Genomic DNA, 137674 nt, shown 5'->3' with positions numbered 1-137674 from the left:
CGAGTTTGTTAAGCGCGTACCGACCCTCTGAATCCGCTTTATACTTTTCGCAGAAGCTTCATTTCCCTAATAAAATTACTGTCAATTAACGCCTGGTACCGCGTTTTTCCCATGACCCGAAAAATTCTTCCTCCTCTCTAGGTTCGAAGGTGGGGGCTTCGAGAGCACGTGCCGTTGGCATTTGGATTATTATTTACTTAGAGGGGTCTTCAGGTACAAACAGAACAGAAATCAGAAACAGGCTCTCCTTTTTTTGGCGGCAACATGGTCAATAAATTATGTAAACGGCTTAAGCTGCTGGGAATTTTTCATTTTGTTTTTTTTTTTTCAAGCCAGTCGCATAAATTAAGAACTGACAGTTCAGGGAATTAATTTTATGAAATTTTGTGAAATTTGATAGAGAGGTGGTTGGTTGGCTGTGCATAGTAACCAAAAATTAACCATCATAAAGGGGTCAACAATATTTAATTTATTTCTTAAAGGTGTTTTTTTTGGGCCATCAAGTCTAGTCTTTTCCAAAAATTCTTTACTCCCTCTAATTATAAAAAAAAGATAACCATAAAATCTAAAGCCATCTCAGAGCACTTCATGCAAATGATCTATATTTTATATCCAAAATTTGATGACTCTACATTGAACCCAAAAGACCTTCAAGAACGAAATTAATTTTTACGCTGACGCAGCCAAAGAAAAAAAGACGCATTATTTGAGAGCCGAAAGAATCGAAAGGAAAACTGCAGCATCGTCAGAGAGTGAAGGCTGAAATCTAGGAAAACCAAAACCAGGAAGCGCCCAGGAGTGTCCAGCTTCCAACACATAAAATTTCAACAGAACGGAAGCAAAAAAAAAAAGAAACAATAATAAAATCGAGGAGGCAAGAAAAAACATAAAGCTGATGGATTTACGAACAGAACAAACCATTTTTCAGAGGCGTTGCAAGAGCGAGGGAATGCAGGGTGGTGCTGGGATGTGGAAAACTCAGTGGTTTGGTGGCTGTCTAAGAGCATGCCACCAAATAATAATAGTTTTTCACTTGTTCAGTTTGACCGCCAGCAGCCAAGCGCCGAGTTTATGTGACAAACGTGACTCAAGCGACAATTGCTCGGCTTTCACCCGGGAAATAGGGGGGAGGGAGAAAATTTCGTGAGGGATGCCTGGAAAAGTGGCAGAGGCAGGGGCAAGGACGAGGATGGGGAAGAAAAGTGGGGCCGCCTTTTTTATGGCCCCACAATAAAGCGAGCAATTGAGCGTCTTAAAGTGTCGCCCAAGTGCATTTAAATCACACACTTTGCGACCATTTGCCGTAATTTGACTTTAAATGTTATGGCCAAGAGTTGATTCGCCTTCAGCTTCACACCCACTTCCTCCTCATCTCGCCCTTTGCTAGTTTTCTACCAAAGAGACCTTGGAATATACTCCATTTTATGGCCAATGTCTGGAGCTTACAACTGCTGGCCGAAACGAAGCAAAAAAAATAAGAAAAACATAAATTTGATGTACATGTCGATTATGTGCCAAAAAAAGCCATTTTATCCGTCAAGTGAATGACCTTGTCCCAATGAGGTCATCAGCAAATTTTTGGTAAATAAATTGCCATAAAAACTATTAACATTTGAAGAAGAAAATCAGCCAGTCAATGGCCAACTTAATATGTAAAAATTGTTTAAACCCTGAAAAACCAAACAAAAATATATAAAATTTCAACATCATATGCAAAAACTGAAATACAAGCTTTGGTCAATAAAATAGTTGCAGAAAAAATTAAGCTAATGAATATGGAGAGCGAAAAAACTGAAATGAAATATTCATAATAAAAAGGGGAGCACCCAGAGATACACAATAATATTTGCGAGGATGTAAGGACCATTATTTATTAATTGATTGATTGCACTTTTTTGCAAGTTCTTCAATTAATGCCCAGGTCATTTAAGCTCATAAATGTAACTGATTCTTCAATTAAAACCTTTAAATGACAATAACAATTTGATTTTATGCTCAATTTTCGCTTAAGGCGAAACAAAAATACATTGGCCGTAACAAAAGTTCCTTTATAGTTCAATTAATTTTTTAAGTGCCAATAAAATATTGTTTGCCGCCATAGACGACCATCTAGATAATGTGGCCCACTATCTATGGCTAATTTTCGTGACTTTAAAAGCAGGGGGTTGGGGATTGACGAGACACGAGGCAGGAGTGGGAAAATGAAGTGGAAAAGCTGTGGCGCCTGCTGCTCAGCCTTGTGGAGAAAAGCGCTGGATTCTCGATTGCAGGATGCGACCGCTTAAGTGCCTCTGCCAGAGTCATAACAATACACTCCAACAGCCGCGGTGCTGGTGGCAGTAGCGGTGGCATAGCAACAAAAGCCGCCGCTGACATGCCGCTTATTATTTATGTATTTTAATAACAGGCAGTCGACGTTGCCGACGACGTCGCGACAGAGCTAAAAAATGAGGGGGGGGTCGGAGAAGGATCTGGTCCGGACTCCGGAGGCAGGAAGAGCGGGCAATGGCTGAAATGAAGTACAATGGCCGACAGGCTACAAAATGGACATTGGTTAATGCGACAGCTGCTGTGCAGATCGAAAAACCAGAACAGCACGAAAAAAATATATAAAGAAAATGCGAAAAAATAAAAAATGGTAAGAGAGAATTGCGGCTTGCGTTGCTGCCTGTTAAAAACAATAAACAAACTTAAATACAAGCCGCGGCCCACTTAGCGTATACTTAATGACGTACGAGACTTGAACTTTAAACCAAAGCTGCAGCTTAATTGAAATGTTATCCTTCGCTTCTATGGTTGCTTGTATGGAAACTTAAAATAAATTTTAAATCTTATTAAAATGTCTGCATATGATGCACTGGAAAAAATGGGTTTTTACGAACTAACATCTTTAACTTTTCAGTCACTGTTTGATCTTTAGTTCTTTCACAATAAAAACAAGAAAAAAATTATAGTTCCTTAATTTTTGTAGAACTTTTTTTCTCAGTTATTTAACCCTTTCATTTCATAATTAATGCTCTGTTTTAAATTTACACTTACAATGCCGTTACATGATGCTCGCTGAGGCTGATGCGCATTAAGTACCAAAAAGGGGCGTGGCTCGGCAGGTGAAATGCTGGCAATGGCGATGACTCAGCTTAACCACAATCAGTTGCACACAAATGCCTATATACATATATATATGTGTGAGTGTGTGAGTTTTCACAATGAATCCGTATGTGGCATATTGCATATCCAGCTGTAATTTCTTCTTACATTCCTGGAAACTCAAACTGAAAGCGGCTTAATGAAATTATCATTGCAGCTTCATTGTCTTGCGGCCAAGTGAAATTGCCAGAAAATTGCCAACAATTTGAAGACAGCCACGTTAAATAAGGAAAATATCTTTATTTATTAATTATAGCTGCAAATAATGGAAAAAAGTAATTATTTTATTTTTAGAAATAATTCAAAATGCATTCCATTGTCAGCGCAAAACTTTATGTCTGATTTATCTTATAAATATAGTATTTAATATTTCTCTTTGTTAAATATTTTTTTTCGTTTTAGCCTTGAGCTTATGCTGTCATGAGATTTTCCACTTATAGTTTTCCGTTTTCCTGAATATTTAAATATTCATTTTCCTCGGGACCAGCAGATGTAGGGAAAAATAAATGAGCAGCATACGCACTATATTCAGATACAGTGCTTATTGTGTGCCACACCCACTCTGCTGCTAACCGCCCTCCTCATTACCATCCAGCAGATGCAGCAGTTGAACAAAAAACAAAAAGAGGAAAATATATAGAAAATACGCATACGCAGTGTATGCTAAAGTTGTTGGATGTTGTTGCCGTTTTTGTTGTTTTGGCCCACTATAGCTGCAGGCGATGTAGTTGTAGTTGTTGCTGTTGCATTTGGGCGTTTTTAATGAGCATAGGCAAGGCAACAACAACAAGAAACAACCAACAACATCAGCAGCTCGCGAATTTCTTTCGCCATATCCGATATTCATGCATAAATATTCGCAGCTGCCTGTCTGAGAGTATCTTTGTGTGTGTGAGTGGGTGTTTGGGTGTTGGTTACCAGCCTGATTAAGTATCTAGTATACACTTGACAAAAATTTGAACAATTTTGTATCAGTTTTTTAAGGAAAAGGGAGAATAATCCATTCTTTCTAAGTTTTACTTCTTTTAAACAAAAAATAATACATTTTCTCACTTCTTGTCGCTTCTATTTATAAGTTCTTAATATTGCAAAATATTTATAAACAAAAATTTCCTATTACCTATAAAAATATTATTTCCAGTGCATTATCTGGCATTGCCATAACATTAATTTTGTTAATTAAAAGTTTCTCACAGATTTAAAGTTTACTGCCAGATGTTAGATCTTGTTTTTGTTGTTGTGGCCGCTGTAACTGTCAGCCATCGGCCTTGTAACACTCTTTTATGCACATGTGTGTCAAACACAGATACAAAAATGCACAAACACACATTTACACACAAATACCTGTCCTAGAATTCAGACTTTGATTTGTTTTTCCCGGCCAAAGGCAACTTTTACTTGCAAAACTTGACATGACCGTCATTGTCCCTGTTGTTCTGCAAAAAAAAAGATTCCAACATTGATCTAAAAAGAGAAAATGGGTTAAGACCTCCAATAAAGGAAGCTTCAATCTATTAAAATTTTAGTCATTAGTCATCATTAATCATTTTAGTTTTAGGTAATCTTTTTTAAAGATCAATGGCCTAAGGATTTCATCCAGGTAGTTTGTGTGTTTAGGGGCTTAGGACTTGTTGACTTAACTTATACTTAAATATTTGATTTCTGGCGTCTCTAACATTTCACTTAAATGCCATTAAAAAATAATATATTTATAAAGTACAGAGTATACAGCCAAGATATCATATTCGACATTTAAAACAAAAGGGCAAAAATTCAATGTTATTTTCATAATTGGTGGCATTTAAAAAATATGTATTAAAGGTCAGCACAAATCAATTATACAAATATTACACAATTTAATTAATATACTTGACATTTTCCAACATCATCCCTAATTGGTCTGGTTTCATTGGATGGAAAATAAATGTCAAATGTATTCCCACCAAGATATATCAATTTATCAGGAACTTTAAAGCTATTTCAATGGTCAGGCTGTTTGTCGACCAATTCAGCTACCAACTAACCTCTTTATGTTCGCTGGCATTGTTGTGATGACTGTTTCTGGATGCGTTATTGCCTTTGACAATGTCACAATGGCATCGGCAGCTTCCGCCATAATTTTTTCCCAGTTTTTTGTGTGTAATATTTGTCCCTTTCGCTTTTGGCAGCAGACTGAACATTTTTATACCCTTGCAGAGGGTATTATAATTTTGGTCAAAAGTGTGCAACGCAGTGAAGGAGTCATCTCCGACCCTATAAAGTATATATATTCATGATCAGGATCACCTCCTGAGTCGATATAAGCATGTCCGTCTGTCCGTCTGTCCGTCGGTCCGTCTGTCCGTCTGTCTGTCGGTTTCTACGCAAACTAGTCTCTCAGTTTTAGAGCTATCGAGTTGAAACTTTGCACACATCCTTCTTTTTCTTGCAGGTAGTACATAAGTCGGAACGGCCGGGATCGGTCGACTATATCCTATAGCTGCCATATAACTGATTGATCGGAAATGCCATAACTTCGTTGTTTTTTAAGATAGAGACTTGGGACTTTCCACACATGTTATATTTGTACATGTTACCAACATATCTTATGTACAAAATTTCATAAGGATCGGCCAACTATATCCTATAGCTGTCATACAACGATCGGAATTGGCATAACTTTGGTGTTTTTTAAGTTAGAAAGATGGGACTTGGTACAGATTCTATTTTGGACAAAATAATCTGATTTGCCAAATTTCATAAGGATCGGCCGACTATATACGATCTTCTATAAATGTAATAATATAAGATGCGTGGCGCCACCTAGCGGACTGCGACTGAACTGCAAGGGTATATCAACTTCGGCTCCGCCCGAAGTTAGCTTTCCTTTCTTGTTTTTTTTTGCTTTTTTAACTTTTTTTTAAGGGAATTGTTGGGGATACTGTGCGCTTTGTTGTCAAATTGAAAGTGCTGTGTGTCTGGAGTCACATGATGGGGATATTTTATGAGCTCCTTTGGCGCTCTCTGATGGCCCAGTCATTTGCACAAGTCGTGACATACTAACACGCTTCGAAAAGGGCGGCTGGCGGCTGGAGGCTGCCGACCGGCGGGGCGTGGCATGGCAAGTGTCGAATGCCGCCAGTTTGCCGCTTACCCTTACACCAGCAACAATCACTTCCTTTTTGTCCTGGGCGGCAAACATTTTTTTTTGCTTGTTATAGTCCCGGTCTTTTATTTTTTATACGTATATGCAAAGCGGCCATAAAATTTGCAAAAACTTTTAATGGTTCATAAAATATTTAACGTAATGGCGGCGGCAACGGCCAAACCGGTTAAAGAGGCGAAAAACCAAAAGGTCACAGCACAGCATCACCAGCAGCAGGTCCAGGAACATGGCCAAGACCCAGAAGCAGGAGCAGGACCAGGCCAGAAGTAGGAGTGTAGAAACAGGCTGATAGCCGCAGGACGAGGACCACGCCAAAAGAGATTTGTTGGCTGCCAACAGGCCGCAAACGATGCAACAACAGCAACAAAGAATTGCACATGCTTGCCACACGCTATACACAAAAAAAAAATATTTTAAATCTAGATTAAGGCAAGAATAATCAAAAAAAAGCAAAAATAAATAATAAAATCAAAACATATTCATTTAGAGCTGAAATAAATTTTCTATTAAAATTTTAAATATCATATATTTTTATCAGTGCATACTGACCAGCACCTCCATCTACCACCCACCGCTTGCTGTGATCTCTGCTCGGCTGGTCTGCAATTTATTTAAACCACTTTTCCACTTGTTTTTTCTTTCCGTCTCTATCCCACTCCCGATTTATTTTTTTGTTGGGGCAACCGCCCCACATAATTGCAAATTATCGCTTCAGCCATCGTGTCGTGACCATTTTTGGTTAGCTGACCACTTGCCCCCGCCACAGCCCCAGTGTCCGGACACCGGACCCAGCTTCCGCCCACTACCCGGGGGATTTATGTTCCAGTGAGGTGCCCTCAGGTGTCGCATCCTCTAAATTAATGCCATGTGCATGTTTTAATTGCAATTGCTGAGCTGCTGAGCTGATTTTCGCCACCTCCGTCTCTGCACCCAATCACCCCGCATCCCGCTGCCCACTGCCTGTGGCATGTCCATTTTGGGGCCAATAAATTGCTCGTTTTCATTTTCCGCCACCTCGAAATTTCACTCCCGAATCTCCATAATTCGCTGGGGTGTTGAAAAGTCGAATTCGATTATCAGCTGTGTATATGACAGGATATGGCGGAATAAAGTGGATAGCGATGAGAGTGAGTTAGCTGGGATGTGCACACATTTGAAGCATTAATATATGAGATACCATGGCATTCGCCACAAGTCGATAGGTCATAGATTTGGATTAAGAAAAGAGGTTTGTTTTCTCCAAATTTAATTGTATCTATTATCCGAAATCCATAATATTATAGTAGAGTGTAAGCCTATAATCCACATTAGTACACGCCCATTCAATCGGCACGTCAATCTGCCTGGTTTCCGCCAAAAATTTATCATTCCTCCAGTTGCCAGAGGGAGAGTCCACGCACATTTATAATACAGTAATTACCGCCTTGAGTCGCAACCATAATTTTGTGGCAGCAACAAATACCAGAACTTACAGGATTTTGACAGTTGCGGCGAATGCCTTGTGGCGGAAGTTGGCGAACCAACGGCCGGAAGCGGAAATGCGCAAATGCCAAGGCAGCAAATGAAAATGGTTCCCCAAGCGGCGTTTATCTTTTGCCAAAACGAAAGGCTGACTGGCACCCACCAAGAATCGGTTGAAAAAAAATAAAAATAAAAATGTCTTACACATGAATTGATTGGCAGAATTTCTAAACTGACGTGTTTTAGTTGTCAATTTATTTGGCGGCTGGCAGGATACAAAAAAAAAGTATATATAAAACGTTTACAAGGATTATTCAACTTCCAAGCCACGTTTTTTTCTTTGTTTTGGTTTTCTTTTTTGTGTGATGGAGGAGGCGTGGTGGTTTTTACACGAAAGTGAAAATGCCAATGAAAAAACATTTGCATGCAAATGCAAAACATAGTCAAAGGCAACTTCCGTTCCCATTTTCATTGCCGTATTTTCAACCGAATTTTCACCAGGCATTTTCACTCACCATCACGTACAAAGGAAGTGGAAATGGAGGCGGGGTCGAACCGAAGCGGAGGCGTGCTCGCCTTCGCTTTTAATTTTAATGCGTGCAACACGCTCGCGCTTCCCAAAAATTAAGCGTCGGTTTATTTTGCCACTCCTCCTCCTCCCTTTTTTTCCCAACCATCGCCTTTCCTGTGAAACTTTCACCAGACAGAATATTCAGTGTCTTCCCTTTGGTTTCCTCATTTTTGTTCGCATTTTGTTTTCTTTATTTTTTTTTTCCGCCCCCCGTTTTTTGGCCTGGTTGGTCCAAACAAATAGGCGTCGATTAGGCAAATCAACGCATTTGTATGCAGATTATGTGCCGCTCTGAGGAAAAACAGCAAGAAATGGAGAGACTCTCGACAAGGAGCATTCAGCTTGTTGTCTCTAATTGCGACTCAGTCTTTTAGGCGCTCAACTAGGCGTATGCGTGATAAAAACGGTATACAAACAATTCTTAGAAACTCTTATGAGCAGATAAAAAGGGACAACTTTACATTTGTGGCTGCTCTATGGCAGTATAGAAAATAAAAGTGGTTTGCAATTTTAATAAATATTTTAGACTTTTACACTAAAATGTAATGATAGAGTGGCTTGATTATTTTCAGTGAAGGTCTTACAAGTTAAAAAACCTAAACCCCAATAAGTCACCGCGAAAATGTCTCACATTTAAAGCTATCTCATGACATTTTCCGTACAGTTTCATATATCCCATGTCGGTGGTGTCCCTCCTTCTCTTTTTTTCGAAAACATCAAAAGTGAAAGCTACTCCCCTATTCCCATTACTGTCCCTATCTACTCGTATCTCTTTACTGTGAACAGAACATTGTCATGTATCATTACCATTTCAATTCACTTGACTTGCCACCCGCAACTTATTCCACTTGCCTGGTGTAATTTCCTGATGTTCCTGCCTCGTGTCTCGCTTTAAACAACAACGATCTGGTGCTAATTTCAAGCGATTGCTTTACAACGTTTCAGACAAGACAACCAACATCCCAGTACCCATTCCCATCGAGATCCCTAATCCCTTTCCCGCTTTTTGGCCAAAAACACCACAATCAATACGGGCAACGCCGCTTTTGGGTCCCTTGCCGCGTGTTGAATTTCAATGCATACTCTTAGGCCGTACATCAAAAAAATATTTGTTTGCCATTTCACATATCACACAAGGACAAAGGCGCGACTCTAAATGTGTGTTGAGAGTGCACTGTGAGAAAAAAAATATATCAAATAATTTTAAGTAAAGTAAGATAAAGGTTTCTACACCTAGTAGGGTTCTGATGGCTCTATTTCATAAACCTTTTGAAACACAGACCTTTACTTGTAATGCTTTACTTTTGCTTTACTTCTACCTATAACTTTTCTCTCAGTGCTTTAATGCTAGCTAAAAGAAATGTTGTTGTTTTCGAAATTCTAGGAGTGCAGGAATCACATGCGTTTGGCATTTGACGCCAGAGAAAGAAAAAGCGCTGACGATGACGAAAACTCGTCCTTTTCAGCGGCGATTTCTTTGCCTGTTTCGACTGCCTGTTGTTTCTGTTGTTTTGTTTTATACCACTTGCAAGTGGATTTATTTTGCAATGCCCCAGCGGAATTTTAATGGATCCCTCACCCGCGATTTTTGCCCCCCACCAATGTCCCAGCGAATGAACGAACGAACGTGTCTTGTCCTCTTGTACAGAGAAAATGGCCCAAAGACTTTGGCGCCTGCTTAAAATTTCACTCATGTGGCGACGCTGGCGCATTCCTCCCCAGTCCCTATGATTTTACCATATACCCTCCCCCTAGTCCCCATCCAATGGTTGGAAAATGCTTTAGTCTCGTTTGTTGGGGTCACCATTTTACAGTTGGTCGTGTTTGTTTTTGTTAATTCGGTGGCACACTTCTGGTTTTATGTACATTTCACTTGTCCTGTCGCGCGCATAAAATGTGAAATTTAATTAGTCGTGTAGGTAAAAATGACATTTAAAATTATTTCGCCCTTGTTGACAACATCGGAAGTCACGATCCCAGAAGGAGCGTACAATAACATAACAATCAAGAGCTTAAAGGTCAAAAGACTACAACTTTAAAAAGGTTCTTCTGAATTTTAAATTATTTTTTCATCTTAAAGATATAATTTTAATACCACGAACTACAATTAAAGATTTAAAATAAATCCAATTTTGTTGGAAATTTACTTTATTCTTCGCATAACCACTCACATTAAGTGCCACATTTTTTATTATTTCATATATTTTTATTTCCATGTATTATGCATGTTTGTGGCATTTAATTATGCACACTCATATATACTCATTTTTACCCCTTTGTGTACATTAATATATTTATAATAGGGCTTACACACGTCCACCATAACGAACTATTTGGCTTCTTAATTCGCTTTCTCCCGGGCAAAATAAAATAATTATTGAAAGCCAACACACATACAAATAAATTTATTTGTAATAACCTTTTTGAAATCCGTCCACATATGTCCGAACCGAAAGTGAAGTATTTATTTAACTTTCGCCTCTTGCAGCAGTTTGGAGTAATGTGGCTGCTGTTTGACCCCTCAGGTATCGGGGTTACCCCACCAGGGGTGACCTTAACCGCCCACTAACTCACTCCCACTCCAACTTGTTTCCATATTCCCTCCTTACTCACCCAAAACAGCCACCAGAAACCCTACACCTCAATCCCATCCAATCCCATCGCAGCCATCCACATGTAGTTAAGCTCACCTAAATACATTTTTGCTAGAATAAACAAGCAACCTTGGGTGTTTACCATAAAAAGTAGGTAAACTTGAGTGCAAAAATTGCGTAGCAAATGCGGATGTATGAGTTGAGTTCACCACAAACACAAACACACACACATCCACAAACATACACCAAATGCACATAAAAATGTGAAAACGAACAACATTAACAAGCGCAGGACTGGGTCTGGGTCTGGGGTCTGGGTTGTGGATTGTGGGGTGTGGGTGGTAGTTGGTAGTTGGGGGTTAGAACAAGCTCTGAGTTCTGACTGAATGGAAACGAAATAAAAATAACAAGCAACAAGCAAGCTGGTAACATGAAGAGGGACATCAAGAAAAGGCAAAATGAACAGAGAATCCTCGAAAATAAAAAAAAAAGAAAAGCTCGAGAGAGGGTTTTGAAGATTTGTTTCAAGATTAAAACTACCTATTAATTTAAGCTGGGCATTAAATTTATACAAATTTAGCTTGGATGTTTCTAAAGGAAATTAAGGCACTATAAATAGGAAAGTTTATAGTCCTGACACTATTAAGTCCTTTTTTTATAAGAAAATTATATGCTTAAAAATAAAATAATATAGATAGTAATGGTTATGGTAATACAGAAGATCAATTGTAATTCCATATTTGAAAAAAAACACTTTTTTAAACATTTTTAATATTTTATATATCAAAATTACAGCTATAAAACATACAATAAATAAATTTAATAATGACTTAGACCCTAATGTTAGACCCATTCTTAGACCCTTAGAATTATTACACCGGATATACCCTGTAAAAGAAAAAAAACAAAAAAGAACAACTCAAGATTTGGATGCTGAGGGAAGAAAAAAAAAAGAAAGGGGTTCCAACTCTGACGTCGAACACATTACAAGCAAAAGCACTTTTGACAAAAGTAGGCGCCAGCGAAAATAAACAAACAAATGGCAAAAGAAACAAAGACACGCCGACAGAGAGACAGACAGACATCAGGAAAAATAATAAGACAGGATGGAAAAGAAATGTGCAAGGAAGATGGCAGATAGGCCCGCTCATGTGCGTGTTGAGGATTTCAAGGACTACAACATTAAGGAGGAAAAAGTATAGCACAAATTTGTGCATGAACAATGCTCCAAAAAAAAAAAAAAAACATGAAAAAATAGATAGAAAAAAAAAGGGAAAAATCAGGAGAGAAGAACCCGTAACACCGAAACATCAACTCATTGAAAAGAGAGGGGGGCAAGAGGGGGAGCAACAACTGCACAACACGGATATGAAGTACACAAGCCACACAGACGCAAAACGGATATCATTAAAACGTGCGTATATGTATGCAGTGAGAAAAATTTAAAAAAAAAAAAAAAATTATAAAAAAAAAATATTTGATTGTTTAAATTTAAATATTTAAATATAAATATTTTTTTTATATATTTAACACATTTTATAAATCTATTTCATAAAATTCCCTTTCCATTCTTTTCTCTCAGTGTAATCTGCATGGAAATGAACTGTACAGTCGGTGCCGGCGTGCAACTGAAAATGGCCAAGTGGAATGGCCAAGAGGAAAGTGCCAAAAAAGAGGAATACAAAGGGGTGGAGGGTCGGCCAAATGAGACGGAGATGGGTGGGGGGGGCCAAACGGAGAGGAAAAGGATGGAGTGCAGTGCTGTGATGAGCAACGGTAAAGAAACCAATTTACCCCGGCCTGGCCCAAGCGCAGGAGTACAGTCAAGGAAATGTTAAACAACACTGGTGATGCTTCCACTGCTTCTGCTTTAATTCGCCAAACAACAATCAAGGGGGTCATGGGGGGGGTCAATCGATGATGGCAAAGGAAAATGAAAAGTAAACCGAAATTGTTGTAAAAGATATTCGAATTAATGCAACGGAAAGCAAAGGAAAAGGATAAGGAAAGAGCGATAAGCAATATGGAAGGCATTATGCCAGGATATGGAAATCAGGTGCACAGACACAACCAAATGAATGAAAGGAAAGAGTAATTTCAGACTCCCTTATCAGATTTTATATTTATTTTTTTATAATAGATATTTTTTGTGAAACAGACTGGAAAAGGAAATAGTATCCCAAGATATATAAAAACAAGTTACAAGCATTGTTTATATAACAGACTTGGCCAAAGCAATCAAAGAACCTGTAAAGCGCAGAATCTAAAAAGAAAAACAATTCCATCTAAATTTAGAAATTAAAACTTAAGAATGGTCAGACTTACGGATGTCAGAGTTTCCAAAGAGGGTGAAAAGAAGGGAATTTTAATGGTAAGGACACGCTGGGCACGAGCAATCATCAATAGAGCCATTTTCTGAACCCGAACACTATGGACATACCAGTGGCTGGAAAATGTAGAACGCGCTAGCTCCGAGCACTGAAAAAATATAAGAGTTAGTTCATAATAACACACAAATATCTATAATAATTACAGCTTCCATAATATACGAGCCTCCGAGGCAATACAAAAAGATTTCCACACCCACGGCACAGGTGTGGACCACATAGACAATAATGCCCAGACCAGAGAACTAATAAGGATTAAAATATTAAGTAAATATAACATACTATATGATACTTAGCTCACCAATAATATATCCACCACACTGGTGCCAATAATCAAACTGGAGGTAACAAATTGGGCCAAAGTAATCTCCACCATTACCCCCGACAATCGCTCAGTCAGCTCAGCCACCTCATTATGACGATCCACTAGCTTTTCCATTTCCCGAACTATCTTTGCCTCCTGTTTTTTATTTGGAATCTTTTCAATATCTTTCACTTCCAACAAATCGAAAACATCATCTCGAAGAGACATTAATAAAACTGTGAGATAGACACAAAATCCCAAAAAGAAACCATCAGCACCCACAAAACACACCACTGTTATGTAGCCATGCCAGTGGACTAGGATATAGGTGATGGGATATAAGGGCAAACGCAGTAAGGGATCAGGAAAGCTAAAAATAAAAAGATAATTAAATAAAAATACATTGAAAATTTCTATCCTATACCCACATCATTTTAAATGGCGTCTCGTAGATCCACTCCTTGCCACGCGACTTCCTAAGGACATTATCTATCAGATGTCTGACGGAATACGAAGTACTAGTACAAAATCCGCAGCACAAGAGCAAAGTGGTCAGCCTAGTAGCTAGTACATAGAACTTTTTTTTATAGCCCAATTTTCGCTCTGATCTCTGCTGCTCTGTTAGAAATCTCACGCGTTGGATCAAACTTTTAAGTTCGTCCTGATAATACCAAATGGCAATCATTTTCACCAACGACAAAATGCTCGAGGCCACCGGACAAAGAGCATCCAGAGCAGTCGCTATATTAATCGGTATATAGTGTATGCCATAGTAAGCCTCCGCATAACAGCCGTAACTTAGGATAAAAAAGTTAAAGAAACTCCAGAGACGGACCGGCAAAGTTCTCTTCTGTTCCGGATACAAACCAATCAGCGACAATACAAACTTTGGCACCAGAAAATAATGCCTTTCCATCGGATACAAGGCGGTCAGGAATCGAGGTAACATCTTTCACCAAAAACACCAAACACTTTTCAGCTCATAATCTACCAGCCAACTCGGCCCTCGGCCTTTTATACTGCCTTCAAAAATATATATATGTATATATACCAACACACAAAGCACTTGAGCAGCATAATTGATGAGTTGGGCGTTGTCCTTGCTCATAGTTCGATAAGTTTTCAAATTGTTAACCCTCAATTAGGAAACGATTTCGGATCGGAAAGCTGGACAAGACGGAGCGGTGGGCGAGTTGAGGGCGTGGCAAATTGGGCGTGTTCGTAATTAAACTTTAGTTTTCGGTAAACGATTTTTAATGACCTTTGCCATGAATTTTGTGTGAGTTTGGCAGGTACTATATAACACAAAAAATTGGGTACGTGGGTTAATAGGTTAATACTATAATATAATTATCTAAAAAATATGATAAATATTTTAAACTTCAAAATATAAGCATCTAACTTTATATTCAAATATTAAATTATATTTAATAAATATTTTTTAGGATGAAACAAAATTCTACAGCCAATAAATTACTTTCATTTCATATGGCCCCACCATAGGCCCTTGGTAGAGAATAACCCCTGTAAACTAACCCCTGTGGTAGCCAAAGTTCACCCTCCATCGAAGACCCTCCATTTTCACACAGTTTGAGGATCTCGGCTTAGCAAGTGTTGCCAGGTTACTTGCAGTTTGAATAAATATTTTATAAGATGTCCATTTGCTTCTCAGTATGTTTGTGAGTGTGTGTGTGAGATGATTATGCAAACTGCAGTTATTTGGTAAATGCAAGGATGGCCAATAAATTAATTTAGCTAGATGGCCGACTGGCTGACTTGCAGCATGAATGGCTGAATGAAAATTTCGGCCTGGGAAATTGGGTCGGGGAAAGAGGCGAAACTAACGATGGTTCTCAATGGAGCATTGGGGCCGGCAGCTAACTGCACTGCCAGAAACGTTTTAGGATATTTTAATTTAACTAAAATTTTAAAGAAACTATAAGAAAATAAATATAAATATTGATCTTTAAATGAGTTTCTTTAACTGACATCCTAGTCGTATACTTGATATTTCTGAATGCCTATTAAGCGAAACTGTCACACTGTCACTGTTTTTAATGTAGTTCTATTATGAAATTTAAAAAGATTATAGGCTTATATTCTATTCTTAAATTTTTAAAATAAGTATAAGGGTCAACATGTCGTATACGTAATCTGAAACATTCTTAATAAAAATTTAAAAAAAATATACTTTTAATGTTCTCCGTCTAGAAATTCTTGTGTATGTTGAACGCTTGAAGCCAATATTCTAGCTGAAGCCATAGACCAAGCCGTAAACGTAGCCAGAGAAGGAGACGGAACTGGCTCTGACGAGTCTGTCCTGTACGGGTGGACATACGGACTTTTAGACGGAGGGAACTGGCTCTTTGCATAATTGATGGCTGCAGGTGTATTTGCGCTCAAATGAGGCATGCTAAACACATGCCTTTGACACTTATACACACACGCCATGGCCTAGAACACCAGCATCAAACACACGTTCGTGTTTGGAAGTCCTGCGATATCCTGCCGTGCAAAACAACTAAACTAAAGGCAGCCGTTGGCAAGGCCAAACAAAAACATTAGGAAAATTGTGTAAACACATAATGCGGATGGTGAATATTCAATAAAAACTATAAATGACATGAACAGAGGTTAAGAGAAATTAAGAGTTTTCCGAAATTAAGTGGAACTCTTTTAAAAATAAACAATATAATAAATATAAAGTTGAGTAAAGTGATTTCAATTATTATAAGTTGTTCTATTAAACATCTTGCAAGTTAAAAATATATATATCATTCATCTCCATAACTCTTTAACTCTTATATCTCAGTTAAGGCTACACCTAATCTAAGGTACACAAATCTACCTGAGACCCATTTAAATATGAACCCTTTCAATGCGATACGATCTCTCACACGGTGATAACTTTATTCAACTTTAAATTTTGTTTAACATCTCCACCAACAATATCCCATCTAACACAAAAGGCCTATGGGGCCAGGACCTCTCGAACTTCTACCGTCCTGTGTAAAGGGATCGAAAGCGTCCATTCAAATTGAAAAATTTACGTGGAAAACATGCAAATTTATGCCATAAACACAATGAGTTTAATGTGCGAGCGGGAGGACCCCCAAATAAAAAAAAAAAAAAGAGAGTATGGAGGAAATGGAAAGAGACAAAACGAAAGAGGGAGACAGATGGGGGTGTAGAGTGAGAAAGAACACCTCAACCTGTGTAAACTTATGGCCTGACAGTTTCAACCGCATTCAGAGGACGATTTGTAGGCCACACGACCAGGCCCAAAAAAAATAAGAAAACGGCAAAGAGAAATATATTAAACAGTCCATTTTTTGCGGCAAACACAAGCCCACAAAAAGCCCACCTTCACTATCCATTTTTTTCTCCTGCTCTGACATTTTATTGACAAAATTATTGAACACGTTTTGACCGTGCCACACAAATCTAGCCCCAGAGCAGCGATGGCAACATAATGGCGATGGCGATCCACCTCCGCCCTCTTCCATGACGCAGGCTCCCATTGTCAAGCGCTCCAGGTCATGGCAGACCCGTGGGCTATTGGGCGTGGCAGGGGCGTGGTCGAGTGGTATAATGGCCGCGGAGGTGAGTCGAGGCACCTCGGCGCAACGGCCATTGAATTTATATGAATTTATAATTGAAAATTAAACAACTTGGCAAATAAGGTGGGTAATTACCAGATGCTGGAATGCTCTTGAACAATTTGTATTTTAAATTATTTTAAGTGAACTTTATGGATAAAAGAAAATAATTAATTCAATTAATTATAAATTGTCTTTTTAAGCTTCTATATATTAAATCCCAATGATATCTGAATAAAAATTATTTTACAAAATTATTAAATTAATAATTTTGTATTTGTTTTTTTTTCTCTAAAAATTTAGCCAAAATTTATGGAACTATTTGGGGTATAGGTGAGCACATTTTACCTGTCCATGCGTTTCCGCCTAATGAATGGCTTATTTAATTCGACCCGATGTGTGTGTTTGGCTAGAGAAGAGTAGGCCAAGCACGTTGAGTGCGAGCCCGGCCGCGTTGCATTTATAATGACAAATGCATTTTTGATAAAACCCGCTGAGCATCAAAATTCGCATTTGTGTGCTCATGAATACGCGGGCACGTGTTTCAATGTGTGTGTGTATTAGCGGGTGTGCGTGGGTGTGTATCCCGGCTAATTTGTTTGCCTATAGGCGAGTGTTTAACAATGTGAGTGAGTGTGTCTGTGTCTCTGAAAGCGATATGTCAATTTGGTACACTCCCCCACACACACACACATGACATACCTATCAATTTTATTATAGAACATATCCACACTCCCGTGGAGAGTGGAAAACCACCCAACCCCTTAGCGAAATTCAGATACCACCCATCGAGCCACCCACCAAAAGCTGCTGCTGCCTTTTGTATGGCGATAAACTTAATTTGAATAATAAATTACGTTGATATTTAATCAGCGTTGTCCTGCGATAAAATCCAATGGCCCAGAGAAGGATTCAATAGAGTGAGAGAGAAGGCAAGTCGCCGAGTGAAAGAGATGTAGAGTCACAGAGCTGGCGTGCAGCCGGCTGATAATGAAAGTCCTGGTCAGAGCACTGTTCTGTTCTTTTCTGATCCTGCGAATCCTTCGCACGCACTGGCCATAAACTGCATGAAGTCATTATCGTTAAGCGGAATTTGTGTTAATCTGATAACAAAATTATGAACAATTAAGTCATTGCATGCGAATTGAAAATTTAAATGGCCCCTCAGACCGACAAAAGCGACAAGAGTTCCCTATCTGAAGTGATTTCAAAGCCACATTAATGCAACACACACACAAAAAAAATCACAATAAATATTAAGCAAAAAAAATAGTTGAATTAAAACTACAAAAAAAATATAAAAATTGTGCATTTGAAAAAGGCAAATTATAAATATATAATTGTTAGCTTTCCCCAATTTGAAAGTCAATTGTGGTTTTAACAATCATAAGCTTTATTTACAAAAAAGGGTTTTCCACAGAAAACAGGAGTAGAAAAAGAACATAATAAATGGTTGAATATTGTTTAAGCAAGCAACCAATTAAATTTTAAATCAATTGTGCATTTAATATTTTTTTGTATTTTATTTTCAGTGCAGGAGCTGTAAGGCTTACATGAGAGTACACAATACTGAATGAATATTTGTTTATCTGTATACGAGTGTAATAATCATAGACCAAAGGGGCCAATGCACTCGGCCAAAACAGAAAAAGCCGACAACGATACAGAGGCCCAGACATCACACAATGAGAGACAAATGCAAATTAAGCCTCGTAAACAATGTCGCATATTCATATGGAAGCGCACTGGCGGCACAAATAAATTCACCTCAAAATAAAAGAGAAAAAAAAGGCCCAAAAAGGCGCACACAGACACCACCAGCCGCCGTGACAACAATAAAAGTTGTACATTTCGCTTACATGGCAATTATGTTAAAATATTCAGTCAGAAATGCGAATGGAACAGGTGAGATATTTGTACATCCAGACTGCGAGATGACCTGTCTGGCAGATAAAGCTAGATGTCTGAAAAAATTATGGATATTAGGTTAATAAAATGGGAGTAAAAAATATGCTCTAATTAGGGTAATAAAAAATAAAGCAGACTTGTTAGCAAATAGAAAAAGTAAACTCTTTACCATTGATCTTATGTTTTTGTATAAGTACCCCCAATTAGAATAAATAATGCTTCCACAAAAGCATGTTAAATGCAAAAATGTTGCATAAACAATAGCCAAGAATCCAGAGTAAACAAACGCTGGCAGCAAATGCAGAAATCGGCAAACAAATGTGCAATGAAGTCATTAGAAGTCAAGTGCAGCCCTCTGCGCTGGAAAGTATGCTACGAATTATTGTCCTCTATTTTCTGTCCTTTTGTGTAATGAATGCTGGTGTGTGCAACATATGTTTTGTGTGCAAAATTTCATTAAATAAATACAAAACAAAATGGTATCGCATTCATGGCATCCAGCACACTGCAATTATGGCAGGTGAAAGGGGTTTGGTTGCAGTTTGTGGTTGCTCCTTGCCCGCTTTTTCACTGTTTTGTTTCCGCAGGAAATCGCACACTAAAATTGTGAGAGAGAAAGTTGTCAGTTTCAGTTTAGGAGCAACAACGAAAACAGACACAAACCCCCCCAAAAAAAAAAAAGAAATGAAAAAACATATACCTAACAGCGAAAAATAGAGAATCCAAAACCATTAAAAACTAATGAGGTTTAAATGCAAATTCCAGTTTTAGTGGCCAACAAGGAGGAGGCTACTTTCCGGCTGTTTTTGAGTACTATAGAATGTGTGTGCGGCAAATGACTAAATTTACATAAAACCATTCTGGCGGCAAACGGCGTGAGAAGCGGTTGACCCCATCCAACTCTCACCTGGCTGGCCAGAAAATTGGCCAGCGATTAAAGTGGGCAGGTTTTGGAAGTATCAGTTTAATAAGGAAATTGGTTGGCCCGGTTTAAGTTTCATTTAAAAAGGCAGTTAAATGCTTAACGTTTTAAATATAATTGTTTTTCTCCCCTATGATTTTTTTTGCTTTATGCTGTGGTGGGTGGTCTTTTTATACCCTTGCAGAGGGTATTATAATTTTGGTCAAAAGTGTGCAACGCAGTGAAGGAGACATCTCCGACCCTATAAAGTATATATATTCTTGATCAGGATCACCTCCTGAGTCGATATGAGCATGTCCGTCTGTCCGTCTGTCCGTCTGTCCGTTTCTACGCAAACTAGTCTCTCAGTTTTGAAGCTATCGAGTTGAAACTTTGCACACACCCTTCTTTCCTTTGCAGGCAGTATATAAGTCGGAACGGCCGGGATCGGTCGACTATATCCTATAGCTGCCATATAACTGATTGATCGGAAATGCCATAACTTTAGTGTTTTTTAAGTTAGAGGGTTGGGACTTTCCACACATGTTATATTTGACCAAAATATTTTGTGTACAAAATTTCATAAGGATCGGCCGACTATATCCTATAGCTGTCATACAACGATCGGAATTGGCATAACTTTGGTGTTTTTTAAGTTAGAAAGATGGGACTTGGTACAGATTCTATTTTGGACAAAATAATCTGATTTGCCAAATTTCATTAGGATCGGCCGACTATATACGATCTTCTATATATCTAATAATATAAGATGCGTGGCGCCACCTAGCGGACTGCGACTGAACTGCAAGGGTATATCAACTTCGGCTCCGCCCGAAGTTAGCTTTCCTTTCTTGTTTAAAATGTATTTTGGTTAACCAAGTTGTCCTTCGCATTACTTTTAAAAGTAAAGGGTATTCTGGTTAGTTATTTTTTAAAAATAAAAAAAAATGTAATTACTGTTAACAATTACTCAATTTAATGTAAACTATCTTAAGCTAAATTATATTTTTTTTATCATCCTTAGGTATATTATAGTCTAATTAATTACCCACCTCATTTTTCTTTTCATTTTTAATTTTTTCCACCATTTTTTAGGGTTTTTTCCATTTTCTCGTTGCGGTCATTTTGGCAAATGTTTGCCAACGACAAGTGGTCATTGTCATTGTTTGCCATTTGGCTACGGACTTCCACCCCTCTTGCCAGCAAATTTCATTTCAGCCCAATGTAAAGTGCGACAATGGTTAAAAGTGGCAATCAAATTTTCATGCCTACAAATATAAAATTTAAATGAAAATGGGCACTAATTTTTTTCTCACCCACATTTTGCTACAAATCCCGCATTTCTTATTTTTTTTTATGCAGCTAATTGCTTCTAATGAGCAATCTTACAAAGATGACACAAAATAATAAAAAAAAATAAAACAACTTTTTCTCGTTTGTTGGGAACATGGCTGTTGTTGCTACTGTTGTTGCTTTTGTTTGTCATGTGTCGGCAAAATGTTGACAATGAAAATGATTATGAGTGACTGCATGCTGGGGGTGTGTGTGTTATATCAAAGGGGAGCTATAAGGGTATCCAGCCTTGTCGGCTGCTGTTTGAAATTGCTGCGACGTGTAAATGTCGCTAATGTGCCGAGGACACCGACAACGACAATGTGGATGTGGGCATAACTGCGAAAGCACTGAGAAAATAATATTTTAAATGCAATACACAATAAATAAAAACTATAAAGGATAAAAATAATAAAGGACTTTTATTTCAACCCAATAATCTAAAAGAAAAATATGCTTAAACGAATTAATATAATTATTTCCAATAGTGTACAGATGAGGATGTGATTCCGTACAATGATGCGAGGGACGTAAGCCATCATGGCCAGCAGGCAGGTGTTTTGGTAAGCTTTCGGCCTTGTCTAAGCCAATGTCAAAAGCGGTGCTGCGGACACATAGCTAGAGTCCTAGACCCACCGACCGTCCAAGTGAGACAGAGAACAATATAGAGGGCAAAGGCGGAGCACATTACGGCACACATCGTTGGCCATAAGGTTAAGCTGTTTTCATCAGACACCCACAGAAAAATTGGGGGAGCTGCGACGGCAGCTGTCGCCATCAAAGTCAAAGTGCTGCAAATTAGATTTTTATGTTAATTAAAAAGGTACGCGTACGCATACGCACACATTCTAATAAACATTTTCACTCACACATTCGGAAAATGCCTGAAATCTGATTTCCAGCCTCAGTTTCGGCAAATCAATTGGCTGGAAATGATCTTAATTCGCTTAAGAAAATTCACCAAGCGTCAGACAAATCGATGATTGAGCAAGTGAGTGAGTGAGTGATTCAATGAATGACTGAACTCCTCGAAAGCAAGTCATCAAGTTGGTGTGGTGGCAACTTTCGACAGGTGAAAGTTGAGCGATTAAATGCCAGAGATTCGCAACAGATTAATGAGAGATTAACCCTTGAGGGATGGCGTAACTTTTCGGAGAGGAATATAAGTAGTATCAGAGATATGGGAAAGTACTAAATTGAATTTATTATGCAACATATATTTTTTTAAATTTTTTCAAACTTAATTATTCAATTTCTATTAGTATGTACATTCAATGCCAAATGAAAAGAGCAAATCAAGTAAAGGAAACATGTAAGACACTCTTCAGACAACTAGACAGATGCATGTATATTTGTCCTCAAAGAGTTGTCAACTTGCAAGTCAAACATCCCCGCAAGCCAACTGCCACTTGTAAAGTCAAAGTCATATAAAATATGCCCGCGACTTGTGCATACTTCATTTCATAAATTACGCAGGCATTAAAAGCGCAGATAGGCCACCCACTTATCACTCCTCCTCTCCCACTGAAGAAGTACTTACCCTTCCAAATTCAAACCCCACATTGGCGGTCCTCCACCTCAAAATGAAAACCAAAACGAAGTTCTCAAAGCAATTGATGCGCACCATAAATCTTCAAGCATGTGAAGAGTCTGCTTTTCCCCCTCAAAGTCAACCTGAGAGCCTGGAAAGTGTAAGGATAGAGGGTGGCTATAGGGGGCGTAGCAGCCTATCAGTCGCAGCTATTTATCATTTAGGTACTCCACTCAGTTAGTCATTTTTTTTTCTTTACCTTTTTTCCATTGGGTGTGAGTTATTGCAATTCTGCAACAATTTTTCTTTCGAGTGCCGGTGGCCACTTCAAGACTTTCATATCAAGTTCAGTTTGGCGAGAAAAGGATTTGAAAGCGGAACGACGGCAGGTGGTCCATCTATATTTCTTTTCTGCCTGCACTGGATGGAAAATTATGATAAATATTTAAATATATAATTTAAATTTGAAGAATATGTCAAGAAATTTTATTAAAAAGAAAATTAGATTTAAAGCTTATAATCCTCAATAGTAAATAACAATTTATATATTATAAAATTTTATTTCCAGTGTAAGCTGTCACCTCTTCTCACCGCTGTTTTGTGATTTTAATGCCGATTGACAGGAAGTAGAAAACGGGGGCGGGAGGGAGATCCTGGCGGGGGAAATGCCAGGGAAAACAGACATAGACTGAAACTGAAGACTTGGTTAAGTCAGTGTCAGGCTGTGTTATCCTCTCTGTCCGTCCGTCATTTCAACAGCGAGTCCTTGCCACCCTCTATTCCATCCGGACAGACGGACTTGCGGACGCACAGTGTCTTGGTAATGGACTTGGCACTTTGCAACTTACCCATTCAAAATGTGTGTGTAGGAAGTTTAAATCGCATCCAGAGGCAGAAGAATCTGGCCAACAGCAGCAGCAGGAGCAGCAGGAACTGAAGCCGAAGGACTCTGATGCTCACACTTGAATAAATACCAAGGCGAGCCGGATGACGATGGCGACGTTGTCATTGCAATTGCAAATAAATAAGAAAGCCGGGGCGCACTGAATCCAGTGGAATTCTCCAGGATGGGCGACAAAGTTGCCTCGGGGATGCAGGGGCCAGTCGGCAGTACGACTTTTAAGTTGCTTGTAATAAAATTGCTGCAAGGACTTGGGAAAAGTGCAAAAATGAAGTGCACAGATGCTTATCAACTCGGTCTCTCCGGCATCACTCCTCTTACCTTCACATTCCCACTGATTTCAATGCCCGTTCCCCCAATCAAGTTTCAGATACTTTTGCTATGATTTAACCGACACCTTTGTCTGGAGAACACGGTCCCTTAGATCTGTGGTTTTAAAAAAATACTTTTTTAAAGAAAAGCAACTTCAGATGAAAATTAGTTGAATATTTTAAAAGATTCCCAATAAAAGCAGCTAATAAACAACTTATTATTTTTATTTTAAATGTAGCTAAAATTTATTTTTTATGTAAGGTAAATGATAAAAAACCACTTCAATTTATTTAATCTAAAATGTAATCTAAATTTTTCTAATTTCCTCCAGTGTTTTTAGCAGCTTAAACTGAAAGAAAAAATGCAAAATTCCGAATGCTATTGAAAATAAGAATCGCAGGGAATGAGGTTGTGGGAATTGTGAGGAAATGGGGGCCGAAGTGGGCGTGTCAAAGCTCATTACTTGTTGTCATGTTGCGATTACGTTGGCAAAGCTTACGTTACGTAAATGTAATTCATAGCCTTGTAAGATATGTGTTTTTGGGGAAAGAGACAGCAGACGGCAGCTAATAGGAGAAGAGAGATGGAGCGAGATAGGTAAGCAAGTAGGTAGCAACTTCGGTGTCATAATGAAGTGTCTGCTCCTGTTCCACGGTGAGGTCCTTCCATCCGGAATCTCTTTTCTGTGATGTATGGCTGTCATTTCACACATACAAGCAGGATAAAGATTGTCTGAGTGATTGTGTGTGTGAGTGTGCTGGTGTCTGCTCTCCAGTCTGCACGGTGTCTGTGTGTATGTGATAAGCCTTTGCTAACTAGCTGCATGCTCACAGATTTGTAGCTGTTACTAAAAGTTCACTCACAGCAAGAAGTCTCAGCCGGGATAAGAGCAGAAAAAATATCACAAAAATCTGGTGGTTGAGGGGATAAACAGCAGGACGAAGTCAATCCATAATATAGCCAACTAGCTGGTGCTAATAAGACTTACAACATTAACAAGCTACCATGTAATTTTTATCCCCCGATTGTTAAGCAATGGAAATTACCTTCCCTAAACTCCTCTTAGCTGGTGAGCCAATAAGTGGGCTACATGTGAACCGGGAAATTTTCCATTTTCCACAATTATCGGTTAATTAAAAGTAGTTTGCCGGGGGAAATAGAAAGAAAACTTTTGCATTCGGATGTTAATTCTTCCCATTTTGATGCCCTGTATGTTAAAATGCGTAATGATTGGACTTATTGTATGGATTATTTTGGTTATTAATAATTTTTAAAACTGAATTCGGTTTAAGAGACATTTTTAATTTATTTGTAAACAATAAATGTTATTTATTTCCCTTTAAGTTGTTATATATATTATCACCTATACGCCGAGTTGCACATTTTATTGAAACTTTTGATGAGCAACTACTGCTTTGAGTTAAAAAACTTTTAATAATAATTATAAAGTAATTAATTTAATAAAAATTAAAGTTGAAATAGACTTTTCTCCCATATATGTAGAAAACTATATCACTCATACGCAGTGTGGCCTCAATGTAATAGTATATGCATTTTAATTTTGTAGTTTCAGAATCAATATAAAACTGCAATTAATATGGAAAAAATAATTATAAATGCCTGTTACAAACTTAAATTCACTTCGCCCTTTATTAAAGCTAAATACATAACAAAAACTTTCCCCTGAACTGATCGCAAGTTTTAATTTAAAATCCCCTAGACAGTATCTGGCAGGTTTATCATTTTGCAGAGCTCTCTTCCTCCTTGCACCCGCGGCATTTCCATATACCGAGAAAAAATAAACTTTGCCAAAGCAAAAATTGTTACTAAATGGTTTATGCACACATGGAAGCTGCTGTCTGGGTTGGAGGGTTGGGAGAAAAAAAATATTGCTGGGAAAAATAAATAACAGAGCCGAGGAAAAAGCCGAGAAGGGAACGTAATGTTACAAAATAAATGCAACATGTAATGATTGCAAAAGTTATAAAACGTAAATTAAGTTGAACGAATGAAGAGTTACCGACCGAGCGCCAGTGTAATGTAATGAAAATGGGAAATGGAAAATACTGCAAACAGAAGCCAAAAGGCACTACTAACAAAAGCAACAGCAAAAGTAACAGAAACAACAAGAACTTCAACCCACACAACATGCTCGCTCGCAATGTTGTTTTCCAACTTTTAATGCTGTGAGGAGAGAAATACTGTTGGGGGAAAAACTATGAAATTAACTGCTTATTAAGGGCAGCAAGAGAAGAAGCCTGTGATGGATTCCGGTCCTATGCTACATAGGACTACTTCAAGTTTGTCAAGTGAAACTTTCTGCCAAATGGCATGGAAAATGTTACCACACAGTCGGTTTTCTCTGGGTTAAGGGTCTAGAGGAACAGACGACGACAGAGCATCATTAATTATTTTGCTCATTAGCGTGTGTAAGAGACATTACTAACCAACCAGCCAACTCAGTCAGCTAGATAGCTGGTAGATGGTAGCTGTTAGCCAACCAACAAAAATACCAACAAATGCTGCATAAGAAAATTCTTGAAATTTTCTTAGTTAAGGGCCTGGGCTTCCTCTTACATCTCAGATATCCTTTTCCCCTTCCTTTGGCTGTGTGTCTGTGTGCCCTGTGTCGTATCTGTGTCGTGTCAAAAGCAGCAAATGCTGCAAAAAATTGCAATTGAAAAAGGCACACAGAATGTAGATGAGACGTTGAATACGTAAAGTGTGCGTACGATGGAAAACTTTTTGGATTTGTATATATATTTTGTGAAAATAAAGGGGTAGATTACTAAGTAAAATATTTAAATTATTATAAATAAAATTACCAAATTCTAAATCTAAAATACATGTCTTTAATCCAGTTTCCTTAATTTAATATACCCAATCCTAGTACTTTATGAGTACCGGATATGAATATTATTTTCAAAATACTATTTAATAAATACTAGTATATACCATTTTCAAATATTTCGAAATATTTGGCATTTCCCATTCGATTCCTTTCTTGCCAAAATACTTTGGTATTTGATAAAAGCAATTGCAGTCGGCAACAACTATGGAAAGCAGCTGCAAGTTGAAGCATCAAGTTGTCGTTGTCGCTGCTGTCGTCATCGTTGTCTGCTGCATCACGTAAAAGGGTCGCCAACGGAGTAAAGGGTGAAATGGGGCAACAACAAAAAGGGGGAGAAAGCACAGTATATGTGTGTGTGCTACGTACGTTCAAAGTCAAATCTACACAATGGCTTCAAAATGTGTGCTTAAACATTTTATTTATCACGCCAAATGCATACGTACTTATATATGTATGTATCTGTGGAACAGGAAATGGGCGAACGTGTGTGTGAGTGAAAAAATATGCGAACTTTCTGCATCACGTTGCGGGTATTCAATGATTTTTCAAACACTTTTCCTCGCCACGCATTTATCGTAATTGTCTGAATTTCACAGTCATTTTTATTTTTCTTGTGTTAAGAATAGCAAGCGAGAGTGTCGCTTTCCTTATCTATTATTCCTTTTTGTTTTTCTTGAAAAAAAGCTTGAAAATTTTGAAGTAGAAGTCAAATTCTGAGAAAAGGGGTTCATATCTCTTAATGCTGCGATAATACTTGCATGAACTTTTCCTTCTCGGCTACGTGAGTCATCATATGAAGTCATCAAAATAGTTTGGCGATTCCAGCTTTATGAAGAAATTCAAACAACCAAAGATGACAAATAAAACTTTTAAACTTAAGTAGATTAAGTAAAGAAGGAATAAAAGATATGCTTTCTTTTCTTGTTCTTTAATCACTTCCTTAGAATTTATTTCCTTTTTAATTTCCTTTCAACACATCCCCTTAACGACCTGCTAAAATCTCAACTAAAATTAAAAGCAAGAAAAATGAAATTAAATGCAATGAACCATTAAACAGGCCCATAATCATTGATCTTTTAATCAATTTGGGCCGCCAATAAAACAGAGAAAAAGGTTGGGCCAAAAGCGAAAGAAAACGGGCCAAAAGTCATAAAACACTTTGTCTATATACCCCAAAAAATATATATTTATATAGAAGTTCACCTTTCGCTGCGCAGATTAGGCCAACTTTTAAATGGTTTTAATGTGCTTTTTATGGTCTGGGAAACAGAGATCCCAGTCCCGAAACGAATCGTTTAACCTTCACGGCATATGAGTAATGAGAGTTTTAGTGGCCTACATTGATTTTTCATTTTTAGCCCAGTCCCTACTGTTTTTTATGCCTTCTCCCGGAAAACTCTACCCTAATTACAGAAACCTGTCATAAGATTAGAGGAGGGCAAAGTTTATTTCACTGCGATTCTTTTTTTTTCTGTTACTTTTTTGGGAGAAAAACTTCATGGACTCTGGAGGCTGTGTTATGACATTGTAACCGTCCGATAAGCAAATGTCAGAGAGAGGTCAGGGAAAGGGTCAAAGTTGCAGTAGCCTTCTGCCATTTGTCATTTAAATTTCCTACGAAAGGCCAAGAAAAAATAATAATGGAAAGGGAATCTATACAGATGAAAAAACAAAGGATATTTCAAAAATAAGGAAAGATTACAAGCCCTTATAACAATATTTTAAATATAATTTTTAATAATAAAACGAGAGCTATTTTTATTTCTTTTTAGTTTTTAAATTTTATACAAATTGTAGCCAGTTTTCCCCGGGTGCAGTGGAAATTTTGCATTTCATTCTGAGACCCTCTGCTTCGCAACTCCCCTCTTGGAAACCTTTCCTTTATTTTTGGTTTTTATCTCCGGGGCCCGTTTCAGCTCCTCGAAACGAATAAAAAAAGTTGAAGTGAAAAAGTTAAGCAATTAACAAGCTGATAACTTTTTCGGGCCGACTTGCAGCCTTCGCTACTCAGTTTCTTCAATTTTCTCCCAGCCTTTGTCCCGTACAATGCGAAAAAGCCCACGCCGCGTCTTCGTGACTTTTCATTTACTGTTTGCATACAATTCGGTGTCAGTTTTCGAGGTCAACCCCACGAAGTCAGGGGGGTCTCTAAGGGCATGATAACCCCCCGAGGGCTAAGAGTTTTATGGCCAAAAGGCTATGCGACTCTGGGCATAAAGCGGCCTATCCGGCGTATCCGGTTTTTATGTCCTCATACGGCATAATTGCGGCACGGTAATTGGCCTGACAATTGCGCTGAATGGGAATGCTTCGCTGCCCGCTTAAGTATCCTATTACAAAGAAAAAAAATAACAAAAAAAAAAATAAGTAAAGGTCTGAAAAGTTCTTTGTGCGAGTTTTATGTAAATATCCACAAAGATATAACCTTATCCAGCTTTTGTGCAACAAAAATGTCAAACAATGGACGTGAAACTGGTGTAGGACTCCAAAAAAAAAGGAAAATTAAATGGAAAGACATAAAAAAAAAGGTGTTTGGGGTGATTTATATAAATATAATTCTATTAAGTTATTATAGGCTAAAGAATCTTACAAATGTTTAAATAAAATAAGCCACAAATGCGATTTATTTAATCATTTGGAAATATGGTTAAGTAAATCGCATTTGTGGCTCAAAGAAAAATTATCTTAAAATTTATAAAAATATAATTCTTAAACTTATTATAGGCTAAAGAATCTTACAAATGTTTAAATAAAATAAGCCATAAATGCGATTTATTTAATCAAAGAAAAATAATTTTTTTTATTAGAGACAATATCCTTCCAAATAAAACCTCAAATAAACCTCTTTGAAAATCATTAATATATAAACGTTTTGGTATAAAAATTATTCCTATTTGGAGAACATAAATATGTGATCAATAAATATAAAAAATTCCAACCCCAACAAATAACTGCAAATCGCTTTATAGGACCGTCAAACCCCTTTTATTTTTGGGTGACTATAATTTTGGGGGAATGTACACGCCATTTGGCACATCCCTTCCTACAGACTCCCTCCCCCCCCCAGCTAATGCTAATGCACAATTCTCGAGAGTTTATAAAACCAGATAAAAAGACGAGGAACAACTGGGTAGATAGCCGGGAAGAGACTGTGACTGTGGCAAAAAGATGGCCATCTTTATGCTGGGCCAAAAACTGACAGAAATAAAGTGAAGTTGGTCATAAATTTGCTTTTACGCCAAGATGACTTCATAAAGCGACAAATACGCAAAGCATAATGCCGAGTGCAGCCAACCCAAAATTTGTCGACCGAAAATACTAGGAACTAGGGAAGAGATCCGTAGGAGAACGAAAGGGGCGTGGCAAGGAGGCGCCGCAATGCAGGCAACAAAAACTGTTGTGTTTTGTGTCTGGCTGGCTGCTGGCATTGTTGCTGCCACTGTCGCCGGATCAAGGTGGGAGGAGTGAGTTTGAAGAAAATTGGGGCGTAAATAGGGTAAGAAAGAGGCAAGGAAAGTCGAAGAGGGGGCACATGGCACAAATGCCTGTCGCCTTTTCCAGACATCGCTGATTTATATGCATGGCTCACATACTATGACAAGAATCACAGGCAAAAAAATAAGGATATTTTGGATAAATTTTGACCAAAATATAGTTATAGATATGAAAAAAGGTATAGAACGGCAGCCTTTTAGAATAAAAGCCTCTTCAAACAAAATGGAACTGGAATTACTATTAAAATATCTTATTCTTTTGGACAAATAGTCCGATTTTCCTTTCAAACTATTCATCAACTATTTTCTTGAGTGCACTCGAGCACAGGGAAGGACGCGAGGACCAAAAGGAGGGCTCTGCCAGATAAGAGATGGGATGCACAGGCTAAAGCCGAGAGCTGAGGTGCTGCCACGCGCATTTTTCCGATTTTGCATTGCATACTTTTTGGGTGAACGCGTCGCTGCTCGGAGAATGTGAAACAGAGAAAGGTTTTCACGGTGCCCGGGAGCTGGGGGTGCTAAGGGGGCTAAGGGTGCGGGGCAAACGTCTCGATTTTTTACTTTGAACACAAATATTGAACGTTTACATTACTCTGTCCCCTTACCCCTAGGACCCTCTCTATCGGCAGATCCTTGGAGTCGCCCCCTTGGAGTACCCCTTCCGAATGGTACGCATGAAAGCGTTGCAAGTCAGCAGCGTGAACGAAGAGAAATTGCCAAAACGAGCAGAGCAACAACAACAATGGGCACTGAAGTAAGGGAGCCTGGGAAAAAGATAGCGATTCCATGGCCAGAAGAAGGACAGCGGCACTTTTAAAATTTTAGACTTCACATAGGTATTTGTTTCAATTTTAATATAATTTTTTATTCCTAAAATTCTTATATATCTTATATATAATCTATAAAAAAAATGTATTTATTATTTTGAAACTTATTTTTTCAGTGTAAGATTGGAGTACGGAAAGCGAGAACGGAATTGCGAACGTATAGTATATGCGCCGGAGGAAGTGGGATGGTACAAGAGGAGACTGAGACTGAGAGACAGCAACAGAGCAGCTTACAAGCGCATTTCGATTATTGTTGATGTAATCATAATTTTTCATTTCCAAAGTAAACGATACCAGACCGCGGCTCTGCCCTTCATCTTCCTCCTTTCCATGCCCGCTCCTCTCACTTCATCGCTTTCCACCACGCCATCGCCCCCTTTTCGAGCGCATAAAGAATCGACGAGAATTAAACGAACTTTTCATTTATTTACATGAAAAGCATGAGAAACGCGTTTTAAACGCGTACCGCGTCAATGATTTAAGTAAACAAACAGCACAAGGAGTGGAAAGTATTCTATCGAAGAGGAAAGTATCATGGAGTTAATAATGGGTACTTTATAGGTATTTTAAGATGATAGATAATCATATAGACTGACTCAAAAATCTGAAAATTAAATCATTTTCAAACTATTTATTAAAAATATATTAAAATTTTTAAAAGCAAGCTGTATTGATAGAAAGGACTACCCCTTATCGAGGGTACTACAACAAATAACAATCATGGGAGCAGGAGTCGGGCGAAAAAAAAGTGGGCGGAAGCCGGATGACAAGGCCAGGCCGGCTCTGGCAGAGATTTTCGGTTTGGATTCGACTGCGGTTGCAAGAGGGGGCGGGCCATGGAAATTGCGGTGCGAAAGGGGAGGGCTAGCCGGCTGTCTTGCATCATTAATTACAATTTGAGCTGCACACGCAGAGTCGAGATCCCAGATTCACGGGAATTCACAGAACGGAGTTGGGGTCACCGAAAATAAAAATAAAAATAAAAAAACTACAACAGACAAGCTGCGAATAAAAAAGGCGAGAAGAAAGTATGGCGTTATATAACCCAATCCTGGACCGTTGGCTGAAAAGCCTACCATTCACACAAGGCTACATAGTAGTCTCGTACATATATTAAAATCGGTCTATATATATATACGGATCCGGGCGTCTGTGGCTGTGCTGACATTTTAATTGCACTGCATGACTCCCGTAATTTGCTTAATTAATCAACGTTTTTACGCTTATCAATATCGGAAGGCGTTTTTAAAGGAATTCTGGAGGAAAATCCCAGCAGCCATTGAATAATTTGTCTTGTCAAAAAGTGCCCAACTAAGCAATATTGAAGAATTAATGGAAACAAAATACCAAATCATTCTCCTTACAAAAAATGAGAGTAATATTTTGTTTGGAATGGAAAGTAATAATGTTAGGTAACATATGTTTTTAAATATAAATACTAAGAAAATCATTGCCAACGTGGCGTATGAGAAATATTATTATTAAAAATATACATATTTTTAAATATTAATTTTTATTTTAATTATAATAGATTTCTTAAAGACTCATATTTGTTAACCGGGAATATGAGTAATTTGTATGGATGAATGAAGTTCATTTTAAAATCATAAATATTCAAGAAATCTTAGTTATTTCTGTAATAATATTTTTAAAACTAATCTATTGATTTTGTTGCTTAAATAGAGTAGTTTTAGGATTAAATAGGACTGCCAATAGCACGTATGCGTAAATTTTAACAAAGACAAACATTTGTCCACAGGGCGTATGAGTAATTTTTATAGATCAATGAACTGCTTTGTTAATAATTTAACAGTCTCGCTATAATTTCTAAACACTCTAAGTGAAAGCTTTTTCAATGCTATCACCGTATTGCACGACGCTATTGCAACCCATTATACTGCTTACCTTAATGCGTAAATTACCATCGTTGCCACATCAGCTGAGCCATAAAATCTGCACACAAAGGCATTTGCGGATTGGATGTGGGTCAAAGTTGGGAAGGCAACCCCCAACTAGTAGGGGAGACGCGGCATTCAAGGCAAAGACGAAGGCAGGTGACGCGGGTCGGTAATTTTGCAGTAATTGAAACCATCAAAGCATGGGTAATGCCATTTGGGCGAAAGCGTGTGGCAGAAAGAGCCAATTACAGGGACTACGATAATATTAATGCATGCGAAGGTGGTCACCATTGTTGAGGCCTCAGTCCTTATCGCAAATGCGGCGAATATTATCTGCGATAATGAGAAAACTAATTGTGAGCTATGCAAATGTGGCAGAGCCAGATGCACCTGCCTCACATGTATCTCCAGTAATGGAGGGGTGTGTGGCGTGGCATATGCCCCATGTGTGTGCCTGCAAGTGTGAAAGCAATTAGATTTGACAGTTTATCGGGGTTCATTTGAATAAACGGAAATTGCAGTCAAAACAAACACAAGACTTAGTAGTAAGTGGTTAGCAATAACAATTTATAGGATTATTATGGATTAGTATATAGAATTATTATTTTAAATATTGGTACTTTTCTGAAATAGGTCAACCATTAAGTTGATGAAAGGCCTGCAACTAGAATAGCTAATTGCACAGAAAACAAACTAAATCTAAATATCTGTCGCTCTGTATCTCAAGAATCTCAATTTATCACATTCGTATCCTTACATCAGCTCTGTTGCACTGGGTAAAGTCCTTAATTTTGTGATTGCAGCAGAAGTTGTAGTGTCAGCTGATTTCGCTCTCAGTGAAACTTAAAGATTCCCCCCCTTCCAAAATTTATCCCACTAAAATTTACTCGAATTTGAATTTCAAATTGTTAGCCAATGTTCTTGTTGTTTCTGTTGTTGGTCCTGTGATTGAAGCCGCCGGCCTCTGACATTGTCGCTCCTTCTGGTGCTGTTCTGCCAGCCTTTGGGCTGCCGGCAGAGGTGTTGGGTATGAAAATTAATTCAAGCGAATTTACAGACTTCCATCTGCTTGCTGAATGAAAATTACAGGTGAATTACTGGTGGACGGTAGCCGTCAGATTGAAGCACTCTTGTTACATTAACTTAACTTCATTAGGAATTAGATGGAAGCAATTTGGGGCCACATTTAAATAGTTCTTGGGTATTCCCATTCTCCATTATAATTAATTCATGTTGAAATGAGGGGGTAAATTTGGGCTGTTCTATTTCTAACAATCATATTAGTAATTTAACATTTTGAATGCGGTTTTAGAACATCACAGTTTTGTATTCACTTCAAGCATAGTTTTAGAGTCTTAAACAATAGGACTTAAATTTAAGCTTAAATGTGTTTTTTAGACTTTTACTCTATGACTTTTCAGTATATCCTTAATTTTTTTTTAAATTTGAATTAACATTTACTGTTTTAAAGCCAGCTCTTTTAGTTTTAAAGTAACGGGATCTACAAAAGAGCATGGCCACAGTCACGTTTCCGGTTTCTCTTTTCCCACGAATTTCCTCATATCCTTCGCAACAACAGCAGCTAAGAAAAGGAAACCGCAATTTTGATTAGAGAACTTGGCATTGTTGTTGCTATTGTTTGTTTGCATGGCAATGTTACTGCATTTTCCGTGTTTTCGAGACATCTGGCTGCATTTTCCGAGGGAAAGTGAAAAGCAGTGAAATTGTCGGTTAGCTGCTGTGGCTTTTCAACTTATTTCCGTTCTTTTATTTTCTGGCCAAGCAACGTGCTGAAATGTTTGCACTTTGTTGGGCAACTACTTTTACTTTTTCCCTAATTTTCCTACCCACTTTCTTACCTCGATTTATCAGTAGACTGGACAAATATAATACCGACTTCTGTTTCTCACCTTTTGACAGCTCATTACATAACATGTCGCTCCAGCTCCCTGGATTTTCCTTCAGTCTCTCACCTGCGGCAGGTGCATATGGAACGTGTGTGTGTCTGAGTAATTTGGAGTTCAATTACCTCGCTAATATGAGATGTCGATATTGTCACAGCGGTAGGCATTTCCCATCTCCTTTTCACATACACTCTCTCTCAATGGTTGTTGCCCCCGTTGTTGCATGTAACTTGGATTCGTTAATTATTTTGACAGGCGGCCATGTTGACAACCGCACAAAGTCAACGGTGTGGGTTCACTGGAACCGAGGGCACCCATATACGAAAATTAAAATACTCTTTAATATGAAATAACATTTTTATAAGAAAATAATCCATTACAATACTATAAAAAATAGAATATTTATTTGTTGTAGTTTAGCTGCAATTATTTATAATTTTTTATACTATTCATTAGTTAATAAAACCCTATTATAAGCAACTATTATAACCATTAACTATTCTATCACTATATTTCTACAAAAAAAAAACAACAAATTACTTATATGAAAGAAATACGCTTCAAAAGTTCAGTTGCCCTCTTCAATAGCCACACATCAGAAGTAACAACTTGAGAAGTCCTTATGTAGCCACATGAAACTTGCATGAGTCCTGTCTGTTCCTCTGTCAGCTCCATTCCCTCCACGTTCTCATGTGCCTTCATCTCAATATAACCGTAATTTGTGTGGCAGCCACAGCCATTTTGGCCAACCACTGATTATGCCACATCCGAAATGGACATGTCAAATTAACCGTTACATATGTATAAACAAAGGCAGATACCAGCAGTCGAATGTTTTTGAACTTTAACTTTCTTACAGCGAAACTTCCTTAGGCCTAATGGAATAACTTTAATCAAATCGAAGAGTAAATGTAGTTAGGCCAGTCAGTCAGTCATGAATGAACGATTATTAGCTCTAACCAATTTATATCTTAGCTGATTCTCATCCTATCTTTAACCGAAAGGTAGAATACTTCTCCAATATTCTGATTAAAATCTGAAACAAATTATTTTAAAATATAATCCGACATTTAGTGGCCAGGGTGTATAAGCCTACGAAACTCGTAAGTCTACTTAATATTCATATAATTTTGAAAGGAAAACGGATTTTTTTTACAATTTATAAATCTAAAATTGTAAACACTCATATTTCCGTTGCCTACTTTTAAGGGCACAATGAAGTCAATTAGCAATGAAGAGTAAAATTTTACCGTTTTTTTGGATACAATAACATTGCTGAAGATCATTTTATTTGGCAGCAATTCAATTAAAAAAATTTTTTAAATTAATTTAAAAAAAAGCGCCTTCCTCCTCGATTCTCAAAGGTTGCACTTAAGCTAGCCTGAAAACTAAAAATAATTAATTTTTTTGTTGTACATTTTGTTCATTTCATTTCTTCTTCTTGCAATTGTTCTTGTTGTAGTTGTTGTATAATACGTTGTTGTTGTAATATTTTGTTGTAATTTTTTTTTTGTATTCATTTATGTTGAAATTTTATCAAACAAAATTTTTTTTTGTACATTCAAATGAAAACATTGCGTGGCAAGGAACACGTGTCCCTGCCAAATATACTCTTTTTACAAGAAGTGGCGAATGAAGACAAGAAGATCCATGCAGGTGGTGAAGAGAACGACGACAAGGACACGATCACAGCCGGCATAGGAGGCGCCCACCATGAAAATGGCCGCACCAAGGGATGCGACGACAGCTGTCTGTAGCATGGGAAAGTCTGCAAGAAAGAGTAAGTTTTATACAGGATATCCACAAAAAGCCGTGATAATGAACCCATTGACCCCATGGTGACTCCCCCGAAGAAGGACACCCAACGGATGGTTACCCATGATGACCACCACCGAACACCTACGGCCGGAGCCAGGCGTCCAGAGACCCATAAGGACACGAGTCTCGATCAGCCAAAAGCAGCCTCCCAGGTAAGAACAAAATATTTTTTCCAAATTTTGTAAACTTTTCTGGGTTATTCCCTTTAAAATTTAAAAAAATGCATGGAAGGGCAATATGGCACCCAGCGATAGCCATATCTTTGCCGATTTTCATTCGATCCTTAAGCGGAATACCTTAAACGATTTGTAGATCGATTCTCTCCTAATCTGGGTTAAAATCTGGGAACAAATTTGTTTTCCACTTTTTTCTCAAATTTTCTGATATTTCCTTCAATAATGTTGAAAAATGCATTGGAGCCCATTACGCCCCACTGCGAAGGCTATATCTCCGCCAATTTTCATCCGGTCATGGAGCGGAATACTTTAATCGTTTTGTGGATCGATTCTCCACTTATCTGCGATCAAATCTGGACAAAAAATTACTTGTTCACTTTTTTCTCAAATTTTATGATATGGCCCCTAAAGAATGTTGCATAATGCATTGGAGCCCATTACGCCCCACTGCGAAGGTTATATATCTGCCAATTTGAATCCGATCCTTAAGCGGAATGTCTTAAACGAATTGTGGATCAATTCTCCACCAATCTGCATTAAAACCTGGAAACAAATTATTTTTTCAGTTTTTTCCAAAAAATTCTGGAGATCTCCAAGTTTTGTGGGGTCCTGTTCAAAAACGTAAAAGATGTTTTTTTGCGTAATTGGGAAGTCACTTTCGAAATTGAAAGTTAAATAAAGTTGATTAAAATAAACATGTACCCAGATTTAAATTTTATTTTAACAATAGTTATGTGAACAACAAAAAATGCATTTACGAAATTATGGAAGGTGACCAGGAGGACTGGTCATTATATGTGTTGGAATAAATAGCAATCCAGCTGGAATGCAAAATAGAAGACAACTGTAGCTAAGACGCCGACTCTTGACATCCAAAATAATGAGACCCAAGTATGTATTTGAAATATAAAACATAAAAATAAGAGAACTCAACATATATGTAAAGTAACAAAAAAAAAGTAAATATTAGAAATACGGATCATTTCAAAACATTTAGAGTTGCAAAAAAAAATTAAACAATAAATAAAAAAAAAATAAATAAATAGAACTGCTGTGTGCTGGAGACGATTGGTAACTGAAAAATAAATTGCAAGCAATTCAGGCCCTCAACCTTTAGAATGTCTAAGCCTACTTAGCTGTATGGTTTGAGGAATGGTGTGGGATCAACCCGCTAAGAAAGTAGCTATCCAAAAGAAAGTATTTTATTTCTCTGGGATTTTTTAAAGTCGGTTGTGCACACTTCACCTATTTCGATTCAAAATTCTTTGGTTCTTCGAACCAGCTGCCAGCGAAGCGAAAGTTGATTTATTTCAGGCGACTGTTGGCTTCTTTTTGTGGGAAAAGCTTCAGAAGACGTTGCTTGGTGCAAAATTCTTACCCTTTTCAGGTGATTCAGGCTAAAGCCTCCGCTTTCACCGAATCTTTATGAATATTGTGGATGTATATTTATTTCAAAAACGTTTTCTAATTTTTAAATGCTCTTTATCTGATGTGAAGACCGTGTTAATATTATTTTGTTCTAGTATGAAGATACTACGATTTAATTTTGTTTATCACCTACATACGCTAGGAGCCAGGCGGCCAGAGACCCATGAGGGCACGAGTCTCGATCAGCCAGACGCAGCCTCCCAGGTAAGAACTAAATATTTTTTTTTTTTTAAGTTTTTTTGGTTACATTTTTCTGGGGTATTCCCTTCAAAATTTAAAAAAATGCATTCCAATGTGACCCACCGCGAAAGCTCTGTTGGGAGGAAAATCTTAAGCAACACATGGACATATCCAGTTTTAATCCCTTTTGCCTTATGTTTGTGGTTGTGGAACCCTTTCTAACATTAAATCTTAAACATAAATATATGATTTATAATCATGGTAATAGCTTAAACAATTTTAAGGTCTTTTATTTATTATTCTTTTTATTTATTCAACACTCTTAGAGATATTTACACAGATCGCATCAGGGTATTTAAATTCCCGTTTTTGGGAGGCAGCAGCAGTTCCCAGAGAAGCCATCCCAGGATGAGTCCGTAGGCCAGCCAAGCTAAGAGCAGCCGCCGATGCCGCCACTAGATAATCGAAGGGTCCTTGACTCCCAAATGACCCTCTTTATGCTCATTGTTATTGTTGTTGCTTATGAAATCCCGACGTAATGCATTCCAATTGGGATCCGGATAGTCCTTTAACAAACTCCAGTTGGGAGAAGGAACATCGGGCGAGAGCCAATTAAAATCAGCCACATCAGTGTAGTTGTTTTGAGATTTGTTCAACCCGGAGGACAAGTAATCAGCCTCTATTTCGGGATAATCGTAATTGTATTCGCCGATTTCGATGCCTTGGCAATCTTCAATAATCGCCCGACACGTAACATGCAGGTATATCCTTGTCAATTGCGAAGAATGCAATCTCAACTGCTGGCAGGCTATGGAAATGGTGCATTTGTCCATATTTTCAGCGAAGAAAGATCGAGCAATAGGTCCACAAAGCAGGGTGCAGTTTGATGCCTTAGAGACCTGAACGGACCCCGGATGCCCTTGCAGTTCCAGTAGACAGTGACTAACATTCGATATTGTTATATCCTGGCCATTAACTTGACCGCTCTTGAGGACAATATGTTCGTTCTTTCGGTTCGATATAGTCCAGCTAAAATTGGAACCCAGTTTCTGTTGACTTTTTGGTGTCTTGGAATCAATTGAGTCTGGGTCGGCTGTGGGTTTTTGTTTCGGAGCTGTTTTCTTGCCACTAAAACCGAACTTTTTCTTGGGCATCAGGCGCTGGCGTACCTCCTCATTGGTTGAGGTTAGAGTATTGAGGATATTCTGACACGATTTGATCTTAAAATCTGACAAGAACATTGTGGAAGCTGTGAGATATCTCTGTAATTCCTGTATCTGCAGGGTAATGTCCGCAAAGTTCTGGCTCAAATCAGTGGGCGGGCCATCACCACTGCTGGCTTGCAGTTTCTTTAATCTTTGTTCGATATCAAAGGCACGTTGGCCAAATGCCTGAGCAAAATAGTCGACGCCCTCGTTTTGAACAGACTCCTTTGACCGCTGCTCAGACTTCACATCCAAATAATTTTGTCTGTCCTTGTTACGCTTGTTTAGTCTCTCTAGGACTTGGTCCTTTCGGTTTCCTGAGTCGTCATCCATTCTTTGGAACTATCTGTAAGGAGAAAATCTGGTTAAAAATCAATTTCCACGGGAGAACTTCTTTTTTTGTGGGCGAAATGAATCACCGTTGTTGTTTTTTTGCTTCGGAAGTTGCGCAGCTGCGGGAAATTTGCGGAAATTTCCGTAATTATTCGATTGTCGGGGCAGTTCTGTGGCTTATCCGTTACTTGCATTTAACAAAAAGTGAGAGTTTTCACAAATTTAAATACCTGTTTTATGTTAAAGTGTAAATATAAATAAATATTTATTGCAGCTGCTCCCAAAAACAAATCAGTGTGGCCAAAGAATACCAAATGTATTGAGAGCAGGAATAAATTATACCAAATATACCGTTAGAATACTAAATACTAAAAGTTTGGCGGGAGATTTAAACATCTAGTATAATATAAGAGATATTTATTTATATATTTTACTACCCATAATTCATTTAAAAATTAGATAAAAAATAGCTGATCCATTCCTGGTTTCTTTGACTTTTTATTTTCGATCAAAAACTACAGGCAACAATTATTTGAAGCGGTCATTTAGAAGTGGCGGTGTGTGTTGTGTTGGATGGTATATTGCTTAATTGCCTTACAATAATCAAGTTGAACATATTTACAATTGAATTTAGTTAAATACATAAACGTAATTTATAGATAATAAAATATTTATATATATATATATAGTTAGGTGTGTGCTTGATGCGTGTGCCCTATTGCAAGCAAATGTCCTAAAAAGCATTTGTACTTCTAGCTTTCGTTATGTTTACTCATTTGTTAGCAACATTTCAACACTTAAGTACTACAAAAATATTAAATACATCTTTTGTTTGAATTCTATTACAATTCTCCTCCACTTTTTTTTATTATTTGGTTGATCTTAGTTACTGGTTGATTTTGGGTATCATCTTCTTGTTCGTTCGTTTCCGGTTCCGGTTTCGTTTTCGGATCTCTGCTTTCGTTTAAGGCACATGACACATTCCTGAATATGATGTGCGTTTTGTATATAGTAATTAAGTAGTATTAAGTATAACACACTAAAACTATTGACTACACAATGTTTTCAAAATTCGCTTCCAGGTTCGCCTCAGAATTTGTGCTCTAGGTATTTTCGAAGAGGGTGGAAACTCCAATGAGAAAAATCAAAATTCCAATTATACAATGCATATGACCAGCAAATGACTAAATAATTATTATGCCACGATTCACAGATCGTGGACAAACGTAAGTAGTACACCAAAAAAATGTATAATATGTAAATTTCTCGGAAATGTTTTCGCGCATCTTCAGTTTGATCGTGAGATCCTTATTATATAGATCATGATAGCTCGCCGATGGGAGCATTTTGGAGCCACAGATCGTGAATGAAGTTGTACAGATTATCGCTGACAGCCACCTGGAATAAAATACAATATTTTTAAGTAATTTATAAATTAAATAACTAATTAATTACCCACCTTATAGGGCGTTGGATTCAGCGTTCGCTTGTGATCGTTCCGAAGGGTCTTCAGTGAAATTTGCACTTTTTCGCGCACTTGTTCCAAGGTCGGCAATTGTTGGCAAATCTTTCCCGATTTCCAGTACACCTTGTACAGGGATTCCACATGCGAGGGTATAACGTAGGCTCGTTTCGATTCCTGGAACGGATGGCGGCAAAGGACCTTTTGGCCCACTGCTGGTGGCGGCTCCGATACCTTCTGCAGCAGATCGATCAAAGCATGACCATCGGCACTATATAAGCGATAGGCATTCTTGTTGCCCGGCATGGTGACCTTTTCCACATCCTGGCTCAGCTTGATCCTGGGCTGGCCATTGATCTCCACCAGCTTGTAGACACAGCCCAGGGCGGGCTGGCGCTGACAAGTCACTAGAAAATGGTAAGAATTATTAATATTTATTTTTATTAATTTTTAAATATTATATCCTCTTACCCAAATGTGTACCAATGCCAAAGCAATCTATTTTGTGACCCTGCTCGTTCAAACTCAGAATGGTATCCTCGTTGATGTCATTCGAAGCCACAATGGTCAGCTTATTGAACCATGGAACTTTGAAGCGTTCCGCCACCTTCTCGAATGTTTCCCGCGCCAGGCAGGACAAATAGGCCAGATCCCCGGAATCGATCCTTATGCCCAAGGCATGATATCCCAAATCATTGAGAGCCAAGGCCACGGCACTGAAATTCAGCAAGCCACTCCTAGGGAAAATAAAAATTACATAAAATAAAGTTAATAACTATTTTTTAATAACCCCTTAAAGTGCTGCTTGGGTTTTCTAGTTTTTTTTTCAATCCAACAAAAATATTTCTCTCAACAAAAATATTTTCACTTTTGCTATACAATTGGTTTCATTTAATTATTTAATTTTTTTTTGCCACTAAGTTCAAAGCGAGTATTTCAGAAAAATCTCAAGTGTGGAACTATAAAAAAAATGTGTCAAAGAACCAATTAAAATCGGTTATTTATTTGCAAGTGCTTCTAGAAAAATCAACTTTCTTGGTGTTTCGAAAATATTTGAGATTTTTTTTTATAAGGGGACTGCAGCATAAAATGTCGAAAGATTTGATCTTTCTTGTCTTTAAGCCATGCAGTGTGCTCTCTCGGACTCTTTTTTATTTAAATATGTACATTTAAAAAACTAACAAAAAAATATTTTAGAAAAATGTTCAGAATATAGGGTTTTTGGTTTTTATAAAAAAGGATTCAGAAAAATTAACCACAACAAAAAAGGGAAGAGACAAAATAGAACAAAATATAAAATTCGAAAAAAAAATGTTAAACTTAACAAAAAATATTGTTTCGAGGACAAGGACACTTGAAAAAGGATTAAATATATGACAGCATTAGAGTGATTCAGTGCGAGTATCCGTTTTGGTTTTTATTTAAGGTTTCTGTGCTAAAAACAAATGAACAGACGTTAACTTTTAACACACAAAATGTTTATTTTAAGTTCACGTTACTTATATTTAAAATTTTCCAAGCTATAGGATGATTATGTTTATAGAAATTTTTTAGTTTAATAATTCCAATAGTTGTTTTTTTTTAATTTACTGAAAATAATCCAATTAGGGAAATAATTTTTTTATAACTTTAAATTTGTTTTATGCACTTTGAAATATTTTTTTTTTATGTATGACTTTAGTTTGTTGCAGTAATTGTTGCTGTTGAGTGGGTGAGTTTAATGTCATATGATATTTTAGTGTTTTTGTTTATATAATGTTGTTGGTTGGTTGTTTTGAATATTTTTTTTTTGTTTTAAACTTGAAGACGTGTGTTTTACATACCTCTGCCAAAATAGTGCCGGAAGTCATTTTATTTTTACTATGTTAGGTTCGTAAATTCTTTCTTTCGGATTCATTTTATGGATATCTGATTCGGGTTCGATTAATGTTTGGGTTTTTTATTTTTGTTTCACATTCACATTTAGGACGAGAAAATAAAAAGCATAATAAACAAAACTGAGTTAGAGAAATAATGGTAAACGAAAGAATGTAATATTGAGCGGGGTTAGTAAATAAATTAGTGATACACCGGAAAAAATAAAGTTTTATACATAGAAGATAGTGTAGTAGGTACTAAGCAGTAAACAAAAGCAAAAGCAAATAAAAAACAATTTTTAATAATTCGACTTCACCTGTTCTGGCTGATATTTTTGCACAGAATTTTTCACCCTAATGAGATGACTTGTGGACCAAATTTTCTAATTTTTTTTTAACACCAAAGCAGATGACATACAGACACATATATCAGCTTAATTATAAACATATATATGCGTGTATATGAGGGTTATAATTTTGAATTTAATAGCTATAATTTTGGTTAATATTTCGATGATTTCATGCAGGCTTAAAAAACTTAAAACTTTTTTAAAAGTTTTTAAAAGTTAAAAAACAAGGCTTAAGCTAAATATTAAATAATGTGGAAATAATAACTTGATGTTAAAAAATAGCTGCGGAAAGGTTAGTAAAATATGAAGATGTAAAAATTAATGGGAATGAAAGGGTATTATATATTAAAGAAAAGATTTTAACATTTCTCACATTTCTATTTCTGTTTTTTTCTTTGCTTTCTATTACTCTTTGTTTTTTATTCATTTTTTTTTTTTAATAACGAAATTTACCTGAATGACTTCTCGACATATTTTGGAAGGTATGCCGTCCCATTGGACGTGGCTGTGGTAGTTGTGGTCTCAGTGGCTGTTGCTGTCGTTGTTCTCGATTTTGTATCTTTTAGATCTATATCTTTTGGCATATCTTTAGTGCCGTTTTGAGATACACCATTCTGTTGCCCATTGGCCTTGTGCTCATTCACTTGACCGTTCTTTCTCTGACCATTCTTAAGGCCATTTACGTTTGGCTTTATTTTTGGCGGACTATTCTCAGACTTGATATCATTGATTAGATTGGTTTCTGTGCGGGCTTGTTCTGTCTCTCGGCTGTTGGATAATACTTTGGATTATTACTCAAAACTCAAAAAAAAAAAAAAATAATAAGGAAAACCAAAAACGAGGAGGGCACACGTGGAAGTATGATTGGATAAGGGACAGGAGGATGTGAACTGAAAAGTAGATTTCAAGAAAAGTTTATGTTCTTGAACTTTCGTAATAGTTACTCTGGAATTTGATTATTTATCTGGCTGTGGTGCACGTCTCGAGAGTCTCAAATACAAATACAAAATAGACCAAAAGAAATCCATACTCAAAATAACAATGTAAAAAATGGGGTAACCAGGAAAGAGATATATAGAGTTACGGGATAACAACATAATTTCAAACTAAAACCGAACACAAAAAACCGTTCCGAGAGAATCTGCCTAAAAGCGAAATACCTCTTAACATCGTACGTATCGACAAGTGCCATGAATCCGTCAGGGAAGGCAATGGCATAGGACACCATGGCCGCCAATTCGCCCTCACTCGACTCCTCGGTGGACACATCCAGGACGTGCGATAGCATTTGCCGATGATGGATAGCTCTCTCCAATAGATCCTCCATGATTCCTATTTAATATTTAATTTTTATTATATTATTTAAATTAATATTTTATATATTTATCATACCAGTTTGCTTGTGCTTGATGAGACGGGTCTTGAGTTCTCCCACGCTGCTGAAACTGGTGATATAGGCATGGGCATGGGTGCCCTTGACAGGGATATTGAAGAGCTTGCCAGCCAGGACATTGGAGGTGCCATCAAAACCACCTAGGAGATACAAATTTTAATAAAATTAAATGGCAGGATCATAGATAATAAATCAATGAAGCTTTAAAAAAGTAAGAATCCTTGACAGGAACCTTGACGCCATGAGTCACCCTCACGCGAATCCTTCTATCGATTATATAGGGGGATATATCCCATATAAAAGGATATACCCACACTACCCCAACATTTTCGGAACGCATTAAAAACTTTGAGCGTTGAGCTTGCCAAACAAAACGGAACCCCAAAAAGTTACGATGTGTGAGCGCCAATTGAAAGGCACCGCAGCAGCGTTATGCCAGGATTGGGATTTGGAGTCGATAGGCACCGCCTGGCACCGATTTCCCATATACATGGACACCCTCGAGGCAGCACCGCCCCCAACCCAACCTTCGAGTACTGCCGCCGGGCGAGGCGAGGGCGTTGCGTTGCGTGTACCACCCACTTTAGGGACTTTTTCTACTAGCTTCAGGGCGCATTTAGTTTAACACATAAACAAGAGTTCTTGAACTTTGTCGGAGCGAGGTAAGGCGGATGCCTTGATGAAGTCGGGGAATTACTCATAGTTTCCTTGATTTTTTGTTCGAGGGGAGTGGGTTGAAGAAACCTTGATAGGGGGGGGCCTTAGGGGGCAATTGGATAGAACTCGGAAATCAGAACCGGAGAAGCCTCAGCTCTGGCTGACAGTGACACGTGCTTTGCATGCATGCACATCATAAAAATTCAGGCACAAAACAATATGAAAAGTCTTCACATTCCCTTCATTCCTTAACCCCATCAAGTGATCTACAGGGAGTACTAACTATAAAGGTTGATAAACCATTTAAATACTGTGTAAATGACAAAGAAATTTTAACAATAAATCCTTAAACAATCTAATATTATTACAAACTATTCTTATAATACTAAACAGGATAGATATATGTAGAGATACTGATTTTAATCCTATTTCTAGAATAACTAGCCTACCCCAAGAATACTCCTACTATAGAGGTGACTATGACTGATTTTGCTTACTTCCCCATTCCTGCATTATTTTTTTAATTGATAATGAGCTGTCTGCATGCAATTCGGCAATGCCGAAAAAATGCTTTATTGCTCGCACACGGTTGACCTTAGTTGTCACGGGTTTTTTACAGCCTGGCGGCAAATAGCTTGTGGGGCGTGTGAAAGTTTCATTTTTTATGGCTGCTGCCATAAATGTAACAAATGTACCTGTGTACGAATACTTCGATGCGGATAGGCCACCGTCTGGGCCCTGGGCTCGACGCAGTCCAAATTCCAATAGTTTGACATGTTTTCCAGCAACCATGCGATATCTGGCTGCATTCGTTGCCATTAAGCTGATTTTTAAGTTAAGAAATAAAAGAGTTATTTGTTAAATTTAAGATTTATAAGAGACATGAATACCTGGCATAGTTAACCAAGGTGAGAAGAGTCGTCTCCAGCAACTGGACTATGATCAGTGGGCCCTCAATTTTAATAATGGGAACTCTAAAATAGAAATAAAAAATATCTTATTAGGATTAAATTGTATGGTGTTTGCTACAAAGTCTACAGCTCATACCAGCTATTCTTAGATAAAATTCTTAAATATTTGCTAGGCAACATAAACAACCATAAAGATAGATAAGACACATGAGATGACTGTTTCAAAATTATCTCAAAAAAATTGTTTAAAAATAAAAGAGTCACTTTAAGAGTAATTTTAAATGAGTAAATATAACGATGATCCATGAATATTTTTGTCATTATTTGCTTTTATGCTTTATCTAATAGTAATAATAGTCAGAAATAGCTAAAACCTTATCGTTAGCGTCATAAAGTATCATTCAAACACACCGTGGAAAAGCTACTGTGCCCTCATCAATGGCAAACAAGGTGACATCCCGCGCCGTCAGATTACCCAGGTACTCGAAAAACTCATTTTCAATGCCTTCGGGCAGCGTTTGTTTTAGATATTCAATATCTGCAATACAATATATATAGATTAGCTACTGTAATAAATATGAAAGTTAATAAAGAACTTTACCGCTTTGGGAATAATGGAAGCTATCCAGGAATTTGAGGCACTCCTCGAGGCCGGCAAAAATTGTGAATTCACCGTGGAATGGATTGTTGCGAAAGAATAGATCGAATACCGCTGTGTCATCGGTCTTGTCCGATTTCCAATATGCATATGCCATTGTTATTTGATATAAATCTGAAAAATAATAAGTTGTAATGATTAATAAGCATTTAAATGTATAATTTTTAAGGGTGAACCAGAAGAGTTTATATTATATAGATTATATAGAAGAGGTTATATTATATAGATATATATATATTATATTATATAGAAAAAGAAACAGAACTCTAGAAATCGGGTCAGATAAGATAACCTGGAAAGTCCATGGCTGATGGGGGCAATTTAAAAAGGAGCTCTATATTCCGGCAATCAGCAAGTACCAGGCACATAAAAGGCAGGCCCGTAAATGAAATGCAAATTCTTATCTAAAAGTGCAAAGACCCAAAGATCGGTTGTATTTTTCTTTTTTTTTTTTTTGTGTTTATTTGTGCCCGTGTCTGTTGTGACTAAAAATATGCCGTATATGTACACTATACTCGAATAGAAAAAAAACCAGATCAACAAATAGAACTTCTTATGGCGCGCCAAATTGTCTCTGAAGCTAAAATGTCAGCGAGTTTAAGAGCTTATTTGGATGTGATTGTAAATAATTTGCAGAAAACTATAAGATTATTAAAATAGAAACAAAATTTATTGTAGCAAGTCATGATTTGAAAGTACTATTAATATTTTCATGATTTTAAAAATTATACAAACGGAGAATATTTTTTAAAAAGGACTTCTTGGATAACAAGCTCACTATATTATACCCGCTATAAGGACAAAAGGTAAGATATTATATGAATTTTTACGATTTTTATAATTTTTAACATCAAGTTTTATATTTTAAGGACCAGACTTTCAAATGGATTGCAAAATGTTTTTGTTTCTCACGGAACTGGCTTGGAAGAATCGCCTTACTATCCCCGTTTTAGTTTTTACAGCGTTTATTTTAATGGATCTACGTATGGAGGTTGGACCCAGGATGACCATTATAACTGTCAGATCTCCCACATTAGGATAATAAAAACATATATTAGTTAAAAGGAAAGTATTTTATTGGATTTAGAATTAAGATACCCACCGGTTAGCAATGGCTGGACAACGCCATTCTGATTCATCCGTCCGCGATCCATAAACTGGCCGCCCGCGCCAAATTCACGGTCGTTCATTTTGTCGCCGATCTGGGTGGATTACTTAGCTATATGTCTATATAGGTATAGTCTTTCTTACAGTTATTTTTTTATATTTTTTTTTATCAAATATCTATTCACACGCGACTCGTATGCGAGCAATTAATGTGCCAAATAAACAAATTAATTAATTTGTTTGTAATGCCGTTGAACTTTAATATCTGTGTGTGTGTGTGCTGGGGTGTGTGTGATATCTGCAAAAAGCTGAAAATTGTTTGCAATTGTTGGGAGGTTATTGTAAATTGTTTTTTTAGCTCAAATGACGTAAGATCGCGTTGGGTTTTTGAGCGAGTGTTGAAATATTTTAGCATCAGAATGCAATAAAACAATTAGAAGTTTTTTTAAATAAACTTGAAAATGATAAATTTTATGTTTTTATTAACAATCGTAAAAAATATCACTAAAATTATAAATTGTTTTTATTTTATGATTTTTATGTTTTTAATAAAAATTTGTTTAATAGTGTTTTTTATTTCACAATCACTAATGTTAAAAAAACTAAAACGCAAAAAACTAAAACCTAAAGCTATGTAAATATATTTCGGAATTGCTTATGAAATTTCAAATTAGCATATTCGAATAAAATATAAATTTTATGCTGGACTCTGTTATCAATTAGTGGAACACGATTCGGTTAATAGTTTATTTTTATTTATTTTTTTCTTTTTTTGATAACGCGAGGAGGGATCTATTATCACACCCTCTCTACTGCTGGGATCACTTCGGTTTGCACTATTCAAACTTTTCCGCTCAGATTTCGAAGCTCGAATGAATTTTGAAATTCGCCAAAGGGGGCTAGCAAGCTGACTGCGTCGCTGCACAGTGGAACAATTTACCAAAAATAACTAAAAAATATTTATTTTGTTTTAAACTCCAAAAATGATTAAATATTTTATATACTTTGTGTTAATTTAAATAAACTATTTCTGCTCAATTATATTATTTCCAAAGCTTTTTAGCAAAAAAGCCCCACTGTGCACCGGCAGAGAAGAGAAGCTAAACTTGCGTGAGAGCGAAAACAAAATGCAGTTTGTTTTTTTTGTTTTTTTTTTTTTTTATTATTATTTTTTTGAGAGAGAACTCTTGTTGATTTTTTGTTGTTGTGTTGCCATTGGCAGCCGGTTGCTGATTATTCTTCGATTTTGTTTTTTTCCCCTCTCTTTGGGGCTTGTGTTTGTTTCAACGGCTGCTGGGCGCCGCTTTTCTATTGATTACATTTCCACACAACGTGTTGCTGCAGCTGAAGGTTGTGTGAAGGTCGCCGGACGCTCTACTACCCAAAAAAAAAGCCAAACACTCGCACACCCACAGACACACACACACAACCGCACAACTGAGGAGAATTGAGGGAGGCTGGAATGGAAAAATTGGGCGTGGGCGGTACTATTGTCTATGCACTTTCACTTTTTTGCGCACATTTCAATTCATCATTTATTATTATTTATTTATAGGACGCGGATATTCCAATTGATAAGAATGCAATTGATTTAACTTTAATTTGAAACTCCAGTCGTTGCCTGATTCCCACCTATTCGATTTGCGTTTATTTGTACGCACGTAGTTAGCTGGAAAAGTAGCAATTTACTTTTTATTCATTAAGCTCCCAGCACTCGGGTTTTATTTTTTTCTTTTTCGCGCACGTTCTTCTTCTTCGCTGCCTCCCAGCTGATAAGAGAATTTTGGGCGAGAGCTGCCAACTGCTTCTATATTTTAAGTGTAGTAAATCGCTTTTTTGTATTTTTAACTTTAAGTTTTATTTAATTTTTGAATTAAAAACATTTTTAAGAAAACACATATCTATATTGAAATTGTTTGCTAATCAAAATATAAGAATTCGATAGAGCCAAAAAAAACTTTTAAAACCAAGGTCGAAATCTGTTTGAAAAATAATCGACTTAAAAATATCGATAGATCGATATCTGTGCCTTTAAGGATTGAAATGTGATCTTTTTTGAAAGTCCTTTTCAAACACGCGCACAAAAATGATTTTTCAAATCCACAAAATCAATAAAAATGTGAAAATTATACAAATAAATACAAAATTCAAAGAAATGTTTATAATATAAACAATGGAACTTTAATCTTATATCTTTTAAAGTATAAAAGTCGTCCAAAAAAAGTCATCACGTTATTTTTTTAATGCAGACAATGAATTATCTACTTCCGGAGGCCATTCCAAGTCAATTCCGACCACATCTAAAGCTTGAATATCCATGGCCTGGCCTATGATCGAGGATAATGAGGGTGTGGTCCTTCCGAATTCCCCATGAACCAGCTCCTTTATATAGGTCCCAGCTTGAGTAACAATATCAACAATCAATGCTTGTGGATTGCCACGTTGGACACGGGCTTTAACACTATAAATTGTCCTGGGTCGCGTGTGCAAAGGACGACGATGAAGGACTCGTATGGGTGTTTTCTGTTGGATATCAAAACTTTCAGATATCTGAAGATTTTCCAAAATCTCCACTGTTACAGGTTCCTTCAGAGCACAAAGGGCACGGTAGAATTTTTTCTTTTGCTCCTCGCCTGTTTTTATATGCGACAGCTCCTCCCTTGCTACTACTTGCAGATTTACTATAGAAACTTTTCCTGATTCGTCCACAGCCTGCTCCATTTTGTAGGCTTGTTCTTGGGACAGTGAACTCCTGATGGAATTGGGAATCTCAAGACAAAAGGGCCTTCCCTTGCCCAAGCAACGAACATCTACATCTTCCCTACCACTTGACATAAAGATGATTTTCTCCGGCTTCTCCGTGAAGTGGGGTCCAATATTCCGAATGATTATCTCCTCGATGCTGTCCTCCATCACTCTCTGACCGTTGAGGACCCAAGGTGTGTGCGAGATTTCGCGGTTTACTTTTCGATATCTTCCAGCCACGCAGACTAGAGGACCTTGAAGTTCAATGTTTTTTAGCTCCAGGGGTTCCTCAACAATTGGAGAGGGTATCTGGAAATACTTCTCAAAAGTATCCGCCTTGACTTTCGCAGGTTGATATTGCTTTTCCAGCAATCCTCGCGAGATTTCGATGCGTTTCTGGTGGGCAGCCTTATAGGGAAAGGCTTCCTTGTTAAGCTTCACCAGTTTCTCAACCTCCTCCTCCTCCAGTTTGTGCCTGAGATCCACACTAATCATTAGCCCATCAGCGTCGTACTTTTTACCCAATTTTTCACATATTATTGGGTGCAAAATAAGCTTTACGGCCTCTTTGATTGGGACATCCGGGGGATTATTGGAGTCTATTATCGGCCCGAATTTCCTCTGCAGGGCATACCACATGGCCAGCTGCCTCAGCTGCAGGATCATGGGCAAACTAATGGCTAAAACAATTGTCTGGCAATCGTATTTACCAAAATCAGAGTTGAGGATTCCTTCCAGGAGCTCCTTTTGAAATTCATCCGAAAATAAACCCAAACATGTGGAGCAAATGGCAAGGCGGGGTTTTTTAGCAGGCTGATCATCTGATGAAGGAGTAACCTCTCCATTTTCATCAGTTTCATTCACTTTTATATCCAACTAACAAAATAGAGAGCCAGCTTTTAAAATTCCTTCTATATAATTTTACTGTAAATAAGAACTTACATTTCGCAGTGTTTCATTTATATCCTTATACTCGGAGCCTCTCGCCTTCAAGTAGCGCAGCTGGCAAACTTCGCAAACGCCGCAGGATCTTAGAAAATCTACCAATTCTTGATTTTTCATGGCTTTTTAAAAAAATAAACAAATTTTTGTAAACAAAACGTGTTGAGCGGTTCGTGAGTTGGCCAACACTGCCAGCTGTCATTGGTTCGAGGCATTAGCCAACACTACTCGGCTGGCACACAGAAAATACAAAATAATTGTTTTCATTGCAAATCTTTAGCAAGTTAAGGTGTGTAACTAAACCAAAAACAGATCAGAGTAAACAATTATATTATTAAACTGCATTAAAACTAATGGAGTGGTGATAAACTCTGTGAATTAGTCTGTACGGCCATTGTTTATGGTTACGTCACAGTGAGAAGTGACAAAAAAATCTTTCCATCTCGGATTTTAAACTTATTTTCCTGTTTTCCTTTTCTTTTAGCAAAAATGTCGCTGTCTCCATTTTTGCGCCTCCCCTTGACCGATTTAACCGGCTGTTTGATCAACCATCAAACCTACGACAAATGCGGACAATTCGAAATGAAAATGATGGAATGCTTTGAGGCCTACGGCCTGGAGCGCGGTAAGCGTGAATGTGCCGACCTAATTTCCGATTTCCAGGAGTGCGTTGGCATGCAAAAACAGCTCTTGCGATTCCATGTAAGTTTATTGATGTCTATTAATGATTTCCATCGTTTATTTCTGATCTTAAATGCACTTTTAGGCCATGCGAAATGAACGCTACAAGCAGTGGCTCAAGGGAGAGCGCAAGGGCAACGAGTTCTACGCTGATTCCCCTCGTGTGGATGCCTATTAAATGGGGTGGAATCTTTATTGAGTAAAAGCATATTGTATAGCCGCAAATTGTGTAAAAAATAAAGAAAATTAAAATTAACATTTTCAATCAGCTGTTCAGTTTACTAGTGAAGCAAGTGGACAGCGCCGTCTTGCTAGCTTAGTTAGCAGGGGCAAGGGGGAATTATATGTCAAATAAAATTTTTTATAAAATATATAAATAAAAAAAGGAAATTTGAAAAGACTATTAATAAAATTTATCCACTTTTTAATATTTTTATGCAATTATTTACTAACTGCACATATTAAGTGTTGGTAAACATCAAACTGCTAAAACATAAAACGAGTTGGCATCTATTGTGTTTGTTGTGAGGCACAGTTTCTTGTTCCGGCTGAAAATTTATAATTTCTGCATAAAAATCTACTAAAATGGGTACCAAACGACCCAATAACAGCGTGGTCCTGGCCCAGGAATCAAAACGCAGCAAAAGCGATCTGATAGCCTACACAAATCGGGACAAAGCGCTCCTGGAATCGGTAAGCGTGGTAGCAAGAAGAAGAACCGAGAAAATATTGAAGAAATTTTAATATTATAATGTTTATACTATTTTTCAGGGTGTTAGACGTACTTCGAACCTTCAGGCACCCATAATGCAACTGGAGGGGCATGAGGGGGAGATCTTTACCACAGAATTTCATCCGGAAGGAGAGATGTTGCTATCATCCGGATTTGATAGGCAGATCCGTAAGTGAAATTTTTGGATTTATTTGTGTATCCTTGCATTCATTATTGTTTTTTGCAGATATCTGGCAGGTTTACGGTGACTGTGAGAATATAATGGCTCTATCCGGCCACAGTGGCGCTGTAATGGAAGCCCATTTCACGCCGGACGGTTCGCATATATTCTCCTGCTCGACGGACAAAACCCTAGCTATTTGGGACATAGTTACGGGTCAACGGCAGCGACGCTTCAAGGGCCATGGGAACTTTGTGAACAGTGTTCAGGGATCGCGAAGAGGCCAGCAGCTGCTGTGCTCAGGCAGTGATGATCGAACCATTAAGATCTGGGATGCCAGGAAGAAACACGCTGCTCACACCCTGGAATCCCCTTTTCAGGTTACTGCAGTTTGTTTCAGTGATACAGGAGATCAAGTAATAACCGGAGGAATCGACAATGAACTGAAAATTTGGGACATTCGAAAACAGTCGGTTCTGCATCACTTGCGAGGACACGCAGACACTGTAACAGGCATGGCGTTGTCGCCGGAAGGAGATTTCGTCCTTACCAATGCGATGGACAACACGTTAAGAGTGTGGGATGTGCGACCCTATGCTCCTGGCGAGCGGTGCGTTAAAGTCTTCCAGGGCCATCAGCACAACTTTGAGAAGAATCTGCTTCGCTGCGCCTGGTCACCGGGTAGTGACAAAATATCCTGTGGTTCGGCCGACCGCCATGTCTACATTTGGGATGTGAACACGAGGCGGATTCTATACAAGCTGCCAGGCCATAATGGCAGTGTTAACGATGTTGATTTCAGTCCAAAAGAACCTTTAATTTTATCTGGATCAAGCGATAAAACCTTGTATCTTGGCGAGATTGAGGACTGACCAATGGAGAAGGCAAATCAGAGGATAGGCCCACTGCTGGAGACTCCGGTGGAATGACATGATGGAGACGAAATCGAAGATTAGTTTTATGATCAAGATACAAATAAATAAGTTTAAATCATCCTCCTTTACCAATAAAGTGTCTGTAACTTTTTTCTATTAAGACCAATAGACTGACTATTGTTTTTTCTACCTTTTCGAAGAGAATCTTCCGTCGTGGCAGAATCGCGTCACTCTTCGCATTTATAATTGCAATTTTTGATAAGAGATGATGAGTCAGTTCAGACAATAATTGAAACAATATGGTTACTTTTGAGAGGCGTTATATCACAAATAAGTTTTATTTTGGATCAATGAGTTAAATAAGTTATATTTCGTTGCTGCGGTGGTTGAATGATTCGTTTTGTTTTGGATTTCTCTTCGAGGGCCTACACAGGCAGCGCACTTGTTGAGGCCGAAACGCTGGTCTTGAAAAGCTGTCCAAAGAACTTGAGGCCGGTAGCGCCACCCGGTACCATGCCGAGTACCATGAAAAGTAATGCTATAATTTGTGCCACAGCAAATAGTACCGTGAATGCAGTGCTTTTGGCCACCAAGGCACAATACAGGGTTAACAACAGGCAGGAACTGTACGATATGGAAGTCAGGAGTCTCGGTTTCGAGAACATCTGTCGCAGAAAGGCTCCGAATCCGGACAGAAAGCAAAAGCTTAGGATAAAGAATAGACTGCCTAGGGTATAGAGCAGGGCAAACTTTCGGGCTTTCAAAATGAGAACAGGAATGTACAAAGTCGATAGGGATATGCAGAGTCCTCCCATTCCTAAACAGGCCACAAAACCAACGATTCTCTGCAGGCGGGACTGAAAAAATGGAAATAAAAATATGTTATAAATAAATATAAAGATCAAGAAGCCTAATGTTATGTAGTGTTACCAATTTGGGACAACAGGAGTCCTGTGTATCCTTAAGCCAGCTATTGGCCTCCGGTTCTGCGTTTTTGGAAAATAGTCCCAGACTGGGGACCTTCAGCTGTGGCAGCTTCACATTGAAGCTCTTCTTCTGGTCACTCTGCAGCAGTAAGTATTCATCCAAATCGGACTTTAAACTACTCATGGTTAAAGTAGTTTTTTCTGTAACTTTTTATGAAATATATTGTCCTTATATTTATCGTGTGTCGTGTCAGAAACAAAACAAAACATGCGGAATGGTACTAACGCCTGCTGGTGGCCAGGGCTGCCAACCTTCCTAAAAAATATGGTAATATAACTTGGAAATTAAGAAATTTAGTTTTTAAAACCATAAGCGAATAAATCTATTAAAGTATTGAGATTTAAGTTATTTTATTTAATCATTTTTCATATCAAAGGTTTTTTCCTTGCATTGGCAATCCTTACAAAACAAATGATTTTATTCCAAACATAGTAGGCTTTGCAGTCGATTATTGGGTATTTAAGGGGCTCCCGCATTGCTTTTCAATCAGTTGGCGCCTGGAGCTCCAGCAGACTCATTTATTTTTATATTTTTTTTTTATTAATTAAACTTTTATTTTATTTCTGGCTTTCACATCCTCTGGTTCCGGTTTTTCCTATTACCAATTTGATATCTTCTTTTATTTTTTTAATAATTTAAATTTTTATAAAATAGTAAACATTAAATTGCTGAAAGTTTTTTACATTATTTTAAACTATTTTTTTTTATTTTTCTTTAAATATGTGTCTTCAATACCTGGTTCCTCATCACCGAACACATCACGGAGGATGTTTACTTATTTCCTCATTTTAATTTAAAAAATATTAAAATTTTATACAATTACAGAAACAGTGGGTTTTCTATGCTGGCTTTGGTCTCTATCGGAGCTTTTAGTTTTATTTGTTAATGTTTCAATATATTCTTCTTCTATTTATATATAATTTTTTATTTTTTCTTCTTATTTGTATCCTTTGGACTTCGTATTCCTCCTGATCCATCGGCTCACGAAGCAATGCTTCTTTTATTTTTACTTATTTCCCTATTTTAATTTGAAAAATTTTAAAATTTTATACAATTATTGAAACAGTGGGTTTTCTAAATTGCAATTTTCGTTTTTGTGAATAGTGTGTTTTCTATCCTGGCTTTGGTCTCTGTCGGAGCTTTTAGTTTTATTGGTTAATAAATCAATATATTCTTCCATTTACATATATTTTTTTTATTTTTTATTTGTATTCATATCCCTTGGACTTCGTATTCCTCCTGATCCATCGGTTCATGAAGCAATACTTCTTTTATTTTTACTTATTTCCTTATTTTAATTTGAAAAATTTTAACATTTTAGACAATTATTGAAACAGTGGGTTTTCTAAATTACAATTTTCGTTTTTGTGAATAGTGTGTTTTCTATCCTGGCTTTGGTCTCTGTCGGAGCTTTTAGTTTTATTGGTTAATAAATCAATATATTCTTCCATTTACATATATTTTTTTTATTTTTTATTTGTATTCATATCCTTTGGACTTCTTATTCCTCCTGATCCATCGGCTCACGAAGCAATGCTTCTTTTATTTTTACTTATTTTAATTTAAAAAATTTTAAAATTTTATACAATTATTGAAACAGTGGGTTTTTCCATTCAGTATTTGAAGTTTGGCCTCAACCGGAGCTTTTAGTTTTATTAGTTAATATTTCAATATAGTCTTCTTCTATTTATATATATATTTTTTTAAATTTTTTCTTTTATTTATACTCTTTGGACTTCTTATTCCTCCTGATCCATCGGCTCATGAAGCAATACTTCTTTTATTTTTACTTATTTCCTTATTTTAATTTGAAAAATTTTAAAAGGAAATTGTCTTGTTTCCACCAGACAAGCCTTCTCGTATTTTTACTTATTTTCTTATTTTAACTTAAAAACTGAAAAATAATAATCCTGTTTTTATCTTAATGCTTAATTATATTTTACTTGTTTTTGTATTTATTTATTTTTATTTATTTTTTGAGATCCTATGGACTTCTATATCCTCCATATCATCGCGTTCCAGATGAGACAAAAACTCCCTTACTTTAAAATATATCATTGTTTTAAAATAAACAAATAAATATTATAAATAAACTAATAAATTTATTTATTAACAAAAATTTAAAAAAAATTTTATTTGTCAATGATTAATTTAGTCAACTGCTAAAAAAACTATGACTAACATACGATATGAATTTTTTTCTATTTTTTTTCATTCAATATTTATTTATTTAAATTCAAACTCGATGATTTTGCCCGCTTCGAACCGGGTAAACCGGGCTGTATTTCGAACCGCTTAGCTCTGCAGTGTGACTATACGTCGTTCCAGTGACCATGTCGAATAGAGCGTTGGCGACAACCCTAAAGGCAACGGCGGACAGTGGCCAATTTGTTCCTTGGCACCATGGTCACACTGAAAAAAAAAGCCAAACGGAGTGAAGTCGCAACGGACCGCGCGCGTCCAGGCGAGCAAAAAAAACAAAAAAAAAAAACAACAGAAAGTAAAACAGTAGCGGCGGGCAATTAAATAAAACGCCGCCAAAACACACAGCAAAATAAAAATTCTTATCTAAAAAAAATAAATATAAATACGGCAAGTGGCCCCTCCCGTCTCCCCCTCCTCCATCTAAGCGTGTGTGTGTGTGAGAGCGTTGGTGTATCTGTGTATCTGTGCGCGAGTTTTTGTGAGTTTGTGTGAAAATGCATTAATTACACCAACACCGCAATAACAACAACAACAACAACGCCAACAAAAGTAATACAAATCAAATACAATAAAAAAAATAAAAAAATTTACAAACAAAAACAAAGGCAATCGCAAAAGCAAATGGAAATCGAGCAAAGCAGCAAAGCCAACAAATAAATAATAAAAATTAAATTTTTTTATTGTTTTTCAATTAATTTTTGTGTGATGCCTTTTCTGTCGAATGAAATTCGCAGGGAAACCGCAGCAACAAAAATTCAAATTCAAAACCAAAATCATCTCAAGGTCCCCCCCACCAGCTCCCAAATTAAATTCAAATAAAAATACAAACAAAATAAAAAGAAATCTTAAATCGAAAAAGTAATCGGTTAAATTTGGACTCGGTATCGGGTATATTGTATTTTGTCGGTTCGGTCGGTTAGAAAGCGAACACCAAAAAAAATATTTAAAAAACCAAAAAAGAGCCAGAACTTAAACGGGCGCGTTGCTGCCTTTTTTGGAGGTTTTCGAAAAAAAAAAATAAAATAAAAAATTAGCAACTACCAAAAGCTAAAAGGCTACATCCAGTCTCCAGTAAAATGCGCAAATTTCGAATACAGTCCAAAACGGGTTTATAACTTACAACAAATACAACAAAAAAAAGCTGCAAAAAATAAAAGGATCCCCGATGATCGGCCAAGGAAATCCACTCCAATGGTGTAAGTAATTCTCCAAGCAGGTTGTAGAGTTTTTCCTTTGTAGAGTTCCCTCTGCTTAAGAGGGAGTGAGAGAGAAAAAAATCAAGGAAACTTCCAGGGGTCTTCCAAGGGTCTTCCAGAAAAAAAGAAATTTTTTTAGTTTTTTTATTTCGATTTATTTTAGATTCTCTAAACATTTTAAATCGTATTTTTCTTAGTAATATATTTTTTTTTCTCTTAAATTATTTATCTAAAAAAAAGCAAATGCAAATAGCTATTCCGATCATGTTTCAACACGATTACTTCCAGTTGGGCTTCCTTGAATTCCCACTTTCATAAAAAAAAGTAACAGAATCAGAGATCCCCCCCATATAATACCATATATGGGATTTCAATTCCTAGAAGATTCAGAAATTATTGCTTCTTAGTAACAATTGCTATAAAAAAAAGTATTATTAAAAAATAAAATTAATTATTTTTCCCTTATTTCTTTGCAGTCATCAACGCAAATGGTAAGAAAGGAAGAAAATCGCTGAAATATCAACTAAAAAAAATGGATAAATCATAAAAACAACAAAAAAAAAATAAGTGAATTTTTAAAAAATTAGTGTCTTGAAAGTGTGGAAAGTGAAAATTTTAATTTAAAAAAAAATCAAACAAATGATACAAAAAAAATGAATAATAATTTGCCAAAAATTTAACAACTAAAAATTAGTTAAAAATTTAGAAGACTCTAGCTACGGGGGAAGAATTCTTCTTCGATCTCCACCATTTGGGAGGCACAAAGAAAAATGGCACAAAAATGAGCTGAGAGCAGCGACGCTAGCAGAGGCAGTGGCAGCGACTGAGACAGCGAACGTCGCCGTCGACTGAGGACGGACGACAGCGGTGGGGCAGCAGCAGCAATTACTCGAAAGCAAAGAATTTCATCAGAAATTCAAAGCACATACATACATACAGGCACAAACATGCACACACACACAAGCAGACTACAGCTTGTGAAACGGGCGACGTGCTGCAGCGTTGGAAATTTGTAGCGAAAAAAATCCAGGCTGACAGCTCCCCCAACGTACGAAAAAGTAACATGGCGACTATATATAAATATATATATATATATATATACATGTGTGTGTGAGTGTGGGGCTCCAAACTACAAAAACGAACAACGCAAAATAATGCCAGCCAACTAGAGCGAAAGAAAGAACATTAGCCGCTGTAATGGTGGTTGGAGCGAGATGACCGATTAGCGAAGAGTGGTGGAGAGAAATTGTCGTGTCGCTTGAAAAATCGATTCAGCTGTCGTGCGAGCAAGATAGCGAGATGCAGTAACCCGTTTGCTTTGCGTGCGCATATAGAGTATATAGAGAGAGTATATATGTGTGTGTGTGATGGGGAGAGAGAAAAACTACAAAGTTGGCGCGGCATGTGGTGGCATCCATCTCTCTTTATTCCCCCCCTTGGAGCTTCATGTTCCCCATCTCTCTTTGGCAAATGCGGTCGTAGCTGCTTCTTCTTCTTCTTATATATTTGTGTGTGGTCACGTAGCTAGGCTACAAATACATACAAACTGAAAAAAAAAACTGGTTTTCAGGAATTATTCATGAATTCTAGTTAATATCGCCTATAATAATAACTTTAATGGGGTTTTTCCCCCAAAAATGAAAACAAAACAAAGTAAAAACTAAGAAAAACTAAATTCAAAAACTTTTTAATTTGTTTTTGCGAAAAAACAAACCACAATGGCGATCGACGCACAAAGCCAGTTTTCAAAAAGTATCTTTGTATCTTTTTTGGCAGCAAAACAGAATCAGGGTAATGATTTCTAAGATATTCATTGTTTTTTCTATTCTTTTGGGTGTCTTTTTGTGTTTTTTCTCCATTTCCTAGCGATTTTCTGCGAGTTCCCCACCAGTTCTACAAAGCGACTGAAATCGCGCAGAGCTACGGCCCCAAGTTTTTAGGGGAGCAGCAGCGCAGCTAACTGCTCTGCCTGCCGGGCTCTGCAGCTGAGAAACTTTCACGCGATCATTGGGGGTTAGAGCAGGACAGACATACATCACACCATTGTGTCGCAGGCCATAGCACTGACAGAGAGAGAGAGAGAGAGAGAGATTGGTGATTTCCTGCTGCGCCCCAAAAGAAAATACGTAGAAGCAGGGGCGTAGGTTGGGGCGATTAACCTCTCCCCCTCCCCCTCTGCACCCCCCCATTATGCCTGGGACGGCAAACGCTACAAAACTACACGATTTATGGAAGAACGTGCAAAGCAGCGCTACATGACTACATAACTACATAACCATTTTAAAAATACACAACCCGAGAGATACTCGTTTTCCATGTACGAGAGGGGGGGAGAGAAACAAAAACAGAACAAAAAAAAAAACAATAAAAAAAGTACTAGCTATAAATTCTTTATATACTTGAAGGGGGGTACATAGCATACAAACACACTCTCGTATATATATATATATATAGACACCCCTTATGTACTGTGTGTGCGCTGAAGCAGCAACAACGGCTGGCTGTCTCGCTCTAACAACCACGTCAGACAGTCAGCAGAGCGGCGGCAGTGCAAACGTCAATTATAAGCAAACAAAGCGTTGTTGCCGATTTTCACTTTGGCCAAAAACCGGGGTGAGCTATAAGCGAAAAAGAGATGGCAATACCGCAGCGTTGTTGCCACATTTCACATGCTCTGTAGTATAGTTCCATGCTGCTTTCGGGTTTTTGGTTCTTTAATGCATGGAATTTTAACATGCTGCTGTACTCTCAAGGCCGGGGAGAGGGGATGGGCTATAGAAGGGGGTTTTTTTATAATAACGTGCTGCTGCTGCTTCTGCTGTCGGCGCTGCTACGTCTCTGCTCACATTTTCCACCTTCCCGCATTTGTATTGTTATTGTTGTTGTTGTAGAGGAAATGGCCCTCTCTGCAAGAAGTTTATCTTTATATAGTCCTTATAGTACATGAGGAGGGGGTGAAGAAGCCCCATTGAAATTTCAATAAATTTAAATTGCTCTAGTTGAATTAAATGAAAAATAAAGAATGAAAAAAGACTATTTTTAGTTGCTAAATTAAGGCAAATTGGCATAAGTGAGTCCAGTCCAGTCCTCCCAAAAGAAATCTAAAGAAATCAAGTGCAAAAATCAAGAAAAAAAAAAAGAGAAACCCCCCACCACCCCTCCATGTATATTAAAATAAATTGAAATTATCTCCTACACCCCCACAACCCCCTAAATACCCCATCTATAAAATGTATCTGTATCTTTACAGCCACATTACTAAAAAAAAAAAAATAAAAAAAAAGTGTATGTGCGAGTGAGAAGAAATTAAAAAAAAAATTTTAAAAAGTGTTAAAAAGCCAAGAAGCCCCCAAAGAAGAAGAAGAAAAAGCTTCAAAGTCTAATCGTAATACCCATTTTCTATCCAAAAATTCCCTATTTAGTGCTACCATGTGCGAGTGAAGAAGAAGCAAAAGCCATCAAATAATTGATTTAAAAAAAAAAAATTATTACAAAAAAATAATTAATAAATCTTAAAACAAACTAAAAACAAAATTAAGAGAGAAAAATATAAAAAATAAAGAGTGTATAATGTTTAATGGGAAGGAGGGCGCCCATTTAAAATAATGCCGCCCCTCCCCCTCTACGGTCTGTGTGGCATGCAACAAAGCAATGCTCCACCCAATTAGAAGAAGAAGAAGATTCTGCTGTGAGTGTTCCGTTCTCGAAAAATGGTACGCGACACTAGCCGCAACATTTGTTTTGGAAAATTAACCGAAACTTCAGTGCCCTCTCATCAAAACCATCTTCAACATCAGCAGCAGCAGCATCAGCAGCATCTGCATCTGCAGCAGCATCAGCAACTGCAACAACAACAACATCTGCAACAGTATCAGATCAACAGCAGCACTAATAACAATAACAACATTATAAACAACAATAATAATAATAATCAGATATTGAAAAGGTGAGAATGCGAGGAGAGTCTATGCAAAAGGGGGGTTCTAGCTCTAAGAGAAGCTTAAAATGTAAAATACATCACTAAATTAAGCCATATAATATTATATACCATTATTTTCTAAACTAAACTATATACCATAACATTTACTTATTTAAATGTTTTAATATTTAAGGTAAGATTTTGTACGAAATAATATTACATATATTATAGAACTAGTGTTATAAACTAGTTGTTCTTTAGTTTCTAAAATTTTAAGGTTTTCAAAGTCTCTAATTTTTGAACCTCTGTTCTATAAAATAAAGTATAAAATGTTGTAAACATTCTAATATTATAAATAAATAATAAAATATAAGACATAAAAAGGCAGAAAATACAACAAAATAATAAAACATAATCCATAAAAGCATAAAAAGATACAAATTTTATTTTCAAAATACATTTTTTGTATTATTAACCCCTTTTTATATTAAAAACCTCCTTTTATTAAAACCCCTTTTTTTCACTATAAACCCCCTATTTTTAAATTGAGGGCCCCCTTTTAAGAACCCCCTTATTTTTATTGAAAACCCCCTTATTTTAATTAAAAACTTTTTTTTGCCATAAAAACGCCCCGTTTTTTGTATAATAAACCCTTTTTGATAATGGTTAAACCCTTAAAAAAAATCAGAAAAAAAAATAATACTCTTGAAGAACTCACAGACCCAGACCAGCAGTCTCTGCCAAAGGTATCTCTCAGATAAAATCTATCTTCCAGATGCGTGTGTGTGTGTAAGAGTGTGGGTGCCTAAATGCCTCAGTCACGATAGCCTATTTCAAAAGCTAAAAAACCAGAAAAAAGCAACCTCCAAGAGGTGACAGGAGGGGGGCGGTGAGCAGTATGTAAATTGTATCTGTTAGATACAAGCCAGCGTAGGCCACACTTTCAAGAGCTACTTGCTGCTTCTGCCCACACGACTGGCGGCCGAGGCCGTTGTTCTTATCATCAAGTGGGGGATACTACAAAGAAGAAGAAGAAAAAAAGGTATCTTACAGATGCATTTCCAAGCCTTTTATTTTGTATTTTTTCTTCTAATCTGTAAGATAGAAAAGCTAATGGCTGGCCATGCCCGAAAAAGAATGCGTAACTCTTTTACCTTGACTTGTCGTGTATCTTTGTATCTAAGTATCTTACCTGAGGTGTATCTATGTGTAGGGTGTAGTGTGTCCATGTGTGTGTTAGCCAACTGTCTACGTGTACAAACAACAGGCAATAAGAATCAAGGGAAAAAATACAGATACAGATACAGATACAGAGAGAAACAACATGTGGCAATGGTGCTGTTGATGATGCTGATGCTTAGAAGATACAGATACTCTTCTACAGATACCCCCTCTCGAATACCTCTTTCTTTCTTCTTTATTACGTAATATTTTTCATCTAATTTTTGTATCTTTTTTTGGGCCTTTGCCTGCCTTTTTGTATCTTTTTTTGGGCCTAAATAGTAAGAATCCCTCTCTCTCTCTCTTGTTTTTCTTTTATTTTTTTTTTCTCTGCCGCTGACCCCCTTCCTTTTCTCTATTTTTGGTTTCAGTGCAAAAGTCAAATGTTTTAATTGCTTCATTAGGTTTATTTATTTATTTATTTTTTTTTTTTGGGTTGTTTGTTTAAAGAAGCCGTCTTCTGTGGAGAGACTAGACCAACACATGTTTTTTGTGGTGCATTAAACCCGCATCAATGTCAAACAACAGCAGTAATAGTAATAGTAGTAGTTTTTATTATTTTTTTGTTTTTTTTTGCGGTAATTACTACTTGGTTCAAAACCAGACGTTGTCTTCTGACATTGACAATGAACCCCCTACTCGGTTATCGGCATTAGAAGCCAAAGAAGTCAGCTGAGAGACCCCCTAAAAACCCGACAAACAACTCATAGATACAATCGTATCTCAAGCAAAAGGCAGGCTTGAATTACGCATTTTTTTTTATAGATTTTTAAGTACTTTGCACTCTCTATGAGGTCTGTGCGGTCTATGAGCTATTTTTTTAGCTGAGTAATAATAATAAAAAACAATGAATTTAAATACAATTTAATATCTAATATCTTTTTTAATAAAATATTTAACCTTATGATTAAAATTGTCTTTTAGAGACCTTGATCTGTCGATTTGAAAATAATTTTAGAACAAAAATATGGCCCACATTTAAGGGGGCCTCTCTGGGCCTAGAGAACCCATAACACCACCCCCTAAAACAAACCCCCTATCGGATCACTTTATTAAATTAAATTTCGTGTTTAGCTTTTTAACACGATATGGCAGACAAGTCACAGAGACAAAAACAACATTAAAAGTGATCTATATCAGATTTTCTAGCCATTATACCCCCTCCACTCATATATATATTTTTTTTAGTGCTTTTGACTCGTTTCAATGTCATGTTACATTTCTATATTTGTTGCTCTTGTTAATGTAGTTTTTGTTTTAGTTTTTCTGTCTCTCTGTTGTTTATTCTTTTTTGGCATTGAAGGCCCCCCCTTTTGTGCCGCAACAAAAAAAAAACTAGATTAGATAGAAGAGAGGTCGCTATATATTTTATATTTTTTTTTTAAACCAATTTTGTCATTAATATCCTAGCGTTTAATAAACGTGGCTTACACCGAAAGCCACTCAATTTTTTTCTATTCCCTATAATTACCATACCATTGTACTTTCGTACTTGATAATTATTTAAATGTTTAGTCATGCCTTGTGGCGTGTTTTGTTTTTTATTTTCGAGACCCGGTTCTATCTCCAGGGGGGTCTGTTGCGCCAAAGGGGAGGTCTCTCGTATTACTCATCCGTTCCATCCATTCCGGCGACTGCTTTCTTACACCAGGAACAGAAACCCCTAAAAAAAAAATAAAAAACAGAAACAGAAACCATAACCACACTCATATTTTGTTATTATTTTGTTTATTTTCGTTTTAGATCCGGGTGGGTGGTGGTGGTTGGCGGGTTGGATGGGATGTCTCATTTAACTGACTTTGAATTTTATCTAGAAATTGTTTTTTATTTATTATATTGCCTATTTTTTCATTTTTATGGTAATACAACAGATGGCTATGGTGGTTTTTTGACTCATGGGGGTAATATTTTTAAAAGGTTTCCTTGTGAGATTTAGCTAAAAAAAAAATTCGAATATTTAAATAGATCCAGAACTAGAAATTCATTATTTATTTAAAGGAACTTTTGGGTTTTGAGGTTATTTCCGTATGCCTTTTGTTCTAGAACTAATTGGGAATTATATTAACTATTATGAAAAGTTTCTTTGTGAGATTTAGAAACTAGAGATTCATTATTAATTGAAAAAAATTGGTTTTTGAGGTTAAGGCTGAGGTTTTTGATGTTTTTTATTCATAATTTTAGTTCTAGAGTTAGAATATAAATTAATTTTCTTAGAAATACATTTTTATATCAGGTTTCTGTGTGAGATTTAGGTAGAAATTTATTAAAATACAAATAGAACTATAAATTCATTATTTATTTAAATGAAAATTAAAGTTTTTGAGGCTTATGCTTCATAATTTTTGTTCCAGAACTAGAATTTTAAGTAATTTCTTTAGAAATACATTTTTTAAAAGGTTTATTGGTGAGATTTAGCTACAAAAGTATAGAAACATGTAGGTCTAGAACTTGAAATTCATTATTTAAATAAAGGAATATTTGGATTTGGTCATTTTCTTCATACCTTTTGTTCTAAAACTAGTTGGGAATTTTAGTATCTATTATTTAAAATAAATTGTTAAGAAATTCATTTTTATAAAAGGTTTCTTTGTGAGATTTAGAAATAAAAGTTGTAATTCTTTTAATATGATTTATGTTTAAGGGTTATATTAACAGAAATATATAAATATTTTTATAAAATATCTACAAGATATACTCTTATTGCTATTCATGCGTTAAGAATTCTGGCATTTAACCTAAAAAAAATCTAGAAAAATGTATATAAAGTAGGAACTCGTGTTTAAATTTTTTTCTTATTTAAATATGTCTCTTAGACTGCTCTATAGGCGCTTTCCAAAAACTATTGGCACTGTCAGTTGGCCTGGCCCTATTTCCTGACCATATAACCATATCGTGTGGTACGTTCAGGAACGCCACGCCGAGCTATTGAATGGGCTGGTAGTAGCTGGTAGCTGGTAGCTCGTATGTAGCTCGTAGCGGTTCATGCAAGTTGTGCAATTATTTTCATATTCGACGAACATATTCCGCTGTTCCAATGCTATTGTTTTACACTTTTTATGCCTGCCAGTGCACATTTCATTGTGTTTTTTTCTGATTTTTTTTTTTTCGGCCAGTGTCGTAATACCAACAAAACAAAAAATAAGAAACAATAACAAAGTTGCAGAAAATGGCATGCAATAGGAGGATAAAGATATCATAAGGGAGAACGTGACGAACGAGGAGGCAGGGCAGGCTGGCGACGCCTGTCAGCGATGCGATAACTCAGCTTTTGTATGGGAAATTAGAAAATTCCCAAATAATTTCACACATGAGCTGAGCTGAACTGAGGTGGTGGTGGTGGTGGAGAGATGTAAGAGAAGATGAATCTCCAAAGTCCGGACTTTGGAGAGGTTGGTAGGGTGCTCTTCTAACGTCTATCTCTTTTCTGCCTGGCTCTGATAGCAACGTTGCCGCACTTCTCATATACACGTTGACAAAAGGTGCTAAAGAACCGGACAGACCGACAGACACACACAAAAGATTATCATCAAGAGGCGATTGTGTTTGTGAGTGAGTCTCACTGGCAGAGGAGGAGGCACTGGCCCAGGCACAGGCCCAGCCGACACAAAAGAAGGCGCACCAAGAAATCGATTATTATTCCAAAAGAGCTGACTGACGAACGGGCTCAGAAAATTATGGCCATAATACCCTACACACAGAAGCGGTCAAGAGAGAGAGGGAGATAGCCCCATGCATAGAAACAAGTGGGTAATCTTGTAATTTAGAGCCAGAACTGAAATTGTGCCTATGATTTTTTTTTTAAATGATTTCCTGGATAGTAAAAAGGCTAAAGAGTACTAAGAAAGGTTTAAAATTTGTCTAGAAATTTTTAAAGATGGAAAATTGCCACTTTTTTTTTATAGAAAAGGTGTCTTTTTTTCATAACTGAAGCTTTGTGCGTATGATTTTTTTAAAAAATGATTTTCTGGATAGTAAAAAGGCTAAAGAATACTAAAAAAGGTTTAAAATTTGTCTAGAAATTTGTAAATATGGAAAATTGTCACTTTTTTGAAAAAAAGAATGCCTTTTTTCATAACTTTGAGTTTCATACTGAAGCTTTGTGCCTATGATTTTTTTTTTAAATTATTTCCTGGATAGTAAAAAGGTGAAAGAATACAAAAATAAGTTTAAAATCTGTCTAAAAATTTGTAAAGATTAAAAAAATTACCTTTTTATAGAAAAAGTGCCAATTTTTCATATCTTTGATAGTTTTTTTGAGCTTGAAACCCTTACCCAACGTTCTGCTACTTTTATTTCTATAAATTATAGCAAAAACATGATATTGATCCTAAAATATAGCCACAGAATCCAGACCGCATCTGTAGGAGCGACTATATAACCACATACGATACGGATAGAAAGCGGAGAAGGATGATGATGGGTCGAGTTCGGTTTGGATTGGAACGCTTTTAGGCTTCAGTTGGTGGTGTTCTGTTACCTGTTTTTTTTTTTGTGTTTATTGATAACCAGTTGGAACCTGGACCTGGACTTGGGATTATGTTTAATGATCGCAACGATGGCGATGAAGATGATGATGATGGGTCCAGACCAGGCCAGGCCACTCCATACCATACCCGGCTGGACTGGTGACGTTGTTAACCGGTTTTCTTGCTTTATTTTGTATATTTTTGTTTTTTTTTTTTCCAGAGTCCCCTCTGCTATCATAAAGGCACGATCAGGTGCATACATAATAATACTGGCAACTGAAAATTAAGCGACATTGTTGCAGCAATTTTCATCGTATGTATGGCTTCAACGGCAGGGAGACACAAAAGGCAAGAACAAGCTACAAGATACACGAGCTACGCTACACTGCAAAGATACAGATACACAGCATTCACACAGATACACTATAGTGGTAGGGGAGAGTGCCAGAGAGAGAGAGAGAGAGAGGGGGAAACAAAACTATAGCTACGCGGCTACAAAGCGACAGAGCGCAAAAAAAAAATGTGCTGCCGCTGCTGCTGCTAATGTGAAGTTTGGCAACGTCGCGCTGCCTTTGGTGGGTTTGCAATTTCGCATCTAACAGATACAATAATACCCCAGAGCCAGCTGTAGACGCTCGTTGTGCTTGTTTTTCTTGTTTTTTTTTTCTGCCTCACACACACACTCGTGCAAGTTGCCGTTTGCTTGTTTTCAATTAGAGTCGGAAAAAAAAAACAGAAAAGGCAGCGGCAGCGGCAGCGACCGGGTATTTGTTGTTGTTGGCGGACGAGTATCTTGCAAATATACCGCACGTTGTGTAAACATCAGTCGCTGTCGCTGTCGCTGCCTCAGTCGACGTCGCTGTCGACGTCGAAGTAAGCTTTTTTTTGCGTTGCCTTTGTGGTCGCTGCTTTTGTAGGTTTTCTTCTTCTTCATGCCGTCTTCCTCTCTTTTTTCTTCTTCTTTTTCTTTTTCAGCGACTGCTTTATTTTTATGCTGGCATTTTTGCGGCACTTGAATCTGCTGGCTCACTCGCTCCAACTCTCTTTTTTTGGCCGCCCCTCTCGCTTCCTCTTTGTCGTTTAATTGCAAATGAGTCATGCACACTCACGCTCACACTCGCACACCCCTCCCTGCCTTCCTGCCGCCCTGCCACCCTGCCTGCAGTCGTGGAGACAAACACATGTATATTTTTCAAAGTCCATGCCTGGTCAGCAAAAAAAAAAAAAAAATAAAAAATACAAAATATATATATATATATATATTCGTTAATCAATTGGATTTCTTTGGAGGGGTTAGAGTGTTTGTGGGAAAGAGAAAGAACATCGCGTGTGCAGGAAGTCCTAGCTACCACCCACCCCCACCCCCTCCTATCTGATAAATAAATAAATAGACTTTGCCCGGCAGCAGCAGCATCCTTCGATGGGAACAAAAGAGATTTTTATTTCTACTCTCCACTCTCCACTACTACTCTCTCCCCTAGCAAAGAAATATAAAGAAAACGAGCCAAGATCAAAGCGGAGGGTAATTTGTTATTTGTCAAGTTAAGAGCACTCGTGGAAGTTGCGGCTTAAGTTGCGGAATTAACTAAACGAGCTTCAGTTTAAAGGAGATTTCTTTTTCTTCTTTATTTATTTATTTTTTTGGGGGGATTTAATGGACATTAAAAATAAATTGGCAAAAAGTTTTTCTCATTCAGAGACTAAACTCCCAGGCTGGAAAGCTAAAAATACATTTCAAATTGAATAAATAATTGAAAATAATTATAAAGGCATTAAAAATAAATCTAGGGGATTTTTTTTCAGGGGGTGATCTAAGGTTATTATTTATTCAAAAAAATTTGATTTATCAGAAAAGTATCTAACGGATAGCTTACTATATTAGATAGATGTCTTTTGTGAATAAATAATGGGGGGATTATTAGTTTCTTGATAAGGTATTTATGGAAATAACAAAAGTACATATTATAAATCAGAAATCCTAAAAAATTCCTTTTTTTCCATAGTATTTTCAAGTTTCTTTATAAAGTACGGCTAGAAATAAAAATTTTATGAATCAAAAATACTGAAAAGCGCACTTTTTTCTAAATGTTTTTTTTATAATTAAACAAAATTCTGAAAAACGCACTTTTTTTTACAGTATCTGCGGTTTTTTTTAATATAAATAATTAAAAAATATTATAAAGTATTTAAAAAAAAAATTATTTATAAAAAATATTGAAAAATATATTTTTTTTTTCTCCGTTTTATCAAAATCATGCATGTATCCTAAAAATCTCACTGTTTTCCTATAGTATATGCCTTAAAACAAAAGTATTATATCATAAATCGTAAAAAAAAATCACATTTTCTCAATGTATCTCCCATTTCCATTACATAAGATAAACGTAAACCCCACAAAAAACAAAACAAAAATAATAAAAAAATATTACAGACTCCCTATTGGCATTTCCAATTCCAGATATTACATATTTGATGGGCGTGCTTTCATTTCCCATTTTATATATTTGTTGTTGGGCGTCATATGCCCAGGCCCCTTTGTTGTTATTTTCCACAAAAAAAATTGTACTTTTCACGCAATTTGCATGTTTCATTGCATTTGGAATTCTCGTTTTTGTTTGTTTTCCAATTAGCGAAGCAATTAAAAATAATAATTAAAAATTTATTAAACATGAAAACATTCTGCCACACCCCTTTTTCCGTCACACCGCCCATTTAAAACAGCTGACAAGTGAAAAAAAAGAAAAACAAGAAAAAAATAAATACATGAAATTATTACGTGAATGGGATATAGGATATATGATATATATGCTTTATAATCGTTATATACTCTCCACCGTATATATTAAAAAAAATACATAAAAAGAGAATTGAATTAACGACAAAAACAACAAGAAGAGCACTAAAGCCATAGCAATAACATCACGCATACGCCCCGTGCGACAATGGTTTGGATGATAAATTAAAACCGAAATTCGAATGGGGCTAGGTAGGTAGGGGGTGGCTGGTGGTGGTGGGATATACAGCCCACAATTGCAATTGCAATAATTGACAATAATTTCAGTAATTATTCCGTAAATTACTTTGATTTTTTTTCCAGGCCCACCACCACCCTCCATCACAAATACAATTTTTTATCGTTTTTTTTTTCCACCCACATGACAATGGCTCTTCCCCACTCCAACATCCGCCACGATATAAATCTGTTGACTAATTATTTATAGACAGAAGAGCAGGGCCCTGCCAGAGGCTATAATAATAATCATAATAAAATTCTCAGAAATAATTAAATAAATAAAAAATAGATATACTTTTTCTGACTTATTAGTCATAGAACTATGTATATTAAAATCCATAAAGTATCTGTAAGGTATATAGTTTCAGTGTATCTTTTAAATCCATTTCTAGCGCTTTCCTGCTAATTGTTTTTGATTAGTTTCTGAGAGGGCGTTACGACCCGCATGACTGACTTGGCTCGGTCTCTAGTTTGGCCAATGAGAGGGCCGCCTTTCATTGCATTTTTCAGTCTTCTAGTCTTCAGACAAATAAAATACTGAGGTCATTGCTCTCTTCCTTCACCAGACCAGTGCCAGAGACCCAGACCCTTTGGCCTGACTCGCAAAATAGATAACTCCATCAGGCAGGCAAGAAAAACACGTCACGCGACCTGAAAAAATGCCAAAATATTTTGCACTTGTTTAGGTGATTTCAGGCCTAGTTGGACTAGTTTTCTTATAAATATTTTCTTTCTGGCTCTACTATCTAGTAAGTAATTTATTTAGAGCTAATATAGAGGTTCTATAAACCCTTTTGTTTAATATTTTGGGGGTTTTAGCAGATTTCTGTTTTTTTTAGCCTATATCTCATATATGTTCTGGTTGCTGAACAGACTGAACTGTTCTGCCTGCCTGGTTTATAATTTATTTGTCGCTTCCCCTTCTTTTTTATTATTTTTTTTTTTTTTTATAATTTCCAGTCCAAAGTTCAGTTGCAGTTTCGCAGACAAGCACATGTGTCTCATTCGGCCTTTCGCTTTCATGCTCGCTCAGTCATAGGCCATCCACTCTTTCCCTCTAAATGCGACTATATATATGCATTATATACATATATCTACCATATCTGTTGTCTGGCTAGAACAAAGAAAGAGCCAGGCTATGGTACTTGTAAAGATAATAGCAGAAATTGTCCAGCTACTAGCACTGGTCTGGTTTTTGGAGTGAGAGACTAGAGACCAGAGACCAGAGACCAGAGACCAGAGTATGAATATGAATTTGTTGTTTCTGAATGGTGTGGTGTTGGTAGCTTCCTGCAGTCAGGATGACAAAGACAAAGCCTCCACTGTTTAGCGGTCTTTGGACCTTGAGCTTTGGCTTACAACCCAGCGAGTCTGGTGGCTTTGTTGTGCGAAAAAAAAATAAAAACTAAACCTGTTCTTCTTGCTTTTCCCGCCCAGGATGCAGAGTCATAGAACCCTTTTTTTCTGATTGTTATGCAGGGCATAGCACAGCCCTACAACAAATAACTTTGACATTCAAAATATGCTATTCTACAGAAGCGGAAATCCGCGCGGAAAGGAGAAGGGACCGGGATTGGGTTTGGGTTTTGTGCCGGGAAGCGGGAAATGGGAACACCAGGCAGCTGTGCATTATACATACTTGAATGCAAATATGCAAAACACAAGCATAAAATACTTTTCCCTCCTTTTTTTTTTTTGTTTTTTTTTTTTAGAGCTCCAGAACTGTATTCAATGAATGAAACGGTTTGTTGTGTTGTGGCAGCCTGCTTGCAACCCTTTTGTAGGGTCTTCACCACCATTTGATTTATGTTAAGTTATGCAGCATGTTGCAGCATTAAATTTCACATTTGATTTCTCGGTTAATTGCCTCCCGAAAAGAGAGTCAGACAGACATATCCCTTAAATTTTAAAGAAAAATTACTAATATCACATTACAATCAATCATGTAACTAATATACCTTGACTGCTAGAGACCATATGGTATAGGGCTATATAGTCACCGATCTACCCTACCAAAAAAAAATAGAAAATATATAGCTTCTGGCTAAACCGTTACACGTCATTTCACTCAACTTCAAGCGAGTGTGACGGGACTGAGAACGACCGATTTAGACACCCGGAAATTGTCGTCTTCTCTTCGCTTTTAGCTTCAGCCATAAGACCCCCCCTTATTTTTTTTTTTTTTGCATATTTTTGTGCCCCTGCACATTTAAATAAAATTCTCATATTTGTATATATTTTTTTTATGGCCGTCTAGACACCACATTCGAACAGAAACCAACCCACAGTCCAAGCTCTAGCTCTTTGGAACTATAACTCTACCTCCCCACCGAGACAAAATATATTTGTATTTATTTGTGAATAAACATATCTGGCGGAATCGCTTTTAAATTGCCAGACATTTTTCTGATTAATGTCCGACAAATTGTATAATCTGACAGGCACTTGTCAGTCAGTCGAGTTGAGTTCAGTTCTGATCTCAAAGTTATGTTCAAAACGCGTTGCAATTATTATCCATCGAATGAAGTCCATATTTGTTTGTCAAATCACTAAAGACGTGACGAAAGTTTCATTCCCAACCAAAATAGGATTTTAAATGGGCTATAGACTATAAAGTATTGGATAAAAAAATAATATATGGAAATAATGGGTGGTAATTAAGACAAGTGGTATTATGAAATGAAATGTTGATGCAATACTCTATACAGAGAACAAAGTCCCCCCACCGACAATTAAAACAAATAAAAAAAAAAAACAAATTATCCACTTAATATAAGCCCTATAACCAATGAATATTTATTCATCATTATTTTTCTTAATTTATTTTCATTTTTCTGTGGAATATTTGTAGAGGAAAATGCCATCACGGATTTATTATAATGGGGGTTTCTTCTCCCTCCCTCCCACTTTGATATATTTTTCCTTTTTAATCCGAGTGGCACTTAATCGCTCGGCGTAATCAGCAGAGACCATAAAGCTGCCACACATCCATCAGTCTGTAGATGCGGGCGGCAGAAGTGTATCCATCAGATATTCAGATACAAGTACGCGCAGCTGTAGTATGGCCTAGGCCAAAGATCTTAAAGTCGGCAGAATTCTCACACTCGTCCAAGCTCCGGTTTGGGTTTCTCCTTTTTTTTTTTTTGCTAAAAAAATAGCAAAAAAAATATAAAAAGTTGAGAATTCACCCACACAGTCTCAAGCATTGAAGAACACCCACTTCAGTCTCTTATTTCTTTATTTTTTTTTTTTGCCTCATTTTTTAGTGAAACTCGTTTGGATGTTGCACTAGTTGCAACTAGTTTCCATTATTATTATTGCTATTTGCTGTTGCTGTTTGCTGCTTGCTGTTTGCTGCTCTGCAGCTGGCGTACAAGTATCTTTGTATCTGTATCTCAAAGTTAAAGCTCTGAAGAATGAGCTCAGCTCAGCTCGTCGGTCGTTCGTCGTCTGAGTCTTGAGTTCGTGAACTGTCAACGTTTTCTTCTGCTTCTGCTGATGCATTTTTATATCTTTGGGGGGGTTTTTTTTTTCATGCTTCTGCCTTCAGTTATACAGAGTCTTCGTCTCAGTCTCAGTATTCAAGCATTTCTGTGTTTTTCCTCGTTTTTCTTGTGCTCTTTAAGTGCAGCTGTCAGTCAAAGTGGCTGCAACTGCCTCTAAATGTCGTTGTGTGGTTGTTTTAGTTTTGCTGCAAATGAGGTCGCTTAATTGTTTTCCTCTCTTGTCTCTGACTCTGTCTCTGACTCTGTCTCTGTCTGTGGCCACCATGTCGTATACTTGACGTATATATATGTATTAAGAGTATATCCCTATATCCCTCTGACTGATGGTGGTTTATTAGTTCATCCTGCCATGAAAGAGAGCCTGTCTCTGAGATCCTCTTGTGTAATTTAATACTTTTTTGTATTGAAAATGTTACCAACCTTGCCCTTTTTTTTCTGCCATCGTCTGCTGCTTTCTTGTGGTTTGCCTTCGCTTGAAAGGCTTGCCTTTAACTCGTCTTTATTTAGTATTTCTACTCGTTTCTTTGCATAATATATGAAATATATACAGACTTGTAGACCCACAGAGACAATGCCTAGCCATTTAGAGGCTTTGGAACTAAGGGGGTTGCTGGGGTTTTGAGATTTATCTTCTCCAGAGTACATATTTTGTTTGTATTTTAAACTAATAACTAAACTAGATAAGAATATACATTTTTTGACAATATTTTTGTAATAATAATAATATTATATAAGCTATAAATATTATAATAAGCTTTAAAACTAATCCCTATTTCTTTTCTCTTTTTTTTCTTGCAGGTACGTTTGATTTCGTAATTCTGCCAAAAATAAAATAAATGAATTATTACAATTGGTAAATATGAGAAACAGATTTTGTATCTGTATCTGGCTCACACGTACGCCAGTTTTTCATGCAATGGGCCACATGAATTTTTCAATAATTTTTCTCTCTCTTGTTTATGGGATTTTACCCTTCACTCCCTAGCCCCCGATTGGAAAATGCAATTTTGGGGCATTTTTGTTGATTTTAAAAATTGCCAAAATGCAGTCGAGTTAGAAGAATGATTTTATTTCTTTATTTTGGCCAAATTTTCAGTAAAATCATTGGCCCGAAAAATCATTTATGAGCGCTGCCAGAAAGGGATTTCAAAACAATTTTAATGTGTGTGCAGATGGCTTATTTTATATAGATTTTAATGTCTGGTTTGTTTGGACTTAAGATGGATTATATCTTGCTAATAGAAACTATACATTTTTGATCAAAAAAACTATATATTTTAAATTTGAAAAATCACCTTCCATCTCAGTTCTTGTAGATACTATATCTTTTTGGGGTTTATGTGTTTATTTTGGCCATTTACCCAGCCGATAGCCGATAGATATCGTTCACTTGATCGCTAGAAGGTAAAAACAAAAATTCAATTTTATAAAGCAAAACGATTCAATTATTCAAAGACTCATTAACCCAAATTGTGGGTAGAGGTGGTGGAGGTAGAGGCCTCCTCCCCCCATTTTCTAGTTCCATGCCGTGCCATGTGCGCATCTAAAATGTTTTTATTGATTCACTTTGGGCCTCTGTCTATATGGTATATAGTATATAGTATAGTATATATATTATTGAAATCAGTGTATGGGATTTCTTGTACTGCATTGGTGGTTGTGAGATATTTTTTTCGCCGTATATGCGTTAATTTCCATATCATACAATGGATTCTATTCTAGTTATATTTATTTTTTGCGCTTTTCCAGGCGATTTCTCCTTTTGACGTCAATTGCTGAATGGTTTTTGGGTGCTTACTTAATGAAATGGAATTATAAATCAATATAGATTATAGATTATTGAGATAGATTGTTTTATTTTTTGTTTAAAAAGGGTATTCCTTTTAAAGATACTATAGTATTTTTTTTTTGAGTCATTGTAGAGACCATATGGTGAAGAAATCTGTTCTGAAGTATCATATTTTATTTTTTTATTTTCCATGTTTTATCGACCATGTCATATCTACCACGTTATGTTTTATTTTCTAGGCCTTTTAGCTGTTATCTTCTCTGATTGTTGTTGTCTAATTGCAGGGCCAGGTTATCATCACCTGGTCGGAGTTGGCTCATAGACTCATAGCCTCATAGACTCATAGACTCATAGCCTCGTTGCCTGGGCCTCCATGGGCTGTAAATTGTTGCCTCCCCGACACACACAACACACAACCCACAACACAATACGCTATGTGTGCCATTCTGATTAAAAGACGAAAAACGAAAACAAAAACAAAACTTATCTCTGATAAGGCCCCTTGGTACTGTTATATGACTAAGTGATACGTTTCGTCCGTATCTCTGAGGTTCGTTTTTGGGTCTCAATTCACTTTTAGAGGGATTTACGTTTGTTATTTAATACCTCACATGCTGGGGAATCGATTGTCGATGGCAGGCTCTATCATATCTTATCGGGGAACACTCCAAATTGGAACATTTTCATCAAACTATTCGAACCTTTAATGGAGAAACATGTGCACTTTATTTTGTTGATAAAGAAAATGAATTTAGAAACATTAACTAATAAAAATATTCATAATATTTTCTGACAACTAAAGTCAACTGGCAACTAGAATTTTTTAAGAACCAACTTGGCTGCCTTGGTTGAAGAAAGATTAAAAAAATAAACCCTAAATGGACATATATATAGGTCTACTTTTTTTGTACATATATTTGATTAATAAATGCGTTTCCCCTGCGACGATTAGATAAGCGTCTCTGGCTGATAAAGAATTATACGAGAGTGAGTAACAAAACTCGTACGACCCCTAGACCCAAGTCTAGAAAAAAGGGGGACGAATCAGAGGATTTATTTAGTGCTTTGGCACAAAAAAATTCATAATAATAATAATGAAAAACGTAAATATTTTTGAGCTGCGTAATAATATCCGGCCACTATACCAGACCATACTATATACATATATCTTTAAAAAAAAATAACACCCGATATATTATATCACAGCCACTCGAAAAAAGCTTGTCTAGGCAAAAATTCCTTAGTTTATTGGCTGTGGGTTGTACTTCGGCGACTGATAAGAGGAGGAGGAAACTTTGTCAAGGTTCTCCAGTGACCTTGAACGAGGGCTGATTAGAGCAAAATAAAAAAAATATATATTCCAGTCTACGTGTGAATTTTTTTCTAAATTTATTCTTTTGTCCAGAACCCTTGAAATCCCCTTCTCTTATTTCTGATTTTTTTTCAATTGATTTGAAATTAATTTCAATAGAAATATCTACTCGGGTTCACCGGCGAAATGAAAGCAAATGTAACCCCTGGAATATTACTGAGCCAACTTTTTGGTGATTGTCTCAATTAGTTTTTAAAAGCTTTCGGGGATTTTTTCAGCTTATTTTTGTTGATCATTTTTTGTTAATTTTTTTGTGTGTTATCTGTGTTGGTCCATTGTATTTTTTATTTTGTTTATCCATTCTATTTCTATTCATTTATTTTTTCCCCTTTTTTTTTGGTTCTAGATGGTGCCTAGCACCGGATTACTGACTATATTATAAATGTAAATAAATAATTGTTTAAACTCTTTAAATTGTGATTAATTAACTCAAGAGATGGCATTAATTTTTTGCCTTTTATAACTAAGAATTTTCTTGTGTGGCTTTTCCTTTCATAGACATAGTGTCTGTTAGGCTGCTTTCTGATCATAAAAGGCTCAAATCAGCATAACAAACGAGCCAAATACAAATCATAATGCCCATAAAAATATATATACAGATACAGAATACAGTATATAGTGTCTATATACTTACGGATTCAAGTCGGACAAGCAAATGACAAAGCAGATGCTGAAAACGCCTTTGAAGCCGAGTTCTTTGCTTATGCTAACCATACAAAGCCTTATATATATATACTCTTTTTAATACATATTTGTATAGCCAACAGTACAGATTTATATATATATATATCTGGATATATATATATATTTGGTGGAGCTACAAAAGACCAAGGCAAACACAAGCGGAAAGAATGACAGAAGAACAGACAGAGGAAATCTCCATATAAACACAGACCCCCCCTACACACACGCACTCCATACAAGTATACCCCCATACTATATAAGATATATATATATATATTCCAACCTCTTACCTACCTACCAACAACAACAATAACAACAACAAATGTACCTGTTGTGCGTTAAGAAAAGACAAGACAGCACAGACAGAGTAAAAAAAAATAAGAAAAAAAATATATAAAAGCGAGTTAAAATGTTATTCAAGTTACCTTTGAGTCTCGAATGGACTCCAAACCGGTTGGCGGCAGTTCACGTAGGTGCTGCCAACTCACTGCCCGGCGAGCACAAAAATGAAAAATACAAAAATAAGAAAGCAAAATGCTAGTCTGGTCGAGATGCGATATGATGTTGGCTTTAAACGAGAATAGAGCATATGAGACGGCCTAAAAGGATTAATATTTCTCATGAATACCTTCCAAGGGGGTATAACATTCAAAATCAAATAAATTCAAATAATATAACGCTTTTTAACGCTTTCTAAAACTCAAATAAGTTAAGATTTTCAATAAAGGGAGTAGGCATATTATTATAAATTTATTTAAAAGACTGGAGAAGTCGAGAGAACTTTTATAGACTTCTAGATATAATACTTTAAGAAGAACGCTGCCATATATTGTACGGCAGCAAGGAGAAGGAAATAGATTTTGTGAGATTAGGTTGAAGAAATATAGATTGAAGTCTGTTTTTTAGCAAAAATACTTTTATTTCGCATTTAAGAGAGCTATTTTATAACCCAGACAATACTTTACTTTACTTTAAGAAGGACGCTGCCATATAGTGTACGGCTGCAAAGGAAAAGGAATTAGATTGTATTTGTAACTAAAAATTAGGAACTACAGATTCAATTCCAAGTTTCTAAGTATAGCTACTTTTATTCCCCATTTAAGGTAGCTATTTTAAAACTAAGACAATACTTAGAAAAGACGCTGCCATATAGTGTACGGCTGCAAAGGAAAATAAATTAGATTGTGTGAAATTAGATTGAAAACTAAGATCTCCAGATTCAATTCCAAGTTTCTAAGTATAGCTACTTTTATTTCCCACTTAAGGTTGCTATTTTAGAACCCCTTAGATAATCCTGCCTATCTATAACCCCTTTAATCCCTCGAAAATAAGGGTAACCACTGAATAATGTTTTTATTTTTTGGTTATCTGCTCTCCTCGTCGCCATCGTCTGGCGATTTAAACCAGTTTAGAGCTTAAGTGGCGACATTTTATGTTGTTTGTATTTCTCAGGCACACACGAACGATTACCTCTAGATGCGTATATTTTTTTTTTCTATGAGCCCCGTCTATGAGCCATAAGCCATTTAAAATTTGTTTCATGATCTGGCTTAAGGAATTGTTTTTCGTAGATTTTTTTTTTATTATTTGCTACTGTTGCTCATATTGTTTATTATCTATGAAAGGAGACTCTCGAATCGGTGGTTTTTTTTTTTGGAGGCTGGCTGCTTCCCACACAGACGAAGAGTCTCAAATCGGTAACCTTGAAAATGTTTATACGATTTTTGGGCCACTTGAAGAGGGCCAGAGACAGAGCCAGTGCCGGTTCCAGTGCCAGTTTCAGTCTTTTGATTCCCCATTTCCTTATCCCTGCAGAGGCAAGGTTTCTTTTTTATTTATCTTGATGGCTGTTGTGTCTTGATATTTATTTTTATATTTTTTTGGAATTTTTTTTGTTGTTGTTCAAGGTTCTGTCTACCTACCTACTTTTTGGGTTGCTCTTTGAGTGGCTTTTTGGGGAAAGAGGCTGCTGCTGCACATAATTTATGCGCCAGCAGCATCAGCTTTAAAATTCCTCATTTCCCTCTGATCCACTTAGTTTCAGATCATTGAGAGGATGTTCCGACCCTTTTATGGCAGATAAGACCCTCTTTCTGGGTCTGACCCGACCCGAGGACCACTTCAACTAAGCCCAAAAACACTTGAGAATATATCTCCTCCTTCCCCTCATCAGATTTTATTGTTATTTTTATAATACTTCTTGTATTTTTGTATTTTTTTGTTTAAATACTATTTTTAGTAGGGTTTAATTAGGGATTCTAGCTAGTTTCTAGTCTGAAGAAGCTTCTGTTTTAATTAACAACAAGAAAAAACATTTATTTTTTTTTCTTAATTAAAGTTAATTGGTCGTCCGAATGGGGGGAGAAGGATGTTTTTTTGTAAGGTATTTCTTTTGGAGATGCGCTCTGTTGCACTGGGAATGATATTCATGATATTCAGCTGGGCCCAAAGAAACCATTTGCATAACCGGATTTCGTAGATCGAGAGCGAAGAAACAAGAAATGAGATCGAGATGGAGTTGGAGTTGGAGTTGGAGAACCCCCTTATATGAGGAGTGGGTTGCTGGCCATTAAACATTGTCCCACTCTGGGGACTGAGATTTTGGATCGCGTGTTCTTGGACTGTCATTTCTTGAACTGGCCAGCCAGTCAGTGGCCTGGCCACCTGCTGCACTGATTGCATTTCAAAGGAGGTGGAAACCGGTTCCACCATAGAGCCCAGAGTCAGAGCCAGAGGGGCTATAACTTGTGACTTATTCAATTTATTTGTTTGTTTCTTGTTTTGTTCAGTAGTAGTCTCTGGTTCTGAAAAGAAGTCAAAAAGGGTAACTTTTGCTGAAAAGAGAGAAGACAAGCGTTGATTCAAGAGTTCACTTGAGTTGGCTCATTCATTTCGCTTCTCACATAAATCTTGATGGCTGATTCATTTGCCAATTCTCTTCTGGGCCAAGTGCAGCAGTATTCTTTAGTTTCTTGCAGACTTGATGGATGTGGAGGTGCCTGGTGATGAGGTCATTTCGATTGTCATTCCGAGTAATTGATGGTTCAATTTTTTGGTGAGAAAATAGAGGTTCATTGACTTGTCACTTTGATTACTATGATCATGGATCACACATAGGGACCTCTGTCAATCCTCTGTTTATGTGTACTTGGCAACCCTATACAATTTCGGATGAAATGAAACTGTAATTGCCATCTATAGCTACAGATTTTGTATCTGTATCTATGAGATGCGGTGGCTTTCACCCAACTTGTGGTTGTGGCTGCGTGAGTCACTCCCCCTTTTTATTTTGTTATTTTTTTTTTCTCTCCAGTAGCGCCTCGGTAGACAAACGTGCCACAAATCGGCGGGTGCAACGCACTCGATGTGTTGCAAATATTTATTTGCACACTAATAATAATCGCTATGGTTGGCATTAAAAACAAATTGTTATGACGGCCTCATCAGAGATGTACCATGATGTGTTTATGATTATGATGTTGCCACTAATGATCATAATAATCATCATTATAATAAGAATGGTGATCATCATGATGTTGAGCATTGAACTAATTGTTCACTCAACCAAAATTTCAATAACAATCAACAATTAAATTAAATAGACAATGAATTGAAAAATGTGGGAAGTTTTGGAAACAGTAGGAAGATTGTATCTATGTATCTTTGATTAATTAAAGCACTTAAAATTAATTTGTTAAAAAAGAATTAGATATTTATGGAGATAAGAGTAATTAAAAAGAGATTAGTTTATTATGAGGAGGTTTTCATTATATTTCTGAAGAGGATATAGACAAGTACTTCTTGATTTCTAAAAATATATTTTTAAAGTCTTCTGTTAGATAGAAATTTTTCTAAAAGCCAGTTTCTTTAATAATTTCCATAATTGTTTTATCTTTCATAACAATCAGTACAATATTATTTTTTATGTTAATTTCTATAGAAGTAGACCCTGAAAGACCCTAAAACTTATTTATAAATCTGTTTTTTAAGTGGGCTTAAAAGGAAGGGAAACTCGTTTATTTCTATGGCTTGGAAAATTGGTTTATCAATCAATTATATTTTGGAGATAAAGACAAAATGATTTTCAATTTCCTTTATTTGCTGTCAGCTGCTGTTTGAGTTTCAAGTGTTTTTTTTTAAGAGGGCGTTGTCTTTGGATTGTTTTTTGTTGTTTTTTGGTTGTGTTTCTTTAACTGTAAACTTTGACAAAGAAAACAAAACAAAAAAACGAAAAAAAAGAACAAAAAAACAAACTTAGACAAACAACGAGAGTCGAACAACAAATCAAATGTGGAATGCATAATTAAACATGATTGCATTTGGTCTTTATTTGATTTTGTTTTGTTGTCTTTGTTGTTATTTTTGTTGCACCTAAAAATTGCTGCCAAGAAGCAGAACAACAACAACTGCTGCACTGCAACTGCAACTGCAACCACTGCTGCACTGCCAACTGCAATAAGAAGAAAAAGCTGTTGCCGGCTTTTCAGTCAACAGAAGAAGGGGCCAACAAACCCAAACTAGAACGTGGGTGTTGGAATTGAACACTAAACCCAATTCCACCAATACACTAATACACACTACACTGCACATGCAACAAAAACAAGGCGGCAAACAAAAGAAGAACAAAAACAACACGAACGCACATACACTTATGGCCCGTGCTGTAGTTTTTTGAGGTTGTTTTTTTTTCGGCATTGTTGTTAGCTTTGTTGTAGTTGTTAACTGCACGCGACATGGCTGAAATACACACACGCAGTCTTACACACACGCACATGCACACCCAAAAACCCCAAACCCCAAAACCCCCACAACCAAATACGTGCCAGTGTAAATTGCATAAGTAAACAAAAAAAAAAAAAAAAAACAAATAAAAAAAAAAACAAAAGATTTAACCGATAAAGTTTGGCTGGCGAGGTTTTAGAATTTTTTAAGCCAAGTTAGTAAGGAAAGGCGCTTTTTAGGGGGCTCTCTAGAAGAAAGTTCAGTACAAAAAAATAAATATTATATTGAAAAATATTAAAAATATAGGAAAGTTATAAACAATTATAATAAAAATAGTTTTGAATTAAAAAATTCTTATTTAATTTTTATTTATTTTTTATTTATTTTTTTATTGTTAGAGAAAATGTAAGAGTTTCGATTCTTATTTTACATTTAAAAAAAAGTAAGAATTTAGATACTTATTTACTAATACTATTCTATGAGGAAATTTCGATTCTTATTTTTTTCAGTAACCTCCTCCTTTGCCATTTTTTGTGGCAAAAATAAACCGTAACTTTTGTCAACGGTAGCTGCTGCACCAAACTGCTGCCATCCAAACTGTAAAGTTGTGGCAACACATACTTGCAACAATAAAAAATAACACTAACTTGGCTATGCAGGTGGGCGTAACAGTTTAGAATTTCGTGCCAAGGGGCGTGGCCAAACAAACAAAAAAAAAAAAAGAAAAAAAAAGAGTTCAATGAAACCAAGAAAATAAGCATATTTGTGGCATGCTTTTTGAGAAAAGCAGGGCTTTGTGAGAAAAGGAGGTTAAGTAACAGGAAGTATTAGAAAAATAAGGGGTTAAGTTAGAAGAAATATTCGAAAAAAATGAAAAAATTAAACATTTTTAGAGAAATAATTGAATTATTTAACGAAAAAGTAAAGTAGTTGGCTTTGTTTTGTAAAAAAGTGAAATTGTCTTTAACTAAAAAATAAGGTTTCAATGTCTAAGGTTAAAAAAGTGCAAAAAACAGTCCAAAAGCTTGCATTAAAAATCTTTAAAAAAAGGAGCCTCAAGTTTAAAGTTGAACTCTTGCATCTTGAGGTTTTTTTTTTTTTTTTTTTTTTTAAATTTTTTTTCTACACAATTTTTAATTTTTTTTTTCGTGTCAATGACTTTTTTGCGGGTCTCCAATGGAAGTTTCTTTTTTATTATTATTTTTTTTTTCTTCAATATTTTTTTTTTTTTGCGGGTGGCAAGCAAAGCAAAGTGGCGGCTACTGCTTTTGTCGCCACCGGGCCCGGCCCCGGCCCCGGCACTGCCAACGTCGCTGCTTCTCCTCTGCCGCTGAGCAGTCTGCGTGCACTTAAAAAATTTTGTTTTTGATTTGTTTGTGGTTTATTTTTGTTTTTTATGATTTCTCCCCATTAGTTTGTTTTGGCGCCCCCCTTTCTTTTCTTTTTTTTTCGCCTCTTTGGAACTTTTGAAACGAACTTCATTTGCATTTTGTCGCTGTTTTGTGTGTTTATTTTATTTGTTTATTTGTTTGTTGGCTCGCTTGTGCCGTTAACTGTTATTGTTATGAGCCCCAAAGGATGCCTCGATGCTCTTGTTGATTTTAAATTGCTTGCTACAAAAAAAAATTGTTATTTCCTTTGTTTTTGACTATTTTTTTTGTAATTTATTTTAGGTAGAATTATAGGGTTTTTCTTAAAAAAAAAATAGTAATGTTGTTTTAAAAATATTTATTAAATTCTTTGAAGGAAGAAAATTAGAATCTAGAATCTAGTAGAATCTATACTGTGGAATGATATTAACAGAATCTATCCAAAGCCTACGTCATACATGGCGTATGCTTATTATAGGAACCTAACATTACGTATACGCCATGTATGACGTAGGCTTTGGTGGATTAGACAAGCAAAAAAATTAATATAGAAGGATTTGAATTATTTTGAAATGTTTTGAATTTTTGTTTAATTTTTTTTATGTTTTTTTTTATATATATATTTTTTTTTTTGTATTTTTCTTGTCTTTAATTTTCCAACTGACACCAACAGCTGACCACAAAGCATTACCATTTTCTTTTGGCGGCCTTTTGTTTACCCGGTCATAAATTTTCCAATTTGACTTAAATTGGCTGTTTAATACCCAGCCCCCTCAAACCCTCTCCCCAACCATCACCTTCCACCGGCTTTTCTTATGCCATATGCAATCTTTCACAGGCTCGAACGATTGCGTGAAAAATATTCTTTTTTAAAACAACATTTTTTTTTGTTTATTGTACTCTTTTTGATATTTTTAGCATTTATTTCTGCCCTTGGAATATTTGACACGATTTCTGTTTATTTTTTAATGGGCCTATGCATGTGTGTTGTGGGGTTTTGTTTAAAAATGAAACAAAAAGATGAAAATTCTTAAAGATTTCCAGTTCAAAGTTCCCACATGGAAAAGTTTTGTATTTTTTTTATGACCACCCCCTCTCACTCACTCGCGCTTTCTTCGCCTGCTGTCTCTTTTCAGTCTTTTCTTCTTTGCATTTGTGTGGCCCGCTCTCCAATGTCAGCCCGAGAGATCAATAAACTTTTGGCAAATAACAAGAAATGGAAGCGCGAAATAAAGCAAATGCGAGAAATGAAAAGAAAACAAATTAAAGCGCATGAAGAGAAGAGATTACGAGCAAAAAGTCAAAAAGAAATGGCAGCAAAAGTCGAGACAGATAAAGGCCCAAAGCCCGAGCGAAAGGGAGGCCAAATATTGAAGTTGATGTCTGGTCATGGCAAAGATACATATATCTTTTTATATATTATATATATATACTATATAGTACTATATACTATATATATATACTATATAGTACTATATACTATATATATATACTATATAGTACTATATACTATATATATATACTATATAGTACTATATACTATTTATATAATAACAAAAACAGACAATACATCATAGCCGGGCTCTGACTGTTTTCTTTTTTGGCCAAAAACCACCACCAGCCACCTCTACCTCCTCTTGTTATTTTTGGCAACAAAATCTGCGTCATCATCATTAAAGTTTCTCGGGTCTGTGTCTGCAGTCAAAAAAAAATAAATAAATCTGCCCAAAAGATACTTTCAATCTTTCGCAGATACTTTTTCCAAAAAAAAAAAAAGAAAAAAGATGAAAGCCAAGCCAAAGAATTGCAAAATAATGAGGAAAATCAGTGCAGAAGCTAACAAAAATAGAAATCACCTGATATTATTCCTTTTCTGGCTTTCTGTCATTTTATGTAATGGAAGTACAAAGTATCATTAATCATGGCTTCAATTGCAATACTTTGTTAAGCACATTTACCAAAAAAAAGTCATTAATCAAAAGTTAAAAGACTTGCATGAATTGTAATGTAATGATTAAAAGAAAAGCATAATCTTAAAGGTCGACAATCTAGACATTAGACATCTTATTTTCTTTCCTATTTTTTTTTTCCTAAAAATAATGACAAGCAAATACATATAATTTATTTTTATCTGTTGCCTCAATGTTTTTATTTTTTTTTTTTTAAATGTCTGTTTTTGCAAATTTCTTGGCAACTGGTTCTAAACGCTTTTGAACTTTTGCACTTTTCTGTGTTTAGAGACTAGAGTATATATCTTATTTATTCTCAATTAAATAATATATTTAATTTGATTTTATTTTTTCTTTACTTCCAGGTGCGTATCCTTGAAGCGACACTGCCTGCCTCAAGTCCTGGATTATTGAGGCAGCCATTGAGTGACGATGATAGTGATGTAAGTTCCCCAAATCACTCATCTAATAAATAAACAATATATTTTTTTTTTTCCATCCAGCAGTCGGTCAGTCAGTTGGTCAGCCCAAAAGCCCTCGCGACTCGCTAATCAAGTTGACCTTTCCGACTAGCATTAGTTATAAATTATTAGTTGCTTTTTTTGTCTCCCCTTTTTTTTTGTGTTGGACATTAGTCAACTTGTGAATATCTAGAAAAATAAAATAAACAAAAGCCTATTGAATGTCTGTGGAAATAAACAAATAGAGACACGTGGTTGGGTTGAGAAGAGGCTTGGTGTTATGACATTTTCGAAGCTTTAAAAACTATAGTTCAGTATGGAATTAGTCCTCTAGAGAGAGCTTAAGAGGAGAGCTCTGAGTACCAATTGCCTTCAATTTAGCTCAATTCCATGGACTGCCATGCACTTGACTTGATCAGCTGAAAGAAGAAGCTCCACAGTGCCCCTCAAAAGTCAGCTACTTAGATCAGATATTAACACTCTGTTGCCGATCGAATGGTGGGTGACCCACTTAGGTATTTAATAGATTTCCAAAAAAACCAGTTCTAACAAGGAAATCAAACACGAAAATAATACAATGACCAAACCCCGAAAAAAAGAGCCACACCACTTGGAGTGTCAATAAATCTGAGCAAACAATATCGGATTTCTTAAATCCACACTCACAACTAGCCAGCTAGCCATATGTGTTGGCCACAGTTTAAATAAATTAACCAAAAAAAAAAAAATACATGGAGAGAAAAAAAAATGAAAATGCGCAAAAAATATTTTAATAGAGCTGTTCAAGGTTTTTGGAGTGACGACTTAAGGTTTCTGGCTCGGCTCGAGGCTACAAAAATCCAAAAAAAAAAATAAACAAAAATTGTGATAAAAAAAAATAAAGAAAAAAAGGTTTTAAAACCGTTTCCAGTTGGGTCAATAGACTTTTGGAAGACACTTAAGATGAATCGGGGTTCGGTGGCTGTTTTTGATTATGAAAATTTATGCCTAACGGTAGATGGAAGAGGCGAAAGGTCAACTCGAACTCGGAGGTCAAGACACCTGCATTTCACTATCTAAAAAATAATATTAATGTATTAATATTAAATCAATTTTAGAGTCAGAGTCAGAGCTAGAATTCCTGGCACGATAATCAAATAGAACGTGAGCTAACTCAAAAGCCGACTCATAAGGCAAAAATCAACAAAAATAAACAAATAGAGACTGAAAAACAAAACGTGGCAAATAAAGAAAAATAAACCAGAGAACTATAAATTTTAATTACACTTTTGTGATGTAAGACGGGGGAAAACCGATAAAAACTGTCCCCTAATGAGGGAATTATTAAGTAATAAGAGTCTAACAATAGCTCGAGATTAGAAATGTGTCTGAAAATATATATAAGATCTGTAGTTGATTGAGTGGCATTCCTAACTAAGCATAAACTTCGAAGAAATCAGGATGCAGGGAGGTGGGACATTAATCATACGCCTCATTGACCAAGCCACTGGATGCCTGGCACCTGAGAGCAGCCGAAGCAGTCGTGTCCTGTGTCCTTGTTCGGGCTCTGTGTCTCCCCGGGGGCATGTGTCAGGCCAATCAAGGCATTGGTCTTGGTCCTGGTAATGGCCAGGATGTCGTCTTTGCTCCTCTCTCCTTTCCTGTTTAAGCTTTATCCTGCTAATCCCCCGGCCAAAGTGAATGGTGTAAGCCAATTTGCTGTGCCACCGTGTTAGATTGCCAGTCAGCTATTCGAAACCGCCAACCTTTTGCATTCCTTAATCCCTTTTCTTTTTTTTTTGTGGTGCTACAGTGGTTATTGAAAAGGCAAGAACTAAAAAGGATTTTTAGAGGAAATTTTAAACCTTTTTTAAAGGAATAAAAATCTTATTTTATTTTATTTATACATTTTTTTTAGTGTCAAATTTTAATATTTTAATGCCATAAAATTTAAATCCCTTCTGCAACTCTTTTTTCTTCCATTTTCCCTAAATTTTTTCCATCTGAATGCCCTGCCAACCAATTTTTTTTGTTTTTTTTTTTTGACAGCTAACGAAGCGAGGGCGTCCCTTAAGCTCCTCCGGGGCTAGTGCCACGCCCAGCTTATTAGCATGGGCGCTAGTTACGTGTATTAAAGCCCAGGGGCGTGGGTCGCAACAGGGGCTTAGTGGGGGCTGCGGTTGGGAGATTACTCAATCTATATGTCGGCTCTTTGTTTGCATTATGAGAAGTCTTTTTTTTTTTTTGTTCCCTCGGGGTTTTTCTCCCTCTGGGCATCCCCCAGTAACCCCTCCTTGAATGATAATTAAGCCAAGTGAGGGAGGGAGGGAGGAGCAAGTGGCAGCATGGTGTCATGTTGGTGTTGCATCCACTCCATTGTTCGTATAGAATTACGAGAACGGCAAGAGGCAAGAGCCTCGAATTTCGCGACATGATTAATATCAGTGCATTAATTAGACGCGTCAGAGAGCCGTCTCATGACTCATCCTTGCAACAGAATCCCCAATGCCCGACCCACAACACCTCTGCCTTGCCACTCATTAGTCTCTGTGAAAGTTGAAGAACAAAAAAAGTTTTTCCTTCCAAAAGCAGCTGCAGTTTCCTGCCAGAGGGGGGTGTCACCATCGCCATCGCCAGATCAAGAATTAAGATGAAGTGCCATATGTTTTTATAACATCGAGCGTAATTAAAGAAGCCAACTTTTCTGTCTTTTGTTATTCTTTTTGGAGACTCCCACCCCATCTCTGTTTTTTTTGATGTTGACAAATTTTAATTTGGAAAATTACTCTGAACCGAGCCCGGGGAGAAACTTTTAATTGTGTTTATTGGAATGAAAGAGTTTTTGTTTTAATTAGTTTTATTGGGAGTTGTTGAGTTGATGAACTCGAGACTTGATTAAACAACTCAATCAGTGACGTCTAAATCACTAACTTGGCTTTAATTAATTTCCAAAACGATTATATCGAAAAGCCCGCCCAGAAAGCTATTTATTTGAGGTGGAAACCTGAAATATGGACTTTGGACTTGCATCTTATTTGAGTCGAGTGGGCGTTGTCGGTTCAGAAATTCAATTTACGTCCAATGCTCCCCAACCTCCCCAAAAACCTTTTTTCTTGTTGTCCAATTTAATTTTTGAAGTCTGTCGCAGTGGCCTACGTCACTCCATCTGACAGCTGCTGTCAACTTGGCCGAGATATTGTGGCTTAGATAGTGATGGGAATAGGGAGGCAGTGCTGCTGGGAAGATGGATGAGTGTCTAGAGTCTTGTCTTCCAGCCCATTTAAAGCTTTACGCAATACAAGCACTGCAACTGGCAACTGCAACTACCAAAAGAAAACTGCGCCCACCGAAATAAAATCCATTAAAAATTTCACCCGGCAACGCAGCCGGGTCTTCGAAACTCAAACAAAGATACAGATACAAAACACAAATATAAATACAAAATACAAACAGTGACGGAAAACAAATGCGTATGCAAATTTGCGAGTTAACAAAACAGAAACCCCATACCCATGAGGAGGAAACTAGGCAACCAACGCAAATCCAATGCAAATTTCAAATTTCAAATCCAATTTCAGATACAAACGCTAGGCTACCTCGACAATGACTGAATGAATGAGTGAGTAAATGAATGAGTGAATGAATGAATGAGTAAATGAGCCAATGAACCAATGAAACTTTGCGCGAAATATTTGAATAATTGACAGGCGAGCCAAAAAGTGCACAAAATTGTTATTATTTTTTTTCTTGAATTTTTGCTTTGATTTTTGCAACTAAGAGATACAAATAGCAGCTGCCTGGTGTCTGCCGTCTGCCACGCCCCCTCACAAAAACCGAAACACAGGTGGGCGGTACCAGGTTTATGTAATATCTGTATTATCCAGGGGGGGGCTAATTAAAATGCCCAACAAAAATAGAAACAAAACTGAATTTAAAAATTGCATTAACACTTTAAAAAAATATTAGACACTGAATATAAAATAATAAATAATTATTAGACAACTTCTCTCAGTGTATAAGATTGTGATTAGTTAGTTTCCCTTACCTTTTCAATGCTTGGTTTCCAGAAATTGGAAAACTTTTTTGCGCGCAAAATGTCAGCTTAAATTATGCCTCAAAATGGACATGTGAATGGACAGTTGCCTGTGCCAGTTTATATTGAAGAAAAAAATGCCATTTTCCACTATGACCAACAGTGGTATTTGTTTCTACCTCTTTTCGCCCCCGTCCATTTGCACTTTGAAGGACAAAAAAGGGCCAACGATGCGTATGCGTAATATTGCGCATACGCCCCAGCGCCTCTGGTTTCGGTTTCTTTTTTCAATTTATTTGTTATTTGTTTTATCGTTCCAATTAAAATGAATATGCACACGTGATAGAGAAATATATTGCGAAAAATTCAATTAAACTAAAAACAAATATGGAATATTTTCAATAAAATGGGACCACGCCCTTTTTAGTTTTTTTGATGAAAGGGTTTTTATTTTGATGACCCAAGCATAGATATTTGGGTTTTCTATTCCATTTCCATTAGGAAATGAAGAGAGAGGGTTTTTGGATTGAGAAGCAAACAAGATAACCGCAGTGTTGCGGCCTGGAAGAGTAATTGTTCTTACTCCACCTCCCCCAACTACATCTCCTGACCACATGGTTCCATAGGAGAATATGAATCCCCGCATATGTGCCTCGAAGGCAATTTGCAATTGCAGTTTGTCGAATGTGTTTGGACAGCAATTGAACAATGCGGTTTGGGCTAAAAGCTTTCTGCCCAGAGGATGGATGGAAGAGTTATGATTACTTAAAGAAGGAACTTTAAATACTTATAGTGTTGTAAGGATATGTTAGTTAAGTAACTGAAGAAGAATTGCTTTAAGAGAATCACTATAACCTCCTGAAATATATCAATTTAGTCCTCTAGTCCTGACTGTCTCTTCCACACCATATCCTAAGCTCATCATTAATAATGATTGCATTTCGAGAATCCATTTGCCACAGCCTGGAGGGATGTTGGGTTATAAAAGGGGTAAGACCCTTGTGATTCGTTTGCTTAAGATATGCTGCACTCAGGACTAAAGGACTTCAGGACCCTCCTCAACCTGCCACAATACCCACTCCAGGGCTCCGGTTTTTATTTATCGCCCTGCCATTACAAGGATGCCATGACTCTGTGGTTACTGCTGCATCGGCATCCTTCCTTCCAGTTCTGTTCTTTTTCATTTGGGTGTGTCCCAGAATCCTTTTCTCTCTCACACTCTTTCCAATGGGATGCATTGAAATAAATTGCAAAATGCATTAAAAGAAAGAAGTGCAAAATAAAAATAAAAATAACAACTTGAGCCATAATCAATCTTCATGTGGCAATGCTTCATTGCCCTAGAGATGGTCTGGAGGGGTATAGAGTATAGGGAATGCCATGACTTACCCCCCAAAAAATATATATATATCTGTATATATTGCTCATTAAATTTCAGTTGGCATGGCAGTAGTATGTATCAGAAGGGGGGAAGCCAATGCAATTAAATTTCACATTCCCCAGTTCTGCTGCAAATATATATACACATATATATATATATGAGTTATATAATCAAAAGTGCAGCAGATATACAGATACAGAGATACAGGCGTCAATTGCAACTGTGAATTTCCCTGGAAAATATTGATCGGAAAATCAATTCTAATTAAATTGTCAGCGTTTTCTGTTCACTGCCGACTGCCTCCTCCTAAAAAAAAGAGGTGATTATGTATCTATCTATCTGAGTGCGAGTGTGTGTGTGTGTGTAAATGTATCTCTGTATCTGTATCTGCATCTGTGCATCTGTGCCTCGCCTGTTTTCACTTGATTGGGTTTGGCAAACAAAGTTAGCGAGTTTGCCGCCATCATCGCACCAGCTCTTAGCCAAATTGAATTCATTTAAAATGCAGCAAAACAAATTAGGACTAAACAGGACACGACACAAATCGTGGCAGTAAACTGTCAGTTGTATCCTGTCTCTGTCTGTGTGTCTGTCTGTGTGTGTGTTCTGTAAATGAGATTAAACGGGCCACGCGGTCGAGTCCTGGTTTTAATTGAAACGAAAGTATAGTCCTCTCGTGTCTGCATTTAAGCTAATTTAAATGATGCTAATTGGTTCAGAAATTGCAAAATTAGTCACTTGCAACTGGCAGACTCTCTAGCAGCCCTGGGGGAAAATGGATTACGGAAATTTAATCCCATAATCCGAGGGAGAAGAGCTTAGAATCGAATACAAAATAAATCATGAGTGCATAATGGACGTGGATTAATATTTAATTAAAATTTTACCCAAAGTATGTCCTCACATGTTTTATGTATTTATGGAAATCTGGGATTCCTATTCAGGCTTAAATTGGTTTAATTTTCCCTTGAGGTTCTTCATTTTTTTATTTTCGCCCTTAAGGGCTTTATGGCTTCCCATTCAGAATGCATTAATTCCATTTGCCGTTCTGCATTTCGAGTGAATTATGCAGTCGCAACAATTTCCAACTTACCTTTGTCCCATTCATTTTGCATTAAGCCTCAACTTGGATACACATACATGGTATCTGTTCATAAGGAATGTGCATTCAAACTTATGCCCAACATGCATATATTTGTTGAAATTTAATTACTTGCATTACTGCCTGCTCAGGGAGTGGCTTCAGGATTCAATCCTTTGTCCTTCATTGCCATTTCTTCTTGTTGTTGCTATACAGAGCAAGAAATTAAGGGATATTAAGGTTAATTTGTGGCTAAAATGGTCTATTTGGGAGAGTAATTGGTGAAAACAATCAAGTTTCAAACACGAAACTAATTTTTACATCATTTTTTTCAAATCACATGATATAACAAGTCATACTGAAAGATATATTGATCTTTAACCTTAATAAATTGGTCCTTAATAATACAATATTTATTTTATTTCTTGTCTAATGGAATAGGGCACAATCTAAAATCTATTTAAAAGGTTAAAACCTCTTATTTAATTTTATTATCAATTTAAATTAAATTATTTTCCTCTCGTGTAGGTGATAACTTGCACGAGCTCTCAAAAGTAGGCAATGAAAATGGTTTTTGTCCTGGATAGTTGAGGCTCTGCAGCTGCTGCCTGATGTTGCCATTGTTTTTGCTGTATAACTGTATTTTAAAGCCACTCCCAAAAGTGTACATTGTTGTTGTAGTTTGCTACTGCTCCTCCAGCATTTTGTTATTGTTAGTTTTGTTTTTTTTTTCTTGCTGCTGCTGCTGGTGCTGGTGCTCTTGGCCAAAAAGCTTCTTCATTAGCAGCTGCACATGGCAGAAAAAGAAGAAAAAAACCAACAAATAATAATAACACTGCACTTAAAACAACAAGAAACGATGAGAGTTTATATTGCCGGCATTGGACAGAGATAGCATTAGAGAGAAAGAGGGAGGTGGGTAGCAGGAGGACTTCCTGTGTAGGAAAAACCAACATGGCGTCGCCAGTGTCTCTTCGAACTGCTTTCATTTTCCATTTCCACGACCTCGTTTTCAGACAAAACCAGCCCAGCCATCCCAGCCAGCATCTAGGATCCCCACTCCCAAAGGTTAGGGATATAAGGACATAGCCACCCCTCCCTCCCCAATCCCTCAGCCAGCGACCGCCGCCCCCCTTTTTGAATTGTTAGTTCAGGCTCCTGAACATTTTTAGTTGATTTTGCTCTATCCTCTATCCTTTTTCCTCTGTATACTTTTGCTATTTTTGTCATTTCCTTTTGGCTGCTGCTACCTCTGCTGGTGCTGCAATTTATGTTGTTGTTGTTTTGATTGTTATTGTTGCTGCTGGTTTTATGGTCCTGCGGCTGTGGGTGGGCTAGCTCCCAGCCAGGATATGAAAGACAACCAATGTCCTGGCTATACATATATGCCATATGATATATACATACATATATGTATGTATGTTTGTATGTATTTTGCGTATGTAATATATCTAGCGGCAATTTTCCCTTTACATTATGTACGTGTAACGGAATTTAGAGCGCGCAGGCGCTCTCTCTTACATTGGTGCTGAAGCACCTTCCTGAAGATTCTCCTCTCAGTCCCTAAGTCTCCTGGTCTCCACACCCTGTTTCTCAGTGTCTGTCTCTCAGTGCCCTGTCTCTCAGTGCCTTGCTCTCAATGCCTTTCTCTCAGTGCCTCCCTCTTAGTGCCTCCCTCTTCTTATTGTTGTTGTTTCTTGCATAAGTTTCATTCAATACTTTGAGCCGGCCTGGGCCTGGGTCTGAACCTGGGCCTGGGACAGTAGTTCTCTCTTCAGTTCTGCTTCTTCTTTCACTCTGTGGTAGAACACCACCCACAGCCGCCCACTTTTGGGGTTTTTGTTTTCCTTTTTTGTTACTTTTTTTTTTGTTTTTTTTTTTTTTTTCTTTCCTTTTTGGCTGAGCGCTTCCGGTTGCGTCACTTTGGCCTAGGAAAGCAGCGCTGCGTCATTTTTCTCCACCTCTCTGTGTATTTCCGCCTGCTGCTGGCTCCTCTACCTCCCCCGCTACTCTTCTTGTCTTGTCGCCTTGCCACACAGCTTTTATTCAACTTTGCCCTCTGACTTTGTCGCAGAGACGCCACACACACACACACACATATATAGGGGTAGCTGCATGCAGTGACAGGACGGCACTTTAATTGAGGTCGCCAGTTGAAGTTAATAATAAGCCAGCCAGGATGCAAGAGAGATGCGTTGACTGCAATATTTGTACACTGAGGAAAATTAATATCAAAATATATGTTATAATTTTATTACAAAAAATTTATTTATTATATTTATTATTAAATTTTATTATATTTTTTTTAAGGAACTTCCTTGATATTACTTTGAAAATATTTAAAAAATATTTATATCTTAGTCTCTCTAATAAAAGCCAACTATTTCCTTAAGTGATCATTAAACCCCATTAGCTGTTTCCTTATTTTAACCCGCTTTGCATTCTGTATTCTCCTTTGAGCCCTGGGCGCTGGCCCACAACCACCCACTTCTGCAGTTCACCGAGGGGGCGTGGCTCTTTCGGAAAGCTTATATAATTTTTAAAGCCATGCAACTGCAGTGTGGCAACTAGAACTCTATTGTCTGGCGCAGCTTTAAATGGCCATCCCATTATGTTGCATAAAATATAGGATTTTGAGGAATAACAATGAGAAAAGAAGTCCCTCGAGAGGACATTAGGAATAAAATAAATCAGAGCTTGAAAGTAAATCTTTTGGGGGTTCTAGAATTTTTTTAGATGGGATCTAGACCCTAGAGAATTGTAGAAAAAATAAATTAGCAATAAAAATCCTTATTTTTAAGTCCAATTCTTTATAGATTTATTCTTAAAAATTACTTTATAGTTGATGGCTTTTAAAATATTATCCAAACTCATTCCTGAAAAGTTTCTTTTTAATGAGTTTTTCTTTTTTTTTTATTCTTGGCTCTTATCCCTAAAATCAGACATTTAAAACATTTCCAAAGAAATGCCAGCCATTTCAACCTTCAACCTGGAGCGTTTCCAAAAAAAAAAAAAGAAAAGTTTAAGAACCTCTGGTAGGTCCTTTATCTTCCATTTTTTGGCTAGGCTGGGCTGGGCTGGGCCCATCGGGTGTCCTGTCTCTCTTTTGTTAAAAGTTTTATCTAATTCCTTTGCGAGAATACCATGTTTACGTCCTGTGTGTCCTGTCATTCCCGTGTCCTTCAACTTTTTGCCTGGCTCCAAGGGGGCTGCTGCTGATTCCAATGGCTCCTGCTACATCTCCTGTTTCTGCTCCTGCTACAGCTCCTGTTTCTGTTACTGCTTCTGCTGCCAACTCCCTGATGTTGATAAATTTCACGCCCTGAAGGAGACACAGTCAGGGCATGTTCCCTGACTCCTCTTCCTCAAATTACTTTGACTGCAGTGTTCGGTGTGGAGAAATGCCAGGACGATATGGCAGGATAGGCCAGGACAGGGCAGGACTGGGCAGGACAGGGCCACCGCCCAGCAATGATTGAATGAAAGGCTAAAAAAGGATTTCAGGAATTTCAACTCTGGCTATATGTAAAAGGCACTTGTCCCTGTCTCAGTAACTGTGTGTGTGTGTTACATGCGGGAATATCCTGCTGGCTATATACGTGGTTTCCTCTCCAGAATCTCCCCTTACCACCACCACCCACCACCCACTCTGGGATATATATGTATCAGGTCTATGTGGAGGCGAGACCCAGCCAGAAATATACACAGAAATAACCTCAAACAAGGACGTTCGGAGCGAAACTTTTGCCGGGACAAAAGAAAAGGGAAGCCTTTAGCCTGGCCAGCCGCAGGATACACTGAAAGGAAACTATAGAAGTTAAGCTATAGAAGATGTATGGCTAGGATCCTCTCTCTCTAAAGTAGCTCTCATAATCCTTTTCAATCCATCGAGTTCCTTGTAGTTCTTGTTCTAAACTTTCAGCTTTTCTAAACCCCTTCAATTATGATCCCTTTTTCATAAAAGTTTCAAATAAAATTGTTAGAGAAATTACTTTTCATAAAAGTTAATATTTATTGTATTTGTTATGGTGCTTCTTGGCCATTTACTGCGGCTTCTGGCCATGTATTACATAAGCCAGTGGTGGAAACATGGCAGTAATGCAATTTACAGACGCCCAAAAATGTCCGCCCACCTTTTGGGACTTTCTGGGTGGCAGTTGGTGGATGGGTGGCCATCCCAAGCCATGCCATTACTTGAACTGGTCACCAGCCACTCCCCGGACTTGCTCCCCCGGACAAGCTCTCCCCCTCTTCTGGGCCAACAATCTGCAATGGATGGCGCAACAAATGTTGCCCAGTAATGGGTTGTGTGTGGGTGTTTGTTCTGGTTGTGTGTGTGCTGGTGTGTGTGTGTTGGTGTGTGTGGCCCTGCAATTCCCTGAACCGGGCGCACTTTTAGCTGAATTGATTTTTCCGAGGCACCTCGACTGCGCATGGCGGACAAAGTTGCCTCTTTCTCCCACTGTCGTCTGGCCATCTCTCTCTTGCACACACCTACACCCACATAATATATCCTGGATTGCATTTGCCTCAAAAAGGATCTATAGGTAGGGGATCTATATTCCAGGATCTTCTCAAAACCAGAATCCTTCTTTAAAAAAGTCTATTATTTTTCTAAAAAAAAAAAAGTATAAAATTGAAATGGAAATAAAGCTTCCCCTGTTAAGTGCCACCCGCTTTGAGTCATGCTACATGCAACATTGCCACTTGGTCTGCCAAGTGCTCTGCTGCTCAGGTCAGAGCTTGCAGCCAACTGAGGCAGCGGCAGAGCGACTGAATAATGCTGCAGTCGTATATATATATAGCTGTTATGTGGCAGCCACATTCAGTATATACTTGCCACATACATACTCTATACTATATATGGGGAAACTGCTTGATTGTTGGCTGTTTCTGTTTCTGTTTCTGGTCTCTGGTCTCTGTTCTATATGGCCATATTTTAAGTGCTGCTAGCTTAAAGCGCTTAATGCGGCTTTAAAAAAAATCTCCGAGACATGGAAGGAAATTGAGCGATGGATGGATGGATGGATGGATGGCAAATAGAAAAGGGTGGGGATCAGGCCAAACTAGAATGGCTTCAATTCATCAGTACACGCTGGCATTATATGGATATGGATATGGAGATATGGGTGGCAAGAACTGCCATTGTTGGAGGGAAGAACTTACAAGCCAGTAGTCAGTATGAGGTTTTGGATTAAATGAGAGTCCTTTATTTAATTGAAACTCTTATATTACTTATCAGAAATATATCTACATCTGCTGAACAAGATATATATTATATTACTGGTTTATCATCCCTTAGATTCTTCCCCTAAAATATCCAAAACAGATGCATTTTCTCTACCAGACCAGAAGCTATTCCATATGACTCACATCCCCCGATCTTTGATCCTAAATCCCAGTTCTGAAAAAGGGGCTGCGGACTGAGGACGAGGACGAGGTCGTTCGTTGCTTATCTACGGAGTAGATTAGCCTACAGCGAATACGATCGACGGATCTGTGTTTTGTTTGTTCGGTTCTGAGGTTTCAAAAAGTACTCGGAGAGTCAGAGACCTCCAGTAGTCAGTACTCAGTACTCAGTACCCAGTGCCATTGAACGCGTTCATAAGCCTCATTTGTAAGTCGAGCAGTGAAGAACCTTCTTATAAAATAGGTATTCTGTCTATAGAGACATATTCTATTATAATAAACTATTAATTTTTCAATTTAAAATGAAATATAAGTAATTTAAATATTAAATAGTATATCTTTAAAGTTAAATTATATCTCATTTGCTAACTCGGCTTCAAGACTCCTCTTTAAGAATGTAAAAATATGTAAAAATTTTGTAAATTCTATACCTTCCAAGCCCCTATGCCCTGTGCCCTTTTGCTCCCTTTTTTCTTTAGGAATTTTTGCATTTTTATGTAAAAGCGACCTATTGCGAACAAAAAACACATCTTGTGATCTCAGTACTCAGTTCTCAGTTCTCAGTCGCCTAAACCCTAACAATAGAATGAACATTGGGAATGAAAAGAAATACAAACATTTTAGCAAAGGTCGCGCCTGTTTTTCTTTCTTTTCAACAGTAAGCGTTTTGCTCGTTGCTGTTTTTGTTTTTTTTTTCGGTTTCCCTTAGGAAAAGTAGAAATATAGAACTGAACCTGAACCCCTCGGGGTTCTCAGAGAGTTCCTCCACTTCCACTTCCACCAAAGTCGAAGTTTTTCGAATGGAATGAGTTCTTCGCGAGCCTTTTGCGCGTTAATTTATATCTGGGGGTTGGTTTTTGCGACTTTAATGGTTGGTTATTTTTTTTCTTTTTGGTTAACAGCGGAGTTCAGGTAGAAAAGTAAATGCTTAAATGGTATATTTTTCTACCTGGGGTTTTCGCTTCCTATTCTTGTCCCTGTTCCACTCATGGAGTGGCAAGAAAAACAACATTTGGCCCGACCAGCCGGCCTATAAGTAAATTTTGAAAATAGTCTTCCGATCGAACCAGTCAGTCGAGCCGGAAATATATTACGAATTGCATCTCTCAGTGGGTCAACAATCAGAAATAAATATTTCTTCATCTTTTTATTTAATATGGGTATGTGAAATTTATTAAAAATTTTAATATTTCATATTTTGAAACAAATATAAAGTATACAATTAAACAGGATATCTAGAAAGACATTTAGAAAGTTATTTTTAAAGACAGGAATCAATTTAATGGACCATCATTTCTAAAAATACTTAGATATCCAATTTTAAATATTTTTTGAAAATGTCATCTTTCAGAAATGATTTAAAGTGTTAAAAAATTTAAATAGTTTTTTAAACAAAAACTCATTCAAAGTTTGATATTATTAGTTGATAATTCTGGATAATATATATTTTAAAATAATTAAAAAATAATAAAAAAAAAAAACTTACAAAGGGTTTTCAAAATGGAATAAAAATTTTCCTACTACCAAGTTAAAAAAAATTAAAACATGTGCAAATAAAAAAAATTGCCCGTTATATATCAGTACTATAAAAAATGTTTATAATAATTCAAAAACATGTTAATTAATAAAATCTAAAATATATTTTTAATAACGTAACGTCATTTCTTCGTTACGTTGTTAGAGATGAAACTCTGTCAGAGACGGCACTAGTAGTGTTTAGCTCAGACTTAAACCACCCAAGTTCAGAACCTCTGGTTTGTCAACTTCTGCAGCACTACACGCGAATGAGCGGAACAAGCGGAAAGAAGGAATTATTTAAACAAAAACGAAACGCAGAAAGAACGCGGGCCAAAGCCACACCAAAAAAAAATTAAATATTGTGCCCTGTGCCGTGCAAAAAGCGAATAAAAATTACGAATATAAAGGTGGAAAACCGGTTGATCGCAGCCGGCAAAGAAATAAGCAAAAGATAAAAAGTCAAAGGCAAAAATAACGTGGCTCCCGGCATTTTTCTTTTTTTTTGTGTGCGTGCGTTGTGTGTGTGAGAGTTTATTTATTTGTTTGTGTGTTGGTGTTGCCGCGTAAACAGAATAAGAGAAAGAATTGGCTAAAAAGAGGAGAATTTGAGAATTTGGCGCCGTTTATTTATTTGGTCAGTGAGATAGATCTCTTCTCCAGTGGATGACCAGAGCGAAGACAGAAGCCACAAGGCTATAATCCGGTGGAGAGGTCCTCGATGAGAGGCCACCCACCAAGCCCAGGTTCGCCCGCCCCCCGGGTCCTGTCTCAAAAATCTAAAAAAAAAAAAACGACAACGATTTTCCTAGAGAAAACTGAGAAATAATATTATGCGGAGGTGGGTCAGTCAGGAGATGGAGTTATGTCCAAAATAGTGTCTAAAAAAAGTGGAAAACTGAGAGCCATGTCCCTTAGACATGTCCTGATGCCCATTTTTAAGCCATAATCTTAACTATTTTAGTTTAATTTTAAGTCTCAAGTCCTTTAGACGGTCGTAACTAATCAGAATATCATTATCCTTGTTACAGGTCTACAGAGGAACCACCGACAAACAGCTACGAAAGGAACTACTACGACCGCACCAACAGCCGCTTAGTCAGTCAATATCAGTCGAACGCCTCCATACCCCACTCCCACGCCAACGCCCACGCCCACGCCCACACAAACTCCAATACAAATACAAATTCCAACGCCGCCAGTCCAGGAGGATCCACTGAGAGATCACGTAATCGAGATCGCCTGTACAGGAATGGTTCTGCCAGTGGTCACAGCAGCAATAGCATCATCAACAACAGCAACACGACGACGACGACGACGACGACAGCAGCATCAGCAGCAGCGGCAGCAGGAGCTGGTGGTGTAGTTGGTGGCGGTGGTGGTGGTATAGGAGGCGGGGGCGGTTTGGGGGCACCGCAAGCGCTAGGCGACCGGAGCAGTAGCCACAATATCCACCAGAATCAGCAGACGGCACGGGTGGCACCACCACAGTCATGGTACGAAGCCGCCGCTGCTGCAACGACGGCCCAATTGAAAAGTCCTGGTGGCAGTGGCAATGCCGGCGCCTCAGCAGCCGGTGGCTTCCCAATGAGCAGCTCACCGATCAACCAGCAGCAGCAGCAGCAACAGCAGCAGCATCAACATCATCCGCCTCCGCAACAGCAGCAGCATCCGCATCAGCAACCACCTCCGCATCTACAGAATCCTCAACACCACCCGCACTACAGCAGCAACAGCAGCAGTCCAAGCGGTGGGATAGCAGGAGGAGGTGTAGGAGGAGGAGGAGGGACAACCTGCTCATCACCCGCCCAATCCCAATCCGTACACCGGAGCGTTGCGTATGCGGGCAGTGCTCCTGCGGATGATTCGCTGGCCACCGCCGCCTCGCGTAAGATCCTCCTGCACAACAGTAAACACAATAAGCTGTTAAAAGGAGCAGCAGGAACGGGCACAGGCACAGGCACAGGCTTAGGAACAGGAACGAGTAGTGGAGGAGCACGCTCTGGTTCGGAATCGCCAGGTGGAGCGAGCAACGTTCCAATGACGACGACAAGTACAATCACAAACAATAGTTTTAGTAGTAATAGTTTAAATAATACAATAACCACGGCAACTCCAACCATGCCCACGATAGCATCTGGAGCTAGTGGAGCGGCAGGAGTAGGAGCAGGATCAGCAGCTGGAACTGGAGCGGGTGCGGGAGCAGGAGCAGCGCCAGGAGGAGCTAACCCGGCGTCAACCGGCAGTGGTGACATTTTAAATGTGGCCGCTACCTTGGCGGCGGCCGTGGACGGTAATGGTATGCCGACGCATCCGGTCCGGACGCGACATCACCTGCACGGACGCAGCACCACCTCCTCCAGTCGCTCGCACTCGAGATCGCCGAGCAGTTACAGCAGCTCGCACAGCTCCTCGTCGGCCTCCTCCCACTCCTCGTCCCACTCGCACGCGTCCAGTCCCGTCCAGTCCACGGGCAATTGTGCGATGGCGACGACATCGTCGGACGGTCGAAGCGGTCGCAACCTTCAGTCAGTGGCCGTGACCAGTGAGTATCCAATCATTATCTCCTTAAGAGACTCTACTAACTCCTATCCTCCATCTGCAGGCAACTCTTCAAATCCCAGTGGCAGTGCTGGTGTCGCCAGCAATGCAGTCAGTGGCGGCGGCAGCGGCGGGGGCTGCGGCTCGAGTTCATCCTCCTCGAGCAGCTCCAGCTCGAGCATATCCTGCCTGACAGCCAATCCTGTGGTGCATTCCGAGGACAACCGGCCACTGGCGATACGAGTCCGCAACCTGCCCGCCCGTTCCTCAGACACATCCCTCAAGGATGGTCTCTTCCATGAGTACAAAAAGCACGGCAAGGTCACGTGGGTCAAAGTGGTTGGACAGAATTCGGAGCGCTATGCTCTGGTCTGCTTCAAGAAGCCCGATGATGTGGAGAAGGCACTGGAAGTGTCGCACGACAAACACTTCTTTGGCTGCAAGATCGAGGTGGAACCCTACCAGGGCTATGATGTCGAGGATAACGAGTTCCGGCCGTACGAAGCGGAGCTGGACGAATACCATCCGAAGTCAACGAGAACCCTGTTCATTGGGAACCTCGAGAAGGACATCACCGCCGGCGAACTGCGTGGGCACTTTGAGGGCTTCGGCGAGATCATCGAGATCGACATCAAGAAGCAGGGCCTGAACGCATACGCCTTCTGTCAGTATTCGGACATTGTCTCCGTGGTGAAGGCAATGCGCAAAATGGACGGCGAGCACCTGGGCAGCAACCGGATCAAGCTGGGCTTCGGCAAGTCCATGCCCACCAACTGTGTGTGGATCGATGGTGTTGGCGAGAAGGTGTCCGAGTCGTTTCTTCAGTCCCAGTTCACGCGCTTCGGCACTGTCACCAAGGTCAGCATTGATCGGAACAGGCAGCTGGCGCTGGTCCTCTACGACCAGGTACAGAATGCCCAGGCCGCTGTCAAGGATATGCGGGGCACGATTATGCGCGGCAGGAAGTTGCAGGTGGACTTTGCATCCCGGGAGTGCCAGGATGCCTTCTACGACAAGCAAGAGAAGCAGGCGCAACAGCAGCAGGGTGCTGGTGAGTATTCTTGCAGAGGTTACTCCATAAATCTTGTTACTTATCCATCTCTCCCCTGGACAGGTTCCTCGTCGCGCTTCAATCGCTACGAACCGACCTCCTCCACGTCGCAGTCGCGCTCGCGGGCCTCTTCCTTCAGCCGGCATCAGACTAACTCCAACGACGGCAGCTCGCCGGGCAACACACCCGGAAGTGGTACAGCCGCCAGTGTCGGTGGGGCCAACAGCTCCAGCAGCAGTTCAACCAACCAAAGCACCATCGGATGTGGGAGTAGCACTTCCAGCAGCAGCACCAGCTCTGCCAGCAGTGCTATGCCAGCTCCGAGCTTGAGTTCCGCCTCGTCGGTCGGAGCTACAACAGTGACGGGAACAGCGCTGCCACCCATGGGTGGATCATCCGCCGCCAGTTCCCTGGCCATGTCGCAGGCAGCCCTGGCGCAACGGATGCGAATGGCGAGAAATACACGGCACACCGTCGACTTTGACTTCAACGATGCTACCGGAGGTGGAGGGGGAGCTGGAGGCGGTAATCGGCCCCGTAACTTTCGCAGCTTTGAAGATCAGAACAATAGCGCCGGTGGACAAGATGAGGAGGCACGTTCCGATTCTCCAATAGTGTCCCGCCTGGGAGATCCCCTCGAGGTCACGATGAACAACAGTCAGTCGGGCGGAGGTGGAGGTGGAGGAGTCGCTGGAAGTACACTGGGCACCAACAGCAGTCGAAGGCGTTGCGGTAAGATTGCCAAAGATTTGCACCACGTGCACAATCAACGTTTCCATTTACCAGAACAACTCGAGGAATGCCCGTCCAGTGGTGATGAGGGCGTGGTCAGTCCGCGGAAGCGCATCAAAATGGATTACCACCATCACCACCATCATTCCAATGCCAGCGGGGTAAGTAATCGCTACTACTTTGACAGAATCTCTAGAATGTCTGAACTAATCCTTGTCTTATTCGCAGCTGGAGTCCACTGGCGAACATAGCAGCAGTAGTACCGGCAGCAGCATCAAGCCCAGCCCCATTTCTTTGTCCAACTGTGATGTGATACACGATCCCCTCAACCGCAAGAGCGAGATTCGTCGGGTCTCGGAGACTACTGGTGGCTCGACAGCCGGCATTAAGTTCCCTGGCCACCAGTCGGCAGCTCCAACATCCATGATGCTCAGCTGCCGGCGCCCGTCCATCGATGTGGGAGCCCTGACGGCGCTCTCCAATTCCTCGGCCTTTCGCCACGGACTTGTGGGCGCCAGCAGCATGGACCAGCAGCACCTGATGAATGCCTCATTGGCGGCGAAGCGCCGAAGGGTCACCACCACCATGCAGCCATCAGGATCCATCTCCAGCTGCAGTACCACGAACGTGGGCGGATCGTCGGGCTCATCGTCATCGGGCCTGAGTGGTATCAGTAGTCTGCCGACGGATGACTACCATCATCATGCCTCGAGGGGCAGGGGCCACCAGCTACATTCCCATCACTCGCACGAGGCCAGTGGCGGCGAGAGTGCGGACGGATCCCGGCCAGGTACGCCGCTTTGCGATGAGCGGCCGGAGGTGCTGCCGACGGAGCCGCGACGCCTGCCGCCGCCCCGAGAGAGGGCGCGCGAGCGGATACGAGAAGTGATGTGGCTGCCGCTGCCCAAGTTCGGAGTACTCTTCTTCCAGCAACAGCAGCAGCAGCTACAACAGCAACAGTCCAGGCTGGGACTATCCTCCGGGGGAGTCTCGGGCTCCGGTTCGTCATCGGTGGGTGCGTCATCGTCGTCGTCAACCACCTGCTCCCTCAGCAACTCTAGTCTAAACGTGGGCTCGGGATCTGCTTTCCTGCCCAGCCCATCGTCGCGCTACTGGCGATCCTCGTCGTCGTCCTCATCGCACCACCACCAGCATCATCACCAGCACCACCACCACCACAGCAACCAGCAGCAGTCGCAGCAGCAGTCACAGCAGCCGGGCTCTCAGGGAGGTTCCTCCTCCTCGAACTCCGGCCTGATGGCGAGTCCGGCGCGACCCCGATCCCTGAGTTCCAATTCCAGCGATTCGGATGTTCCGGGTCACAATACGGGAGGCAGTCCGTCGTTGGACGAACGGCTGCGCAACTTCGAGGAGAACTACGAACGGTGGTCGGGTGGTAGCAGTCGGGAGCATGGATCGTCGTCGGGACACACTCCCTCGAGCGCTACGCCGTCGTGGCAGCTCTCCATGCACATGAACCTGGGCAGCAGCAGCCTCAACTCCCACCAAACCAGCTCCGGCTCCGGGAACAGTAACAGCTCCAGCGGCACCACGTCCAGCACGACGAGCAATTCCCGGCACAAGTTCCTCGACATCGACGAGCTGCAACCGTCGGATATTGTGAAGTCGGTGCTGGCCAAGAAGAGCATCTTCGACGATGACTATCAACGCCTGAAGAAGAACCAGTTGTTCGATCCGGCCAGCTCTGATTTCGCCCTGGGTTCGAGTTCCTCCAGTCTGATTGGTTCGGCTCTGTGCGGTGCCGGTGCGTCCCGGCATCCCAGCGGAAATACCTCACCGGCTTTGCCCAATCTGGCGGCCACCAAAACGACGCCCATCATTGGCAACTGCAGCGGGGCGAGCAGCAAGACGGGCGGATTGCTCCAGCGACTGAGCAGCCTCTCGCCGATGAACTCTCCCCAGGCATCGATGTCTCCCTACAACAGTCCCTCGCCCTCGCCCTCGGTGGGCGGGAGTGTTAATCTCGGACAGCTTAACAAGCCGTCGGCACCAGGAGGACTCAGTGGAGCCGCGACAGCGTGCAGTGCACCGTCTTCGTCGCCCTCGGGCCCCACCAAGGGTCTGCAGTATCCGTTTCCCAGTCACCCGCCATTGCCCAATACGGCAGCCCCACCACCAGCGGTGCAGCCGGCGCCACCACCGCCCCCGGAAATGGCCAAGCATCCCAGATTGCCAAGCACTCCAGTGGCTGCCAGTGGTGGTTCTCTCACGAAGAGCTTGAGCGTGCCAGATGCGAATCCTCAGCAGCAGTCCCCGGCACGGGCGCAGCTGCAAAAGTCGGCGTCAGTGCCTGGGAGCACCAATGTGGGCACCACCACCACCACCAGCAGCAACAGCAGCAGCAGCTCGTCCTCCAGCGGACCAGCGGCCACATCATTGTCGTCCAACGGTAACAGTTCCTCAGCCATCCATGTACAAAAGCCAAATGTCAGCAGCGAGGAAGAGCAGCATCCGCAGCAGCAGAAGAAGAGTGCCTCCTCCTCATCTGCCTCGGCCTCTGCATCCACATCCCAGTCCCAGTCCTCGAGCTCCAAGAAGAGCCAGGAGAAGTCCAGCCACAGCAAGCACAACAACCGGTCGGAGGGTGAGAAGAAGAACAAGAAGTCCGAGAAGAGTTCCTCCTCCTCCTCCTCCGACAAGCGCAAGAACTCGGCCACGTCGCAGTCCTCCAAGTCAGCCACTCCGCGCATCGAAGATGACTCCAGTGACTCCGAGGAGCCGGCGGAGAAGTCCGAGAAGGAGCAGCGACAGGAGCGCGAGAAGAAGGAGCGCCTGGAGCGGGAGAAGCGCGAGAAGGAGCTTCGCAAGCAACAGGAAAGGGAGGAGAAGGAGCGCAAAGCTCTGCTGGAGGAGAAGGAAAAGGAGGAACGCAAGGCCAAAGAAGAACGTGAGAGAGAGAAGGAGCGGGAAAGGGAGCGGAAAGTGCAAGAGGAGAAGGAACAAAAGGAGAAGGAGGAGCGGGAGCAACGGGAGAAGGAACAGCGGGACAAAGAGCTCCGCGAGAAAGAGCAACGCGAGAAGGAGCAGAGGGAGAAGGAGCAAAGGGAGAAGGAGCTCCGCGAGAAGGAGCAGAGGGAGAAGGAACTCGTCCGAGCTAAAGAGCAAAGGGAGAAGGAGCTCCACGAGAAGGAGCAGCGGGAAAAGGAACTCCTCCGAGAGAAGGAGCAGCGGGAGCGAGAGCAGCAGGAAGCCCGCATGGCCAGAATGCGAGAGCTCTCCACCTACCACAAGAGCAAGTCGGAGGCCAGCTCCGAGGCCAGCAGCTTCTACACCCACAACAACAATCCCTCCCAGCAGCAGTCCTCCGGCTCCTCCTCCGCCGACGGCCAGCACAACAAGGAGAACTCCGTGGATGCGGTGGCTCCTCCAGCTGCGGCCAGTACTCCCACAACAGCAGAGAACTCCTCCAAGGATCGCTCCCGGAAGTCCTCGCGCAACTCGCCAGTGCGGATGCACAAGCGACGTCTCAGCTCGCAGGATAGCAACCACAGTGGTGGTGCCGGAGGCGGTTCATCCAGCCAGCAGAACCATCACGACGACTACGTGAAGCGCATCCGGATGGAGAACTCCCAGCAGAACGCAGCCACCCAGAACAGCAACCAGCGACTGAACGACCGGCGGGACTCGAAGGAACACAAGGAGCTCAAGAGCAGCAGCTCGTCCAAGGACGAGAAGAACAATTGCTCCTCCAACACCAAGTCGTCCTCGTCCTCGAAACATCACCGGCGGGAGAAGCACCACCAGAAGAGCAGTGTCACCTCGTCCATGGAGACGGCGCCCTCGATCGAAGTGGTTGCTTCCCTGGATCCCAAGCCGCAACTGAATACCAGCGAAGAGGAGCAGCCGGCCCAGCCGAAACGGGAGAAGGACCGAGAGCACTCTAGTGGCCACCATGGCAGCCATGGAAGCAGTTCCTCCAGGCATAAGAGTAAGCGGGAACACCATCACCACCGCGAGAAGAAACGCCATTCGGTGGCAGAGTCCACGAATACGGACGAGGAGCATCCACCGCACAGGAGGATTTCTGCGGCGGGCAGTGGCTCGGCGGGTGAACTCAGCTCGGCGGCCACGAACACGTCCAGTGGAAAGCCACATCACCACCACCACCGGCGCAGTCTGGAGCGCAAGTCGTCCCGGGGATCAGATGAGGGTCACCACTCGTCCAAGTCCTCGCGTATCAAGCTCATGATGCTGAGCTCCGCAGACTCCGACGACACGGACGATGCCTCCAAGAAGCACTCGATCTTTGACATACCCGATGATTGTCCCAACGTGTCCATGTACGACAAGGTGAAGGCCAGGAGCTGCAAGAACATGCAGCGCCAGGCCGAGGAGAAGAAGATCAAGGCCAAGTTCTCGCAACTGAAGCAGTCCCGGGCCAAGAAGAAGCGCTCCACCAGCTACGATGGAGACTCCGACACCGAGTTCGAGGATCGCCATCATCGGAACAGTGGCAGCAGTAGCTTCCATGGCCGCTATCCAGGTCTCTCCAGCAGCGACGATGAGGACGAAGAGGGCGAGGGTCGTATGCAGCGGCGCATCTTCTCCGACTCCGAGGCCGAGCAGGGAGATCCAGAACAGCCTGGCGGTCCCATGTCGGAGGCCAACCGAGCCATCCAAATGCAGAAACTGCGAAGGCTGTGCGATGGCGACGACAGTTCCGAGGATGAGATCCGGCGAACGGTCCTGAAGCACAACTTCATGGGCAAGAGGAACTCGCACTCCACCCGGATAGCTTCCGACTCGGAGTCGCAGTCACAGCCTCCACCGGAGGTGGTGATCAAGCAGGAGCCCACTCCCACACCGACACCCGTTCCGGCCGCGGAAATCAAGCAGGAGCAGCTGTCCGACACCGAGCAGAAGTTCAAGTCCCGACACGACTCCAACTCGTCGATGGAGGAGCGGAAGGTGAAGGCGGAGCGGGAGATCAAGAAGGAGTACGGAGACTTCTACAACTCCTCCAGCTATGCCTACTCCGACTCCGGGAAGCTCAAGGAATACTCACCGGAGACGCGCAAGAAGCACAAGAAGAGCAAGAAGCGCTTGAAGTCCTCGTCCACAGTGGAGTCATCGGCTCCTCCGACGCCTCTGGTGGTGACGCCCTCAACGCCTTCGATCTTTGACGTTCACACCACCAACACGAACACACCCACGTCGTCCAATGTCGGGGACTGCAAGGGCCGATTCGATTCCTTCGATGATCTGAAGACGGAGAACACTTCCCTGTCCATGGACATCTCGGCCAGCGAGCGGCGGAAGCACAAGGAGCGGAAGGAGAAGAAGCGAGAGAAGCTGAGGAACCTCACCGAGGCCAACAGCACCACTGCGAACAGCAGCAACTCCACCACCAACTCCGCCACCACCAATGATGTGACTTCAGAGAAACTCTCCAAAGAAGAGCGCCACCGGCTGAAGAAGTCGAAGAAGTCCAAGAGCCTGGACACCTCCTCCGGCACAAGGCTGTACAACTCCAGTGGAGGAGCCCTACCGACAGCTTCTCCCATGCCCGCCACACCCACTTCGGCACCACCGATTCCACCACAGCAGTCGAAGCGGGGCGAGGACAAGATGGAGTACATCTTTGGCATCATTTCGGATGAGGAGGAGTCCCAGTTTCCGGATGAACAGAGCGACAATCACAAGGAGATCTCGGCCAGTTGTGTATCCATTGCGGGACCTACTGTCTCTGCTGCCCTGCAGACCTACAAGCAGGAGCCCATGACGCCCAGCAGCAAGTGTCAGGAGGTGGCACTGCCAGTCCCGGAGGAGCTGCAGCAACAGCAGCACCCGGTGGAGAAGAGCCGACAGACGGGCGGCAGCAGCTCATCCTCGCACGCCGAGCGGGAGCGACACCGCAAGGAGAAGCGTGAGAAGAAGCGACGCGAGAAATCCCAGCGAGAACAGCAACAGCAACTCCAGCAGCAGCAACAGCTCTCCTCGAAGATCGAGGCCAAGCTGGAGGACGACAACAGCGTGGACATGGACGAGGCGGGCAGGGCTCTGGAGGCGCAACTGATGATCGACTTCGACAAGCCGACGCCCGAGGAGGCCACTCCATCGACGGCCACCACCTATCGCTCGGACATGGCGGACGTGTTCCGGTTCTCCGACAATGAGGAAAACAACTCCGTGGAGATCATCCCCAAGGGATCTGGCAAATCCGAGCAGCAGGAACAGCACAAGAGCAGGGATAAGAAGAAGAAGAAGAAGCGATCCAAGGAGGAGAAGCAGCAACATCGCCGCGAATCCCAGCCCGCTGTGGCCTGCAACTCATCCGCCGCTCCACCTACTCCCGGCAAGCTGACAGTCAATGTCCAGGCAGCTAGCAAGCACGCAGAGGAGCAGATGATGGAGACCACCAACAAGCAGCGTCCCTCGTCACCTCCGATGTGCAAGCCATCGCCCAGCCTGCCCTGCCTGATCGGCGATGATGATGAGGATGTCCTGGTGCCGGCACCTAAGGTTCCAGCTCCAAAGACTCCAGTCACGCCAACGAACAGGGCCTCCAATGATAACCTGACGACGCCCTCGCGCGACAAGCCGCGCCTGATCAGTCCCATTCCCAAGACGCCCACCATCACGGCCAACAGCACCTCCATGCTGTCCACCCAGTCGGCGGAGACTCCGGTTAGCAGTGGTGCCGGCGTGGGTGCGTCCTCGGCCCTGGCCACCACCCCCACATCATCGACAGCAGCGGCAGCGGCCAGCGAATCAGCCGGAGTGGAAACCTCATCACCCACTGCCCAGAACAAGAAGAAGGACATCTTCATACCTGGATTCGACGGCCAGCTGGATGACAGGATCAGCGAGTCGGCTGTCCAGTCCATCTCGGCGGAGTTCAATTCCACCACCTTGCTGGATCCGTTGGCGGATGAGCCCAAGATCCCAGTGGCATCGCCGCCGGGAGCCGTCAAGCCCCCGGAGAAGATGGAAGACACCAAGTCCCGGGTTACGATCTCGCAGGAGGAGACCGAGAGCGCAGTGTCCGCCTTGCTGGGCGAGAGCTTCGGCACTTCCTCCACGGCGGACTACTCGCTGGACGGCATGGATGAGATGAACTCGGTGAGTGAAGTGGACACACCGGCACCCCCGCTGGTCCTCGCCGAACCGGACGAGGAAGCTGCCCTGGCAGCCAAGGCGATTGAGGGTGCTGTGGAACCGGTGCCGATACTGGAGGAGATCGAACCTGAGCCAGAGCCAGAGGCAGCGCCCGAACCGGAGCCAGAGCCAGAGAACGAGCCGGAACCGGAGCCGGAGCAACCCGCCGGAGTCCTGGATCCCGACGAGCTGAACAAGGCGGTGCAGAGTCTGCGGCATGAGGACATGATGGACATCAAGGCAGACACGCCGCAGTCGGAGCGGGATCTGCAGATCGACACCGACACGGAGGAGAATCCCGACGAGGCGGACAGTAGTGGACCCAGTCTGAAGATCGATGAGACCGCCCAGAGCTCCTCGTCGCCGGAGAAGTCCATGGAGAACACCAGCAGCTCATCCGCCAGGGATGCACCGGCCAAGGTGGAGCCTCTGAAGCCCAGCCAGGAGAGCACAAAGCCACAGCCCTCGGTGATCACCAAGCTGCCATCGCTGGAGCCGCAGAAGCCAGTGGCTAATGCGGTGGGTGGGTCCATCCCCTCCCCGGCTAAGATAGAACCGCCGACCATCAGCAAGCTGTTGCAGCCTCTGGTGCAACCGGTGCAGACTGTGCTGCCAGCTGCCACTTCTGGCACTCATTCCACGCCCGTCATCAACCTGGATCTGTCCAATGTCATGGGCAACTGCTCCAGCTCCAGTTCTAGCTCTAGCTCAGCCAGCAGCAGCTCCTGCACAGCCTCGCCAGCAGCGTCCGCTTCCATGTCCTTCGGAAGTCCCACCACCCCCGGCCAGAACATCATGCCCCAGGCTTCCACACCGAAGCAGGCACCGCCACCAACGCAGCCACAGCCACTGCGGACGCAGTCGCTCATCATGCAGCCACCGACCATCTCCATTCCCGACAACATACCTCACTTTGCGGTGCCACAAATGGTTCTGTCGCCGCACCAGCAGCCGCAGCAGCAACCACTTCCAGGAGCCTATGTCCTGGGCATGCGAGCACCATCACCGCATAGTCCTCTGCTGTCGCCAGGACGTGGTGGAGCGCCCGGTCGCCTGGTGGGTCCACTGAGTCCCGCCGGAAAGCCTGTGGTTAACCAGCAGCCCCACCCCCAGCAGCCGCAGCAACATGCGCTGATGACTAGTCCGCAGGGTAGCAACAACATGAGTCCACTGGCCAGTCCAACTGCTCGGGTGGTGGCCACCAACAGCTCGCCCACGACCAGCAAGCCGAACAGCTACCAGCCGAGGAGCCAGCAGCCACCACAACAGCTGCCGCAGCAGCCTTCGACCAAGTCTGTGATTGAGCTGCAAACATCGCCGCAACTGATGCCGGTGCCGCTGCAGAAGATGCCGCCCATGGCGGTGCCCCACCACCCGACCATCATCAGCAAGGTGGTGACGGTGCAGCCGCAGCAGGCGACCCAGTCGCAGGTGGCCAGCTCGCCGCCTTTGGGCAGCCTGCCGCCGCACAAGAATCTGCACGTCAGCGGGCAGCAGCAGCAGCAACACCACCAGGCCCAGCAGCAGCAGCAGCACTCGCCGCAGATGATGGCCAAGATGGCGGCGCACCAGCAGCACGTTCAGCAGCTGATGCACCAGCAGATAATGCAGCAGCAGAAGTACCAGCAGATCCAGCAGCAGCAGCAGCGAATGCATGGTCAGCCGCAGCCACTGATGCCGGTGCAGCAACATCAACTGCAGCAGCAGCAGACGCAGGCCCAGCAGCAGTTGAGCCAGCAGCATCAGGCGCAGCAGCAGCAGCTGAACCAGCAACACCAGGCACAGCAGCAGCAGCTCAACCAGCAGCACCAGGCACAGCAGCAGCATCTCAACCAGCAGCAGCAGCAACAGCAGATGCACATCCAGAAGTTGCAGCAACAGATTCATGCCCCGCCGCAGCAGCAGCAACAGCAACAACAGCAGCAGCAATCGTCGCCGCAGGGAGCTCCTCATTTGGTACAACAAGCTCCCATGTTTGCGCAACAACCGCCGCAGCAGCAGCAGCAGCATCTTGGTCCGCATGCACCACCCAGAGGCGGACCGACACAGCAGCCGCCGCAACAGTTGCCGCATAGTCCGCCCACCAAGCCAGGACAACCGGCAGGAATCCTGTCGAGGGTTGTGCCTCAGCCTCACCCGCAGCAGCCGTTGCAGCCGCCACCCCAGCACTCGCCGCAACAGCAACAGGCTTCACCTGGAGCCAGTATGCCGCATCCAACCCTGCTGAACGTGATCCAGAGCACTCCGAAGCTGATCGTGCAGCAGCACATTGTGCCGCCACCGAGCCAAGTGACTGCTCCGCCACCAGCAGCAGCCGGGCCGCCCGCAAATGCCATTCACTATCCGCCGAACCAAGCCAACGAGAAGCCAACCGCTCCTCCTGGCCATGGGGAATCATCGGCAATGGCAATGGCTACCTTGAAGACATCCGAGAGTGTCTCGGTTATCCGAACGCCCACTCCCACCACCAGTTCGGCAGTCATCTCACCCAAGGCGGCCGGAGCAGGTGCCGCGTCCTTGCTGACGGAGGAGAATCTCATCAAGATCTCGCAACCCAAGCAGGATGAACTCATCGAGCAGGACTCCAAGGAGGTGGACAGTGACTACTGGTCCGCCAAGGAGGTGAATATCGACAGTGTCATCAAGAAGCTGGAGCCTCCAGCCGTTGTCAAGGATGTGGCTCCAGCAGCACCACCACCATCCGTTCCTGTGAGTGTTCCTGTTGCCAATCCGGCCATGGTGGAGATGGCCAACCAGGAGAAGCCACTCCTGCTGAACACAAACAGCTCCAATGACCATGACACCGAGGATGAAACGGAAACCCGTCAGCTGCCGCCAGTGAAGCTATCAACGCCGACCGTGGGCAGGCCACCGGGCCGAGGAGGAGCAGCCAAGCGCGGCCGACAGCCTCGTGGCGTCAAGAAACAAGGAGGCATTCCTCTAACGACACCATCGCTGGCTGCCCCTGGGGCAGATGCGGCTCTGAACCTGCAGCCAGGAGACAATGGAGTGCAGACGCGATTGCGGAAGCCAGTGACGGCCCCAGTGACCCGCGGCCGAAAGGGTCGTCCGCCGAGGAACCTGCTCTTGCAACAGCAGCAGCTCCAACAGCAACAACTGGCTGCCCAGCAAAAGGCACTCGAAATGGCAGCAGCAGCGGCTGCCACACCACCAGTTGCCACCCCACCTGTTGCCACACCCAACCCGAATCCCACTCCAGTGCTGACAGCTGCCGAGAAGAAGGCAATCAACCAGGCCATCACCCAGGTGCAGGAGCAGATGGGCAGCAGCAGCAGCAGCCAGGACATCTACGAGTTCCACGAGGATGCGGGCGATGAGCCCGGAAAGGCCAAGGCACCGGCCTCCAATGTGATGGCAGCTGGCGAGGACCAGCGCCCGCGTCTCATCCTGACCATCAACAAGACGCAGCCCTCGATCAAAACCAGCGCTCCTGAACCGGAGCAGGCTGGCAGTGACGTGTCCCAGTCGGCGGATCCCTCGGGCGACAGTTCTGAGTTGGGCAACACCCGCAAGTCTCGCCGCCTCCAGGAGAAGGAGGATCGCAGCACTGTCGATGACATAATCGAGGATGTGGTGCGGAATACGAATACACCGACCGGCAATGCCCAGCAGCTTCCCAAGGGCGCCCAGACACCACCGAGGAGGTCGGGCAGGAACGCCCAGGCCAAGAAGGTCGATGTGGTTCAGCCACCGAACTCCGTGGGACGCCCGCGGCGGTTCAAGGACAGGAAGACCATTACCGATATGCCGTCTATGATGGAGGATCCACCAGTGGCTGTCAATCCCACGCCACCGGCTGCTCCAGCTGCTCCTATCCATTTGCCACCCACGCCCGAGCCAGTGCAGCAGCCACCTCAGCAGCCGCCAGCACATATGCCGCGGCTGGAGAGCAAGGAAGTGGATACTCCGGCTCCGACTCCGGTTCCGGTGCCTGTTTCAGTAGCCGTGCCGGTGCCCGTTCCGGTTCCTGTGCCAGTTTCACTGCCCATGCCGGTTCCAAAGCCAACCATACCCCAGCATCCCAAGAAGAAGGCCATTGCTGCGGCGGAGATCGAGTCCTACCAGGCCATCAACTCGTCCATACCCAGCGGGGGACTGCCGATGCACCAGACAGCAGCTCCGGCCACCCAGAAGATCACCGGCGGAGCAGCCGACGCGGTTAGCAAGGCTCTGGTGGATCCTGTCACGGGCGTCATCACAGCCGGCATGCCTCAGGGCAAGGAGGGCAACCTCCCAGCAGCTACGGCCGCTGCTTCAGCCAACAGCAGCAGCGACATGGGACCACTGGGTCCGGCCAACAGCTTCCAGCAGCAGCAACCACCGCACCACCACCCCCAGCAGCAGCAACAACACCTGCCGCTGCAGCATCCTTCCCAACAGAATCAGCCGGGTCTGCAGCAGTCCAACTTGCAAATCAATGCCACAGTCATTGCTCCGGCCACCACTCCGATTACCTCCTTGGGCAAGCCGGTGCAACTGGAGCTGAACAAGCCAGTGAGTGTGCTGGTGAAGGGCAATCCCAACCCGATGGTGATCCAGCAGCAGCAACCACCGCAGCAGATGGTGGTGCCACCCAAGCAGCCGATTGTAATCCAACAGAACCCGCTGCCCACGGTGTTGCAACATGCTCAGCACACCAATGTCCGGCCACCGCAGCCACTCAAGGCCCATGTACTGAACAGGGAGAAGAATCTTCAGCAACAGCAGCAGCAACAACAGCAGCAGCAGCAACAGCAGCAGATGACACCCACGAAACAGCCAGGAGCTAATCAACAACCGATTCCAGGGCACATGTTGCTGACTGATGCAGCTGGCAACCAGCAACTGTTGCAGCCACAAATGATTGCACGACATCTGCAGCAGCAACAGCAGCAGCACTTGATGGTGAACGTTCCTCCTCCCACGGCCCACTCGCCGCATTCCCCCAGGATAGCCGGACAGGGAGCTGGAGTTGCAGGAAACCCGCAGCAACAGCAGCCACAGACGCTGGTGATCAAGCAGGCCACTTCGGCAGCACCTCAGCAGATATTGCATGTGGTGAGCTCGAAGGCCTCGGTGGCAGCAACACCGCCACCCACATCGCAGGCAGGAGCCCATCTGCAAATGGCCAAGCCCAACTTTGGCTACGCGCCACCCACCTCGACAGCAGCGGTCGTCCAGCAGCAGCAACTGTACAAGCCACCCAACCAGCCACCAAAGGGTGCTCCGGTTCAGATTCCACCCCATGGCATGATATTGCCCTCGCATCCGGCATTGTTGTTGCAACAGAAGCCTCCAGCGCATCTGCAACCGCAACAGCACCAGCTAACGCCATCTCCGCCTCCGGGAAAACCCAATCCCGTGGTTCACAGCCTGCAGACTGGTCAAATACTGCCCGGAAATGTGGGTAGTCCGCCGCCCGTCTCGGCTGCCGTCTTGAAATCCGCCCAGCAGCAAGTGAACTCTGCAGCAGCAGCAGCCGGTAAGTTGGACATGACAAGCTATAGTCCACATCAGGAACTAATCAATGACCATTTCCTTGCAGTTTTGCGTACAGCCATACCGAACATCAGTCCGCAAGGTCAGCCTAGGGTGTCGCCACTGGTTATGCCTCCGGTGATGCCGGCCTTCGATGCCAGTTTGGTAAGTTTTCAAAGTATTTTCTTATATTTTTCTTATATTTGGTTCATGCCTTCGGTTGTCACTATAAAGTTGCCTATTTACTAACCATTAACGTTAATCTACCAATCCTTAAATTGCCTTCATGGACGCAGCATGACCTGGGCGCCTATGTCAGTGGACGGCGCACCCAGAGTCCGCCGCCAGCTCATCAGCAGGCATCGCCCATAACACCGGTAATGCACAAGTTTTACTTGCGGAGCTTTCAAGTAGCGTAACCCAATTGCAAACCTATCTTAGTCGGAGTCACTTAACAAATTTATTCATTTAAAGAGTACTTTTAAACTAAAATATATTTTAAATATTTTATTGCAGAACGATTCCACGTATCGAGGAGTGCCTCCTTCTAGGGAGTTCATGATCTACCAGCACCACTTAATGCGAGGCGGAGACTACGACGACAAGATGATCAGCAGCAGTCCGCCGTTGGAGCTCAGGCGTCCTGGCAGCGGGCCACCAAGGACCATTGCAGTGCCGCATAGCCTGCAAAGTCCACAAGATCGCACAGCAGCGGGTAAGTTTGACAGAATTTCTATAAAGTATCCGGTTTTAATGCATTTTGTTTCCCCTCTTCTTCAGATTCTCCGCAAATGGCTCAGGTATATGTCCACAATGCACGCATTCCTCCGGCACACTTCAGCGACATGGCCACGCGGGCCTCGGGCTACTATGACAGTGGCGGCATACAACTGGAACCACCGCCAGCCCATCGGCCAGCTGCCTCCATCAGTGTGGTGGTGCCGCCGCCAATGCCCGCCGTTTCCACCAGCCCGTTCATCGGTCGCGATGGTGTCTTACATCCTTCCAAGCCGATAGAGATGCTGGATGAGCGTGAAATGGAGCGCATGTCCATGATTGCAGCAGCTGGTGAGTATCACAGCTACTTATTGAAGAAGAACCTATTAAGACTAAGTTGTTCTTTGATTCTTTAGTGAAACAACAACAGGAGCATCTGCCACCTGGCCTGCACGCCGGCCTGGAAATCTCCTCCCAACAGGCACCGCCGGCAATCGCTCCACCAGCTGGTGATTCGCTCATCACTCTGCTGCAACGCTACCCAGTGATGTGGCAGGGTCTGTTGGCCCTGAAAACCGACCAAGCCGCCGTCCAGATGCACTTTGTCCATGGAAATCCGAATGTGGCGCGAGCTTCTCTGCCCAGTTTGGCGGATACCAGCACTCCACTCCTCCGGATAGCGCAGAGAATGCGACTGGAGCAGACTCAGCTAGAGGGAGTGGCCAAGAAGATGCAGGTATTTATTAAGCTGAAGTATTAAATAGGATAACTGGAACTAACTTGTATTGCTTTGTTATGCAATAGGTGGACAAGGAGCACTGCATGCTGCTGGCCCTGCCCTGTGGCCGCGACCATGCTGACGTGCTGCAGCACTCGAGAAATCTTCAAACCGGATTCATCACCTACCTGCAACAGAAAATGGCCGCCGGTATCGTGAACATACCCATACCGGGCAGCGAGCAGGCGGCCTATGTGGTGCACATCTTCCCGGCCTGCGATTTTGCGAACGAGAATCTGGAGCGAGCTGCCCCGGATCTTAAGAATCGTGTGGCCGAATTGGCACATCTCCTGATCGTCATCGCCACTGTGTAAAGCACAGCACTAATCCCGGACTTAATCCACCACTGAGAAGAGACACTTACAACCGGATTTTCGCATAAACCAACAGGAAAGAACAATCTAAAAACCACACGGAATAGGAACAGAAACGATTGAATAGGAAGCAAAAACAAGTTACGCTCTTCTAGTATTTTAAGTAATTTTAAATAGCGATTAAACAAGCAAAAGTTTAAAAAAGCAAAGCAAAACAAAACGAACTTAAAACTCAGAAAAATGCAAAAACACTTTATTGAATAAACAACAAACCGATGCCAGCAGAGAAATTAAAGAAGAAAAAATAAGAAGATTTTGAGATTCAAACTCAAAAACAAACAAAAAAGCGAAAGCAAAACCGAAAAAATACCTTCAGATCAGATCCCCCGCACTTTGAAAGCAAAAGCGAAACGATTAAGATTCGTCTAAATTAATTATTTACAATTTTTCTAATTTAAAAACAAAAAAACAAAAATTAAAAAAAAGGAAAACAAAGAAACCCTTTAACAAGCTTGCAAAGTATCGTTAAGTTTGATCTCAAGAATGAAAGTTTTATTTTTGCTTAATTTAAAATGAAAGAAAAACAAAAAAAAAACACGTAAAAAATGAGAACAACCCAATACACACACACACACACAACACACAAAACAAACAACAAAATATTGAAATGTTAAAAAAGAAAGCTTAAAAAATAATAACTGTTTACTGTACTATGCATACTACTACCCATACACATAATATGAATATCCGATCCTCTATCCCCTAACACGTTTAAGTTTTTGATTGGCGAGTAACATTTTCGACAACTTCGGTGGGCGCTTCAAAAAAAAGGTTACTGCTCCTCCACACTCTACAAAGTTTCCTCCTCTGCCTTCGAACAAGTTTTAGTTTTTTTTTTTTCATAATCGGTTCCTTGGCTCTATGGAATGCCTGTCTTTAAAAAAAAAAAATAAAAACAAAATGTTAAAAAACAAAATGTTAAGTAACAAGAATGGGGCCTGGCATAGACCCAATGAACTGCAGATGATTCTGGTTTACCACGGTCTGGTCCTATCCGTCGCCCTGCTGTCAAGCACAACTAGGTTTAAAGATGCGCCCAGAGGCTTTTCCTACGATAACATACACACGTATACATTATGCATTACATTTAAATTACATTATCTAGACGCGTAATTAAGTATAATCAAATATGTTAAGCCAAATATTTTAAAGCTTAGACACGATTCGTGTTGGAATTTCCGCTCTGCACCAGAGTTTTTTTTTCTTCAATATTAACTTTTCCGAAAAAATTCCAGCAACGGATGTAGTCATATATTTCGAGACCACGTTGTTGGTAATTTTTAGTTGGTTGTCCTACGAAAAGGTTTCTTTCTCTTTAATTTTTTCTCTCCATTTTTATTATTTTTTTTATTTTATTTCATTAAAAGAAAAACACCACCACTGCCACAATACTAAAGCTATATAATTAAAACATAAAACACTGGACTATGACCAATTCAGGGCGTTCCGAGCCGCAACCCTAAGTTGAATTTTGGCGCCAGGAAACTTTGTAAAATGTTGGATGCAGTTTCAGGGCCCGCTCTATACGAATAATTGCTGACACACCTCCTTTTCTACATGAAATACATTAAAACACAAAACCTAAACATTAAAATACCCCAACACACACTATATGATACAATAACCTATATAGTAACCCTCTCTCTGAAACACTCCTTAAACTTAAACGTATGTACGTTCTCACGCCCACTTGTAAATTATGTGACAACAGAAAATAATAAGAAATTGATAAAAATAATATAAAAAAAAAACATAAACAAAAAACACACAAGTAAAGTAAAGAAAAGAAAAGAAAAAAAACACAACTGTAAAATATTTAAATTATTTAGATTCTAACAAATATGAAATGTAAATACAGTTTAATTAGTGTTTAGCGCGTATTTAGTTGTATGTTTTAAAACTAAACTAAAGAGAAACTGTACATTATATAACACAATTAACAATACGAGAACACGAAAGATCAGATCTGCCAGAGATCCCACAGAAACGGAAACCGATGAGAAATTTAAAAAAAAAATAGTAAAGAAAAGAGAAAATTAAAAAATAAAATACAAAAAAAATAAAAAAAAAAAACAAAGAAGAAAAGAAGAAAAGAAAAGCAGCAAGTAAACAAACACATTTTTCAAGTTGAAACAGATGAAGCGCTGTTAAACATATGTTAATGTATAAGTTGTATGTTTTAAGACACTTTTTAGTTATTTCCTAAGTTACTTTGAAGAAACCGATTAAATTACACTTATTTCTTACAATTATTTGTTTGGTTTTTTTATTTCTGAATTCCGAATACTTTTCCTCTACTCCAACAAAAAAAAAAATGAAAAACCCTAATACAGTTGATGGTTGTACACATATACCGATTTCTACTGTCTCTATCTATATTTCCCGGCCCGTAAAGCCATCAAGTCGAATCCCATTAGCGAAATGCAACTTATACATACATATATACATAATATATATAGATGTTAATGTTATAACTGTAATTAAATAAATTCTATACCTATGCAATCGTTCTGGGTTCAATCATTTGATGAAATGGGTCTAATTCAAAACTAGCAAAGCTTTTGAATTTAAATTTTAATGTCTGACAGAATTGGGTTCCCTAATTCAAATATTCGAGCGTTACATATTTTTTCTTTACAACACTCTTTTTTTATCGATAAATTTTCAATTATCCAGCAAGGCCATGGAACCGATATTGCCACCTGGGTTATTTTCGACACCCCTGGTTTATTTAGCCGCAAGGTGTTTTTATTTGGGTTTTAATATAAAAAACACCTTATTAGCTTATTGAAATAGTTTTAAGCTTAAAAGTACCATCCAAGAACATTCAGTGATGGCGAACTTGGTGCAGAAGAGTAAGATTCAGTCGACTGACTTGTTTTTAATTCACGGTTTTCGGTTGCATTTGTTGTGTAACTTCCACGACACTTGCTTCCAATTTTGGAGGATTATTTATTGATATCTATTGTTTTTAGCATTGCCCTTGACAAAAACCAGTACACCTGCGCTGCAATTCTTACGGTTCAGGGGAAAAATCAACATACAACGCCCCAAAGCGCCGCATTATGAACGTGCTCGTGTGATAGCCGTAACCCAACCAAAATACCCGGAGGCTCCCAAGTCAAAAACATGCTTCCAATCGAGAACGGAACGTTTTCAACAGCAAGTTGAGAATCCCTACAACGACATTATAGCACGAGAAGTGCGCAACTGGCTGGAACACTCCCAGCTGGTGGCCATCTTCCACCTGAACTCCATAACCTCCGATGAAATCTTCAAAGTGAGGGTCGACCTTCACAAACAGAACCTGCACCTCAAATCCTACGGCCGTAAGATCATCGGAGAGGCTGTTAAGGACACTCGCTATGAGGCGATTATGCCACTCTTTCACTCCAACCACTGCATCGTGTTCTCACCGGACCAACAGCGTGTTTCCACTCTTCTGAAGATCACACGTCGGGTGCCTCAAATGGTGCTGCTTGGTGGTATTGTGGAGAAGACACTGCTAAGCAGAAACGAACTTATGGCCTACGCTCAGATGCCAGGTTTGCAGGCGGCTCAGGCACAGCTCGTCCAGACCCTCAACCAAGCCGCTGGCAACCTTGTCCAGCAGCTTCAGGCCCACCAGAACAGCTTTGTCCAAGTCCTAGATGTTCACGCTAAAGGTGAAGCCAAGGATTCAACGCAAGAGTCCAAGGAAGAAACCAAGGAGTAGTAATAAAAAAACATTTGTTAAATAACAAAAAAAAGCGAAAATGTTTATGTCTTTCATACTAAACTAGCTGCTACAAATTCTTTAACTATTCGACGGGTTTTCCGAAACTTTATGACTAGATTGCACTTTCCAAAGGGGCATGAAACTTCTGCTGGAATGATGGCGTCAGTTGCAGCGACTCTTCGGTGGTGCTCAGGAGCTGATCGTGGTGGTTTGATGGTGCCAGCGTTGTCTACAGTTGAAGGCCATGTTGGCCAGAGCTTCAGCGGCATCGAGTTCGTCCTTATGGTGCAGCATCCAGCGATCATCGAGAGCCGCCGCTGCCGTTGCATCGCTGGTGAAGATCACTTGGTTCTGGTTATGTCGATCCTGTCCATTAGTGCCATTCATTTTTTGCCTAAAATAAGGATAATATACTATAGAATTTGATCGATCTAATTGCATTTCTTTTATCGACTCACCTATTCGTATTCCACTCAATGTGGTAATGATTCCGATCTGGTGTAAACTTGGCTGCACTTTCGAGCCATTTATTGAGTTGGGTAGCAGGCTTTGGGACTTCATCCTCCACTGTAGAGCTATCGCGCAGGTACTTCTCCATCATCTGGTGCTTATACTTGGCTTTTCCCGCTGCCACAGTGGGCAGGAGAGGAATCCTTTCTCCCAGATCCGCAGATTCAACATAAAAGTTTGGTTTATACGCAGATGTGGATGCATTGTTGGCATTTCCATCACTGCCAGTGCTGTGGCTCGACAACTCATCATCATCGTAGTCGTTGTCTTCGTCCTCCGCCGGGCACGAGCGCATCTCCTCCTCCCAAATACTGTCCTCCGATGAGATGCTAAACTGCTCAACATTTCCCCTGGCATTGTGGTTGTAATTTTTGATTAGATGACCCCACGATTTCTTGGCTTTTTCTCGCTCCGAGTTCTTTAATTTTCTCCGCCAGTTGGCGAACCAGTTGCATATCTGGGTGTAGGTTAGACCAGTCTCAGCTGCCAGTTGTTTCTTTTCTTCCCGACTGGGATACGGGTTCTCCCGGCGCCTTATGAGCCAATCCTTTAACATTCGTTTGATGTCCGGTGTAAACAGACGCTTGGCGGCACGGGTTGGAGGATGCAGTTCATCTTCTGGTGGCCAGGCACGTCTACAGAAATGGTAATAAAAAATTTAATTTCAAGAGTTCCCCCTTAATGGCCACCTAAATCCATTATCTCACCTGCTGTGACGACGATTCCTTTTTGGCCTAGTTGATTTCTCCATAATGTCCTGAAAATAAAAAGAACATGAGTTTCAAAACCATCTGCCATGTCACGGCCCATCTCTGCTCTTCATAATAATGGCAATCGTTTTAAAAATACCCTGTAAGTCAATTTAATTTCAAAACTTTCGGTGGGTGGCGCTATTTCTGGTCGATGAATTTTCATGTTTTTTGGTTCTGTTGGTGTTTTCTTTTCGAATTAATGAAACAAATATTTTGGCTATGTCGCACAGAGAGGCAGAGCGTTCAGATTGGGGGCGTCAGATATCGAGCTGATTTTTTAGAGAGAATCCTATTCTCACACCATATGAAAATATCTGTTAAGGGTCTCAAAATTTCTCCCTCGATGCGTACAATCATCTCAGGTGTCTGAGTAAGTTTTTCATGTTTTCTTCGGGGTATGGCGAACCCTCTCTCTATTTGTTGGAAAATTCATTGATAAATACGAAGAATCATGTTTTTTCCACTGACAAAAACTGTACATATAGATACGAGTGTATTTTTAATCGAATATTTAAGAGTGACACTGACCAGGTCTGTTTACGACTCTCAGCTAATTTTCGTCCAAGTGACCCTTAAATGACACTTTCACTTTTCCTTTTTCTTTGAGGGAAACTATTTACAAAAAAAACTCTTACATGAAAAGATCAAGACTATTTGTTGATATTTTCATTTAGTTTTGTTAACATTTATTATATAATCCTAAGATAACATTGATTTGTTTTTGAAAAAAACTCGAAAATATAATCTCGCATTGTAATCCCAAACGACAACTATTAAAAAAGACAAAAATCTTTTTGCCCGCTTTTGGATTTACACAAATATGTCAAAACACCCACCTGTAAATATTTTCTGAATTCTGATTATGTTTCGTTCTATTTAAAAACTTTTTCGAAAACAGTGACTGCTTGCCTAGACTTCCTATCGCAAACTGAACTCTCGGAAAAAGTTTTCAAAACTGACCGAAGATGCTTTTCCTCCGATCGTTAAGATTCGGCTGAAGACGAAGACCTCAACACTTTATCACACGAGTACGTACGAACAATTTTAATCTATTTACAAAACAGATACAAACTTCTATATGTGTGTGCTTATTTTAAAATGATCACAGTTCTTACGACATGGGAATTACGAAGAGAATATTTGGCGTTTAGCGAATTACTTTCGCTCTCGAGGGGATTTTTATTGATGGCCGAGTATGTCGCAGTTGGTGGGAGTGGGTTAGTCGGTGGCCATGAAGTGGGTAAATTTATAAACTGTTGCAACTGATTTGTAAATTGAAAACATATGAAAAAATCCACTATTTTAACGATTATTCCTATGACAATCGCTCTTGATTTATAGCTTGGAATTAAACAAAGTTTTAGTTTTGTTTTCTTTTGATAAAAGTAATTTATAAAAGCTGTTTTAATTTAATTATTTTAAAATGCAAAAAATTCCCTGTAACGGAAAAAGAATTTTGAATTTCTGACAAGCAGTTAGTTTTACAACACTAGTTTATTTCCCATTCATTTTTCATCTTTTGAATTTGAAGTTTGAATCATATATTTTGATAAATACACATCAAATTAAAAAAGTGTCTTTGTTTCTCGGTAAAAATTCAAAATTGTCTTTTAATAAGTAAATTTAAAGTTATTTATTAAAAGCTTAATCGACGCTCATAAATGATATCGATGTATCGATAATAAAATCGATTTTGTTTCCAGCTCTAAACCACAGAAATAAAGCGTAATATTTTCTAAACACGGAATTTATAAAGCACCGGCGGCCATGAACGAATCGGTACGCTATGACCGATGCCAAGTGGTGCAATTGGACGTCCTGGGCGAGTCGCAGGTGTCCTCTTCCGCGGAGGAGGAGCAGCCGGCCCAACCACTCCAGCCCCAAGGAATTGGCAACGTAAGCCCCTTCTTTGTTTCTTTTTCTGACTCATTTTACTAATTACGTTCTTCTCTTTGGTAATTTCTATATTTAGACCCTTTTTACGCACGACGGAGTCCTTCTGAAGAAGGCTAGTGCGGAGCACATTTCGGACCTAAACACCAGTGGAGCCTTGAGCTTAGTGGAGTACTCCTTACCACGAAGAAGATTGTTCCTCGAATGGCAGCCAAACGATTCAATTATAATAGCAGACAATAGTCAGGATCAGGGCGACTGGGCGCTGGTGGACAGGATATCCGGCCGAACTCGCACAACCTCCGAATGTCGAGCATTCAATACGAAACCCATCGAACCTAGTGGCGGGGGCACAGCCCGCTCCCGTATAATGCGCACCCCACTTGAAGATCTGGCCTCTGTGGAGGTTCGCCACCGCGGTCAGACATTACGATTTATGCGCAAAGGAGCCGGTGGTCTACACTGCGAGTTCTTCTTCCAGCACGGCAATGCGGAGCTCTTCGTTCGCGCCATGCGCGACCAGCACTTCATTGAAAGTTCGGAAAGTAATCGAGGCGGCGAGGAGTACACCTTCCTGACCAACGAGAACCAGAAACTGAAGAAGACGTTTGCCGAATTGGATATTGGAGAGATCAAGTCCAGTCCATCCTCACGAGAAAGCTGGTTGCCCAACAAGCTGGCTGGATTTTTGGGTAACATCCCTGACTATGTTCAGCCGCCGTTCCAGCGATCGCCCAAATCCAGGCCGGGGGCTCTGATTTCTGGGGATCGACAAACCTCGCCAGATAACTACCAAATAATTGGGCTGAGCGGCAGCACTAACAGCGCTTGCTCTTCAAACGGCCAGAGTCGCGGTGGCAGTGCGGATAAATCCCCAGGGGATAGCGAACTGGAGAACCTGAATTCCCAGGACGAGAAAATAGTTAACAACTTGCCCGATCGTCAAAGGGTGGAGCGAGGTTAGTGATTGCATAAGTTACCTTTAATTGTATTCCATTTTTATAATATTATTATTTTCTTTAGGTCTTCCTCTAACGGAAACACAGTGGCTGGAGTTCCAAACGCCAGACGGACGTATCTCTGACAGTGACCGCATCAAGGAGCTCGTTTTTCGTGGTGGCATCGTGCACAGCCTGCGGTCCGAGGTGTGGAAGTACCTGCTCAATTACTATAAGTGGTCCGATACCCATGTGGAGCGGATTGAACGACGTAAGCAAAAGTCCATCGAATATTACAACATGAAGGCCCAGTGGCTAGCCATGACAACTGCCCAGGAATCTAACTTTAGTGGTTACCGGGAGCGCAAGTGCCAAATCGAAAAGGATGTAAAGCGTACGGATCGCTCGCTACCATTCTTTGCCGGAGAGGATAATCCGAATATCGCCCTGCTTCAAGGCATCCTTATGACCTACGTGATGTACAACTTCGACCTCGGCTATGTCCAGGGCATGTCGGATCTGTTAGCTCCGATATTGGAGATTCAAGTCAACGAGGTGGATGCCTTCTGGTGCTTCGTGGGCTTCATGGAACTGGTGTTCACAAACTTCGACATGGACCAAGCAGGAATGAAGACACAGTTCGCCCAGCTGCGTCGCTTGATTGAGTTCGCCAATGCTCCTTTGTTCAACTACATGCGTTCCCACGACTCTGATAATATGTACTTCTGTTTCCGATGGCTCCTGGTCTGGTACAAACGGGAGCTAGACAACGACGACGTTTTGAAGGTGTGGGAGTGCCTGTGGACCCGCCTTCCGTGCCCCAACTTCCACCTGCTGTTCTCTGTGGCCATTCTAGACCAAGAGACCAGTATAATAATCGAAAGCCAGTTTGAGTTCACTGAGATTTTGAAGCACGTTAACGAGCTGTCTGGAAATATAGACGTGCAAAAGACTCTGGAGATTGCCGAAGCTATTTACCTGCAACTTAAGGCTTCGGAAACGCTGCCAAACGATATACGATCCATTATAGGAGAGCCACTACTACCCGCAGCTGCTGGTGAGGAAGTCGACGGTGTCCTGGAGGACGAGGAACAGGCTTACTCAGACGACGGCTTCGACGAGCTGGTGAAGGAACTCACTCCCGAGGAAAAGCAACGGCAGCAAGCTCTTCTCGAGGAAGCTTGTGAGCGATCGTTATTCATGCAGTTCCTCTAAAGTATATATTCACATGGAATAGTGGAGGAAAGCAAGCCAAAAGCCCTTAGCAAAGCATGCGCAAACTACACTGCCCTTTAAGGATTTTATTAATAACAAAAAAGGACAATTAGAGATTCTACCAAAAACAATTGGGATTTAATTTAATAGAAGGAGGATTCTTTAAAGTTAACAATTATTGAAATATTTAAAATCCTTTTCTGTTTCAAACAAAAAAAGGTACAACTAAAAGCATTAGTCTAATGTAAGACCTCTGATTGTCCTTGTAAAATTATATGGGCAGTGTTTTCTTAGACTCTAAGACTCAAAGTTTACTAACGCATCGATGCGAAGCGAGTTAAGTGCTTTAACTGCAGATTTATATATTGTATATTATACATATTTGTACGTTTTTGTATTTATTGTAAGTTCTGTCTCCCCTAAAATACCCCATTCCCGCATATCAACCCCATTCATATTCCTTATCATACCAAAACAAAGTTTCCAATTAATTAGGATTTAACTATCGTGCCTGTTCGGAATTCGGAATATTCAAGGTACCCCTCCATTTTTTTTGGTTTTCTCAAATTCCACACGCACAGCACTTGTTGTCTTTTTCTAAGTTTCTAAGTACTCAATTACTGTGAATATACATCGATATACAAGTTCATTAAAAATGCGTAGTAAAAAATATCTAAATACAACATCAGAATGCACACGAAACCGCTAGTTGTTTTTAATCAGCGTTTAATGGGAAATTTTTATTATGGGCGTGTGCCAATAAAGCGATCACGAGTCACCCGCGTTGCTAATTGATAAGGTAATTACCCAATATTGTATTCGTTCCTAGGAATAAACATTCCTTTACTTAATTTAAAAACCAGGTGAACTAAGACTGCTGGTGGTGCCAATATTTGTCGGATAATCGAATGCCATACCTTCGCAAGCCGGAGCACGGAGTAGCATAACTCTGCATCAAAACATGGCCAACTAAAATCTGATTTTCGAAAATTTTCAATGGGAAAAGAAATGCGCTTTCCAGAGCTTTTATCTGGGCCATTTGTGGACCGATCCGGCAATGCCAGAACATTTTCGGAATCAGCGCCTCGATGTTAGTCGAAATGCATCCAAAGTTCGCCGAAATCGATGATGCCGATGATACATACCTTTTCATATTTTCAAAAATCGGGTCGAAAATGAGTTGTTCGATATCGCAAAACTAATGATGCAGTTCCATAACCATAACAGAAATCCATAACCGATTTTGGAAATTAATGCCATATCGGAGTCAGGACTTTAAGGTCCTTCAAAGTGCATCAAAAGTTTTTGCATCAAAGGAAGTTTTATCCTTGAATTAAAAAAAAATCAAATGTATATTGTATTCATTATCGGGAAAATGTTTGTTCAAGGACATGAAGGATATTTTGGTAGAGATCGAAGGATATTAAAGTCCTGCTCTCAAAATGGTACCCCGCTTCCAGATCGGTTGGGAAATAGCCGAGATATACATAATCGAAAAAACAGGAACTTATACAAATATTAGTTTTGGGCCAATTTTAACTCCCCCCCGGTGTTAACTTGGCTAAGACCAGATTGTGTTGGCCACTCGACGCGCCTTATTTTTCCGCTTTTTATGACCTATCACGATCCTGGATTGGAAGCGAAATGGCCGAGATATTCACAAAAAACTGTTTCAGAAAATAGAATCCACCTTCTGGCCATTTCTGTTCGCCTAGTACTCCAGGCCTGTTGGCGGCCCAAAATTGAAAAATTTTCAGCCACAAAAGTCAGTGACGTCACGGAATAGGCTGCGATCCGTGACGTCACCACTTGGTGGTATCTTGGCTATATGGGGTTGGGTCTTGGCTGAACCTGTTAACTGTTTAAAGTTACCGGTTGATATTTAAATTTCGCGGGGGCGGGCAACTATTTTTGAATTTGAAAATTTGAAAAAGCCCGGGCAGGCGCGGGCGGGATCTATTTTTGAATTTGAAATCAAATGTAACGGATCGAAATGTGGATCCTGTGTGGAACATATGTGGATCCTTTAGCCAAGACACCCCCCAGTGTGACGTCACATGTAGAGGTTCAATCCGTGACGTCACAGACTTTTGTGGCTGAACATTTTTCAATTTTTGGGCGCTACCAGGCTCGGAGTACTAGGCGAACAGAAATGGCCAGTAGGTCGATTTCGATTTTTGAAAATGTTTTTTGTGAATATCTCGGCCATTTCACATCCAATCCTGGATTGAGATGGCTCAAAAAATGCGGAAAATGAGTCTCCACCTGCATGGCTAAAAAGTATTGGTATTGGCCAAGTTAACACCGTGGGAAAAATGTTTTTGGCCAAACATTTTATTTTCGATTAGTTCCTTAGCTTATATCTCGGGAAAACCATAACCGATTTTGGAAAAGAATGCCACATCGGAGTCAGGACTTTAAGGTCCTTCGAACTGCATCAAAAGTTTTCCCATCAAAGGACGTTTTGTCCTTGAATTCAAATAAAATCAAATGTATTTCGTATTCATTATCGGGAAAATTTTTGTTCAAGGACATGAAGGATATTTTGGTGGAGATCGAAGGATATTAAAGTCCTGATCTCAAAATGGTACCCCGCTTCCAGATCGGTTGGGAAATAGCCGAGATATACATAATCGAAAAAAACAGGAACTTATAAAAATATTTGTTTCGGGCCAATTTTAACTCCCCCCCGGTGTTAACTTGGCTAAGACCAGATTGTGTTGGCCACTCGACGAGCCTTATTTTTGCGCTTTTTATGACCTATCACGATCCTGGATTGGAAGCGAAATGGCCGAGATATTCACAAAAAACTGTTTCAGAAAATAGAATCCACCTACTGGCCATTTCTGTTCGCCTAGTACTCCAAGCCTGGTGGCGGCCCAAAATTGAAAAATGTTCAGCCACAAAAGTCAGTGACGTCACGGAATAGGCTGCGATCCGTGACGTCACCACTTGGTGGTATCTTGGCTAGACTGGGTTGTGTCTTGGCTGAACCGGTTAACCGGCTGAACCGGTTGATATTTAAATTTCGCGGGGCCGGGCAACTATTTTTGAATTTGAAAATTTGAAAAAGCCCGGGCAGGCGAGGGCGGGATCTATTTTTGAATTTGAATTCAAATGTAACGGATCGAAATGTGGATCCTGTGTGGAACATATGTGGATCCTTTAGCCAAGACACCCCCCAGTGTGACGTCACATGTAGAGGTTCAATCCGTGACGTCACAGACTTTTGTGGCTAAAAATTTTTCAATTTTTGGGCGCTACCAGGCTCGGAGTACTAGGCGAACAGAAATGGCCAGTAGGTCGATTTCGATTTTTGAAAATGTTTTTTGTAAATATCTCGGCCATTTCGCATCCAATCCTGGATTGAGATGGCTCAAAAAATGCGGAAAAAGAGTCTCCACCTGCATGGCTAAAAAGTATTGGTATTGGCCAAGTTAACACCGTGGGAAAAATGTTTTTGGCCAAACATTTTATTTTCGATTAGTTCCTTAGCTTATATCTCGGGAAATCCATAACCGATTTTGGAAAAAAATGCCATATCGGAGTCAGGACTTTAAGGTCCTTCGAACTGCATCAAAAGTTTTTGCATCAAAGGACGTTTTATCCTTGAATTAAAAAAAAATCAAATGTATTTTGTATTCATTATCGGGAAAATGTTTGTTCAAATACATGAAGGATATTTTGGTAGAGATCGAAGGATATTAAAGTCCTGATCTCAAAATGGTACCCCGCTTCCAGATCGGTTGGGAAATAGCCGAGATATACATAATCGAAAAAAACAGGAACTTATAAAAATATTTGTTTCGGGCCAATTTTAACTCCCCCCCGGTGTTAACTTGGCTAAGACCAGATTGTGTTGGCCACTCGACGAGCCTTATTTTTGCGCTTTTTATGACCTATCACGATCCTGGATTGGAAGCGAAATGGCCGAGATATTCACAAAAAACTGTTTCAGAAAATAGAATCCACCTACTGGCCATTTCTGTTCGCCTAGTACTCCAGGCCTGTTGGCGGCCCAAAATTGAAAAATTTTCAGCCACAAAAGTCAGTGACGTCACGGAATAGGCTGCGATCCGTGACGTCACCACTTAATGGTATCTTGGCTATATGGGGTTGGGTCTTGGCTGAACCGGTTAACCGTTTAAAGTTACCGGTTGATATTTAAATTTCGCGGGGCCGGGCAACTATTTTTGAATTTGAAAATTTGAAAAAGCCCGGGCAGGCGCGGGCGGGATCTATTTTTGAATTTTAATTCAAATGTAACGGATCGAAATGTGGATCCTGTGTAGAACATATGTGGATCCTTTAGCCAAGACACCCCCCAGTGTGACGTCACATGTAGAGGTTCAATCCGTGACGTCACAGACTTTTGTGGCTGAAAATTTTTCAATTTTTGGGCGCTACCAGGCTCGGAGTACTAGGCGAACAGAAATGGCCAGTAGGTCGATTTCGATTTTTGAAAATGTTTTTTGTGAATATCTCGGCCATTTCGCATCCAATCCTGGAATGAGATGGCTCAAAAAATGCGGAAAAAGAGTCTCCACCTGCATGGCTAAAAAGTATTGGTATTGGCCAAGTTAACACCGTGGGAAAAATGTTTTTGGCCAAACATTTTATTTTCGAATAGTTCCTTAGCTTATATCTCGGAAATCCATAACCGATTTTGGAAAAGAATGCCATATCGGAGTCAGGACTTTAAGATCCTTCGAACTGTATCAAAAGTTTTTGCATCAAAGGAAGTTTTATCCTTGAATTAAAAAAAAATCAAATGTATATTGTATTCATTATCGGGAAAATGTTTGTTCAAGGACATGAAGGATATTTTGGTAGAGATCGAAGGATATTAAAGTCCTGCTCTCAAAATGGTACCCCGCTTCCAGATCGGTTGGGAAATAGCCGAGATATACATAATCGAAAAAACAGGAACTTATACAAATATTAGTTTTGGGCCAATTTTAACTCCCCCCCGGTGTTAACTTGGCTAAGACCAGATTGTGTTGGCCACTCGACGCGCCTTATTTTTCCGCTTTTTATGACCTATCACGATCCTGGATTGGAAGCGAAATGGCCGAGATATTCACAAAAAACTGTTTCAGAAAATAGAATCCACCTTCTGGCCATTTCTGTTCGCCTAGTACTCCAGGCCTGTTGGCGGCCCAAAATTGAAAAATTTTCAGCCACAAAAGTCAGTGACGTCACGGAATAGGCTGCGATCCGTGACGTCACCACTTGGTGGTATCTTGGCTATATGGGGTTGGGTCTTGGCTGAACCTGTTAACTGTTTAAACTTTAAAGTTACCGGTTGATATTTAAATTTCGCGGGGGCGGGCAACTATTTTTGAATTTGAAAATTTGAAAAAGCCCGGGCAGGCGCGGGCGGGATCTATTTTTGAATTTGAAATCAAATGTAACGGATCGAAATGTGGATCCTGTGTGGAACATATGTGGATCCTTTAGCCAAGACACCCCCCAGTGTGACGTCACATGTAGAGGTTCAATCCGTGACGTCACAGACTTTTGTGGCTAAAAATTTTTCAATTTTTGGGCGCTACCAGGCTCGGAGTACTAGGCGAACAGAAATGGCCAGTAGGTCGATTTCGATTTTTGAAAATGTTTTTTGTGAATATCTCGGCCATTTCGCATCCAATCCTGGATTGAGATGGCTCAAAAAATGCGGAAAAAGAGTCTCCACCTGCATGGCTAAAAAGTATTGGTATTGGCCAAGTTAACACCGTGGGAAAAATGTTTTTGGCCAAACATTTTATTTTCGATTAGTTCCTTAGCTTATATCTCGGGAAATCCATAACCGATTTTGGAAAAAAATGCCATATCGGAGTCAGGACTTTAAGGTCCTTCGAACTGCATCAAAAGTTTTTGCATCAAAGGACGTTTTATCCTTGAATTAAAAAAAAATCAAATGTATTTTGTATTCATTATCGGGAAAATGTTTGTTCAAATACATGAAGGATATTTTGGTAGAGATCGAAGGATATTAAAGTCCTGATCTCAAAATGGTACCCCGCTTCCAGATCGGTTGGGAAATAGCCGAGATATACATAATCGAAAAAAACAGGAACTTATAAAAATATTTGTTTCGGGCCAATTTTAACTCCCCCCCGGTGTTAACTTGGCTAAGACCAGATTGTGTTGGCCACTCGACGAGCCTTATTTTTGCGCTTTTTATGACCTATCACGATCCTGGATTGGAAGCGAAATGGCCGAGATATTCACAAAAAACTGTTTCAGAAAATAGAATCCACCTTCTGGCCATTTCTGTTCGCCTAGTACTCCAGGCCTGTTGGCGGCCCAAAATTGAAAAATTTTCAGCCACAAAAGTCAGTGACGTCACGGAATAGGCTGCGATCCGTGACGTCACCACTTAATGGTATCTTGGCTATATGGGGTTGGGTCTTGGCTGAACCGGTTAACCGTTTAAAGTTACCGGTTGATATTTAAATTTCGCGGGGCCGGGCAACTATTTTTGAATTTGAAAATTTGAAAAAGCCCGGGCAGGCGCGGGCGGGATCTATTTTTGAATTTTAATTCAAATGTAACGGATCGAAATGTGGATCCTGTGTGGAACATATGTGGATCCTTTAGCCAAGACACCCCCCAGTGTGACGTCACATGTAGAGGTTCAATTCGTGACGTCACTGACTTTTGTGGCTGAAAATTTTTCAATTTTTGGGCGCTACCAGGCTCGGAGTACTAGGCGAACAGAAATGGCCAGTAGGTCGATTTCGATTTTTGAAAATGTTTTTTGTGAATATCTCGGCCATTTCGCATCCAATCCTGGATTAAGATGGCTCAAAAAATGCGGAAAAAGAGTCTTCACCTGCATGGCTAAAAAGTTTTGGTATTGGCCAAGTTAACACCGTGGAAAAAATGTTTTTGGCCAAAAATTTTATTTTCGATTAGTTCCTTAGCTTATATCTCGGGAAATCCATAACCGATTTTGGAAAAGAATGGCATATCAGAGTCAGGACTTTAAGGTCCTTCGAACTGCATCAAAAGTTTTTGCATCAAAGGACGTTGTATCCTTGAATTCAATTAAAATCAAATGTATTTCGTATTCATTATCGGGAAAATTTTTGTTCAAGGACATGAAGGATATTTTGGTGGAGATCGAAGGATATTAAAGTCCTGATCTCAAAATGGTACCCCGCTTCCAGATCGGTTGGGAAATAGCCGAGATATACATAATCGAAAAAAACAGGAACTTATACAAATATTAGTTTTGGGCCAATTTTAACTCCCCCCCGGTGTTAACTTGGCTAAGACCAGATTGTGTTGGCCACTCGACGCGCCTTATTTTTCCGCTTTTTATGACCTATCACGATCCTGGATTGGAAGCGAAATGGCCGAGATATTCACAAAAAACTGTTTCAGAAAATAGAATCCACCTACTGGCCATTTCTGTTCGCCTAGTACTCCAGGCCTGTTGGCGGCCCAAAATTGAAAAATTTTCAGCCACAAAAGTCAGTGACGTCACGGAATAGGCTGCGATCCGTGACGTCACCACTTAATGGTATCTTGGCTATATGGGGTTGGGTCTTGGCTGAACCGGTTAACCGTTTAAAGTTACCGGTTGATATTTAAATTTCGCGGGGCCGGGCAACTATTTTTGAATTTGAAAATTTGAAAAAGCCCGGGCAGGCGAGGGCGGGATCTATTTTTGAATTTTAATTCAAATGTAACGGATCGAAATGTGGATCCTGTGTAGAACATATGTGGATCCTTTAGCCAAGACACCCCCCAGTGTGACGTCACATGTAGAGGTTCAATCCGTGACGTCACAGACTTTTGTGGCTAAAAATTTTTCAATTTTTGGGCGCTACCAGGCTCGGAGTACTAGGCGAACAGAAATGGCCAGTAGGTCGATTTCGATTTTTGAAAATGTTTTTTGTGAATATCTCGGCCATTTCGCATCCAATCCTGGATTGAGATGGCTCAAAAAATGCGGAAAAAGAGTCTCCACCTGCATGGCTAAAAAGTATTGGTATTGGCCAAGTTAACACCGTGGGAAAAATGTTTTTGGCCAAACATTTTATTTTCGAATAGTTCCTTAGCTTATATCTCGGAAATCTATAACCGATTTTGGAAAAGAATGCCATATCGGAGTCAGGACTTTAAGATCCTTCGAACTGTATCAAAAGTTTTTGCATCAAAGGACGTTTTATCCTTGAATTAAAAAAAATCAAATGTATTTTGTATTCATTATCGGGAAAATGTTTGTTCAAGGACATGAAGGATATTTTGGTAGAGATCGAAGGATATTAACCTCCTGATCTCAAAATGGTGCCCTGCTTCTAGATCGATTGGGAAATGGCCAAGATATACATGATCGAAAAAACAGGAACTTATAAAAATATTTAATTTGATAATTTCATGGGGGTACCCCTTGGAAAATTTGATAAAATTTGACCTTAGTAATTAAGCAATATTTTAAATGAGGAAACCTGGTTTATAAAACGCTGATCATTAAATTGTACTTTATTTCCAGATCGGATAGGAATTAGCCGAGCTAAGCCTACCTGAAGGTGGGGAAAGCGGAAAATCGGGTAAGCCCGCAATTTCATGGGGGAACCCCCTGGAAAATTTGAAAAAATTTGAAAATGGTATTTAAGCAATATTTTAAATGAGGAAACCTTTTTTAAAGAACGCTGTTCATTAAATGGTACTTTATTTCCTGATCGGATATAAATTAGCCGAGCTAAGCCTACCTGAAGGTGGGGAAAGCGGAAAATCGGGTAAGCCCGCAATTTCATGGGGGAACCCCTTGGAAAATTTGAAAAAATTTGAAAATGGTATTTAAGCAATATTTTAAATGAGGAAACCTGGTTTATAGAACGCTGATCAC

The 137674-nt window shown here is 40.2% G+C and overlaps 11 protein-coding genes and 2 long non-coding RNA genes across 28 annotated transcripts; 7 read left to right on the top strand and 6 right to left on the bottom strand.

The window, feature by feature from the left end:
- Window positions 1-13206: 13206 nt before the first annotated feature.
- LOC6507209 (odorant receptor 24a) lies at window positions 13207-14675 on the bottom strand. Its single transcript, XM_032455489.2, has 4 exons — window positions 14038-14675; window positions 13607-13979; window positions 13452-13550; window positions 13207-13396 (listed from the first exon to the last, which is right to left on the bottom strand). The coding sequence occupies exons 1-4, from the start codon at window positions 14556-14558 to the stop codon at window positions 13217-13219; spliced, it is 1173 nt and encodes a 390-aa protein (XP_032311380.1). The 5' UTR covers window positions 14559-14675; the 3' UTR covers window positions 13207-13216.
- A 24281-nt stretch (window positions 14676-38956) lies between these two features.
- On the bottom strand, window positions 38957-40539 carry LOC6507198 (tubulin-specific chaperone C). Of its 2 annotated transcripts, none has more exons than XM_014905118.3 (2): window positions 40438-40539; window positions 38957-40220 (listed from the first exon to the last, which is right to left on the bottom strand). In XM_014905118.3, exon 2 carries the CDS (start codon window positions 40205-40207, stop codon window positions 39125-39127), a length of 1083 nt encoding a protein of 360 aa, XP_014760604.1. In that variant the 5' UTR covers window positions 40208-40220; window positions 40438-40539; the 3' UTR covers window positions 38957-39124. The 2 variants fall into 2 exon arrangements, with proteins under 2 accessions (XP_014760604.1, XP_001965327.1); XM_001965291.4 differs by having other exon boundaries at window positions 40294-40521.
- A 146-nt stretch (window positions 40540-40685) lies between these two features.
- LOC6507187 (nicotinate phosphoribosyltransferase) lies at window positions 40686-50419 on the bottom strand. 7 transcript variants are annotated; one of them, XM_032455173.2, is made up of 12 exons: window positions 50291-50419; window positions 48597-48909; window positions 47438-47608; window positions 47248-47374; window positions 46816-46899; window positions 46621-46748; window positions 45268-45408; window positions 45036-45207; window positions 44329-44643; window positions 42141-42406; window positions 41667-42076; window positions 40686-41605 (listed from the first exon to the last, which is right to left on the bottom strand). In XM_032455173.2, exons 2-12 carry the CDS (start codon window positions 48682-48684, stop codon window positions 41528-41530), a joined length of 1980 nt encoding a protein of 659 aa, XP_032311064.1. In that variant the 5' UTR covers window positions 48685-48909; window positions 50291-50419; the 3' UTR covers window positions 40686-41527. The 7 variants fall into 7 exon arrangements, 6 of the variants coding, with proteins under 6 accessions (XP_032311064.1, XP_014760603.1, XP_044572283.1 ...); XM_014905117.3 differs by having other exon boundaries at window positions 50234-50386; XM_044716348.1 differs by having other exon boundaries at window positions 48597-48899; window positions 50234-50386.
- LOC116656030 lies at window positions 47603-48558 on the top strand. The gene is made up of 2 exons (XR_004311044.2): window positions 47603-48300; window positions 48364-48558. It is a non-coding gene; the product is annotated as an uncharacterized LOC116656030 (long non-coding RNA).
- LOC6507178 (putative tRNA pseudouridine synthase Pus10) lies at window positions 49859-52424 on the bottom strand. The gene is made up of 2 exons (XM_001965289.4): window positions 52289-52424; window positions 49859-52222 (listed from the first exon to the last, which is right to left on the bottom strand). The coding sequence occupies exons 1-2, from the start codon at window positions 52406-52408 to the stop codon at window positions 50834-50836; spliced, it is 1509 nt and encodes a 502-aa protein (XP_001965325.2). The 5' UTR covers window positions 52409-52424; the 3' UTR covers window positions 49859-50833.
- On the top strand, window positions 52280-53225 carry LOC6503388 (NADH dehydrogenase [ubiquinone] iron-sulfur protein 5). The gene is made up of 3 exons (XM_001965288.4): window positions 52280-52577; window positions 52773-52990; window positions 53055-53225. Exons 2-3 carry the CDS (start codon window positions 52778-52780, stop codon window positions 53145-53147), a joined length of 306 nt encoding a protein of 101 aa, XP_001965324.1. The 5' UTR covers window positions 52280-52577; window positions 52773-52777; the 3' UTR covers window positions 53148-53225.
- Window positions 53226-53446: 221 nt separating this feature from the next.
- Window positions 53447-54903, top strand: LOC6503393 (U5 small nuclear ribonucleoprotein 40 kDa protein). Its single transcript, XM_001965287.4, has 3 exons — window positions 53447-53662; window positions 53741-53870; window positions 53929-54903. Exons 1-3 carry the CDS (start codon window positions 53555-53557, stop codon window positions 54732-54734), a joined length of 1044 nt encoding a protein of 347 aa, XP_001965323.1. The 5' UTR covers window positions 53447-53554; the 3' UTR covers window positions 54735-54903.
- Window positions 54904-55040: 137 nt separating this feature from the next.
- LOC6507169 (vesicle transport protein SFT2C) lies at window positions 55041-55968 on the bottom strand. Its single transcript, XM_001965286.4, has 2 exons — window positions 55668-55968; window positions 55041-55594 (listed from the first exon to the last, which is right to left on the bottom strand). Exons 1-2 carry the CDS (start codon window positions 55845-55847, stop codon window positions 55163-55165), a joined length of 612 nt encoding a protein of 203 aa, XP_001965322.1. The 5' UTR covers window positions 55848-55968; the 3' UTR covers window positions 55041-55162.
- A 2097-nt stretch (window positions 55969-58065) lies between these two features.
- LOC6503404 (protein split ends) lies at window positions 58066-122037 on the top strand. Of its 8 annotated transcripts, XM_044716346.1 has the most exons (14): window positions 58067-59125; window positions 59602-59616; window positions 62548-63071; window positions 102027-103540; window positions 103601-104587; window positions 104651-105319; window positions 105374-105480; window positions 105548-117920; window positions 117984-118081; window positions 118213-118293; window positions 118433-118631; window positions 118697-118984; window positions 119050-119369; window positions 119438-122037. In XM_044716346.1, exons 3-14 carry the CDS (start codon window positions 62836-62838, stop codon window positions 119723-119725), a joined length of 17160 nt encoding a protein of 5719 aa, XP_044572281.1. In that variant the 5' UTR covers window positions 58067-59125; window positions 59602-59616; window positions 62548-62835; the 3' UTR covers window positions 119726-122037. The 8 variants fall into 8 exon arrangements, with proteins under 8 accessions (XP_032311393.1, XP_044572281.1, XP_032311389.1 ...); XM_032455502.2 differs by lacking the exon at window positions 62548-63071 and adding an exon at window positions 87502-87579 and having other exon boundaries at window positions 58066-59125; window positions 104651-105480; XM_032455498.2 differs by having other exon boundaries at window positions 104651-105480.
- LOC116656086 lies at window positions 68772-74482 on the top strand. The gene is made up of 2 exons (XR_006507461.1): window positions 68772-68890; window positions 68952-74482. It is a non-coding gene; the product is annotated as an uncharacterized LOC116656086 (long non-coding RNA).
- Window positions 122038-122465: 428 nt separating the features above from the next.
- LOC6503415 (39S ribosomal protein L10, mitochondrial) lies at window positions 122466-123588 on the top strand. The gene is made up of 2 exons (XM_001965284.4): window positions 122466-122640; window positions 122761-123588. Exons 1-2 carry the CDS (start codon window positions 122619-122621, stop codon window positions 123498-123500), a joined length of 762 nt encoding a protein of 253 aa, XP_001965320.1. The 5' UTR covers window positions 122466-122618; the 3' UTR covers window positions 123501-123588.
- An 80-nt stretch (window positions 123589-123668) lies between these two features.
- On the bottom strand, window positions 123669-126324 carry LOC6507158 (homeobox protein Mohawk). Of its 2 annotated transcripts, none has more exons than XM_014905115.3 (4): window positions 125881-126324; window positions 124721-124770; window positions 123962-124648; window positions 123669-123897 (listed from the first exon to the last, which is right to left on the bottom strand). In XM_014905115.3, the coding sequence occupies exons 2-4, from the start codon at window positions 124762-124764 to the stop codon at window positions 123693-123695; spliced, it is 936 nt and encodes a 311-aa protein (XP_014760601.1). In that variant the 5' UTR covers window positions 124765-124770; window positions 125881-126324; the 3' UTR covers window positions 123669-123692. The 2 variants fall into 2 exon arrangements, with proteins under 2 accessions (XP_014760601.1, XP_001965319.1); XM_001965283.4 differs by lacking the exon at window positions 125881-126324 and adding an exon at window positions 125602-125739 and having other exon boundaries at window positions 123680-123897.
- A 50-nt stretch (window positions 126325-126374) lies between these two features.
- On the top strand, window positions 126375-129513 carry LOC6503426 (small G protein signaling modulator 1). Its single transcript, XM_001965282.4, has 3 exons — window positions 126375-126661; window positions 126738-127617; window positions 127682-129513. Exons 1-3 carry the CDS (start codon window positions 126533-126535, stop codon window positions 128809-128811), a joined length of 2139 nt encoding a protein of 712 aa, XP_001965318.1. The 5' UTR covers window positions 126375-126532; the 3' UTR covers window positions 128812-129513.
- Window positions 129514-137674: the final 8161 nt, after the last annotated feature.

Source organism: Drosophila ananassae, chromosome 3R (assembly GCF_017639315.1).
Source record: "Drosophila ananassae strain 14024-0371.13 chromosome 3R, ASM1763931v2, whole genome shotgun sequence".
Classification (NCBI taxonomy): Eukaryota; Metazoa; Arthropoda; class Insecta; order Diptera; family Drosophilidae; genus Drosophila; species Drosophila ananassae.
Note: the sequence above shows the minus strand (reverse complement) of the source record. Positions and strands in the feature narration are given on the sequence as shown.

Coding starts and splice junctions, on each gene's coding strand:
- LOC6507209 (XM_032455489.2), bottom strand. CDS start 14,558: ATGTTACCTCGATTCCTGACCGCCTTGTATCCGATGGAAAGGCATTAT. Junction 13,980..14,037: donor GAGACGCCATTTAAAATGAT/GTGGGTATAGGA, acceptor TTTTATTTTTAG/CTTTCCTGATCCCTTACTGC. Junction 13,551..13,606: donor GTGTGGTGGATATATTATTG/GTGAGCTAAGTA, acceptor AATCCTTATTAG/TTCTCTGGTCTGGGCATTAT.
- LOC6507198 (XM_014905118.3), bottom strand. CDS start 40,207: ATGGATGACGACTCAGGAAACCGAAAGGACCAAGTCCTAGAGAGACTA.
- LOC6507187 (XM_032455173.2), bottom strand. CDS start 48,684: ATGAACGACCGTGAATTTGGCGCGGGCGGCCAGTTTATGGATCGCGGA. Junction 42,407..44,328: donor TATGTCGAGAAGTCATTCAG/GTAAATTTCGTT, acceptor TATTTTCCCTAG/GAGTGGCTTGCTGAATTTCA. Junction 41,606..41,666: donor TGAATCCAACGCCCTATAAG/GTGGGTAATTAA, acceptor ATTTTATTCCAG/GTGGCTGTCAGCGATAATCT.
- LOC6507178 (XM_001965289.4), bottom strand. CDS start 52,408: ATGAAAAATCAAGAATTGGTAGATTTTCTAAGATCCTGCGGCGTTTGC. Junction 52,223..52,288: donor TAAATGAAACACTGCGAAAT/GTAAGTTCTTAT, acceptor CTATTTTGTTAG/TTGGATATAAAAGTGAATGA.
- LOC6503388 (XM_001965288.4), top strand. CDS start 52,778: ATGTCGCTGTCTCCATTTTTGCGCCTCCCCTTGACCGATTTAACCGGC. Junction 52,991..53,054: donor AACAGCTCTTGCGATTCCAT/GTAAGTTTATTG, acceptor ATGCACTTTTAG/GCCATGCGAAATGAACGCTA.
- LOC6503393 (XM_001965287.4), top strand. CDS start 53,555: ATGGGTACCAAACGACCCAATAACAGCGTGGTCCTGGCCCAGGAATCA. Junction 53,663..53,740: donor ACAAAGCGCTCCTGGAATCG/GTAAGCGTGGTA, acceptor ACTATTTTTCAG/GGTGTTAGACGTACTTCGAA. Junction 53,871..53,928: donor CGGATTTGATAGGCAGATCC/GTAAGTGAAATT, acceptor TGTTTTTTGCAG/ATATCTGGCAGGTTTACGGT.
- LOC6507169 (XM_001965286.4), bottom strand. CDS start 55,847: ATGAGTAGTTTAAAGTCCGATTTGGATGAATACTTACTGCTGCAGAGT. Junction 55,595..55,667: donor ACTCCTGTTGTCCCAAATTG/GTAACACTACAT, acceptor CCATTTTTTCAG/TCCCGCCTGCAGAGAATCGT.
- LOC6503404 (XM_032455498.2), top strand. CDS start 62,836: ATGGTACGCGACACTAGCCGCAACATTTGTTTTGGAAAATTAACCGAA. Junction 117,921..117,983: donor CTCTGCAGCAGCAGCAGCCG/GTAAGTTGGACA, acceptor ATTTCCTTGCAG/TTTTGCGTACAGCCATACCG. Junction 119,370..119,437: donor GAGTGGCCAAGAAGATGCAG/GTATTTATTAAG, acceptor GTTATGCAATAG/GTGGACAAGGAGCACTGCAT.
- LOC6503415 (XM_001965284.4), top strand. CDS start 122,619: ATGGCGAACTTGGTGCAGAAGA. Junction 122,641..122,760: donor GGCGAACTTGGTGCAGAAGA/GTAAGATTCAGT, acceptor TATTGTTTTTAG/CATTGCCCTTGACAAAAACC.
- LOC6507158 (XM_014905115.3), bottom strand. CDS start 124,764: ATGGAGAAATCAACTAGGCCAAAAAGGAATCGTCGTCACAGCAG. Junction 124,649..124,720: donor AGGAATCGTCGTCACAGCAG/GTGAGATAATGG, acceptor CCATTTCTGTAG/ACGTGCCTGGCCACCAGAAG. Junction 123,898..123,961: donor ATTGAGTGGAATACGAATAG/GTGAGTCGATAA, acceptor TCCTTATTTTAG/GCAAAAAATGAATGGCACTA.
- LOC6503426 (XM_001965282.4), top strand. CDS start 126,533: ATGAACGAATCGGTACGCTATGACCGATGCCAAGTGGTGCAATTGGAC. Junction 126,662..126,737: donor AGCCCCAAGGAATTGGCAAC/GTAAGCCCCTTC, acceptor TTCTATATTTAG/ACCCTTTTTACGCACGACGG. Junction 127,618..127,681: donor TCGTCAAAGGGTGGAGCGAG/GTTAGTGATTGC, acceptor TATTTTCTTTAG/GTCTTCCTCTAACGGAAACA.